The sequence below is a fragment of the Electrona antarctica genome, assembly GCF_951216825.1.
Source record: "Electrona antarctica genome assembly, chromosome: 21".
Taxonomy (NCBI): domain Eukaryota; kingdom Metazoa; phylum Chordata; class Actinopteri; order Myctophiformes; family Myctophidae; genus Electrona; species Electrona antarctica.
Window position 1 is genome coordinate 25,769,573 of NC_136802.1, and position 118,297 is coordinate 25,887,869.

The 118,297-nt window shown below is 43.4% G+C and overlaps 6 protein-coding genes and 1 long non-coding RNA gene across 11 annotated transcripts; 3 read left to right on the top strand and 4 right to left on the bottom strand.

The window, feature by feature from the left end:
* Nucleotides 1–2,880: 2,880 nt before the first annotated feature.
* LOC306914664 (mannose-P-dolichol utilization defect 1 protein-like) lies at nt 2,881–16,017 on the bottom strand. The gene is made up of 7 exons (XM_079491811.1): nt 15,815–16,017; nt 14,927–14,992; nt 13,771–13,903; nt 12,815–12,900; nt 9,893–10,011; nt 4,513–4,623; nt 2,881–3,709 (listed from the first exon to the last, which is right to left on the bottom strand). Exons 1-7 carry the CDS (start codon nt 15,942–15,944, stop codon nt 3,584–3,586), a joined length of 771 nt encoding a protein of 256 aa, XP_079347937.1. The 5' UTR covers nt 15,945–16,017; the 3' UTR covers nt 2,881–3,583.
* LOC306914665 lies at nt 15,661–37,118 on the top strand. 3 transcript variants are annotated; one of them, XR_013788728.1, is made up of 7 exons: nt 15,661–15,869; nt 21,368–21,425; nt 23,522–23,751; nt 34,335–34,464; nt 35,433–35,587; nt 36,155–36,256; nt 36,679–37,118. It is a non-coding gene; the product is annotated as an uncharacterized lncRNA (long non-coding RNA). The 3 variants fall into 3 exon arrangements; XR_013788729.1 differs by having other exon boundaries at nt 35,454–35,587; XR_013788730.1 differs by lacking the exon at nt 34,335–34,464.
* On the bottom strand, nt 18,010–26,719 carry LOC306914661 (uncharacterized protein). Of its 3 annotated transcripts, none has more exons than XM_079491806.1 (12): nt 26,386–26,719; nt 25,426–25,731; nt 23,564–23,714; nt 23,183–23,242; nt 22,853–22,912; nt 22,286–22,369; nt 21,667–21,783; nt 21,285–21,419; nt 20,570–20,698; nt 20,099–20,183; nt 19,523–19,549; nt 18,010–19,175 (listed from the first exon to the last, which is right to left on the bottom strand). In XM_079491806.1, exons 3-12 carry the CDS (start codon nt 23,708–23,710, stop codon nt 18,577–18,579), a joined length of 1,443 nt encoding a protein of 480 aa, XP_079347932.1. In that variant the 5' UTR covers nt 23,711–23,714; nt 25,426–25,731; nt 26,386–26,719; the 3' UTR covers nt 18,010–18,576. The 3 variants fall into 3 exon arrangements, with proteins under 3 accessions (XP_079347932.1, XP_079347931.1, XP_079347933.1); XM_079491805.1 differs by having other exon boundaries at nt 23,564–23,727; XM_079491807.1 differs by lacking the exon at nt 25,426–25,731 and having other exon boundaries at nt 23,564–23,727.
* A 5,437-nt stretch (nt 37,119–42,555) lies between the features above and the next one.
* LOC306913699 (uncharacterized protein) lies at nt 42,556–50,691 on the top strand. The gene is made up of 7 exons (XM_079490516.1): nt 42,556–42,689; nt 44,467–44,587; nt 45,827–45,973; nt 46,994–47,134; nt 47,299–47,412; nt 47,599–47,676; nt 48,228–50,691. Exons 2-7 carry the CDS (start codon nt 44,551–44,553, stop codon nt 49,694–49,696), a joined length of 1,986 nt encoding a protein of 661 aa, XP_079346642.1. The 5' UTR covers nt 42,556–42,689; nt 44,467–44,550; the 3' UTR covers nt 49,697–50,691.
* A 3,831-nt stretch (nt 50,692–54,522) lies between these two features.
* LOC306914298 (retinal guanylyl cyclase 2-like) lies at nt 54,523–111,967 on the bottom strand (the record flags this gene model as incomplete). Its single annotated transcript, XM_079491295.1, has 26 exons — nt 54,523–55,079; nt 55,784–55,869; nt 56,622–56,698; nt 57,570–57,664; nt 58,366–58,464; nt 59,367–59,541; nt 60,023–60,215; nt 61,220–61,383; nt 62,226–62,377; nt 78,812–78,958; nt 79,853–80,009; nt 81,317–81,493; nt 82,193–82,273; nt 83,626–83,742; nt 84,463–84,576; nt 85,451–85,535; nt 86,224–86,308; nt 87,687–87,805; nt 88,343–88,446; nt 89,185–89,316; nt 91,124–91,428; nt 91,831–91,948; nt 92,158–92,337; nt 92,745–92,873; nt 93,655–93,894; nt 111,779–111,967. The coding sequence occupies 25 exons, from the start codon at nt 111,965–111,967 to the stop codon at nt 55,785–55,787; spliced, it is 3,519 nt and encodes a 1,172-aa protein (XP_079347421.1). The 3' UTR covers nt 54,523–55,079; nt 55,784.
* Nucleotides 75,211–75,966, bottom strand: LOC306913753 (large ribosomal subunit protein uL16m-like; the record flags this gene model as incomplete). The annotated part of the gene is made up of 1 exon (XM_079490566.1): nt 75,211–75,966. One exon carries the CDS (start codon nt 75,964–75,966, stop codon nt 75,211–75,213), a length of 756 nt encoding a protein of 251 aa, XP_079346692.1.
* LOC306914653 (diphthine methyl ester synthase-like) lies at nt 76,779–77,696 on the top strand (the record flags this gene model as incomplete). The annotated part of the gene is made up of 1 exon (XM_079491800.1): nt 76,779–77,696. The coding sequence occupies one exon, from the start codon at nt 76,779–76,781 to the stop codon at nt 77,694–77,696; it is 918 nt and encodes a 305-aa protein (XP_079347926.1).
* Nucleotides 111,968–118,297: the final 6,330 nt, after the last annotated feature.

The window sequence follows — 118,297 nt, forward strand, 5'->3', positions numbered from 1 at the left end:
AAAACAACGACAATGTCACTGGTGGACGGGTTTCTGAACTGCCCACAACCCTCCTATGAGACACAGACCGAGTAGGGAAGAAATGGTGCCATTTTATCATGAACATTAGTGAAGACCAATTATATGAAGACAAGTTGAAAAGTGGGGAAGTGGTCCTATAACGTGCATCAGATAAAACATTTTCTCCTCTCACTCCTCGAGACTGCTGAATAATTTGGGGTTCACTATTATTGTATTCACTTCATCACGTGTGATTTCATTTCATGTTTTTGAGGGGTGCTAGCCCCTCCTATATTCAGTGTAGTTAGTGTAGATTTTAAATCGACTTGTAAATTGACAATGAATGGAGAATTGACGTCATATGAAGATGAGCAAATCGGCTATTTTTGTCCTTCAAAGATTCAATTCCCATTGACAATGAATGGATGATGTACGATGATAAGAGCGCCCCTCACTTCACACGTGTGTGATTTGGTTTTTTTTTGTCCAGCTTCTGAGGATTAAATGTAAAAAGGTGCAACAGACTACATATTGTAAAATAACATTTGTTTCCCTCTAGATTTCATCACAACCAAAAGCTACAAAGCTCGACATTCCTAAAAGTCATACATTTATTTGTTTGGGCTTGTAGATCTGGTATTTTGGTACGTGACGCTGTAGTATGATCGAGTAGGGCATTCATTTACGAACACCCGAAACAAAAACGCCCGACAGAAACGATATACTTTCGCACGGTTAAACGTAGTGACAAAAGGCGTTCACACAGTACAATTCTCCCAGATGCAAATGTGCTTACTGGTCAAATGTTTTAGAATGAGTTGTCCTCCTAGCTATAAGAACAGTGATTCTCAACCAGTGGTTAGGAGCTCAAAAAAAGTTTTGTGAGATATTTAGACATGGCTTTCCAGATAAGAATGACTCCAATAAGAGTCATATTGTTTTAATGAACCTATTAATTCCTGACAATAATGCAAAAATCCAATCCAGGTCCTATTAAGAGTCCAACCAGTTGAGAATCACTGTTTCTGATCAAATATTTTGTTCCATGGTCCAAATCAACAACAATGTCCAAACATCAGTGATAAGTTAATGACGGAACACACACAGGTTAACTTGAAATAAACATCAAAGGTGCTTTGCTACAAGAAGAATCTGCACGATTCAGATGAACTGAATCATGATAGCTGAATTGCACTAGTATTTGCAGACTATGTATGAAGTCTTATTTATTCTATTTGCCTTTTAAAGAGTATTGTAGAATATAAGATTGTAGGATATATTTTTTCTTGTCTGTATTTTCTGTCTTTTTAATGCTGACCCCGGAACTAAGCTCCAAGATGTCCAATGAAATGAAATGAAATGATTACTATATTTACCCAGGGTATCTGGGCTAAGCTCAAGAACTTGTTTCCAGCCAGGCCCTGCTCATAGAACACATTTCATCGTAGTGGTTCAATGCCTTGTTCAAGGGCACTTCAGCGGTGGTAATTTTAACGTGTCGGACAGCTGATTCGAACTGGCGACCTTCCGGTATCAAGACCGATCCGCTATCCGTTCGGCCACCGCTGCCAATGCATTCGTGCACATGGCAAAACGTCTATTCCATTGTATTCTATAGTAGCAAAGCACCATTGATGGTTCATTTCAACTTCTGTGCATTTAGCCATCAACGTATCTTAACATGTTGACAGTTTATGAGCGTCATAATGTATGGCCGTCGTCCAGACGGCAGTAAGTCGGCACACACAGGCAGGTTTTTCCATGGATTATCGAACATGGCAGTGAGCCAGTGACTGAAACCTGTACACACACTGGGCTGAGAACTATGCAAAGTGTGCAGGAGTCTCTAAAACCACTTCTCTTTTCTCCCAACCTGGGGGTCCTAACAATTCACGGTGAGGCCTTTTGAGGTAATCAAAGGTGTTAAACATGTTGCACAATTTTATTTTACCATTTCTAAATAGGTCCTTGCTTTTTTTCCAACTCCTCATATACAGTATCTTATACTGTAGATTTAACATGGCTAGTAAGTACAGTAATAGCATCGTTAAATATAAACATGTCTGAGGAACACACGTGTGCTCAGCTTTTGTCGACTTAAAGGACCACTTCACCACTTTTCAACCTATCTTCATATAATAGGTCCTCACTAATAATCTTGAACAAATGGCGCAATTGTTTTTCCACTCGGTCTGTGTCTCATAGGAGGGCTGTGGGCAGTTCAGAAACCGTCTTCCAGTGACATCATCGATGGGGAATACAAGCTAATACAAACTGCAGGCTTTCTAGTTCTGAAAAGTTGCAATGCAAAAATGGAAGCCATCGTTCTCACGATAATAAAAAATAGTTTAAAAAATAATCTGCCTAATGATGATGTCACTGGAAGACAGTTTCTAAACTGCACACAGCCCTCCTATGAGACACAGACTGAGTAGGAAAAAAATCGTGCCATTTTATCATGATTATTAGTGAGGACCTATTATATGAAGATAGGTTGAAAAGTGGTGAAGTGGTCCTTTAAGGAGGGAGCTCCAAGAACGTAAGGAACCCAAAAAAAGAAGAAAAAAAAGAAAAGAAAACTATTCTATCAATTTTCAAGTCACTTGTAAGACCATCTCCTAGGGGTGATTATATCAAACAACATCGCTGCATTTGAGATGAAATCATTTTCTCAACCCACGTAAACCTGCCGTTGTGTACCAAGCTTTGCTGCACTGGACGAAATCTCCAATCAGAAGGAATGATAAAAGAGCACAATGCGGCGTAGTAGAGACAGACGTTCAGAGATCTCTGCCCATACCGACACATCTGTGAAAATCTCAATGCAAATGCCAGAACAGCGGCAAAAACGGCTGTGAAAATCAATCCCGATACTGTCCCTATAATGACAACAAGAATCTTTATTTCAGACCCACATGGGCCCATCCATATAAAAGAAAGCAGCATAGAATATGGACCCTACTGAAAATATTTGCATTGGTTCTGCAATTCAGCATTTCCTTTACATTTCTGAATGGTCCCACCCTGTTCTAGCCCCTATATTGAATTTAGACGATCTCCAGATCTCTGTGATCGCCTGGCTACGCAGGACTACATCTCCCTTGTATATTCCCTCACCTGGGACTAAACACTGCTGAAGTATGGTTGAAACTACAAGAACACTGGGGCCTCAAGTATGAGTATGTCTGCACTGAACTAGGTTGGGATGCGACGCATCATCTATATTATAATATAATATAGTTCATCGTCTGCACTTGAATCAATGGAGTGTTTGCACTGCGGTTGTTTTTATGTGCATTATATTTAGATATATTTGAGGGGACCCCCCAAAATCATGTGCAGACCCTCCCTGGGGGTAACGACCCACAGGTGGAGAACTGCTGCTCTTAACAACATTTTGCCCAAGGGAGAAGGGTCACGGTTTGGTTCGGTTTGCAAACGGGCGCAGCTCCGAAGCGGCTGCGACCGTTGCTGTGTATACTGGCCGACACGAAAACTGGAAATGGAAAAGTATTTGCCCGACAGACAGTTAATTGTTTCAACTGGACTTCCTGTCTATTGTCATACATGTGTTTACTACTGACTACTCCAGCTTCTTCTTCTGTTGGTCTGGGGAGCTGTTCCAGTAGTACGCCACCTGGAGGGCGATGATGCCGTTGCAGGCGGAGGAGATGACGTAGGTTAGGGCCATCAGTGAGTCTCCCGTTTCCTGTGGAGGAAATTAATTAATTAATGAATTAAAAAAATATTAATTTAAAAACTGCCGTTTGGAAAGGACTAACATGAGTCAATGGAATCATTAGTTCTTACTTAGTCACCCATGCCTGCATTTGAGTAAAATATGCAGACCCAGTCGAATGCTCTGGTATTTTATTTGGGGTATTCTATTTTGAAGTGTCCAAGTATTTTTCTCTTTTTAGGCGTTATGGTTTGCATGCATGCCTTCTTGGCCGACGGCTGACAGAAGACCCTGAATTAAATTTGATTTAGTTTACAATTTAGCAGATGCTTTTAATCCAGAGTGATTTACAGTAAGCAAGAACAACATATGGTAATAAATCAAATACATAAAAAGATAGTCATCAAGAATCATAAGTAAGCTAAGAATCTAGCATCCGTCTAACAGTAGAATATCTGTACAATGAAACTATTGAGTACCGGTATACACTGTAGAATGCTGTCTACACTCCTCAGAAACAAATAACGTAGAAACTTAGGGCAGTATTATGCGTGTCTTAAGTACCAGGCCTTATGACTTAACTTAAGACCTGGAGGCGTGGTCAATGCTGTTTGGCCACTCAGAATAGCCAAATGGCATTGATCACGCCTCCAGGTCTTAAGTTAAGTAATAAGACCTGGTACTTAAGACACGCCTAATACTGCCCTTAGTTGCATGTCTCTCCGTCTTTGTGGGAACTGGTTGAGCAGCCAATTAGGACTTAAGTGGTTGAAGAGAGCATGCAAATGTGTGTGTGTGACTACGCATGCAAATAGTATGCAGTGCTTTCATACCTGCAGTGTGGTGAAGATGCGAGCGAGAGATCCGGCAAACAGCAGGAAGACAGAGATGGCCGACAGCTGGCCTGTGTGTCCGTTTCTGAAGTTAGCGGCCACCTGGATCAGCTGAGACAAAAACATACATGATTCGTCACAACGGGGGTCTGTGTCCGAGAGAAACGCTCTCATTCCATCCTGAGGTTTCACATGCAGCTCGATAATGGCTGGATGGTGATTCAATTTACAATTTAGTCATTTAGCAGACGCTTTCTTAATCCAGAGCAATTTACAGTAAGCAAGAACATGGTAGTGTTTCCTGCAGGAAAAAGCTTTGGCATGGAGCTGGGCACAGGGGGACCGATAATTTGGATTAATTAATTAATTTGATTAATTAATTAATTAGATTAATAAATGAAGATTCAATTGTATTATTGCTCTTGTATTGCTATTGGAGACACTGGGGAGGCACTGGGGGACACTGGGGAGACACTGGGGGACACTGGGGAGGCACTGGGCAGGCACTGGGAAGACACTGGGGAGGAACTGGAAAGACACTGGGGAGGCACTGGGGGGACCTGGGGACTTCAGTGCAATGTACTTACATATGTTGCGACCGAAGGTCGCAACATATGTAAGTGTATGTAAGTACATTGCAAGGAATGAGTGCATTCGCCATGTACCTGAAGGAAGCCTAATCCAATCACTCTTAGATTTTATCCAGTTTATCCCTGAGTTTAAGTTTACCCTATTGTTGTAGGATTTTTGGTTTATTTAGCCTTATTGGGGTTAATTCACCCCATGGCTCCATTTCAAAAAAGAAACATTTACATGTGTTTCTCTTTTGTTCCCTGGGTCCGGTGTCTAATGGCCCATTTGGTGTCAGTGACACCTCTTTGTTTCTTGTCCCAGGTTGATTTGGAATGTGCTAATGTGTCCCCTATTCAAAGTCTGATTTCCATTGAGTGTTGGCTTTGTCTATGTGTCTGTGGAGTTTTGGTACAAAATCAAAACAACTTGTCTAATTTTTTGGCATGTTTAAACCTCCAGGAAAATCCGTGTTGAGGTTCTTGATCCACTGTCTTTCATTAAAACGTCTTTGTCCTACTGTCCAGTTGGGATTGTGTTGGAGTCCAGACACTTTTAGATCTGCAATGCCATGTGCCATGAAATGTTGGACAATCCTTGTAGTTGTCTTTTTTGCATTGTTAATATTGTACCTGTGTTGTCTCAGCCTTGCAGCTATTGTTTTACTCGTTTCTCCGACATATTGTAAGCCACATTTTTCACATGTGATTAAATAAATACAGTTGCTGGTGCTGGCTGTTATCTGTTGTTTAATCTCCAGCACACGTTTTGTAGTTCTATTTTTAACTATTTGTTTGGGTTTGAAGTATTCTGGTCTCTGGCGTGCTGGTGTGTTGATTCCTTTTAGCTTGCTCTGTACCAGATAGTCTTTAAGATTTTTGTTTTTTCTGTAGGCTGATATAATTTTATATTCCTTTAGAAGATCATCTGTTCGGTTCTCAAAATTCCTTTTTAATCTGTTGTTGGCTAGTCTGCTCTGTGTTGAATAACTGGTTACTAGGGCTATTTTTGGGCCTTGATCCCGTACTCTTACCTCTAAGAAGGTATTGTGAGCTTTCCGTAGGAATGTCCTGGTGTAACCTCGTAGTCTGAGAGCATTAAATAGCGTTTTACAGGCTATTTTGAAATCACTTCCTTGCGTGCAAATCCTATGGAATCGCAGCAGTTGTGATTTGACTATACCTGTGTACGAGTGTGGTGGGTGGAATGACGTTTTGTGTAGTAAGGCGTGAGTGTCTGTTTCCTTAAAGAATACTTTTAAGTCTAATTTCCCGTTTGTGTTGAAGTTTGGGCCCTTGAAGATTGTGACATCAAGAAAGTCAATACTTTCCGTGTGTGTCACATATTTTATCGTTATGGATCTATGATGGCTATTTAACACATCAATAAATGCCTGGAATTCTTCTTTGCTATGTTCCCATATTCCAAAGATATCATCCAGAAATCTATAGTAATGTGTTGGTTTTAGTCTGCATTTTTCTAGGGCTGTCTGTTCCCATATGCTCATGTAAATGTTTGCATAAGATGGTGCAAACCTCTTTCCCATGGCCGTCCCTTTGGTTTGTAGATATAACTTGTTATTGAAGGAAAAATCATTCCTGGTTAGATTTAAGTCTAACAATTGGAGTAATTCCTCCTCTGGTCGATTTGTGTCTGGGTATTTACTGAAAACTTCCTTGACTGCTTGTAGCCCTGCTGTCGTCTCAATGTTTGTGTAGAGGCTGTCTATATCTATCGAAAACAGAAAGGCTTCTTTTGGTACTACTATTGCTTTGATTTTGTCTACAAAATCGTAAGTGTCTTTTATAAAACTGGGGTGTCTTATTGACAGTGGGTTCAGGAAGTGTTCAATATACTCTGCTGTCTGATAGGTCTCACTGCCACAGTCAGACACAATTGGTCTCCCCGGCGGTATTTCGTATGGTATTGTCCATGAATCCGGGCTCTTGTGGATTTTTGGCAAAAGATAAAATATCCTCGCTCGTGGAGTGTCCTGTCCGAGCAAATATTGTTGTTGTTTGGCGTTTATGTGCTTCTTTTCCCTCAGTCTTTTTATGATGGCTTTGGCCTTTACAGCAGTTTGTTTGTAAATTGGTCTGTCTAATTGCCTATAATGATCCTGATTGCTGAGCTGTCTCTCCCCTTCAAACAGGTATTGGTGTCTGTCCATTATTACTATACAGGAGCCTTTATCTGCTGGCTTGATTACAATCTGTTGGTTGTTGGCTAGTTCCCTCAGTGCTTTAGCTTGTTCTGTTGTGAGGTTATCTTTCTCCTTAAGGTGTCCTGGTATGTGTTTTACCGTGTTTGTGTCGTCCTGGATCAGTTGTTTCAGGCTCTGTGGGAGCACAGCGTCTGCAGGTTCCCAGTTTGATCCTGGCTGGAAGGGTGGTATTTCCCTCCCCTGGTCCATTCTAAAGTGTGTAGCTAGTTTCAGTCTGCGGTGATACTGGGAGAGGTCCTTCTTTAATCTGTTGGTTTGTTGTTTGTAGATGTCTAGGGTCGGGACAAATGAAAGTCCCTTTTCCAGCAGTTCGGTCTGATGTTGATCCGGCTGGAAGTAATGGGACAGATTAATTATGTTTGACTTCCCTCCCCTCCTTTCTTGGTTTATGGGGTCAATTAGTTTAAACTAAGGAGCCAATTTTCAAGCATTGCTTTGCCTGTCTCTGTTTTCCAATGTATGTTATCATGAACCACTTTAAAATCCCGTTCATCCAATTTCGGGAGGAAATTTTGTTTTGCAATAACGCGATTTAAATCTCTTAAGTTATGCCTATCCTTTGCTGGGAGGTCATTTGAGAAATTGATTAAAGGGACATGGATACTTGCGGCTGGAAAGGCGTTCTGTGCTGCTACGATGCTCGATCTCATCGACTTCTGTGCTGAAGCGGTAGCGTGGCCCTTGTTGTTTATCCCAACCGACAGGATGCAATGTGCTACCGTGGTGTTCTTTGGTGTTTTCTCTAGTAGGGTCTTTGCATGTTGGAATGTCATTCCTGGGTAGCAATCCACTTGTAGATCCGTTCGTCCGAAGGGTGGGATGTTGTCCAGGTTCGAATCCCCTACGATGAGGAGGCTTTTCTTTGGGTATAGTCTCCAAAGTGTGTTCTTTTCCTTCGTGTTGATGTGTCTGTATACTTTCCCTGGGATCCTTGGTTCATCTTTCTCCGGTTCATCTATTCCCTGTTCCAGGTTCTCTCCTGGGTCTGTAGTGGTCCTACTTGGGTCTATTCTATCTCCTTCTGTGCCCTGGGTCTGGTTCTGTGTGGTGTTCTCCTGTGTTGTTGGTTCCGTCCGGCTGCGGTCAGCCCTCTGGGGTTGTGGTGTGCCATTTGGATTGGCCCCCTGGGGTGGGTCTTGTTTACTTCGTGTTTGCCTCTGTGGTGGGCTCTTTTGTATTGGTGCGGCCAGGTGGGGAAAGTCTTCTTGTGATAGGTCCCTTCTTGGGAGGACCTGTACTACTGTTGTTTGTACCTTTGGTCTTGCTCCCGGTGTTGTTGTCCCTGTACGGGGTTGGGAGGTAGGGGGGGTAGGTAGAAGGGCTGGGCGGAGAAAGGGGATACATACAACTGGGGTAGAGAGGGTGGAGGACAGTGAAGGAGGAGAGGGAGGGACAGTGGATACACAAGGGGAGGGTACGGGTGGAGGACAATGGGGGATCGTCCATACAGATGGGGCAGGAGGAGGGGGAGTGGAAACATGCATAACAGGAATAGTGGGAGGAGAGATGGAATTGGGGGCATGCAGAGAAACAACAGCAGGAGGGGGAGGGGCAGCTATTGCAGTTCTATTTGTTCTTAGCTGTGTGATTATCTGTTGAGCTTTGTTTAACTGAGAAACTGCAGCCACTGGGGAGACATTGGGGAGGCACTGGGGAGAAACTGCGGCCACTGGGGAGACATTGGGGAGGCACTCAGGGGGACACTGGGGAGGCACTCAGGGGACACTGGGGAGGTACTGGGAAGCCACTGGGGTGGCACTGGGGAGGCACTGGGGAGGCACTGGGGAGGCACTAGGCAGGCACTGGGGAGGCACTGGGGAGACACTGGGGAGGCACTGGGGAGACACTGGGGAGGCACTGGGGAGACACTGGGGAGGCACTAGGCAGGCACTGGGAAGACACTGGGGAGGCACTGGGGAGACACTGGGGGGACACTGGGGGGACACTGGGGAGAAACTGCAGCCACTGGGGAGACATTGGGGAGGCACTCAGGGGGACACTGGGGAGGTACTGGGGAGGTACTGGGGAGCCACTGGGCAGACACTGGGGAGGCACTTGGCGGACACTGGGGAGGCACTGGGCAGACACTGGACAGACACTGGGGTGGCACTGGGGAGGTACTGGACATTTCATATCACACAGCAGCTTAGCATGACACGATTTATTTCAAGCATGGCACATCGCCATGCCAATAACATTGTGCAGGAAACCCTGCATGGTAACCCTAAACCCCAACATAAACCTTTTTCTAACCGCATGGAATTTTTTTTGCATGACCAAGTCCTAAATGTGCGATTTGTGAGACATCATGAAAGGAGACGAACCACACACTAGCGCTGATTCCTAAACAATCAATGCAATATGTAAAATGACAATGTTTTAGTAATATTGTCCCTGCTGTCAACAAGGTTAAAGAAATCAGATTGAGACTATTACAGATTTTATGGAAGATGCTAAAATCGGTCATGGCGACATTTTTCCCACTCAATTCATAATTAACGTTCCAATTTTGGGGCTCTGGCTCATGGACTAAGAACCGGGTCGTTTCAGCCCTGGTGGAAAAGGGGCCAGGGACAGCAAACCCACCCTGCCGATGATGATGGCCGGCATGTTGGAGGCCTGCATGCTGGTGACCACTGACGGAGGCGTGACTGGGGACAGGACCAGGGCAACCAGGCCGAAATACACCACCAGGAACACTAGACCTGCATGGGACAGAACACACACACACACACGTTAGCTAGAGTTGTTCCGATACCGATATATATATCATCGGAAAGGCTGCAGATACTGCCTAAAATGCTGGTTATCGGTATGTATGTCAGTCTATGCCATTCCCATACAACACATCATTTATCACATGAGGATTTGTCATTTCCAGTAATCAACCCAAGGAACCCTCCTGTCCTTCATGGGTTGAAACAAAACGCCAGACACGAGAGCAGGGTTAACCTTTGCTTTTATGACATAAGCTTTGTAGATAAGTCTATTGTCGGTGCACAACGTGCTTCCATAGAAAACATGCTGACTTCTATGGAATCCAAATGACTGGAATCAGTCAGTGGTTGAGTGAGAACTTTAATCCATGGAAACGCAGGTTGGACCAGTCCGACTGCCTACCATGAGGATGTCTGTGCACTGCAGTGCACACGTGCATTTTATTTATCGTCAGGACTTTTCCACACACTGAACATTGAATCTTCTGCTACATGCGGAACCAAAGCAGGTCAATCAGGCCAAACGCAATTTACTGGTACATTGTTTTCCAAAAAACGTCCACAGTATACTTATATAATCATCCTCATCGTATGACACAAGTATTATTGTTGCTGTCCGGCAGAAACCTCTTATCTCCATATTCTAATATTTTGTGTTTTATTTTTGTAAATTAACACTACTTGATCACACTACAGCGTCACACAAAAGCATCAAAAGTTGCAGATCCACAAGCTTTTTGAAATGTAATCCTGAAAAGTAACAGTTTGACTGCGGGATTAAATAATCGTGAGCTCCACCTCCCTGCCTAGTTTATCACTAACCTTTGAAGCACCACCGCACCGACATCATCGTTAAAATGGTGTAACAGCTTGTCGTAGTGTTGAAAAATAATCCAAAGTGGCCATCAACAACACAGAGTGGCCCGCTGCGCGCCACCGCCGCCATTGGAAAGCATTGGGCATTTGGGCCTCAATTTCCGAGAACCCATTGCATGCCAGTGCGACGGATGTTTTTCCGAACGCGTCACCTATCACACTCCGATGGAAATCCCGTAAGTCTTAAAACGTATTAAAAACGCAAATTAAACAATGAAAACGTAACTTGTTATTGCGAGGGAAACTGGGAGGGAAAGTGGTAACTGTTTTGAACATACAAGGTTTCCACCCGACAGAGACGATATAATAGGACTTAAGTGGTTACGTCCTATTATAAGTTACTATTATATAAGTTACTAAACAGCTTAGCGGCTACAAGTAGATCAATGGTATAAATACTTTTGTGTCCACGGTACAAACCAAAAGGTCAAATTCTCAAGGCACTCCTGTATTCACACATCCGTGCTAAAATAACCTCTATAACACTCTTATAACTTTGTAAATGTTTATTTATTTTCCAAACAAAACGTTTAACCACTTATATAAATTTCCCATTTTCACAAATTTTTAAGAAATAGCCAATTTACAAGCACACAATGTGAGGCATTGTGATTGTGAGCTTGCCAATTGGCTATTTTCTTCTACTATTTTAGAACATTTGTGACAAAACAAAAAACGAAGGGCTTGCCAAACATAGGGATGCCAGATTGGAAGTTCTTAAAATACCATTTTTTGGGAGTATAGAATGTATTAAATAAATTTGTAACACTTTTTGTATAGTTATATATTATATTGTAATAATAATAATGTGTGGTTGTCACAAATTCCCAACACACACATGGACTTGTCTCACCACGACATGCCATTTGGAAACCACTACAGAGTAGATGGTAAAACATAACACTTATCACATGGACTGTGGTGTAATAGCAATGATTACAAAACAACGGTCAACTGAGTAGAGCAAACCCAGCCCAAAGCAGCTTTCTTGTGACATGTGATTGTGTGTTGCGTGGTGTGCAGTGTTGGGCAATATTACTCAAGAGAGTAATATGTCACTTATTGCATATTACTCCTTAAAAAAGTACTTACTTGGAATCAAGACTGAAATTTACTGGGTAAAGTAATAATATTAGAGTAATATATTACTAGCTACTAACTTAACTTGTTACTGCCCAACACAGTACTGGTGGTGTGATGACGGTGTTTACCTCAGTGACATGTGATTGTGTGTTGCGTGGTGTTTACCTCAGTGACATGTGATTGTGTGTTGCGTGGTGTGATGATGGCGTTTACCTCAGTGACATGTGATTGTGTGTTGCGTGGTGTTTACCTCAGTGACATGTGATTGTGTGTTGCGTGGTGTTTACCTCAGTGACATGTGAGTGTGTGTTGCGTGGTGTTTACCTCAGTGACATGTGATTGTGTGTTGCGTGGTGTGATGATGGTGTTTACCTCAGTGACATGTGATTGTGTGTTGCGTGGTGTGATGATGGTGTCTACCTCAGTGACATGTGATTGTGTGTTGCGTGGTGTGATGATGGTGTTTACCTCAGTGACATGTGATTGTGTGTTGCGTGGTGTTTACCTCGGTGACATGTGATTGTGTGTTGCGATGATGGTGTTTACCTCAGTGACATGTGATTGTGTGTTGCGTGGTGTGATGATGGTGTTTACCTCGGTGACATGTGATTGTGTGTTGCGTGGTGTGATGATGGGGTTTACCTCAGTGACATGTGATTGTGTGTTGCGTGGTGTGATGATGGTGTTTACCTCAGTGACATGTGATTGTGTGTTGCGTGGTGTGATGATGGTGTTTACCTCTGTGACATGTGATTGTGTGTTGCGTGGTGTGATGATGGGGTTTACCTCAGTGACATGTGATTGTGTGTTGCGTGGTGTGATGCTGTTTTACCTCGGGCGGTTTTCCCTGCATAGTGCTGGATGAGGAACCCGATGGCCACCGTCTGTAGCATGAGGAAGAGGGCCTCGCCCCACGAACTGTGAGGAAGATCAAACACATCATAGTTCATAAATATCAACACTGTGTTAACATATTAGGTATTCATGGATTAAAGTTAAATAACATCTCAAGACAAAATGTTGTCTTGTAGAAAAAATGTTGTATGGTCAAGTCCTAATGTGTGATTTGTGAAACAGTGTGAAAGGAGTCCATCGCACCCATGAGTCCATCATTGTTTCCTAAACAATTAATACAATATGTAAAATTATGATGCGTTTGTGGCGACTGAGAACTTTAATCCATGGGTATTGTGACAGGAGATTTTCACAGACAGCAGAGTCCAATTGTCTTTCAATTGTGTCTTTCATATATCATGTGTGCCGGCCGGGTGATTGTTTTCTTCATGGATCTATAGAAATGTCATGTCAGCGAGACTCAGCATGCATGCTCTGTGTGCGTGTCCCAAATGACCTCCCTGGCGCCCCCTGGGGGCCACACAGTCCCCACTTTGAAAACCTGTGGTCAAAGATCATTGTTTCCCCGAACAATGATTCAGGACCCATTTTTATGGGGCACGACTCGCGAGTCGACCAATTATAATTTTTGTTCCGTTTGTCTGGGAGTTTGGGAATCTCTGACTGTTCTAGATCTCTGGATGATTAGCCGATGTCGGGCAGAAACCTCTTATGTCAATATTTTAACTTTTCGTGTTTTAACAAGCCCTACTTGATCGTACTACGGCGTCACACGAAAGCATCAAAAGTAGCAGATCCACAAGCTCGAAGCGACGTGTTTCCAGCTTGTAGATCTGCCCCTTTTCAATTTGAATCCTGAGAAGTAACAGCTTTGGACATACTGTTTGAGGTTTCCACCCGACAGACAATTTTGCTTTTGTGTGTGTGTGTTACCTGAAGGGGAAGTTGTTGGCTATGCTGTAGGCCATGGTTCCTGTGATGGCCAGCAGCTCCAGCAGAACAGCGTTGAAGCTCAGACCCTCCGCGCTTTTGGCACCCATCAGCTTCAAGATCTGAGGTAGCTTCACTGTCAGGGCGAAGAAGACAGGATTGGAGATAGAGAGGGGGGGGGGGGGGGGGGGGGGTGGTAAGGGGTGAAAACAAAAACAAAAACAAACGATTTATTTGAGGCAGTGCAGAGAAATAGTGGTCTTCGCAAGCCAGAACGTTGCCTCCCAAAACTTCAAGGTCTGGAGCAACGGAAGCTCTGAAAATGATCAAGCTATAAAGCAGACGTGAAGCCTCCTCCTCACTTCCGTTTCATCTTCACGGTCACGCACATTTGTCCTAATAATATGAATCAAAATACTTGAAGAATATTTAGCTTGCTGCTTATCAGAAATGGAAATTCAGAACAGAAATTATGTAAAAAATAATATATATATATATATATATATCGGGAGGTGTAGTTCCAGACTTTATATAGCATTCTGAGATTGTGCAATAGTTGTCTGGCTACATGAGACTAGAGACCATCAATTATCTACAGCTGAAATGGTCAATGAAAGCAAGTTCTGTGTGTGTACAAAGTGGTACAGGGAGAAAGCAGAACCCATTAAGGAGATCAGGCGTTGAGCCGTTGACACTAAGGTTTGCCCACCTGCCCCTGGCAGGTAAATAAAACTTTGGAGCAGGTGGAGTCTGGTTTCAGGTTGCACAACCGAGCAAGTGCTCGTTTGAGAGCGGACGCAACCGTCTATAAACACAACACCAGATATCTGTCTAAACACTTGAACGTGGCCAGAGCGCTCTGTCTTCTGGTCTGTGGAATGTAAAATGAAAGCACTGTTTACCTATAAACTGCTGTTCACTGTTGCTACACTTAAAAATAATTCTTCATATTTGTCATAAAAATGTGGGTATTTTTTATCGCACATCCAGAAAGTGTTAAATGTAACGGTAATTAAAATGTTACATATAATTTTATAATGGCCGCTTAATTTTTCGGGCAAGTGGGCATGACCTTTTGCCCGATAGGCAAGTGCCTCCGAGACCTTAGTGTCAACCCATGGAGATGGTGTAAAGTGGTACAGATAGAGGGGGATCTTACCCAATACAGAGCCCAGGATGATGCCAATCCCCAGGCCTTTGCTCAACACGATCTTCAGACATGGTACTGTGGTGGACAAACACGTAATTATCACACATTATTACACTGCACATATAATAACTGCTGCATGAACCCTTTTCACTGCACGTAATTATAATTATGCTAATTGTGTTTCATTTAGGTTAGCACTAGAATGGCTGATATTTCCGCACAGAGAGAGAGAGAGAGAGAGAGAGAGAGAGAGAGAGAGAGAGAGAGAGAGAGAGAGAGAGAGAGAGAGAGAGAGCTATAGTATTAATATCTGTATTAATATCTGATGATAGGATTATCCAGACAAATTACCCAATAAATCACGCGACGTGATGTGTCTGAAGCCTTCAACATCCAATCAAATAGTGCCCTGTGTATAGTTAGTCCCGCCCCAGCGAGCTGTCACAACAAATAACCTTCAGTCCAGTCCTGCAAGTCTGTGACTTATTCTGAAGACCTTCCCATTTGATTGTATGATAACAATGTATGCTCACAAAGATGCAGATGCATTCTTAACAGTTGCAAAATAGCTTCCCTGGGCCACGGTTGTCCAAATAAACAGCGGAAGTCAACACTACATAACTAAAAGTAGCATTTTTCTAGACCCGTCCTGAATTTAAGGTCCTGAATGAACATCGCATCACCACTATTTGCTGTTCAGTGCTCACATCCGGTCTAGAGCCCGCCTACTGTATCCGGTAATTTTCACGCACACATGCATGCTAGGACCGTTTTTGTTCTACACCTGATCTGCAAACTGCAAAGTGAATTGATCCCAGTCGAGGCTGACTTGAGTTGCTTCTTCTCTCTAACGTTTCATTTGATTTAAATCGTACAACAACGTCGACTCTCTCTCACCGTCGAGGAAGTTGAAGTCGAGGAAGAACTCGTCGTAGCAGGACTCCGGCATGAAGTAAGTGACCAGGGTATCTTTGAAAGGCTCCATGAAAGAGGAGCTCCGCTCCATCACTACCGTTTCAGCCGCCATTGTTGTGGAATGTGGATGTGGAGCGGCGAATCGAGCGATGAGGTGACGTAGCGCTCTGTCTGTGCTGATGACGTAGCACTCTGTCTGTGTAGCACACAAAACTGTCCCCACCCAGAGTAGCCCTGAAACTTGACTGTCAGTCATGACGCAACTGAAGCCAGTTTTACGCGATCGCTACATTTACACTGAAAACGTGTACATAAACATTCAGATTTAAAATATAAAGTACTCATCACGTGTTCCACGGGTGTTAGAAATGTGCTGGGACAGCGATTAGCATTGCTGCATTTCGCGTTGTTTAATAAAAGGCATTTTTATCCGAGCGCCGCGGCTACTTTTCTCAAACGGGGTGCGTTCGGAAAATCACAGTTGCACACCGGGAGCGCACTCGCCTATTAGTCTGTATTGGCAGTGCGGTCAGCGTGCTTATATCGAACACACCCAGTGTTTCAGAGTGCCACACTCCTCCCGACCGACAGGGGCGCGTAGTTGAAAGCCAATGGCAAAAAACAGCTTGGATAAAAATGCCTTTTATTAAACAATACGGAATGCAGCAATGCTAATCGCTGTCCCAACAAATTTCTAACACCCGTGGCCCACGTGGTGAGTACTTTATATTTGAAATCTGACACATCTGTACACGTTTACAATGTAAATGTAGCGAAGTACGAGTGTCATGTGAACCATGGCTAACCCAGAGCAGAGTTGATTGAAGTATTTATTAACAGTTTGCAGAATGGGTAGGCCTACATTTCACATGAAAAGCTCGAGCGCTGTTCATGCAGCCTGGAGAGTGACAAGCTGGAGTTTGAAATACATTGTTTTCAACTGTTTTAATGTATTGTACAGTGACTGACAACTACAGTCCCTGTATGTGACAGAGGATTTGATTTGATGAACGAGATCAAAAAGCATCCGGACCATTTGAAGTGGAATATTTGGAGCAGTTCATACGAATCAAGTCGAGGCAATTAAGAAGCACACGGGACCATCAACCTGGACACAGGACAAGGTGTAGCCTACAACTCGCGGAAGCATTATGAGTGGTCAAACTAGGGGTTTTTCATGATTCTGAATCCATTGCAAGCATTTGTTTTGCATGAAAAACACTCCTTGGGCTATAAACGTCCGTATCCACTTTTTTCAGATCATCATTTGTGATAACAAAGTGTGTGTGTGTGTGTGTGTGTGTGTGTGTGTGTGTGTGTGTGTGAAAATGTGTTCTTCTTTAATACCAATAAATGTCATGGGCATCCAAAAACAATTTGTTTATTTTTTATTGTAACTGACTGAAATGTAATCGTAGCTGCAATTACTTCTATAAATACTGAAGATTCACTACAGACCACTGCAGAGCAACATGTCATCAGTGTTGGAAAAAAAGTACTCACATTTTTTACTTAAAAAATCTCTGTACTTTGTTAACCTGGCCGGGCCCCTTGGGCCAGTTGCCAGAGGTCTGTGCTTTGGCACTCTTCTTTCTACACAAAATGGGCCTATCTTGGGTGCGCCTTACCCTTTATTCCTAAACTTCTTTGCCATGTTTTTACTATCTTGAAAAAACATTTTAAAATCTACATCGACACTTTGTGAGCTTGTAGATCGGATATTTTAACTATTTTAAAATGTTTTTCAAAATAGTGAAAAATTGCAAATAAGGGATAATATAATTATAATATATATAGGGTAATACCGTATAAGGCAAGCTATAACACAACATCTCTTTGCCAAAAATAGGTGAATCAACAAGCTCACTACGCGTGACGCGTCAGTGCAAAATGTTGCAAGCTTGTAGCGCTGCAATTTTTGCAGAATGTTCACCTATAAGTATTTAAATATTATGCAGAATAGTGCTGATTATAGTGATTCACGTGATAACATGAACTAATTTGTATATGGTTAAGATCCAATACCTTGTAGACAAACTCTTTAAGGTAAACGGTGTGAAACACACCGTTCACAAAAAGTGATTTAGAACAATCGTGTAAATGATGACAAGAAAGAATATTCATTTTTATTTCATGTGAAAAAAGTGGCAAGTGCGCACTGCGCAGTGGGCTACAGGGATAAAAAGAGCAATTAAAAAAATTCAAAATGCGTTTAACAGTAGCCTACTGTATATGTGAAGAAGGAGGTGTGATACTGTTGATCTATTTTTATGTCAGGTTCTGACATATATCCATGTACTAATATTGATGACATCAGGGATCTCCATATATGGGCTTAATTGCAAAAACCATTGATGTGACAATGAGGCTGATTCCGAGTGGAGCACATGGTCAATCCATTGCATTTCATGATCAGTTTGACGAAGGTATACTTCAATTGCCATCATATCCCACGTCTTAAATAATATTCACACATTTGAAATCTGGCGTTATAACCACAACTAACCCATTAAAACACATAGGCCTACATCAATTTGTGGGTCTCCTCGGCACGCAAAAGTTTGAGAACTATTGATTTAGAAGGCATTCATAGAATCGGCCTAGGGTCTTAATGGGTTAAACCCCAGCATCCATGTTGTGGGGAAAGCTTCCACAAAAAATAGCAAATTGACAAGCCTGTTGATTGGCTATAAAACGGAAATGCCACCTGTATAGAGCCCTGAGGGACTCCGGGGTTTAAGTGGCTAAGTGTCTGCGTTTGCCGGAACGACCGTGAGCACGGTGTCTCCGTCCATGCAGGCCAACACAGGCACCAGACTCGCTCTGAGCGCGCGGCCGTCGGAGAGGGAGAACGTGTAGACGTGACGCCGGTTCGCCACGTCGTAAAACGACACCTGGCCCTCGTCGATGTCCACGTACACGCCCACCAGACTAGGAGGGTCCCCCCCCTGGGCCGCCCCCCCTGAGGGCAGTTTGGCCGGGGCGTCGTCGGTGCAGGCCCACAGCTGCTGATCCGTCATCCACAGGGTCCAGAAGCCCGTTTTGGGGCTCATGGGGAACCTTTTTGTCCTGGGAGCCGACACCGCCGCGACTCCTATCCTCCAGGTGCCCGTGGGAGGGGAGACCCGGACCTGCCAGTAGTGCCTGCCCGCCGTGATGATTGGGGCGTCACCCAGAACGCAGGGCCAGCCGTCGAAGTGGCGGGACGGACCGGCGATGGAGGAGGAGGAGAGGAGGTGGTGGTCGGGGGTCGACTGGAGCTGCGCAGCTTCCTGGACCTGCATGCGGTCGGCGGAGACGAGCAGCCAGGGGTGACTGGTGCTGGGGTCCAGACGCACACGCACTGTTGGTGGTGGTGGAGGAGGAGATAGTGAGGGGGAGAAAGAATAGTGAATCCAAAATGAAAGGAGAAAAAAAAAATACTCTGCCACCAAAATGTGGAATGCCCTGACACCATCCATTAAACTAAAGGATGTATATACTTGGTCTCAGACAGGGATATAATTGTGTAAATCTTTCATGCAATTGAATAAATAACATGGGACCACAATGGAAACAAGTCCCCAGGACATTTTTTTGCATTATTCTTTTAGCCTTAATGTGCTGTTTCCATTTCTGACTAATAAAGTATTCAATCAATCAACCAAAAATAAATCATCATCGAATTGAAATGATTCAAATATAGTTTACCTGACGCACTGAGAATCCACTGCCACACTGAAAGACAATAAACATCATATGAGTATAAAGGCATGGGTTTTCAACCAGTGGTCCTTGAGGAGGTTCCAGGTGGTCCCCAGCTAAATGATGGAGAGTTACCAAATGGAGCTGTATACTGTACATCTTTAACCAAATGGAACCTTATGGGTCCATAAGGAAACGGAAATGCCACCTGTATAGAGCCCTGAGGGACTCCGGGGTTTAAGTGTCCGTTTGCCGGAACGACCGTGAGCACGGTGTCTCCGTCCATGCAGGCCAACACAGGCACCAGACTCGCTCTGAGCGCTGTGAGCTCTGAGCGATTTTTCACTTGGGTCTGAGAGGCTAAATCTCATCAAATGGTGGTCTGTGGCTCTAATGCCAAATAAATAATGGACCTAGATATGAAAAAGGTTGAAAACCACTGCACTAAGGCAATGAGAGACAGCAAAAGTGTCCTAAGTGTTCATTTTACAAATGGAGAATATTGAGTCGACTCTAATCTCTGAGCATTTCCAAAGGCTTCATGTATGGAAGGCTAATAAAGAATGACCCAGTTCGCAGCACCTGAATTAGGGATGTATTTGGGACTTCCTTTTCCAGTCCTCCAGGCCTTCTGTTTGGTTGGCAGCCACATCTTTGATATCGACTCCTGTCGTGCACAAGTTCACAACGTTTTGGTTTCCACCATGGAACAATGTTTTTCATTAGCCATATCTATCCTTACCCCTTTATCCCTAAACCAATTCCCCCATATTTTACTATTTTGAAAAGCATTTTTAAATAGTTCAAATAGCCGATCTACAAGCTCACAATGTGTTTTTGTTGATCGGCTAGTTGAACTATTTTAAAATGTTTTTTTCCCCAAAATAGTAAAATATTGCTAATAGGTTTAGGGTTAAGGTCAAGAGTAAGCTGGCAAGATGGGGCCCTTACACTGTAGTGGTTCTCACAATTTTTGAGCACACACACACACACACACACACACACACACACACACACACACACACACACACACACACACACACACACACACACCTCAGTGTTGTGTGACAGCAGTGACCACGCCACAAACTCCAACAGAGGCAGAATGGAGGACAGTCTGGACTCCTTCTGTCCTCTGGGACACAGCAGTCTCTTCAGGTCCTCGTCAGACAAACCATTAGCCTGCTCACACACACACACACGACAACACAAAGCATGTACAGCCAAATACAGAGTGGTCATTCCAAACTGCAATCCAGAATTTATACAAATGAATAAAACTTTATTTTAAAGCAGCACTATGTCACTTTTTTTAACCAATAAAATATAATGTCCAATCTATGGTAGAGTATGTTTAAATACAATATTGTAACTGATACAATCTGTATGGTAGAGTATGTTAATACAGTATTATAACTTATATAATCTGTATGGTAGAGTAGTAGAGCATGTTAATATGCAATATAACTTATACAATTGGGGTTTGGTTGTATTTAGTCTCCCTTCTCTTCTATTGAGACATTTATATCAAATGTCATGTCTCAACTAGACACAGCTGACACAAATATTGACATGATGGTCAAGATTCAATTTATCCCCTGAGCAAGCAGGAAGGCTCTATTACCTCATTGATAAAACATTTCAGCACTTGCACAGGTAACCAGGGTCAAATCCGGGATAGAAGAGGAAAGTTACATAGTGCAGCTTTAACCAATGTGTAAAGGTAAAATATGTTAATATATTGATTGCAGAGCCCTCAAACACACACCTCTTTGACGTTCCTCAGTTCTATGGCCCACTGTTGAAGCCTTTCGTTGTCTTTATCCACACTTCTCTCTCTCCTTCCTCCAGGGTCTATGGTTCCCATCATCCTGTCATCTGAGGTCTTGGGCGTGTTTTTCAACTGCAGGTAAAAAACAAAAACAAAAATCAAACAAACATAGAATATTAGCTGTGGTGTCATTACATTTTAAAATCGTCATCCTGTGATTTGAAATCATAAATCATTTCATTTCTGAAAGAATGTATTGTGATCTGCTATTTTCAAATGGCCGAAATGTATAGCGTGTATAGCGTTAATGTATATGTTTTCTAATCCAAATTAAAATCTCCAAAGTAACTAGTCAAATAATTGTAGTGGAGTATGTTACCATGGTGATACTGTCCAGCTCCTCAGCCCATCCCAGGATGACCGTTCTGCTGCTCTCCATGCTGTCTGGCTCACTGACACCCTCTGCTGGCAGTCTCCTCTTCCTGCCACGCTCAAGCTGGATTCAGTTCATAAAAGAAGATAACAACTTCAGAAACTATATATATTATATGCCACTTTCCTCTTCTACCCCGGATTTGAACCCGGTTTCCTGCGCAAGTGCAGACATGTTTTACCATGGAGGTCATAGAGCCATGCCTGCTTGCTCAGGGGATAAATCGAATCTTGACCATCAGGTAATCTAAATGTTTCAGTAGAACAGTAGGGGGACAAAGGACAACCACCTCCAATTGTGTACAAAATATATATTGTATTAACATACTCTACCATACAGATTGGACAAAAATGAAATGTATTCATTCAAAAAAAAGTTACATACATACTACTTTCCAGTCATGTACTAATTCAGCCTTGATTACAATTTAAGCATTTATCAGAAACTCTTAATCCAGAGCGATTTACAGTAAGCAAGAACAACACATGGAAATACGTACATCAAATACATACAAATGGTCATCAAGGAATTAAGCTAAGAACCTAGCATAGTGACATGGCTGTACCTCGCTGATGTCATTCACCTCCTCTGCTAGCTCACTGATGAGCTGTAGACACTCTGTCAACGTCTGTAACCCTTTCAGGTCAGGCTAGAGAGAGAGAGAGAGAGATACTTAGTCAATTATTTATTAACTTGTGTCTACATTACGGCATATATTTCCTGTATATAATTTCCGTCAGTTCGTACCTTGTTAACTTCCTCCTTCCTTGTCATGTTTTTATACTCTTCCTTAACACTCCCATGGATCCCTCCCTTATTGTCTTCCTTCCTTCTTACCATAATCCATCAGTTGATCATAAATCCTCGTCTCTTCACCTTGAAAAACAAGCCGTTTTCCTTGTTCCTTTGTCCATTGTTACATTATGAACAATGGACAAAGCCTACTTTTCATTGTTACATTATAACTGGTTAACCCTTTAAACCCCATATACTTCCATTGTTACGACATTATAACTGGTTACACATTTAAATGCTCTGTTTGCCGGTATCCCCAGGGCTCTAGCCCTGGTTTATGAGTGTGGTTGCCTATCTCTATACAGTAGGTAACCTGTTTTTTCCCCCTTTTTTTTACCTTGCTGAGGGAGGGTTTGTTCCAGGGTGCGGAGTTGTAGGCACGTGCCAAGTCTCTCATCTGAGACAGACAGACCGACAGACAGACAGACAGACAGACAGACAGACAGACAGACAGACAGCATCTCAATGAAAGGTGACCCCAGATGTGCAGTATTCCTGACCTTAAATATAAACATACATTTAAATGAACAGCCTTGTGTTTGTGTTGTGTTAATTGACTCATGCCACTGTGTGTGTGTGTGTGTGTGTGTGTGTGTGTGTGTGTGTGTGTGTGTGTGTGTGTGTGTGGTGTGTGTGGTGTGTGTGTGTGTGTGTGTTCTAATTTCACCTGCATGTCATTCAGAGACGGTGCAGAGTAACATGGTCTGGTCGTCTCCAATACTTTCTCCTGCACAGGGGCACAAAATACCACACGTTTAATAGATAGAATAATAATTCTTATTCACATGTGTGTTTTTCCTTTGCAGATCTGTGCTACTGTTGATGCTTTCGTGTGATGCTGTAGTGTGATCAAGTACAGTAGAACGTTAATTTACGAAAAAGTTAGTGAAAAGTTAGTGAAAAAGTTAGAATATTGAGGTTTCTGGATCCAAAAAGCTAGCATTTATTATCACAACTTTTCAAAATGTCACCTTTCTCTTTTTTTATTTTGGCTTACTTAAAGCAGACACAACAGAGAGAGAGAGAGAGAGAGAGAGACAGACTGCACCTGCTTCTTTGTGAGGCTGACTCTCCCAGGGGGCCTGGTCGATGTGCTCGTGTCATCGGGCCCTCTGTGCCGTAGGGGCTGAGCGGGGGTCCTCGTCCTCACACGCTGGCCCCTGCTTCCTGCTGCGGTCCGAGTGGGAGTGGGCATTTTCCTGGATGGATGACCTGCAGACCAGCAGCAGACTATGAGTGAGTGAGTGTCTCTCGGAGGTCTATTCTCCTTTTCCCACCTCTACACACCACATGTCGTCCTATATTAAAGTGTGGGCAGGCAGACAGACGGTGGACGTCACAAGCGTAACATGCAGACTTAAGGACACAGGCGCGCCGTTGCTCCACTTGGCACAAAAAGCTGTTCAGGGGTCTGCCATGACAATATAGCCACGTCAGGGGCCCCCCGAGAAGCCCAGGCACACAGTTATTCCAATACTCACCAAACATGGCACACATGTTGTTCAGGGATCCTCCATGACAATGTACAGTATCTATATGGGGACCTATAGAAGCTCACAATGTGTCGCTTAACGTCGCATTGTGAGCTTGTTGTAGGTCAGCTATTTTCACTATACTTAAAAATGTGTTCTCTGATTTATGGAATTTATTCAACATTTCTTTATATCTTCATGAAACAAGTTTTTAATTCATGAAAATCTTTTCTTTTTTTTTCTTTTTATGTTTTTAAATAATATTTATTTAAAAATAAAATGTAGGAAACAAAACAAATAAAGGGGCCTATTAAAATGGGTGGGTAGGTGATGGTTTAAACTTAGTTAGAACCATTTAAGAAGCAGTATATTCTGTGTGCAGGGAATCTGCACAGCAGTAGTATTTAAACAATACAAAGTCAGAACAAAGTCCACTTTATTTTACTGTTACGATTGCTCAGCTGTTGCTAAATGCTCTTGCACCTTTACACTGCCACTTGCCCTCTTTATGTTATCAGAGAAATGGCCTGAAACAACATGGCCCAGACCTTTACACGTCTAATGTCTAATTTAACATATGCTCTGTCACACCATGTTGTCACACGCTGAACATAGTCGATCTACAAGTTGTGAGTTTGACTACGGCAAAAGAAAAATCAACATTGAATTATCTGTAAGGTGACAATGAAGCTGTCATTTTTCTGAATACATATTTGTATCTCAAAATAAGTCACGCATTTGTCTTTCTTCACTTATCGTTCTCTAAATAGTCAATTAATGCAAATGCCTTATGTTCAAAGAGCCATAGCAATTAACTACATCAAATCTGAGTTTTGATTCCTGTTAAATACTTTTAAATGCAAATCAGGAAAATAAACATTTGTTTTATACAATATGTCATCAGAGCATATTTTCTGACGCAGATTTATGCCCCAATTCTCACACAAGCATATACTGTATCTGCTATCTATCTCACTTGCCCACACAACCTTTACAGTTAACTGTCCAATCAAATATACACTGTGAGACAGACTAATACAGTGGGTCAGGAGACTCGGGACCCATTTGCGGGTCACAGACCAATTTTTATGGGTCACAACTCGAGTAAAAATCCCATTTCCTTTTCCTACATTTAAAAAATATATATTTCAAAAAATATATTTGTTTTACCTACAACATTTTAAAATAATTGTATAAATAAAATAAAAACATCTATGAAATTCCACAAATAAAAAATAATAAGAAGACGTAGTGACAATTGCCGATCTACAAGTGCATTTGTATCTGCTATTTTCACTAGTTTGGGCCCCCAAGCCAAATGTCTCTTTTGGGGCACAGGCTAAAACGTTTGGGAACCACTGGACTAATAGATTGAAAGCCTGATAAGTGGCAATTGACAGTTATTCAGGCAAAAAGAGAATGAAAAGACTTTACTTACAGTGCTGCCTCAAATGCCCCTTTGTTGTTGTAATGTCTGCTCTCCTTGAAGTGAGTTTATGACTTGTTTTGGACTTCGATCACCAGTTACTGGAGATGAGGTTTTATGGTTCCCGTTCAGGTCAAAGATTCAAGCGCTATCTTGGCTTGCGTTGTCTGTGGCTATGAGCCGGTGACTTTATGGGTCAATAGCGTGTATAGGCTAAGGCTTCTATTATGCCAAGTGCCAACTCAGTGGTTCTCAATGATGTGGGGGGGAGATCACAGAGAAGTGACGATTGAAGGACTTTTGAGACATTTTTAATACCTATAAAAATGAAAGAAAGAAAAGAGAGAAAAAACATTACTGCATCAAAAGAAATCATGAGGATTTGCTTTCCTTTTTTTCATAGAATTGTATATTTGTATGTCTCGAAATGTTCTGATGAATTGAAAATGGAGGACCATAGCTGAGTCTTAGTGCTTTTTATGGTTTTATCCTCGTAGCAGTTCTTATATTGACTTTCGTTTGAAATGTACACATTCTACAACTGCGAATACAATTTTCAGTCAGTCAGTCAGTCAATAAACTATGCTATACGAACTAGTCATACATTGGCCAAATTGTCAAATAATATAAGAAAAGAGGAAAATATATGAAAATATCAGATAGATCTGCTCTTCTCACAGTATATACCTGTGGAACTGAGTCAAAACTAAATGTAATGCCTCTGTGTGTGTGTGTGTGTGGGGGGGGGGGGGGGGGGGTGTAGTCTTATGTCCGCAAGAGGTTCCTCATGTAGGGACTGTTGAAATCATGCAAATTAGGTCCGTTTTGACATTACTTGCAGTCTTTGGGAGGAATGGGAGGAAACTGATGACGGCAAGAGAAGAAAAAACAAACATAGAAAAAGAGAGAAGTATGACTTAAGTTATAAAAGCTGTCAATGTTATTACATTAAGTTGATGGGTGTATACATACTGCGCTCTCTCTAGGTTGTCCGACCTCAGACGAGCCCTCCATCTGGAGAACCGGGTGCTTTGCGCTCTTGCCTCTTGACACATTTGGTACATCAGCCTCTGGTTTTGTTCATTCTGAACACCTACCTATACTTGTTCAGTTTCATTGTCAGTATATGATTAATGTGTTTATAGGGTGCCTCGCTCCTATGTGACTGAGGGTGGCTTGGTCATCTCCTTATATAGTCCTGCTACATTGGTAAAGCAACAACTAGTCAAGATGTATAAAGCATTGTTGTGTGGAGTGGTGTGACTGTAACTTGTACCTTTACTCAAGTACAGTATGTCACGGGGCACTGGGCAGCCCATGCCCTATACTGAGGAACTATGCATGCACACACTACACTGCTGCTTCCAATAGCAATCACCATCAAGCCGGCTGGGAAGTGTGTGTTTAATAGTGTCGGGTTGCATGTTTTCTTTACAGTGGACATCTGACATTTCACTCAAGGACTGAAAGGGTTTTTTGAGCGGTGCAGCCCAATTCACAGCTTTGCGTGTGTGTCCGTTTGAGCACGGAATGTGTGTATGTCCTGAGCACGGCATCGATGACTTTGATTGGCTGATGTATGATGACGTTCTCATCATCATACATCATCATCATCATGATAAAAGGCACTGCTATCACTTCACACAAGTTTATATGTTTGTTTATTGTCACTGTGAAGTAATTTAATCATTTATTGATCACTTCACCTGTCTCTCCTCTGCAGTGCTGGCATTCCTGTTGATTGGAAGGTGCCAAGCACTGTAGAGGAGGAGGGGTGTGCTTGTTCATATGGTTGTATCATGCTTTTGTTTTTGTGCTTTTGTACTGTGTATATGAATTGGTGCCGGGGAAACAGTTGACTTTGTAAAGTACTTTATGATTTATAATGTGTGTACGATAACTCATCAGCCTGGAAATGCATTGGAGCGGCTATTAAACACGGACAAGACACGGACAAGACAGGTGTCTTTTAGGTGTGAATGAGGCCTGAGGAGTGTTCAGTTTGACTATAGGTGTGGATGGTGCAGTGGTGCTGGAGGGTGTCTGGTGTCATGTGGCAGCCCCAAGTCAGCTTTATGAAAAATAGCAGTCTGCACAGTGTAATTTTGTAAAGCTCATAGTCAAGGTCTTGTTAATGTTTCAACACAGACTCTGTGTCGAAACGTTAATCTATAACAAAGCCTTGATCAGGATCCTTTACAAATTAAGTTCTATTTTTTTATATTGCCTTATCCACTGGTGGTCCTGACCCGCTATGCACCTGCTACCATCCAGTTAGTATTAATTCAGAAAAACCTACTTTAGCCTTGCAGTGAACATGGGAATACACCAGAGGGTGCTACAGATCATTGTAAGTTACCAATGTCTTCACAGGGCGAAGAAGAGGTACTGGCATCAAAATATATTAGAAGTATATGATTAGAAGTACCGGTATTCATTATGCAGAAATCCCCATTTACTGTAACAAGTTATCCCGCCCCCCCATCCCTATTATATTGTATTATTATACCAGTAAGACACCCTGAGGGCGAGAAGTGCTGAAACAACCAAGCTTATAATACGGCACAGTTGAGAAGCAGGAGTTAAACTATTAATCTGGTGTCAGGTCAGCTGTAGAGTTGCTGGCCGGCTCCATATATGCAGATATAGTACTATCCAGGGTTTTATGAGGTCAGTGTTGTGATCTTCATATATGGAGATCCAAGTGATGATAGATAGTCAGCTCCACATATGGAGGTCCATGTGTTGTACCAACAATGTTGGTTCATTTGCAAGTGTGACTTGTGTCGCGGCAACCACACTGGTTATCAAGAGACTGTCACAATATGGCCATATATTGACATTCCCATATGTGTGCTTAATATTGATGACATCAGGGATCTCCATATATGGACATACCAGGGGTTGTATAGGGTATGTCTGTCTGTCTGTCTGTATGTCTCTCTCTCTCTCTCTCTCCGTGTGTGTGCGTGCGTGCTTGCGTGTGTGCGGAGCTACAGTGTTTAACATTCTGTACACAGGTCAGGCCAGGGTAGCAGAGCATTCATTCATTCATTCATTCATTCAGTGCCAGGGGCATCGCATTCACAGAAACCTATTGCCGATGCCCTGTACACACTGTATAGGCTGTCTGAGTCTGACACATGGACCGGTTCTCAAAACTTTTTGTGTCAAGGACCCCCCACATTGATGTGTATTTGGCCGTGGACCCCTTCTGAAAATGGTTTTGTGCCATGGGGTACCCCCAGAATAGATTTGCTTTCCAAACATTTGAGATTTCTTTCAATTTATTCAAACAATAGCAGACATACAAGCTCTCAAAATGTGACACACTGTGAGCTTGCAGATCTGCCTTTTTTGAATAGCCACCATAATAAATGGACAAAGTGGTTTAAATGATTGTGATCGACTGATTGATTGAATGAATACTTAATCAAAAGTTAGAAAAATAGTGCAATGGCTTGTTTCCATTGTGAAGTTATATTAAATACCCCCACTTAAAGACCCCACTTAAAGAACCACTGTTCTAACAGCCTAAAACTAGAAATGCACTCTGTCGAGGTGCCAACTTGTGCCTTGCACATGGCCTACTTGTGCGCAAGCAGAGCGCGCAAGTACTGCTACTATAATGTCTATTACAACTGTTGTTCTAAATCCTTTAGACCCAACCTTGAAACACCAATAAGGGACCACAATTCTTACCCCGACATACATAAATACATACATACATACCCACCCATCCGATCACCAAACGTACCTTAGTTAGTTACGTGATCAGCCAATCCGATCGGCCGAGCGACGCCACCGACATACGCAGCCGATTTCAGTACTTGTGCGCTCTGCTCGCGGCGCAAGTAATAACTCTGGTTTGTTTTGCACATGAAAATGGCCGCCAAAACATGCTGATTATATGGTTGAATCCTGCTCCTCTTTTAGAAGCCAATCTGAACCAAGTCATATTTGTATTAGCCTTGTATATGTCAACAATCACCTGTAAAAGGAAAATAAATATATCTATATTGCACTTTTTTGAGGGGCGCTAGCCCCTATGTCCAGCTTTGAGGGTTTGTGTAAACACAAACATTGAAGACAAAAGTGTGTAAACACAAACATTGAAGTCAAAAGTGAGGACGCAAATTGTGATTGGCCAGAATGAGATCGATGTATGATGAGATCGGGTGTGATTCTTTTTACAAGCTGTATACAAATAGATTTAACTTGTTTCAATCTCGTTGTAAAAGTCCCCAGTGTCAGGTCCAATATGGATCTTTCAAGGCCGATATGATTCTGATATGTTGGAGAATAGGCCGATGATATCAAGCGACCCCTGCCCTCAGATTCCGATTTTCCTTCCATAATTAATGTAGCAAACCCATCGTTTACCCTTTCAAACAATCTTATGCATTCATGTGAAAAAAAATGTGAATCACAGTCAGATAATTAACTTTTTTTAATCAACATTCTACGCGATTGTACTATTAGCCCTAAACCTATAAAAAAAAGTTGCAATTTGAAAATAATTTGTGAAGTTAAAAAAAAGTCTGCCATAAAGGCTTCCATTACTAGGGGCCCATATTTATATTCTGAATCGTGAGCTTTGTTAGAAAGAGCTGCTGGAGAACCTCGCCCTGCTTGACCACCATCTCGGCCCTGGACCGTTGGTTCATGGACTCTATGGTGTGGAACTTTCTCTCCAGCTCTCCGAGGTTTATGAGGAGGGCGTCGCGCCGTTCGTGGAGCCTGTGCTCCGCCGTGTGCATCTGTTGCTCCATGTCCTTGACCGCCTGCTCTGCGAAGCGGACCTTCCTCGTGAAATCTCGCTTTTCCTTGAACAAAGCCTGATTCTCGCACATTATGTCCTTTCGCTCCCTTTCCCAGCTCGCTTCCAACGCCAGCATCTCCTTCCTGAAGTGCTCCTCCAAGGCACTTTGCTCGTTTCCCCAGTTGATCTGCTTGCTCCTCAGCGTGTTCCTGGCGCAGCTCAGCTGGGAGTACAGCACCTTGTTAGACATGTCATCCACCTCGGCCATCTCTTTCTTGGCCTCGACTCCGGACATCTTCAGCTTCCCCTCCAGGAATTTAATCCTCTGCTGGGCAGAGAACAGCCGCTTAGCCATCACCTGATGTTGTCCAACCAGACCCTCTCTCTCCGTCTGCCACATGTTGCTTCCCTTCACAGCGGTCGCCTTCCTGAAGTCTCCCATTGCGACTGGCGCGTTCCTGAAGTTCGTCGCGTCGGGTTCTCTCTGTCTTCGGTGCACCAACTCGTCCTCGTGCCACGGCTCGCTGAGCGGATCTTGGATGTCGTCCCTGCCGTGGTCGTCTTGCAGCGCCTTTGCGTGATCCGGGGTTTTGTCGAAACCCGCCGCACTCGGTGGCAGGGTGTTGCGACGGGACTTATCTCGGTGCGTAGGGATGTGTCTCGGTGCGTAGGCGGAAAAGCGGAGATCTTTGCTTCTCTGCTTGTCGACCGGGTGGGGGACGGGGGTTCTCTCCTCCTTGCCCCTGACATAGAGCTCGTTGGCCGCCGATCGCATCTGTTTCTCCAGGTACTCGGTCCTGTCCATGACCTCGGCCTTCTCCTTTGTGAAGAGGAGCTCGTTCGCCGCAGCCTTCATCTGCTTCTCCAGATACTGAATCCTCTGCGATGCGGAGTTCAGCTTTCCGGCCAGCTGCAGCTTCTGTTCGATCAGGCTCGCTCTCTCTTTGAGCCATTTGGTTTCGAACGGAACGCTCTTGTTGTATCGGAAGTTAGTCGATAGTGGCCTGGTCTCGCGAGGTGGCTTCTGAACGTCATCCCAGTCGTCTTTTAGCACACTGGCATATTCCGAGGTCTTCGTGTTCCATTTCGGTGCAGCGGCGTCACTCCTCAGATAATGTTTGCGGGCAGATGGTGGTTGCAACTTCTGTTGCCCCCTTCTTTTTTGCTTTTTGTTCTTTTTCTGTATCTCCTCATCCCTGTCCAAGACCTCTGTTTTAACAGAGGACGTGCGGCCCACATCGTTTTCAATGGCTTGCTTTGCTTTCTGTATACCGAGTTCAAACTCCTGCAGATTGGGACGCAGTTTCTTTCCCCTAGTGTAACACACCAGTGCGGACTCAAAATCACCGATGACGTACAGCGCCTCTCCCTTGCAGTGCAGCCCCCGGTAAAAGTCCTTGTCATCCTTGAGAGAGGCCTCTGCGTCTCTCAGCGCGTTTTCAGTATCCCCTACCTTCAGATAGCATGCCGATCGGGAAGCGAGGCAGTTCTTGTCATCTGGCTGAAGTAGCAGTGCCTTGGTATATCGTTCAATTGCCTTGACATCCTCCGACATGTCGGCCGATTGCCCCTTTGTGGTCGTTGGTAGTGTTCAACTTGTTCTATCAGAGATCTCCACCTGCCATTCATTGACTTGGGCTCCCTCCGCCGACAGCTTTTTTATACCGCCAGCACTAACGATGTCACACGTCATGCTGACGTCACTCACTCTAATAGTCTCTATGCACACACGCCATTCTGGAAAGATCCTGGACCCCTTCCCTACTTCCTTCACAGGTGTTACTACTGATACTAATGGGGACTGCCCTTAAGTCTGACCTTTAGTCCGACCTGTGCTGCAGGTTACAAATCACCTGTGGAGCGGGTTACAAATCACCTGTGCTGCGGGTTACAAATCACCTGTGCTGCGGGTTACAAATCACCCATGGCTTCCTGTGAGGTTAGGGTTAGGTTATGGTTTGGGATAGCGTTAGTAATGGTCGGGAGGTCGAACCAATGCCATGCTACCGATACTAACCAAGGCTCTGTTCCATTCTGCATGGTCAAACATAATAGTCCAGGCTGCTGCTATTGTGCATATTGGCTCACTGGAAACACTCTGCTACACCAGAGGGTCTCAAAGTGTCCTCGAGTGAGTTCCAAATGGCCCTGTACAGGTGTGTAACTCTGAGAGTGTACACTCTCAAAGTGGGTGCAGTGGAGCCTTATGGTGCTGTGACGCAAGGCCGAGGGTGCCGCACTTTGATAATATTTGGAATTCATCACTTCGGTTTGGTACCTGGACCCCTTTTTACTTAGTAAAAAGGACCTGCGGGTATTATTGTTTGATCTAAATCAAATCTATTCACCAAAAATAGCCGATCTCCAAGCTCACAACGCGTCCCAATGGTAATAAGCTTGTAGATCGGCTATTTTGGTGAATGTTCCACCCAGAATCGGGATGCTGGGGTTCAAATGGTTAAACAAAGTTAAATAAAGTTATTTACAACCTGTCCTAATCTCTCAAGTTCACCTGGTGACATACTGTATCTTAAGGGGTTAAGATTTACATATTTGTGTAGCGCAATATGACAAATGTAAGGTGCTATAATGTATAAATAACAATATAATTCCCCTGTAAAATCCTGTGTTATTTTAACACCAGAGAGAGTCCCTAGATTACAAACTGGTAGATGTCAAGGACCCCCCTGGGGGTCCCCGGACTCTGCGTTGAGAACCAGTGATCGACATGGAAGCCATGTAGTGGCACGTAGAGCCAGTCGCTCTGGATTGAGAGCATCTGCTAAATAAAATGCCTCAACTGTAAATTGATGGAGATCACTGACTTCATGATGTGGCACAGCAATCAAATTGCAGCCAATGTTCCCTGCACAAGGCACTGTACTAGACTGTAGTATCAATGTCCAGACAGCAGGAGGCAGCATACTGCTGTAACATCACATTGAGGCTGGCTGGCTGGCTGGCTGGCTGGCTGGCTGGCTGGCTCAAATATAAAAAGAGAAAATGCCCGGCCCCGGAGACACTTCCTTAGCCTACAGGTGGCACGCGCATTACATGTGTTAGGCTGCACAACAGTGACACTTGGTGATGAAAACCAACCAAACGCTATTTTCGTGCTCGGACAAAGCCAGCCAGGGACCCAGGACACAGCCAGAGACACACAAAGCTCCAGATAGGAGTGGTTGCACCACTCAAAAATCACACTTTGTGTGAAGTGAGGGGCTCTTATAATTATTATCATCACATTCCGGCCAATCACTTTTGGTGTCCTCACTTTTCTGTCCTCACTTTTTATCTTCTCCTCCTCTACTCCTCCTCTACTCCTCTACCCCTAACAGTGATCGTTCATGAATCGAAGCACGTCCGGGTGCTTCAGACACAACTGAACAACTTCCATTTAAATGAATAGCTGGGGGCAGGGCTGTCTGCTCTCTAGTTTATATATAACTCTATGGTTTTGTGATGTTCTATTTTGTTCTACTTTGTTTGCATTAGTTTATGGGTAAATAGAGAGCCTCTGGTGCCTCTTTTTTGAGGGGCGCTAGCCCCTCCTATATTCAGCTATAGTGTAGATTTTTGTCCTAACACAAACATTAATTAATTAAGACAATGATTGGGGAATTTACGTCATGTGTCTGAGCAAATCGGCTATTTTCGTCCTACACATTAAATTCCCATTGACAATGAACGGAGAATTTACATCATGTTAAATACGATGATAAGAGCGCCCCTCACTTCACACAAGTGTGATTTTTACTATACAATTTATGTCAAATGTATCAATGTAATGGAGTTGCATCATGGCAAGGTAACCACCACATAACACAAACCTCTTCCAAAGTGCCTTTATACAGGGCATGTGTTGGGCCCTCATCGTTTCCACTAGCTTGCTGTGCTTTCTGGAGTTCAAACTGCTGCAAAGTTGGACACAGTTTCTTCCCCCCTATGGTGTAACACACCAGTGCAGATTCTAAATCGATGTCCTCTCCCTTATTACAGTACAACCCCTGGGTAGCAGTGCTTGTCCTCTTTAGGCTGCTCTGCATCTCTCAAAGCGTTTTTTTGTATGTGTAAGTTTTAATACTTGAGTATATACTTTATCCACCACAGCCTGGAAAAATAAAATGATTTATTTATTTTCCCCCTAACACTGCTCCAGCTGCCAAGATAGTAGAGTGTAGGCCTCCAGAGAAGCCAGTCAATGGGGATGTCCTGCCTGTATTCCAGACCCACAGGAACGCACCCAGGGTGCCGGCCCGGTTCCGGCGAGCCGCCCCGCATCCGAAACGGTAGAGAAATGAGAGTCACCATGTGCCGGTCCCTCTACTGTACCCTCTATTGTACTGTACTGTACTGTACTGGCACACCCGAAATCATCATATATACAGTTAATATGTGCGTGTGTGTTTGTGTGTGTGTTTTAGGTTGCGCACATGTGGTGAAAAACAACCATGCTGTTTTCGTGCTCATACCCAGCCAGGCAGGCACCCACCCAGCCAGCCAGCCACCCACCCACATATCTCCGTAAGGGAGTGGTTGCAGTGGTTTTTCCCATAGACATTTCAAAATGTATTTATTTAAAGACCTTATAAGCGTCGTACAAAGCCAACTCTTGTCGTGACAAATCATGACAACAAACACAATACTTTGGACCAAACAAATAACTACAAAAAAGAAAAACTTCTTTCTAATTATTTGTTCAGCCTGAAAAATTGTGTTTGTTGTCATGATTTGTCACGACAAGAGTTGGCTTTGTCCGTGGCGTAAACGTCTTTAAATAAATACTTTCTGAAAAGTCTATGAGGAAAATGAACGGGGATTTATTTTCCGGGGCGGGACTGCGACGCTCTATGGGGGTTGGGTTGTTGTGCTAATTCGCTAATTTCAATCGAAATAAGTATTAAAGTGTGCCGCTTGGGATACTATTTACATTATGAAGAGAGGATATTAAAAAAAAAAAATGTTTAGCTTTGGAAATAAGCGATTTAGCACAACACCCCAGTGCCCCATTCAATTCAATTCAATTCATTGAGGGCTTATATTAGGGAAAATAGCCAATAATGCGCTTTTGCACAAAATTGGTGGGGACGTACTGTAAAAACTACAAAGAAAGCCTTCTAGTGTGGAATTCTCCTTTAAACTAGTTAATGATGATGATGGAATTATTATAAAATTGGCATTAGAAAACATCAGGACACAATTGAAATAAAGTGACATGAAAATATTGGTATGTTTTTATCTTTCCTCAACATGACAGGTGTATTTTCTGGCCATGTAGGCGATGGTGAAGATGATGACGATGGAGAGCACAAATCCAGTTCTGCTGATGGAGAGAAACACCAGGATCTCCATCTGGTGACAACAGTCACCTTCGTCATCGTCCAACCTGTTATTTGAGGCCACACTACAGTGGTAAGCACCAGCAGTGTGGACTGTACAGTTCAGATTAACAGAGTCTCCTGGTTTCTTCTCTGGAGGCTGCTGGATGATCACTTGGATGCTGGACGATGACCCTTTGACATGGAGCATGATTCCTTCTTGGAAATGAATGTCACTATCGTGTATTTTCAATCCACAGTAATACACTGCAGAGTCTGATATTTGCACATCTGATATATTGAGATGATTTATTCCTTCTCCTGAGACGGTGGCGAAACGGGGACAGTTCTTACATTTCTCAGACATAACATTCTTTGTATTGTACCTGCCCCGGGACAATATCGCCTCAGGTTTATCTCCAAAGCGTTGCTTGTACCAGTAGTAGGTCGTAGTGTCACTGCTGTGATCAAAGCAGGGCAAAGTCACGTTGTCCCCAGCATCAGCCATTATAAACTGCTGTTCTAGCACTGATAGCTGAGAAAAATTAACTGCAAAAAGAAATGCATAAATATTATATATAATGAAATCATTTTTTGGTCTGTAAACCCCCCCCCCACACACATTAAAATGAATGTGTTTTTCTTTACCTTCGCTCCATAGAAGTAGACAGATTAGATGCAAGGCGGTCTTTGATGCTGCAATCATCTTCAAGTTTGTCTCTTGAGTGGAAAGAGTTTACAAAGTTTGACCACATCTTAAGAGGTTTGTGTGGCTGTGAGGATGACACGGGTGGGGGTGGTAGTTTTGGGCATAGACATATAAACGTAGACGCCTCTTCCAGCTCTGGGGCACGTGTCAGAATTTAATTTGCTTTCTTTTAAATATCTTTAAAATTTTAGAATTATTTTACTAGTACTTTGCTAGGTGTTTTATTGTATTGTCTTGAATGTATGCATTGACATTGTGTGTGTGTGTGTGTGTGTGTGTGTGTGTGTGTGTGTGTGTGTGTGTGTGTGTGTGTGTGCGTGTGTGCGTGTGTGTGTGTGTGTGTGTGTGTGTGTGTGTGCGTGTGTGCGTGTGTGTGTGTGTGTGTGCGTGTGCGCACCCAAACAATTGTAATTATGAGATTTTCATAATGTTGCTTATTCTTATAATTCTCCTTTTTTGTTCTTCACTATTTTTAGCTCTTTGCTTTGTTCTTGTTGCAATGTTGAAGAAGTGAAACCAACATCTCCACCACATTGTCAACGTTCTGGCTGCAGGCCAAGCAAGAAGAGGTTTATTATTACGCAGGAAATGTGGTCTGCTGGTACAACACATCTCACATTGTGCACACAGTGAACCTTGTTTTAAAATGACACCTATACGCAAAGTAAAGTAAATGAACATTTGAAAGACAATATTGAACAACGTGAATAGAAGAAATGCAAAACGATTATCATGTAATTGCAACTTTTTATATAATATAAGAAAATTCGTTATATAATAAAGATGGAAAAAATCACACCCGTGTGAAGTGAGTGGTGCAACTCTGTGCGGGGGTTCCCCGGGGGGGGGGGGGCCTTCCTCAACGTTTGTGCAAATGCTGAGGAAGGCCATACAGGCCGAAACGCGTACGTTTTCATTCTCAGAGGTAAATAAAATCATGTAAAAGGACATACAATGATTGCTGGCATTTTCTTCACCTCAACTTATATCTTCGAGCCTTGCACCTAGAAGGATTTTGTTTGAACCTGGAGTGCTGCGGGTTGTCTGCTACGGCAGTACTTTTCTCTCTACTCTAAACAATGCCTAAGTAAAAAATAAAAATAAAAAAAACTCAGTTTGAGATACAATTCTGAAGCTTTATTTAGCTAAAATAGATGTTTTGCGGATGTTTACAGTTATGTTTACTTTAGTGTCAAACATTTTGATTTGATTGACCTCCATTTGTCTTTATAAATGCTGCCAATTTCATCCCAATTGTTCTGGCACACCTCTGTCTTGTGTGCAGTAGCAATGTGACAATGCAACATCAGAACCAGCTGTGATAAATGTAGTGTCGTATTAATAGGCAAGATGTAGAGGCTTACAGAGTTGCGAGCCCCCGCTTTGTTCTTACATCTTTAGCCATAGAGTAAAATGTTATTACAGTAGCCTATATGGGTATTTTAATATTTGTGCACACTAATAATATTTTACTATAAAAACAATAATTCCAGACTCCAGTAGTCATTAATAGTGTGAGTAACTATATGAAGTAACTGTGAAGAAGCATATTGCAGTTTGGCATGGTGTGCAGAATGTGCACAGGGGCAGGGGCACATCATCCACCAACACTAATGCATTCACAGCAACAACATGCAGGAAGCACAGCTAAGAGAGTACAACTATGGCTCTTTTTAAACCACAACAACCACTGATCATAGGTGACAGGAGCCTCCAGCCCTCCACAATATGCACGTCAGCACTCTGTTTTAGCCTACTGAAAGCATGAACACAATAGAAAAGTATCAGATCGGCCCTTATTTGTCATATCGGGTCATATCGGTATTGGTGAATATGCCAGTCTAACCACCGATCCGACACGGGTAAGGGGTTGACACGTATGGCAGGTAAATAAAATGTTGTTGTTGGGACATGTGGAGTTTGCTTTGGAGTTGCCCAAACTGCAAGTGCACATTTGAGATATATAGCTAGATAGCTATAAACACAACATGAGATCACGACACTGGTATCGATATTCAGTATTGGTATCGGCTAACAGAAATTGAGGTATCTGGATTGGATCGGAAGCGAAAAAAGTGTATCGGGACATCCCTAATAGAAACCAATGATAAGTAAGCATTATTTTGTGATAGATTTTTTATTTTTTTAATGAAACAACTCAAGGGGGTATAGGCTAATCTGGACTAGAGGTGTATATTCCGGACTAGCTTGTTGCGACACCATTGTCCTATAAACCAGGTTTATAATTAAATCACTCTGGATTAGAGCGTGCGTGTGATAAATGCTATTGAACTTGTAATCATTCTACTCCCAGCCACGGTACTACTATAGGCTGGTCAGTACGAGAGCAACATTACACCTTGTGGTTTGCTGAGAATTACAAAATAGTAGTGTTGCACTTTTGATATGTTTCCATGCCCATGGTATAGCCACAATCAATCTCTCATGACCTCATCACAATTCACAAGGCAGGGCAAACGGTTTGCCCAATCACACACAGCTGCACACCTCTTAAGATGTGGTCTATGTCCTTAAACTCTTTCCACTCAAGAGACAAACTTGAAGATGGCGGCAGCAACAAAGATCATCCTGCATCTCATGTTGCTTCTATGGGGAGAAGGTAAAATACCACTTTTTTTTCTTCTTTTTCTTTTTTTACCTACAATTAAAATAAAAATCCATTTATTTGATGTTTATACTGTATATTTCTGTTGCAGTTCATGTTGTTCAGTCATCGGTGCTAGAACAGCAGCAGAATGGTTTCATCATGGCCGATGTCGGAGACACTGTGACTTTCAACTGCTCCGTTCCAGATGACTTCAGGAGCTACTACTGGTACAAGCAAAGTTTTAGAGATAAACCTGAGCCATTAGCCGTCCGGAACAAGTACGGAAGTAAGGAAGCTACTATGTTCGAGAAATTTAACAATTCCCGTTTCTCTGTGGTCATAGGGGAAAAAGAAGATCATCTCAAGATCTCAGATGTGCAAATGTCAGACTCTGCAGTGTATTACTGTCTGATGCTGTCTGATTCGTTGGACATTGAGTTCAAAGAAAGGATAATGCTCCATGTCAAAGGTTCATCGTCCGGCATCCAAGCGATTGTCCAGCAGCCTCCAGAACAGTCAGTCCAGCCTGGAGACTCTGTGACTCTGAATTGTACCGTCCACACTGCTAGGACTGACTATGCTGTGGCCTTGTGTGGGGAGATAGTGGATGGGGAAGGTGAGGAAGGTGACTGTCGTCACCAGTTGGAGATGCTGGTGATTCTGTCCATCAGCAGAACTGGAGTTGTGCTCTGCATCATCTTCGTGTTCACCATCATCTACATGGCCAGAAAATACACCTGCCAATGCAATGTTGAGGAAAGATAAACAAAACATACCAATATTTTCATTTCAATTGTGCCATGATGTTTTCTAATGCCAATATTTTAATAATACCATTTGCATTCAAAATAGCTTCTGTACTATTCAATAGTCTTGTTTATTTTTCCATATTTATTATATAACGTGTTTTTTTTAATATTATTGTCAAAAAGTTGCAATTACATGACAATTCTTTTCATTTCTTCTATTCACGTTGTTCAATTATTGTCTTTCAAATGTTCATTGACTTTACTTTGCGTATACGTATAGGTGTCATTTTAAAACCAGGTTCACTCTGTGCACAATGTGAGATGTGTTGTACCAGCAGACCACATATCCTGCGTAATAAACCTCTTCTTGCTATGACAGAGTGGAAAGTTCCTAGTTGTCTCTACATCTCTGAGCTGAGAGGGCCTCATCACTACACGCCTGCAACCAGCACTTTGACAATGTGGTGGAGATGTTGGTTTCGGTCAACAGTGCAACAAGAAAATAATTAAGAATGACATGCAGTAGTAAGGCAAGGTTTTAAAGCTACATCTCAGTAGATGATGTGTGCATGTGTAGTGCCCCCAAACAAGACCTGGCCATGACAGCTCTGCCAATCCTGCTCAGTAGGTTGTGTGTTGGTTTGCTGAGTGGGAGGCTGGGGTTCGATCACTAGTACTACGGATGGGTTTATGTTTATGTTTATTTATTTGATATGGACATAACAATTACATTCATTGCTCATTGCACAGTTGTACAAATTGTAGATGCATCATTTTACGTGTTAGCACATGTGCTAGTTTTCACCACTCCACAGAAGACTTCTAAAAAACAGTCTGACACAAAACAGTGACACTATAGTTTAAAAAACACCCAATCAAATACAAAAACTATACATTCTAATAATATTTACAGCAAAATTACAATACCCATTACATAATCTCCAATACAAAAGTAAAGTAAAAAATAATCACTCTAGTAACCCAGTCAGAAGCTATACATGTGAACACAGTTGATTTGATTTCTCAACCATAGTTTGACTTTGAGTCCTCTAGAACACGTTACCATTCGTCTCTAGTTTTAGAACCGTAGGTTTGCTCCCTTTACTGAGAAGGCAGACTGTCCGAATGAGTTGTTACACCTGGGAACAATACAGTTACCACTTGTTGAGGCTCGTGTGGTTGCTCTACCAGAGCTCGGAAGTCTATCAACCAGTCCAGAGAACAAAGGTGAAACATGACCATGTAAACATTTTAAAAACAATTTGACAGTAGAAAAAAACACAACATTTTCAAACGTGTTTTTTTAAGATACCACAAAGGTGCCATCTCATCGGGTTTTAATCCATGATTTTTATAGCCTGTTTGTATATTGATGTTATTGGTGTTAAGACAGTTTGAGAGGATTGTGACCATTGTGACCATGTCGTACTGCTGAATATTTCATTGTTTATACATGCAACATGCACTATGCTTATTTATAATCACAAGTAAAAGGTGAACATATAGCAACTAATATTAGGATGATATGTGGTCCCGGGAGAAGCGTCAAATCATCTCACGATCTTGGAAGTTCAAATGTTAGACTGCCGTGTATTACTGCGGGATGGGTCACTATTATGACATTCGGTTCAAAGAAGAGATCACGCTCTTCGTCAAAGGGTCATCGTCCAGCATCCAAGCGATCGTCCAGCAGCCTCCAGAGAAGAAACCAGGAGATTCTGTGACTCTGAACTGTACCGTCCACACTGCTGGTGCTTACCACTGTACTGTGGCCTCAAATAACAGGTCGGACGATGAGGAGGCTTGGTGACTGTTGTCGTCTACATGGTCTGAAAATACACCTGTCATGTTGAGGAAAGACACCAAATATTTTCATGTCACTTTATTTCAATTGTTTGATTGAATACACCTCCTCATCCTAACTATCCAGCCAATATGGCATACAGTAAACGTACATAGCTACATTGTGCCAGCTTGTGGACAGATACAAACAAACGTGCAATTTGTCTCTCACTCGTTTAGCTTGCTGAACTTTATCGTCTGATGTCATTTAATGCTGCTATTAATGGTTAATGTGGTTAAACGCTAACGTGACATGGATGCGTTCCAGGTCTCAATGGATTAATAATAATTGCATTTGCCTCCAAAACAGCTTTATTTGAAACTTGAGGAACAACAAATATCATTATATGATTATATTCTATAGGCTACTATAGTCTATTGTTTATTTTACTATTTATTTTATCATACAATGATACATCAAAAGAAGTTGCAATTACATTTTGTTACAATCATGTTTTTCAAAGGTGAATTTACTTGCATATATCATGTCATTTAAAAAAAGGTACACTGTGTGCATTCATTGACACGTGTGAGAACAATGTGCTCAGTGTGATGTACAAATAAACCACATGCTCCTGACCTAAACCTCTTCTTGGTGTCGAGACAGAGTGAGAAGTTTATAGTGGCTAGTGGTCTCTCTCTACAGGGGGGCCCGGGCGCCTGGCTCATCACGCTCTTCAGCCTGTAGCCAGCAGCTTACTATTGTGGTGGATATTAGTTTCTGTTCCTCAACATTAGAGAGAAAACAAAACCAGGTGTAATAATAAGGCAAGGCTCGAACTCTCGAAGGCTGTGAAGGTGCTGTGTGCCGTGTACGTGGGTTATACTACTAAATATTATATGTTTGCATTGACTGAAAAAATTAAGGAAAAAAAAGTTTGAGATACAATTTTGAAACTTTATTTAGCAAGATAGTTTCTGTGGCTTTGATGCCATATACATTTTTGTTCAATCAAAACATGTCTGTATTATTTGTGGAAGAAAGTCTGAGCAACGAATGTGGAAGGAAAGTATTTACTATTATTTACTATTAATAGTATTGTACAGTTCACGAGGAAAAGGAGAGTGATGGACTTTATATACGGGCCCGGGTGCTATTCATGATTCACGATTGCCCTCTAGTGACGGGCTTTGGTACTGCATTAGACCAGTTAGTAAAAGCTTCACTTCCTGAATCCTGAGCTAGCCACTGTGTGTGACAACTCTAGTCAGTTATAGGGTCACGGGAATCTGTGTCAAATCCAGTAGTTTAGTCTTCGTCCAAACCTTGGAGCAGTGAGATTTATCCGTGAGTATCAGATGGTTAACAGTGCCATATGTGTATTGTTAGAGTGGGGGATCTTGACATTTGAGGTTGACTTGAGAGAATTCTTGTTGTTTTCCATGTTGCTACATATGCTTCTAGACAAGTCCATGTTACGTGCTGTCTATTTCCTGGAATGATAATTGATGGGTTTATTTTCCTGTTTCTGGATAAATGTAAAAACATGATGTTTGTCCCGTCGTTGTAGAACAGACTAACAGTATAGGCCTACTATTGGACTTTGTCTTTACAAGTAGCTACTATATACTGACCTGTAAGAAAGATATTTCATAATACCTGTCAAGTGTCTTACTGTAAAGCAGCCCTGGGTCTTCAACAGGGGGTCCGGGACCCCTAGGGGGCCCTCAGAGGCCTCCAAGGCAAAAAAATAAAACAAATAACAAAAAACATTTATAAATTTACACAACACTAATGACAGTGCTGTGACTGTCAAACGGGTATATGAAGTAATGCATGGAATCTAAAAACAAATTTAATCTGCAACACAATTTATTACAAGGGCTAATGGTAATTCAGGATTCCAATTGAAAAGAGCAAATTTCTGCTACTTTTGTGTGATATAGAATAACGAAGTAGGGCATTAAAATAAGGAGATTGCTGCCTGACAGTATATGCAATGTGGCCTTCTGGAGTGAGTGTGGAAATGTACTGGCCCTCTGGAGTGAGTGTGGAAATGTAGTGGCCCTCTAGTGAGTGTGGAAATATAGTGGCCCTCTGGAGTTGGTGTTGAAATATAGTGGCCCTCTGGAGTGAGTGTGGAAATGTACTGGCCCTCTGGAGTGAGTGTGGAAATGTAGTGGCCCTCTAGTGAGTGTGGAAATATAGTGGCCCCCTGGAGTTAGTGTTGAAATATAGTGGCCCTCTGGAGTTAGTGTTGAAATATAGTGGCCCTCTGGAGTGACTGTGGAAATATAGTGGCTCTCTGGAGTTAGTGTTGAAATATAGTGGCCCGCTGGAGTGAGTGTGGAAATATAGTGGCCCTCTGGAGTGAGTGAGTTATGTTCACTGTTCAGAAAACCAGGAAATAGCTTGAAGCGGACGCTGGGCGGCGGTGGTATCTGTCTGCTATAAAGCGTAGCCTGTCTCTCTTCAACAATGAAAGAACAGGGAAGCAAACCACGCCCGCATGGCCACAAACCATGTAGCCGTGTTTCAGGTCAATAGTGACATTGCATTGTTGCAACATTGTCAGAAACAATCAGATTATGACACTGCATTTTTTTAACCTTTTCTGTATGGTTTCAAAATGTTACACTACAGCAACTGAGCTGTGTAAGAGTTTACAGAACAGATGCACTGTAGTGTGTGGATGTTGAGAACCATGTGGAAAAGATAGTTACTTTACTTTACAAATACTTACTTAGGTCTTTTAGTCCTTTGGATGATTGACAAGATGACAAGATTGGAGAGATACTGTAGTGCCAGACGTTAAAATCATGCCAGATGTGTTTTAAAGTGACACACACACACACACACACGTCACACACACGTCACACACACACACACACACACACACACACACACACACACACACACACACACACCTCATTCATTCTTGGCTTAGCGCCCGCACAACTCTCTCTCTCTCTCTCTCTCTCTCTCTCTCTCTCTGTCAGGGGGAGGAGGACCCAAAAGGCACTGTGATTTTGGTCAACAACATTCGAGGGCTTTAAAGCATGATTTTAAAATGACCGATTAATCGATCCGGCGTTGGTTTTTAATTCTTCTGTTTTTGTTTTAGATCCGGAGCTGTTCATTAAACGTTTGACACGACGACGCCCGTCCGTTTTCCATCTGTGTGTGTGAAGAGTTGCAGGAAACCACCATGGTTAAAACAGCTGAGATCAAGTTATACACAATAGGTATGTACTGTTTTACTATGTTCATTGTAAACATTTAAGGCCTATTTATACTCCAGTTTTAGGTGATAAGGTAAAAATCCGAGAGGTGTGTTTGGGTGAGCAGTGAGTCGATTCCCACCGTGGCGTCGACGTCATGTTGTAGTTCACCTTATCACCTAAAAGTGTATTGAATAGTATGAATAGGCCTGGGTATATGGGGCCAGATTCACAAATCCAATTTACGATCAGGTGTAAATGAACTGCGTAAATGAGTGTGTATAATCCGTACGATCATTCACAAATGGCTGTAGCTCATTTTTGCCTCACAGTTACAGGACTCGCTATATTCCAAGCGTTTCGCACCGTTTCACCGCCCATTCTACCTCCATAAAGGGTAACTGGAAACTAATGTGTTTCTGGTTGCTCCGAAATGGGCAGATATTCAAGCTAACAGCGCATCGGTACCATAGAGTTATATATAAACGAAATGGGCAGATATTCAAGCTAACAGCGCATCGGTACCATAGAGTTATATATAAACGAAATGGGCAGATATTCAAGCTAACAGCGCATCGGTACCATAGAGTTATATATAAACGAAATGGGCAGATATTCAAGCTAACAGCGCATCGGTACCATAGAGTTATATATAAACGAAATGGGCAGATATTCAAGCTAACAGCGCATCGGTACCATAGAGTTATATATAAACGAAATGGGCAGATATTCAAGCTAACAGCGCATCGGTACCATAGAGTTATATATAAACGAAATGGTCGGAAACCGGGTCGGGAAGCACGGTGCTCCGCATAGGAACTTGTCAACTTGCCAACTTATTTTGGCACGCGATTCCTTCACTCCTTGCTGAACGTTAATAACTGATAAAGTTACATTCACATATAATGAGAAAGAAGTTCATTTGTACAGTTCAACCTCACGACCAAATGCTATTAAAAGTTGTCAAGGATATTATAAAAGCCCTTCCTACTGAAGAATTGTGCACTGCACCTTTGCAGAGGTAAAAATAAAATCCGATAATTTTCATCAGAGCTTTATTGATTACTGGGGTGATTGATTCCCTGCCCTCCGCTGTCCCACTACATCGGATTTGGAAATCAAATGGAATAATGGACATGGGCACAGATTTCATGGGACCAGATTTTTTCTGAAGATTTTTTTACTGAAGGTTAATCAGTTTTTGGATTAATCATTGTTCTATACGTTTTTTAATTGTTTCTTTCTTTCTTTTCCCCCCTTTAGATCCAGATCATCTCAAAAAACATTTGACACCCAGGCCTGAGTCTGACGACATCCATCCTAAAGTCTTCCATCAGAAAAGGAAGAACAGAGTTGTAGCAGTGATGCAGACCACCATGTTGAAACCAGTGATCAAGTTACACAGACTTGGTATGTGTTGTTTTATTATAACTTTAATGAATATGATCTGAATGTCTAAGGCCTGACTCACACCTTTCGATCTAGCATACAACATTGATGCATGCTAGATGTAAAGAAAGGGTTTGTTTACATCTTGCCCCAATGCATTTCCAATGGAAGTCACATGGTTTGAAACAACATTTGTGTTGTACGGCTTTCGGCTGTGTTTCGACTGCCCCCCACCCCCTCATACAACACAAATGTTGTGTCAAACCATGTGACTCCCATTGGAAATGCATTGTGAGCTTGCATCAGTCAATAAGTCTCATGCATCAGCTATACATCAATCTGTTGTGAAGGTGTGAGTCAGGCCTTAGTACTGATGTTATACACTGTCCTATGTAAATAAGTACTGTGATAATGGGTACGGCACTGACTCTGACAACGAGCATAATAACTAAAGGGCATAATTCCCAACTGGCGTTGGCCTAGTTCTGTAAAGTTCAATTTGCCTGTCTTGTCTGTCTGTCTGTCTGTCTGTTAACTCATTGACCGTCTACATTACCATCTGGTGTCGAAAAGTGTACTCCAGGACCGCTGCCTAGTCATTTAATACGGCGAGACTAATCATTTGTGTTTTCTCACCATCAGTTGATTCTTCATATCCATATGAGTCAAACCACCGGGATCATTTGTTTATTTTTGGAACACAGTTCTTATTTGACGCGATATAAAGGAAAAGTGTTTGGGAATTCAGAAAGGGTGGGGGGGGCTACCGATCGGTAGGGCTACAGACAGCCCTACCGATTGGTAGGGCTGTTGTCTCTTATATGAGACGACAGCCCTAACAATCGGGCTCAGCCCTATTGGCGCGATTGGTTGAGGCCAGTGGGAGAGTGGGGTTCAATCCTCGCTAGCTGCATATCACTGCAATACACATACTTATGTTTTTGATCAACATTATTGAGGGCTTTAATGCAAGATTAGAATGATCTGGGGCTGTTTATGTTGTTATTATTATTAATATTTTCTATTGTATTTCTTTTTTAGACCCGGGGCTGTTAAAACAACATTTGACATCCAGCTCTAACGACATCCATCCTAAAGTCTTCCATCAGAGTGTGAAGAACAGAGTTGTAGCAGTGATGCAGACCACCATGTTGAAACCAGTGATCAAGTTACACAGGATACGTATGTGAATTTCTGTCAATAAGAACATCATAAAAGCCTCAATCAATCAATCAATGACTTTACTGCCTGATTGGACTAAACTTTCGGCCAACTTGCGGCCAATTCTTTATTATTATTGTAATTTCTTTCTTTCTTTCTTTCTTTCTTTCTTTCTTTCGATCCAGAGCATTTAAAAAGACAACTGACACCCAGGCCTAACAACAGGGTGAAGAACAGAGTTGTAGCAGTGAAGCAGACCACCATGTTGAAACAACCGGTGATAAAGCTACACAGAACAGGTGTGTAGTGTTTTACTCAGGCTTTGCTTAATGCACAGGTCTGTGGGGACTAATTCCTGTGAGCCGCGCCCCCCCAACCCCCCAGCCCCCCCGACCTTCTTGCCTTGAGGCAAGAAGGTCCCAGACCTTCTTACCGACTGCGCCACCGTGGCCCCAGTGTCTGATATTGTTATCATATCATTCCAGGTCCGTCTACGGAGTCCAGACTGCACCTGGCACCTGACTCTATTAAACAGAAGGAACAGGGAGACCACCAGGACCTTGGTAAGTTGCATGCTCTCTGTTTCTTTATAAAGAAACGGAGAATAACAGAATAAAACTCTATGAAAACATATTTCAGAATTGCAGTTGACTAAACCAATGACAACATTTTTTTCGTTAACCACCTTTTTTCACTGACGAAAACTAAATAAAAACTAAGCTGCGATGGCTAAAACAAGACTAAATATATTCATAATTTCATCAACAAATAAAAGCTAGACTAAAATGTTAGGGGCGATTAGTGGAGAAGAGATCCAGTAGAACTAAAAGACAGTTTAGTCATAACAGTCATTTTATGTTCGGTTGCACTTGAAAATAACAGATCTGCAAGCTCACAATGTGTCGCAACTCGACAACATGCATACATTTTAGTCTGTAGACTTAGTCGACTAAAATCTATTTAGTCTACAACAAACTAAAACATTTCAGATGAATAAAATATTCAATCGTATTCAAAAGACTAAAACGAAATCAAAATTGACTGTCAAAATCAACACCGTTGTTTTGTAATGAAATGAACCTAACTCTTATCAGCTCTGTGTTTTCTACCTCAGGTACCCGTCCAGTCCTGTCCTCGGTTAACACAGAACGGCGCCACGGCTGTGACCAATGTGGGCAAAGATTCACTAGAAAAGCTAGCCTCGTGGACCACCTGACGATTCACACCGGAGAGAGGCCATTCGGCTGTGATATATGTGGGAGGCGTTTCGCTCGGCGTGAGCTCTTGAAAAGACACAAGCGCGACATCCACAGTACCACAGAAAGACCTTATGGCTGTGACGAGTGTGGGCAAAGGTTCACTCAGATCGCGAAACTGCGGTTTCACCAGAAAAGACACACTAAGCCCTGCTGTGAACAATGTGGGAAAACATTCTCACACAGATCTAACCTCAGACACCACAAGAGGATTCACACCGGAGTGAGGCCGTACCGCTGCGAAACATGCGGGAAGAGTTTTGCTCAGGGCGCAAGCCTTAAATTACATCGTCGTGTCCACACCGGAGAGAAGCCCCACCAATGTGCCGAATGTGGGAAAAGGTTCGCTCAACTGGGTAGCTTAAAATTACACCGGGGAATTCACACTGGAGAGAAGCCCCACCAATGTGCAGACTGTGGGAAAAGGTTCAATAATAAGTCTTACCTCAAAGCACACCGGCTGATTCACACCGGAGAGAGACCGTACAGCTGTGACCAGTGTGGGGAAACGTTTAAATTCACCAGTTATCTCAAAACGCACAAGAGGATTCACACCGGAGAGAAACCGTACCACTGTGACCAATGCGGGGCAAGCTTCAGACAAAGGCAACACCTCGTGGCTCACATCAGAGTGCACACCGGAGAGAAACGTTTCACGTGTGACGAGTGCGGGAAAACGTTCAACGAAACATCTCTGTTCGACGAACACAGGAGGATTCACGCTGGACAGGAGCCCTACCACTGTGACCAGTGTGGGAAGGAGTTCGCTGCGTTGACCAATTTCAAAAAACACCTGAAAACTCACAATTTAGAGAAGCCTTACTGCTGTGACCAATGTGGGAAGAAGTTCAAGGCTTTAGCTCATCTCAAAGTACACCACAGAATTCACACGGGAGAGAAGCCTTATGGCTGTGACCAGTGTGAGAAAAGGTTCAGCACAAATGCAAGTCTCAAACTACACAAGACGGTACACAGTGCAGAGAAGTTTTACGGCTGTGACCAGTGTGAGAAAAGGTTCAACTTCAGGACAAATCTCAGAAGACACTTGGTTTCTCATACCGGAGAGAAGCCTCACGGCTGCGACCAGTGTGGGAGAAAGTTCGCTCAGATGACTTATCTAAAAGCACATCAACGAAGTCACACTGGAGAGAAGCCCTTTTGCTGCGTCCAGTGCGGGAAGTGGTTTGCTACAATGGGCAATCTCAAGTCACACCATGTAACTCATACTAGACCTAAAAAAGAGAGGCCTACTACTGTTGTGTTCACAATGGCAGCCGCAAAGACACAGGCCACCATTCATTTTCAGCGGAAGCCAGCAGCGACATGAAGATGCAAAGATGCATCCGACGTTTGTAGCTACTGGCTCACACTAAAGGTCCCCAAAGTAGGGGTGTAATGGTACATTTTAACAGCGATACGATACGTATCACAATACATGGTTGACGATATGATACTGTACATGGACGATATTTGTTCATTCATGGCGATACGATACAATTCAATTATTTAAAATCGGTAGAGTTAACTATTTAGCAAAGAAATGTACATTTTTAAGGAAATATTTTTATTAATATGGATATAAATAAGTAAACAGTGATTCTCTGGCAAATACATGGACATTTACATATTTGTACAAACCCATACCTTGACATGAACACAGAGAATACACACATTTATCAATAGACCAAAGTGTAGCGATATTGAATGGAATAGTAATTAAACCCCTCTTTCTTCTTAATATTGCTAAATACAAGGCACAAGTAAGACATCAAGCCATGGGCTAATTTTAGTATCATAGTAGCCGTTTGTCGGCTCTCAGGTGCATTCAGCACCTGAGAGTGGAGAGTGACCTTTACAGTCTGTAGTATTCTTTAGCGGTTTGTTTGGTGGAGAGCTACCTGAAAACGCCAGGCATGTGAAAAAGACATCAAGCCATAGGCTATTTTAGCCGTCTGTCGGTGCCGGCTCTCAGGTGCATTCAGTTAATTTTTTTTCCACACCTTCCAATCGAATGATGCCTTGAATAAGAGCTCAATCCTGCATGCTTCACCCAATCATTTTAAGGGGTTTAAATTAAATGCAAACATATCCATCAATGCATCACATATCAAATGAGATTAATTATTGTTTTGTTAAAAAGTGCCAGCTAACTCCAATAAGATTCAGATCTTATGTCCTTTAAAAAAAAAGAAAATATAAGCTATGGTGTGTCCGTGTGTGTCTGAGACATGAGTTGCACCAAAACAAATTGAAAATATTTTATTTGCATTTATTAATGATTAAATATTTTGCATTTATCCATTAAAGCATTATTTATTTGTATTTATTTGTTGTTTTTCAAATAGATTTTTTCTGACAATTTTCTGACAATATATTGGTCAAAAAACAACGGCCATCGGTGGTCTAGGACTCTGCAAAAGTAAATTTAGTAGGACATGGTCATTATTCAAAATAAACGTATCAATACAATAATTGTATCGCGGCCTCTGTATCCTAATACGTATTTATCGTGAGGCTGTGTGCAATACCCAGCCTATGCTAAATCCGGTGTACCGGTATTTACATTCATTAATATACGGTGTCCAGTCTGAACAAACAAATTAAAGTATAAAGATAACTCTCTTTTACCAATGTAGTGGCTTGAGCTTGGCAGGTTGCCCCTAGCAACGCAATGCCCTCCTCATCACCAGGCTAATTAATAGGAGCCGTGTGTGGCTGCCAGTCAGCTGGCATTGTTTGCCTGGTTGGGGTTGCGTGCGGGAGCGTCTCGTTAAAGGAGAGCTCCAGACCAACACGCATGCCCCCCTTAAATAGGACCACTTTGAAAACAAGTCCCCCCCAGGGGACACAGTGGCACAGTTGGTAGTGCTGTAGCCTCCCAGCTAGAAGGTCCTGGGTTCGATTCCCGCTCGGGACGCTGTAGGTGCTGGCGGCGTGTTTCCTCCTCCGCGTCATCAGTGCCCATACCCGAGGCGGGGTTGGCGAAAGGGCCTTTCTGTGTGGAGTTTGCATTTTCTCCCCGTGTCCCCTAGGGTAGGTAGTAGGGTACCTACTAGGTACCCTCACAAAAAACATGCAGTAATCCTGGTCTCTAAACTGCCTCCCCCTAGCCAGCCGGGGCGCCTGATAGAGGGGAAAGGAACTGGTTGGAATAACGTGTTCCTTCCACGCGCTACGTCCAACCATGGAAACTCCCCCCTGTTAGGTGTAAAGGAGCAACTTGGACACTCGGGCATGAAGGAAGCTTGAGTTCAAGTCCGTTGCTCTCCCCATGTCCCCCATATATGGGGACTAGGTTGGCGGAGGGTGTGTAGAGCCCAGGATATGAAGTAATGTTTTTTGTTGTGTCATATAGTGCATCTCTCTTTACTCACTCCATTTTGAACAAAGTGTTGATAGGAAACAGTCGAGTCATGATTCTCTCTTGTTGACACCACTCTGTGGTGTTAAACACCGTGTTCACCTCCAGGCGGGTCACATTGCCACAGTCTCTAGCAAAACAGTGGCTGAATCTGTGGCTTCTGTGCATGACGTGAAGGCTGTCTTATAGCGTAGAACCATCTGGAATTATAAGAATATGACATAATAAAAGTCATACACTGCATGACTTTGATCCTGTCTCTGTTAAGGTGGATACGGACACAGACGTTTGTAAATTAATTTAAAATTAACATTTTGTGCCATTTGTGAAATGATCACATCTACAATCACCATGCATCTCGATGTGATGTGAGATCGTAGATCGGTTATTTTCACTATTAGTGAAGCTTTGAGGCACAGGGCTTTAACAGGGCTTGAAACTGGCACAGCCAAATTATACTTGAGTCTAAAACAAAGGACATGTTTTGTGATTTTAGTTTTAGTTTAGTTTGTCTCACTTGAAGAGCAGTGAGACAAGTTATATTGTATTGGCATACCTTACCATACAGATTGGTCAAAATTACATTTATTTCATTAAACGAAATTATTTCCGTCACCTAAAAGTGTTTTATTTTTTTATTCTAGTTTTCATTTTCACGTTGATTTAATTAACGATAGCTCATGCTCCCTTCCATGCATGAGGAAGTCCAAGCTGCTTCTTTTAACCTGACAGGGCGTTTCCCCGGTTGGACGTAGCGTGTGGAAGGAACACGTTATTCCAACCAGTTCCTTTCCCCTCCATCAAGCTTTCTAACCGGTCCGTCCATCCTTCCGTGTCATGGCATTTACTGTTCTACAGAAGACTGATCCCATGACCTTTCCTCTAGTGCAGTGGTTCTCACCCTAGGGTGCCATGACGCAGGTCCAGGGGTGCTGCAGAATGCTTTGATAATATTTGGAATTTATCAATGTCACTTCAGTTTAAACTATAATGTGATAGTTCACTTTTAAAAAAAGGAAGAAAAAAAAACCTTTTATCATTTTATTGTCTACTCAGGCTTTTGTGAACACCCCAGACAGTTTTTAAGTTGCTTGATTCAGTATTTAGATATTTAATATTCATTTTCACTGCCCCCCCCCCCACCCCCTTCCTATAGAAACCCATTGTAACTTCAAACATTACCCATTGTAACTTCTTTTCTTTTCAAAATCTTTTTATTTCCGTTTTATAACAGTCACAGGTTCATAGAAAAAATAAAAATAAAATATCAGATTTAGTATCAGTGACTGAGGTAAATAAACGTAGCCTACTGTATGAATCAAAGAGATCGTGGGCAGACATAATGAAAAGACTTATTGTGCAAAACATGCCCCTTCAAGAAAAAAAGAAAAACATTTTCTCCCCTTCAAGTCCCAATTTAGTATAGCCAATTCCCAATTCCCCAGCCTCTCTACAAGTACTCCATCTCTGCTAACCCCCACAATCAGTCATTGGGAGGGTGAAGAAAGCCTCGGGTCTCCTCCGATACCCGGGCCATCAAGCCAACATCTTTTTTACACCCGACAGTGAAAGGTCTCACTAGGGGGGCGTAACGCAACCCATTGTAACTTCTAATCGAAAACACCTATTCTTGGTTGATGACTGATATTGTCCTTCTAATACGTGAGGTGCCACAAGGAGGAACAGTGCACCAAAGCATTATGGGAATTGTAGTCCTGCAGGAAGGAAGTGAGCCCAGTGTCCATGACATCAGAGACACTGGACTCACTGCTAGAATCTAAAAATCTAAACCACATATTACACACACAAAGACCCCCATGAAAGTGTTCTAAATCTTCTAAACGTCATTAACATATTCTTTTTATTTTTGCAAAAAGGGTGAAGTGTCCCTTTAAGGATCTCACATAGCCTATTTCTAATTTCTCTTCCCCCCCCCCCACAGCAATGGAAACACAATGACATGAAAAACACAATATACTGTAAAATATGTTAACTTTAATATTATTATAGGACATAGCATAGATAGAGATTTCCAAAAATATTTATATCAATTATTTTAAGTTTAGAATCACAACAGAGAATCAAGCCATTCACAATCCTGTTTAGAAATACTACTTGAGCAAATGTAGCACCAAAATATACTTCTTCAATCAATCAAGTACTTAATCAGTTTAATCTCCCATGAGTAGTTTGACAACACCGTCAGTCAGAATCTGATTGGAGTTTTAAGCCCAAACCACACCAAAGGGTTGGGTTTGGACAAAACTTTTTTTACGGTAAACCACACCAATGCAACTCAATGAGTTGCATTGGTGTGGTGACTGTGGTCTACCTTAAAAAACGTTTTGTTACCTGTTTGTTACATGAGTGCAAATGTAACCAATTGGACCCTTTATCAGTCGATTTAGTACATGCAGTACAAACGAGCTTGACCTTTCTTGTAATGAACCGTCCAACCAGGTCCGTGTACATTCTGGCAATTGAATTATGTTAGTTGTTATACTGACCAGTCTTTACAAAGCCTAGGCTTTCCTTTGCGTTAACGTCTTATATATTTCACTTTTGTTTTATGTGATGAAGCCACATCATCGTCATGGCCATTTTAGTTTGTAAAACCTTAAACTATTGTTTGACAAGTGGCTATGTTTGGCTAGTTTTAAAACTCAACACACACTCCCTGGATATACTTTTACTTCTCAGAGACATATTATGTCTCTGAGTAGAAGTAAAAGTAAATTGGAAATACTTGTACTTTCCAGTTAGTTATAGTTTCCACCACTGGACATTATGGATGCATGGATTAAAGTTCTCAGTCGCCACGACTGATTTCAGTCTTTTTGATTCCATAGAAGCCATCATCATGTCTTCTTTGGAGGCATGTTGCACAGCGAAAACATGCTCTCAATGCAACGGCAACAACTCGCAAAGAGGGCTTGAGAGCTTGCAGATCGTATTTTCGGTTATTATTTGAGAGCATTTGATTTGGTCAAACTAGCAATATGTTCTGATTTCTGAAGCATCTTCCATAAAATCTGTAATAGTCTCGGTCGGATATTTCATATGAAAGCAAAGGTTAAAGCCTCAATCTGCGATTTCTTCCAGCTGGTTGACAGCGGGGACAATACTAACGCATCATTTTACATATTGTATTGATTGTTTAGGAATCAGTGCTAGTGTGTGGGGCGGCTCCTTTCATGACGTCTAACAAATCACATATTTAAGGACTTGGTCATGCAAACATTTTCAGTTGTGAGATTTTATTTTGCTTAATCCATGTGGATGGATCCTCCTCACAGCCTCTCCAACACGTGCTTTAGGGTCCTTTTAATTAAGTCCTTTTGACTGGGGACTGAAAAACAAAACATAAATCCCATTATTTGTAGTTGGTACATCATTGCTATGGATGAATAGCGTTGTCATGGAGGTAATTTTAAAGGACAATAATGTCATCTTTATAGAGCACCGAAGTCTGACGTCAATATCGGTAGAGGGCGCAAATCGACCGTTTCATGTACTTTTTATTTGCATTGTAATCCTCATAGGGGGATTTTAGATTGCCTCATATAAGAACTGTGTTTGAAAAATAAACGGTTGTTACTGCTACTGAATTAGTTACATTTTTGCTAGAAACAGACTGCATCATATATGAGTGACTGACTCTCGCAAACGATACAGTGACACCTGACAATAACGCAGAGACAGCTTGTTTATTTTTGGACCACAATGCTTACAGTATATGAAACGATTTTAAGATGACCCCATGTTAATCTCCATAGAGAAATGACTTCCGTGAACCAGGGAATCGAGGGGATGAGCGAGTGATGTCAGGACTTCGGTGCTCTATTGCTCATAGATAAGCACCATGGCATCCAGGGAGTGTGTGTGCAAAGTTTGGCATCGACCGGGTTAGCATGCGTGCCGGAGATTAGCTGTTAACAGACGGACGGACAGAGTGCAAAACATATACTCTCCCCATGCCTTCGTCTGGTGGAGACAAGAAGTAGAAGAAGTGAGTTTTGTTATTGACTAACAATGCAAAATGTTATACATTACCTCATTTATTCTTCTTCGCAAGTTGTTGAAGTCTCTTTTTCTTGGAGCTTGCTATCTCAGCCATCTGCTGCTTTTGGGCCGCTTGCCTGTGGGGACAGATTGAAAGACATCAACAAATCTCACGCACGCACGGTTGTAGGGAATTACAGTAGGTTAGGGGTTGAGAGATTCATAGCAGCAGTTGCAATTAGAAGGTGCCAAATGTGATTCTGGTGTGTTTGAAAAACAGTGACAATAGAAGATCTACAAGCTCACAGCACATCATGTTGATGCGATGCATTTGTGAACTTGGAAGATAGATAAGACAGTCTACTCTATTTTCCCTATTCATCCTACAGCAAAGTACATAGGGCTTGAGTGGTTAATCACAGCAACAGTCTCTTTGAAAACGAGTCATTTTAAGTTTTGCTCATCATTTTGTATGGATGCAATGCAAGTCTTGGGCCAGCAGTGACCCCCAGTTTGATATGCATTCTTCCACTATGTACACTATTTAAATAGTTTTGAGAAAAGAATATTTGTCCCATGGTGACTGCAAAAGATTGGTGCTACTGTTTACACAATGCTGTACCCCCTCCAAACTGTATATACTTTCCCCCAGTTTGAGCACTTTTTATTTAGTTTGTTTTACATAAATCTTCTCTTCTGGTGGTCCCTGGCACATAACCTTTTCAGGTGGGTGTCCGTGGTCAAATAAAATACATATCCATTTTGGGGGTCCTTGACCTGAAAAGGTTTGAGAGCCACGGGTCGATGTGATCACACGGAGGGGTGAAGTCAGGGAAAGGGGACAATACATTGTTGTATAAATGTGAGATGAAGAAAGAGCCAGTCGTACTTGTTCTTGAAATTTGGAGGAACAGGGAGAGGTTTGTTGAATCCGTCTCTTCCGGTGAGCCAGTAGGTCAGTGCTCCCTGAAGACACCACACACACACACACACACACACACACACACACACACACACACACACACACACAATCTCACTCCACAAGCCACAGCATATCTAGCACAAACGGTATACGATGGACTCAAACTTTGACTCATTTGCGTGGCAGTTACGTTTGAATATAATGTAATTTAAATGTATTACAATAGACCATAACCGTTTGGGCATAATGTATGACGATATTATTTTTGAGGGGCGCTAGCCCCTCCTATATAGAGGGTATGCGCATGCATAAAGTGAATGGGAAATCGAGTGGCAAAGTGAATTTAATGTCGTTTAACATCATTTAATGCAATCAGATTGACTTTTCTGTTTGGATGTAAGGGCTATCAAGGCCAGAAAAGTAGTTTTTTTTGCCACTCAGGCGTTCCCGCATAACTTCCGGGTATGATGATGATGTCACGCGCATACCCACTATATACAGCTTTAATGTCTGTGTTGTCTGAACAAACAAATTAAAAATGCCATTGACAATGAATGGAGAACTAATTAAAGGGCTTAAAGGGACACTTCACCCTTTTTGCAAAAAAAATATATGTTAATGATGTTTAGAAGATTTAGAACACTTTCCTGGGGACAACATGTAGTCCAGGAAGTAAGTGAGCCCAGTTTCCATGACATCAGAGACACTGGGCTCACTGCTAAAATCTAAAATATCTAAAACCACATATTACACACATAAAGGCCCCCAGGAAAGTGTTCTAAATCTTCTAAACATCAACATAATATTGTTTTGCAAAAAGGGTGAAGTTTCCCTTTAAGTGGTGAAGGGAATGTCCCCCCTCTGTTTCTTTTTACAAAATGGAACCCGGGTTGAAACCCACACGAGCTCCAGTACCTTGTCTTCGGACTTCCCTCTCAGCTGGACCTTGTATCCCATCTTCAGCTCCATCAGGATTTTGACCATGCTCTCATGGACTTGGATCCTCTGGGCTGCAATGGCATGACGACACACAACGCTGAAGGGAAATTCATTCACCCATGTGGAAAGTAGGCTAACTATAAGTGCATTTACTAAAGTACTGTACTTACTGTAAGTACAATTTTTAGGTATATTTTTGAGTGGTGCAAACCACTCCAACAACTGGCTTTGTACCCGTGTACCTGTGTTCGTACCAAAAAAACGAGCATGGTTGCTATGGTTAGTGTGTGACGTCACTGACATAGCTGATCAGACTATATAAGACCTTGCACCACTCGGTTCACACAGGTGGGCAGTAATACGCGAAAGTGTCTACACTGCCGGAAATCCCAACAGAAGAAGAAGAAGGTTCACACAGGTGTGATTTTTACTTTACTGCAGCATTTGCAATTATTATCTGTACTTACTTCTACTACAGCTCAGAGGCAAATTAGCCTACTATAGTTACTTTTTTTAGGAATATTTTTAATATATACTCACATTTGCACAGATTTTGCCAAACATGATAGTTTTTTGGCTGAATGTTGTGAATATATTACATTGGTTCGGGTTTAGTGATGACAAACGCTGTGTTTTAGTGTTAAAGAGTTAAGTAAAACATGCAGTCCTTTCCCCACCACTGCCTATAAGGTGGTAGCCAGATGGACACATGATGAGAGCGCACAGTAAACAGATGGTGCAGGCTGCATGCTGTCATGGCTTATATACGTACGCATTCCACTGGACTCCATAAATGAGGCAGTGGTCACTGTTTCTCCAAACAGACAGTAGCGAGGCATCGTCAGACCTACCACCCCTGATACACATGGCCCTGCAGGACGAACATACGCACACACACACACACACACACACACACTGCAAGTCAGGGCAAGGCAAATTTATTTGTGAAGCACATTTCAACAAGCCAGTTCAATGTGCTTTAAAAGAAACACATTGAACCCAGTAAGACCCATGAGGCCGATTCTAAATCATAAGTTCTCAAACATTTTCATGCCAAGGACCCCCCCCCCAAATTATATGTTATTGGCCCATCTGGAAAAGTTTGGTGCTAGGGAACCCCACAGAAGAGGATATTTGTGTTATAACAATCTAAATCATTCAAATATGTTTCCTTTCAAGATCTTTCAGTTATTTTCTGAAATAGCGGAAAAGCTTGCAGTGCAGCACAATTAGAGTGACACCCTGTGAGCTTGTACATCCACCATTTTTGAGAACCGCACTGTTCTAAACCACTGTTTTAAATCCTAATGCTGCGTTCGCACGGGCAGACGTGAAGATACAGTCTACCATTCATTGTCAATGTTAGCCAGCAACGTGAAGATACGAAGATTATAGATATATCTGACGTTTGTAGCAGCTGCTACAAAAGCTACAACAGCTACAAAGCTACCAAAAAAAGTTGAGCTGCATGGTTCCAACTTCAGCTACAAAGATACAAAGCTATACAAAAACGCTGTGTACTGTAGCTTAACATCTTTGTATATCTTTTGCATCTGCCCGTGTGAATGCAGCATATAAGAGCTTTCTGAAAAACCTATAGGCCTACCGTATGTTGCTAATTGCTATTATAGCTAAAATCTAAAATGACGCAGATGAGATGCTTTCCTTGTTTTAATGGGTTAAATGACATTTTAATTCAGAGTGTGTGTGTGTGTGCGCACGTGTGCGTGCGCATGTGTGCGTGCGTGCGTGTGCGTGCATGCACCCGCTCACCGGAGTGCAGTCCGATGCGTATCCTGATAGGGACGTCGGGCATGTGCCTCATCTTGAAGACACCCACCGCGCTCAGGACGTCCAGCGACATGTTGGCGATCTCGCCGGCGTGGCGGTTCCCGTTGCGCACGGGTATGCCCGACGCCACCATGTACGCGTCGCCTATGGTCTCCACCTGCGGAATGCAACAAGGGGGAATCGCCATTGATTTTAATTTTTTTTTTTACATTTTTATACATCCGACTATAACCGCCTCAAGGATCACTGGTGGTCCCCGGATCACTGGTTGAAAACCACTGTTGTAACCCATTTTTTCACCCAGTGTCAATTATCTAGTGTAATCCTGGGCGCTATATACTCCCTCTGCCAACCCGGGGAGAGCAACGGACTGACCTCATACTTCAATGCATGAAGAGTCACGTGGCAGGGGGGAGTTTCCCCGGCCGGACGTAGCGTGTGGAAGGAACACGTTATTTCAACCAGTTCCTTTCCCCTCTAGACACCCTGGCTGGCCAGGGGGAGGCAGTATAGAGACCAGGATTACTGCATGCTTTTTTTGTGAGGGTAACTACCCTGGCCCTCACAAGTATTTTCATGCAAGTAGAAACACACACACACACACACACACGCTGCAAGCAGACAAACACAGCACACACCTTGTAGACGTCGTGTTCGCCGATGATGGCGTCGAACACGGTGTAGAGGTCGTTGAGTAGGTTGACCACGTCGATGGGCTCGCTGTTGGCCGAGATGGTGGTGAAGCCCACAATGTCGCTGAAGTACAGCGACACGTTGTCAAAGTCCTCCGGCTCCACCTTAACGCCCGCCTTCAGCGCCGCCGCGACGGACCTGGAACCATGAAACACACACGCGCTAATGCTGCTGCGGTCACACGGACAGACGCAAAGATACAGTCTACCATGCATTGTCAATGGAAGCCAGCGACATGAAGATAGAAAGATACATCCGATGTAGCTACAAAGCAATTGAAGCTTAGCTGGGTTCAACTTCCATCCACGTGCACTATACGGACGAACACTTGATGACGATTGTACCTGCCTGTGTGAACGCACCATAATGCTGCATGTGAACATGGGCAGTGTCATGAACTGTTTACCTTTATTGTGTAGTTATGTTCCTAGTGTTTCCTTTCTGCTCTATTTGTTGTTGCCTGCCTTGTCTCACCAGTTTGTAACTGCAATTGTATTTCACCTGTGTCCTGTTTAGTGTCAGCCAATCGTGTGTTGATTGTAGTTATGTTTCACCTGTGTCTAGTCTATTTAAACCTCCCTGTGTTCAGTCTTCCCTTGCCAGTTTATAGTTGTTGTCACAGTGTCACACTGCCCATGTAAGTCCGATCCAGTTTGTGAATAAATCATCATTGAACTTTATCTGCCTGCCTGCCTGCCTGCCTGTGTGCGGTTCTGCATTTGGTCCAACACATGTCTCACAGTGACAGACAGACGCGAAGATACAGTCTACAATGCATTGTCAATGGAAGCCAGCGCCGTGAAGATACAAAGGTACATACATCTGAGGTTTGTAGCTGCTGCAAAAGCTACAACAGCTAACACTACAAACAAGTTGAGCTGCATGGTTCCAACTTCAGCTACAAAGATGCAAAGCTATACAAATACGCGGTGCATCTGTGTCATTTTAGATTTATAGTCGAAAACCATTAATTGACTGTACAAAAACAGCAGAATATACAAGCTGTACGAGCTTGTAAATCTGCTATTTTTGATGTCCAGCCTTTGAGGGTTTGTGTGAACACAAACATTGTCCTATAACACAAACATTGAATGCCATGCGGGTCAGCATGTGTCGTGTAGGAGTGTGCATGTTGAACTCACGGAGGAAGCATCTGCGAGAGCAGCCTCTCCGTCTTACGTTTCTCGATCTCCAGCTCCTCCGTCCTCTCCTTGATGAGCTCGGCCAGGTTGGACGAGTACTGCTCCAGCATGCGCAGCATGGAGTCAATGATGTTGTACTTCATGCCTCTGTTGATTTCCTTGAACTGCCAGAGAGGGGAGAGGAGAATGAGCTTGTCTTGAGCAAAAAGCCAGCTGTCTACAAGCTTAAAAGAGATTTTGGTGTAGTGTGAAAAAGTGGTTGCGTCCAAATACAGACCCCTGGGGGACTGGGGTCCAGTGTTGATTTTGACGACTAATAGTATGATGAGAAATGTTCGGCGACTACCTTTTTTCACTCGCAAAAACTAAATGGAAACTAAATGAAACTAAGCTATGATGACTAAGCTCAGTGGCCTTGTGGTTAGAGTGTCCGCCCTGAGACTGGGAGGTTGGGGTTCAATCCCTGGCCGGGTCATACCAAAGACTCTAAAAATGGGACCCAGTGCCTCCCTGCTTGACACTCAGCATCAAGGGTTGGATTGGGGGTAAGTCCCTGCGACATACTAGCGTCATGTCCAGGGGGTGTACTTGTACATCACGCTGCCTCACGCTACAGAAACAGGAGATAGGCTCCTGCCCTATGGGCCTCATGGCTCGGCAAGGCTACTTTATGATGACTAATATATGACAGGGACTAGTGGACAAGAGATCCAGTATTATGTAAAAGACACAAGTCATTTTACACTTGGCTGCATGCTGAAAATAGCCGATCTACAAGCTCACAACGCGTCGCAGCGCTATTTTCAGCAAGTGTAAAATCAGCCATTATACGACGGCATCAAGGCCCTCCAAAACACATTTTAGTCGACTAAATCAACTGTCTATTTAGTCGACTAAAAACGTATGACATTAAGTCGACTAAAACTAGACTAACACTAAAACATTCCAGGTGACTAAAATGTGACTAAAACTAAAATCTAAATTTGCTGTCAAAATCAACACTGACCAGGTCAAAGATCTCATCAAAGTTGGGTCTTCTCTCGGGGTGCTCGTGCCAGCAGACGTGCGCGAGCTCGATGCAGCCCAGCGGGGCGTAGTCCGGACTCAACACGGGACGGCACAGCGGAGGACAGTGCTTACGCAGCCTCTCCAGCACCTCTGGAAGGACATGAAGGATTTTTGGATTGAATATAAAGAAGAAGCTCTGCCGTGGTCCTTGTGCTTGATTGTTTGTTGTTGAACTCCCTCTGGTGTTGTGGGTGTGGACTTCTTTATTGACATTGGGGAAGTATTTAGACAGGTACATGGGTATCTTGGTGGTGTAGCGAATCTTGTAGACCAGACCCATTGCAAGATGCTGTACTCTGTTGTCAACCCTAAGTCATTACTGGTACCACTGGTACCAGTGGGCAGTGGTGTACAGCGGTGGTTCTCAAACGTTTTGATGTCAAGGACCCCCAAATTGACACCCCATTATAAATTATATGCCAGGGACCCCCATAAGAGAAGATTTTTACGGCTCTAGCAGTGATTCTCAACCATTTTCATTTCAAGGACCCCAGGTTTTACCGGCTATACGGTCCCCCATTTAATGGCATTTCTATCTCTGAGATCCCAATGTACGGTATATTGCAAAATCAATTTACCTCGGAGAGTGTACAAATGGAACCAAATGCATTTGTACACTCTCCGAGTTTTAGACCCGTAAGGGTCCATTTGGTTCCTAATCATCATTTAGCTGGGGACCCCCTGGAACTCCCTTAAGGGGGTCCTCGGACCCCACTTTCGGAACCACTGGTAACTTAAGTACACGTACTAAAGTGCTGTACTTCAGTACAATTTTGAGACATTCCCTTTTTTTTTTTTACTTCAGTATTGTACTTCTACCCCACTATATCTCAGAGGAAAATGTTGTACTTTTACTCCACTGCAATTATATGAAAACTTTAGTTACTACTAATTACTTTGTAGATTATTATTATTATTAAAACAAACTAACCACTTCAGCGCTATATAAAGTTTGTAGAATGTCTATTTTTATAAATGTTGTGAAATTGGACATTCTGCACAAGACCTTTGGTACTTAGTATATTTTGATGCAGATGCCAGATACTTTTGTACTTTTACTTGTGTATACATTTTGTACTAGTATTGATACTTTTACTTAAGTAAAAAGTCTATAGTATAGTATAGTCTACTAATTCCATCACTGACTGTGTACCACGATGAAGAGTCCTCGTTATGTGTATACCAGTGGTGGTAAAAGTAAGTTTTACTTAAGTAAAAGTATCAATACTGTAATGTAGATGTACTCTGTATACAAGTAGAAGTCCCGTATTCAAAATTCACTCAAGTAAAAGTACAAAAGTATCGGCTTCAAAATGTACTTGAGTACTAAAAGAAAAAGTACTCTTATTGCAGAATGTCCCATTTCACAAGTTTTAAAACGTGTACAAAATCTTTTGAAAATAGCCGAAATGTATAGGGTTAAAGTGGTTTGTGACAGAGCAGCCTCTGTCAGAGTAATGTTGTTCAACAATACACATTCATTGTATTGTTTCTGTATTGTATTTGTAACAAGTTGATTCTCAGTCCCACAGAAGGTGCACACTCTGCTGTGACATGTGAATCTAATATACTTGTGTTTATCTATGCAGATGCTGTAATTGGGACGCTGCCTTGATTGCCTGAAGAGCTGTGATTGATTGCTTTAGGGGGAGCGTCTTGTGTGTTACTAAATGCGTTGTGATTTGCTGACTGCTTAGCCAGGGGTGGAGTCAGGAGTCTATATAAAGGGGAAATGGCTCAGTAGAGAGTGGGCTGCCATGGGGAGAGGTTGACTCCACTACCTCTCTGCTAAATTATGTTGACTTATGTTATTTGAGTTCTTTTTTTTCACTTATTTCATTTATGTTGTCCAGGCCTGGAATTAATTAAACTCATCTTTCACCTGCAAGTCTGCCTCATGTCCATTATGTCATTTTTATGGTTTTATTACTGACAAACAGCCGATCTACGATCCCACTTGGTAACAATTGGTGGCAGTGGTGGGATTGTAAAGCCTCCCAGGAGGAATTGTCAGTAGAAAACCTAAAATGGCTGGACGAGGGCGCGGTAGCAAACAATTAAGACCTACCCGGAAAAACCCAGGGCTGATGGCAGAAGAGCCTGAGGAGGAGCTTGAGGAGCTAGAGGAGGAGCTGGTGGTTGAGGCGAGTGGGGGAGGGGCCACGGCATCAGATGGATCCCAATTAGCGGCGGACCAGCAGCTGGTGCTACACCCAGATCCTTCAGTAAAGCCAAAGGGGCCACCTGAGAAAAACCTTCCAACTAAGTTAAGTACTCCTACTTCACAAGAGGGCCTTCCTTTTGGGCAACAATTTATGAATGAAATGAGAGAATTCATGTATAGGCAACAAAGAAATGAGAAAAAGTTGTTTGATGGGCTTGAAGATCTGAAATTTGTTGTTTATCACAAACCCAAACAGGAACGGGGGACTGATGACCCAGCTGGTCACCAGAGTCCCTATGATCTGCCCACTGCAGCTCAACAACACCAGCAGCCCAGCCGATGGACAACGCCGACACATGCTCAACCGGAGCAGCAGCCCATCCGCCGGTACGACGGGGCCCGGATTCCAGAATTCAGTGAAGGAGAAGACGTGGAAAGCTTCTTCATCCGCTTCGAGCGCATCGCCCGGACATGGGGGTGGAATCATGACGAGTGGGCTGCTCGTGTCGTCACCCTTCTCACCGGTAAAGCGTTGGAGGCCTATGCCAGCATGGACGAGCAGCGTTCTCACCTCTATTCCGACATCAAAGCTGCTGTCCTTGCCAAGTACAATGTGACCGAAGAGACCTACCGCCAACGTTTCAGATCTACTAGTACACCAGCAGGAGAGTCGACCAGGGAGACCTACAGGTTGAAGGGACTCTATAGGAGGTGGATGCGACCAGAGATCAAGACGAAGGAGCAGATGGCCGAGGCATTGATCCTAGAACAGTACCTGCGTGTTCTCCGCCAAGATGTCCGAACATGGGTAAAAGAGCATCAACCACAGACGGGAGAGGAGGCGGCAAAGCTGGCCGAGCGGTATATGGCTGTACATCCGGAGCCACCTCGTGAGCCACATCGTGAGCCTTCCCGGCCCTACAAGGTGACTGTGGGTCAAGTTAAATCAGAGGGTGTTAAAGGTGATGCGGTTCTACCCAAGCATGATACAGGGGGCGGGGCAAGGTCTAAAAATGGGGCATGTCATGTTCTATTTCAGAACATACTGAACTTTTCTGTGTTTTTGCGCCCTCTGGTGGACACTATTTAACTTTGGGGTTCCTTGCATTTACCTTCATTCACAAGCAAGACGCTAGTCGATGCGGTCACACAGTTCAACTGCTTATACAGTATTCTTATACATTTTCTGTTCATGTCCTGGAAAGAATCGTCTGTGAGTACTATGACTGCAATCAGTTCTGAGGGGTATTGTACATTCTGTAGCCTTGTGCTTTGTTTGGATTTCCCCATTGTATTTGTGTTTGGTGCTGAGCATAGATTGCCTGCTCATGCTAAGCTAGCGCTAGCTTCCATTCATTCCTGTACATTGACATGTGGTGCTAGTTTCACAGTTTGGCTAACACTAGCTTTATGCAAACTAGAAGCATTCCAGCATTGTTTCATTCTGACATTGTGTCAATTCATGTACATGTGGTACAGCAATTCATATATGTTTTATGATACAGTTCATGGTTCAATTCATTCCAATTCACATTTCAGTAATGTGCAGTGTTATAAAAATGGGTTAAACTATTTACATATATCTACAAGCCATTTACATTATATATGCAGTCATTTCATTTAAAAGTGATATATTGTAGCCTACTCTGTAATGTATGTTTGCAGACATTGTAGCTGTATGTTTTATGCTGTTTATTATTTCATTAGATGTTTGTACAATTAGGCATTATTTAATTGGTGCTTCTTTTGTGTCATATTTTTCAGTTTTACAAATTTGCCTTGATCACTGGTTTGGAGAAGAAGTAAAAACATCTTCAAACTTTACTCTGCCTCTGACCGTCCCTTCAAGACAAGTGTTAGCTGTCTGTTTATTTGTGTACCCTCCACACACACATTGAGAACAGAGCAGTAAAAAGACGTCTTCACGGCGGGCACGGCTGGAAAGGGAAACAGGATACTACAGCATCACTCTGACCTGCATCTTGTCTCAACCACCCCCGAGAGACATTCATCATGTCGACTGCAGGAGACGCAGTCAAGACCACACCTTCCCAGGCTAGTGAGCGCGCCTCTTCCAAAGGAAGCAAATCTTCCACTCCCAGTGCAGCAGCCGCCAAAGCACGAGCTAAGGCTGAGGCTGCCAAAGTACGTGCTGCCTTCTCTAAGAGAGAAACGGAATGAATGGTTCAAGGAGCTGAAATGGCACTCAGAGAGGCTCGTATAGCTGCTGAGTTATCTTCATTACAGTATCAACGAGATGCTGCAGCAGCTGAAGCAGAGGCTGAGGTTCTAGAGGCGGCAGTGGATTCTGGAAGTGGAGAAGGCAGCAAGAGAGACATGGAGGACACAACGCAAACTGCCATAGAACGCACACAAGCTTATGTCCAACGTCACTCTCAGCTGCCTCATAGTCACACAGAACGTCCACAGCAGTCTCCTGCTGAGGAGGAACCACCCGCAGATCACCAACAGGCCACCGTGAGCAACGTCCTCCCAGATGTGGGGCGGCATGCAGGCCGTCCCTCGTTTGCAAAGCCAACCTTCCCTGGTCCTCGCGCCTCACATCACACATATCACACACCCAAGGATGTACAGCACTCTAGAGGCTTCATATACACTCATCATTCTTCTGCTGCTCGGACCCCATCCCCTAATTCACATGCTTCCCAACACAGACCTATGGATGACAGGTCTGGTCTGAGTGACATTGCAAGGTACTTGGTGCGCCGGGAGCTTGTGAACACAGGGCTCATCAAGTTCAACGATCACCCAGAATACTACTTGGCGTGGAAGTCCTCATTCATGAACGCCACAGGAGGACTGGACTTAACTGCAAGTGAAGAGCTCGATCTCTTGTCTAAATGGTTGGGGAGCGAGTCTTCTGAACACATCATGAGAATCCGTTCTGTGAATGTAAACGACCCTGCCGCAGGGCTAGAAATGGCCTGGGATCGCCTTGAAGAATGTTACGGCGCCTCTGAGGTGATTGAAAGGGCTCTCTTTGAGAGGTTGGATAGGATGCCTAAAATCAATCAAAAGGATCCACAAAAGCTCAGGGAACTGGGAGACCTACTGAGAGAGCTGAATGCTGCAAAAAAGGATGGCTACCTGACAGGGCTTGCATGTCTGGACAGCGCTAGGGGCATCCAGCCTATCGTTGAAAAATTACCTTTCAACATACAGGAGAGGTGGATGGCTCAAGGCTCACAGTACAAGGAAATGCACCACGTACAGTTTCCCCCTTTTTCATATTTCACTACCTTTGTCTGCAGTGAGGCACGCAGAAGGAATGATCCAAGTTTCACCCTCTCAGCAGCCTCTACGGGTCCAAGCTGTTCCTACAGGCCCATCACAGGCTCATCAAAGCCAGAAGCAGTAAATAGACCAGGGAATGTCAAAACCCACATCTCCACTTACAAGGCAGAGCTTGCAACCAACCACTCTGCTCCTGAGTCAGATGAAATAGGGGACATAAACCATCACTGCCCCATTCACAGGAAGCCACATGCGCTTAAAAAGTGTAGAGGTTTCCGGATCATGTCACACAACGAGCGCATCACCTTCCTTAGAGAAAATGGAATCTGCTTCAGGTGTTGCGCCTCTAACACTCACCTGGCGAAGGAGTGCAAAGCGGAGGTGAAATGCAGGGAATGCAACAGCGACAGACACGTTGCAGCTCTGCATCCTGGACCACCACCTTGGAACGCAGAAGGCCCAGAAGGCCCTACAGAGAATGGCGGGGAGAGTGATGGAGAGACGGATCCGCCAACAGTCACCTCAGCATGCACCAAAGTCGGAGACCAGAGCTCCAGGTCCTGTTCCAAAGTTTGCCTGGTGAAGGTCTATCCCAAAGCTCACCCAGACAAAGCAGCAAAGGTCTACGCTATTCTGGATGACCAGAGCAATAGGTCAATGGCCAGGTCAGAATTCTTCGACCTTTTCAAACTCACCGGATCGGACTCTCCATACACCCTCCGCACATGTTCTGGGGTTACGGAGACATCTGGGAGAAGAGCTACAGGGTTCACAGCGGAGTCCTTGGACGGAGCAGTAAGTGTGATGCTCCCCACACTCATCGAGTGCAATCACATGCCAGATGACCGGTCTGACATTCCAACCCCAGAGGCCGCACAGCATCACACTCATCTAAAACCCATCGCTCACAAAATACCACGCCTGGACCCAGAGGCCCAAATACTCCTCCTTCTGGGACGTGACATCCTCCAAGTACATAAAGTACGAGAGCAACGCAACGGCCCACACAGCGACCCCTACGCCCAAAGACTGGACCTGGGCTGGGTCGTTATAGGCAACGGTCACACGGGTTCAGACCACAGCCCAGCAGTTGTTACCTCTTATCACACTAATGTGCAAGAAAACGGATGTCCATCCTTCTTAACTCCATGCTCAACCCAGCTTCAGGTCAAGGAGACATTCAGTGCCATGGCACATGTCAAGGTCCAGACGGCCGCAACCTTCAGCTCCACAGTGGACAGACAACAAGCGGACGCCGCGTCGACCATCACAACTTCCAGCCAAGCAAGCTACACTTCAGGCCTACTTGTCAACCCGGTCAGCAGCCACATGGAACCAACGGTCACAGCAGTCTGCAGCACATCTAGATCACCATCCACAACATCAGTCACCCCTCCAAATGTGACAGCCCATGTTCAGCCTCTCTGTAGCCCCTTGTCACACTCTGCGTCTACCCTTCGAAACGACACAGAGTCATTCCTGGAGCTACCACCTCAGGCTCCCACACTACTTCACAAAAGGTCAGCATCAGTCCGTATCAACCCTTTCTCAAAGACAAGCTCTCACTATGATGCCTCGACACAGAGAAGTATTGCCACACAGCCTTCTGATCATCTCTTCCACCCTACAGTCCCACCACCTGCAGACAGGAATCTCCTGCAGCTCTCTGGGAAGGTTGCCAACCAAGAGTATCTGTCTGCCATTAGGGCAGCATCCCCTACTCCCCACTCAATACACAGTCCCTCACACCTCACTGATGAGACCCAGGACACCTCCTTTCTCATGTCACTTGTCACCATACTGGCACGGCAGTTGTATGCCCCCCTGCCCCCTCCAGAGACATTCGACGGCGGAGGTTTCCACCGCCAGCGGTGGAGACAGGTACATTGTTTCGCTAACGTCTATTAGAATGGACTGTCGCAAGAGTACCTTCCAAAGCCCTACTGCCCTGGTCAGACAGTCCTCCTTATGTCAGTTATGGTTCTGGACTCACTTTAGTTACCTCTATCTTTGGACAGTACTGCAATGATTCATTTGTTTTATTGTTTGTTTAGTGGCATTTGATAACAAATACCAGACGAGGAGTGTCATGTTCTATTTCAGAACATACTGAACTTTTCTGTGTTTTTGCGCCCTCTGGTGGACACTATTTAACTTTGGGGTTCCTTGCATTTACCTTCATTCACAAGCAAGACGCTAGTCGATGCGGTCACACAGTTCAACTGCTTATACAGTATTCTTATACATTTTCTGTTCATGTCCTGGAAAGAATCGTCTGTGAGTACTATGACTGCAATCAGTTCTGAGGGGTATTGTACATTCTGTAGCCTTGTGCTTTGTTTGGATTTCCCCATTGTATTTGTGTTTGGTGCTGAGCATAGATTGCCTGCTCATGCTAAGCTAGCGCTAGCTTCCATTCATTCCTGTACATTGACATGTGGTGCTAGTTTCACAGTTTGGCTAACACTAGCTTTATGCAAACTAGAAGCATTCCAGCATTGTTTCATTCTGACATTGTGTCAATTCATGTACATGTGGTACAGCAATTCATATATGTTTTATGATACAGTTCATGGTTCAATTCATTCCAATTCACATTTCAGTAATGTGCAGTGTTATAAAAATGGGTTAAACTATTTACATATATCTACAAGCCATTTACATTATATATGCAGTCATTTCATTTAAAAGTGATATACTGTAGCCTACTCTGTAATGTATGTTTGCAGACATTGTAGCTGTATGTTTTATGCTGTTTATTATTTCATTAGATGTTTGTACAATTAGGCATTATTTAATTGGTGCTTCTTTTGTGTCATATTTTTCAGTTTTACAAATTTGCCTTGATCACTGGTTTGGAGAAGAAGTAAAAACATCTTCAAACTTTACTCTGCCTCTGACCGTCCCTTCAAGACAAGTGTTAGCTGTCTGTTTATTTGTGTACCCTCCACACACACATTGAGAACAGAACAGGGCATTTGTCTGTTTCTATTGTCATCAACCAGGGCACAAAGCAGCTTTGTGTCCGCTGAAGAAACCTAAAGAGGTAAATTTGTGCTATGTTCCTAGACCAGAAATTCAACCCACTATGCAAATTGCTAGGCCCAAATCTATATATGCAACCTCAGTTCTTGTTAATGGGCAGGTTGCTAATGCACTGTTGGATACCGGTAGCTCCCAGACACTGGTGAAGGCAAAGTTTGTAAATAATGAGTCTTTAAACTTTGATAACCTAGTAGGTTTGGGGTGTGTTCATGGGGAAGAACAAATGTATCCTACTGCTGTTGTGAATATTGGGGTGGAGGGCCAAGCATACATGATGATGGTGGGGGTGGTTGATCATCTGGCTTATGATGTCATTTTGGGGGAGGATCTACCAATTCTAACTAACCTTGTTCAGGCTGTGTCAAAGTCATGTGCTGTGGTTACTAGGTCTCAGGCCAAAGGTTTGCAACCCCTTCCTGATATACATCAAAGTATGTTTGAAGGTGGTACAAAGGTTAGGAAGGATAAAAAGCAGCGCCGCCAAGCCAAGCATGTGGGGAAGGCCAGGGTGCAGGATCCAGTCCCGGTTGCTCCAGATCCTGACGCCACTCTGCTGGACCCACAGTGGCAAGTCCCTGACAACTTTAAAGAGCTACAGAGAGCAGATCCTTTGCTTCAACCTTTGTTTGGTAAGGTATGTGAAGTAAATGGTGAACCTGTTAAAGCAGCTAATCTCATTGGTGATAAATACATTCTCAAAAATGACCTGTTGTACAATGCAAACAGTGAGGTACCTAGGTTGGTTGTTCCTAAATTGTTCCATCAGTTAATTCTAAATTTGGGACACCACGTTCCATGGGCGGGACATCTAGGCCAACAGAAAAGCTATGACAGAATCAGTCGCAGGTTCTATTGGCCTAGACTTTACCAGGATGTTCAGGAGTACTGTAGGACATGTGCAGAGTGTCAAAAAGTAGCTCCAATCCGGAAATCAGATCGAGGACCGTTGCAGCCTTTACCAATAATTGGCACACCATTTGAGCGTATTGGTATGGACATAATTGGTCCACTGGTGAAAAGCAGTTCTGGGCATCGATTCGCTCTCGTAATCTGTGATTATGCAACAAGATACCCAGAAGTTTATCCATTACGCTCTATCCAAGTCAAACACATAGTCCGGTGTCTAATTGATCTGATTTCCAGAGTGGGTGTTCCGGTGGAAATTTTAAGTGATCAGGGTGCCAACTTCATGTCAAAGCTGATGAAAACATTGTACAAGCAGCTTGGCATCAAGGGCATTAGAACTACACCTTATCATCCTGAAACTGATGGGTTGGTTGAGCGCTTTAATGGTACACTCAAAAGCATGCTGAAAAAGTTTGTGGATGATACGGGTAGGGATTGGGATAAATGGATTCCATTCCTGCTTTTTGCATACAGAGAGGTTCCTCAAGCCTCAACTGGTTTTTCACCTTTTGAGTTGGTTTATGGCAGGCAGGTTAGGGGGCCCCTGGACGTACTCAAGGACGGTTGGGTGGCTGGAGAGCCAGCCCAGTGCAGCGTTGCCTCTTACATCCTCCAGATGCGAGACAAGCTGGACAAGATGAGAGACATGGCCCAAGAACACCTGAGAGAGGCCCAAACCAAGCAAAAGGTGTGGTATGACAAACATGCCAGAGAGAGAGAACTGAAACCTGGGCAGAAGGTATTGTTATTGCTCCCATCCGGTACATCTAAGTTACTTGCTAAATGGCAGGGCCCTTATGTTGTGTCTAGAAAAGTTGGACCAGTAACTTATGAAATCCTGTGCCCTGAAAGGAGACGCCAGAAGCAGATTCTGCATGTTAACCTGCTGAGAGAATTCAAGGAGAGGGCTGTGGCCCCAGCTGCAAAACCAGTGATGATGGTGCAGGTAGCAGAGGATGGAGATGATGAGAGTGACATGGAACCAGTTCGACCACAAGGGGGTGCCATCGAGCCTCCTGAACATCTGAGTGAGGAGCAAAAACAACAACTGGCCCAGGTACAGAAGTCATTCATTCCCCTCTTCCAGGAGACACCAGGTCTCACAGACGTTATCAGCCACGACATCATTCTGAAGGTCCCTACACCAATCCGGCAGAGGCCCTACCGGGTTCCTGAGAGAATGGTGGAGTCATTGAGGAATGAAGTAGCGACCATGTTGAAGATGGGTGTAATAGAGCCTTCAAAAAGCGAGTGGTCAAGTCCTGTTCTTTTGGTGCCTAAGAAAGATGGAAGTGTTCGATTCTGCACAGATTTTCGTAAGTTGAACAGTGTTAGCTGTTTTGACTCTTATCCGATGCCTAGAATCGATGAACTGCTCGAACGGTTAGGCAAAGCCAAATACATGACCACATTAGACCTTTGTAAGGGTTACTGGCAAATTCCACTCACTACTGCTTGTAGACCTTATACCGCCTTTCGTGCACCTACTGGTTTGTATCAGTACACAGTGATGCCGTTTGGTCTTCACGGGGCACCTGCTACATTTCAGAGGCTCATGGACAATGTTCTAGCTGATTGTGGACAATATTCAGCATCATATCTTGACGATTGTGTCATTTTCAGTGAGTCATGGCAGGAGCATCTCCAGCACCTTGAGCAGGTCCTCCAGAGGCTTCAGAAGGCGGGGTTAACCCTCAACCAAAATAAATGCTCATGGGCACAGGAGGAGGTAACATACCTGGGGTACCGCATTGGGCATGGCCAGATCAAGCCGCTGGTGGAGAAGTTGGAGACCATTCGAGGGATACCCAGACCGCAAACCAAGAGGCAAGTACGGTCATTCCTTGGTCTAATTGGCTGGTACAGAAGATTTGTGCCTCATTTTGCCACAATAGCTACGCCGATAACTAATCTCACTAAGAAGACTGTTTCGTCCCACCTTCCGTGGACTGACGAATGTGAAGAGGCCTTTAGAAAGTTAAAGGAACTATTATGTCAAGATCCTGTTCTGAAGAGTCCTGATTTCAATGACACGTTTCTTGTACAAGTGGATGCCTCTGATGTTGGCTTAGGTGCGGTTCTAGCCCAAGGAGAGCCTGGAGAAGAGAGGCCCATTCTGTTCCTGAGCAGAAAGCTGTTTGACAGAGAAAGGAAGTACTCTACTATTGAGAAGGAGGGACTCGCCATAAAGTGGGCAGTGGATTCTCTTAGGTATTATCTGCTCGGACGGGAGTTCACTCTTCAAACAGACCATCGAGCCCTGAAGTGGATGCACTCAATGCAGAGTCAAAACTCCAGAATATTGCGCTGGTGTCTGGCTCTTCAGCCATACCGCTTTACAATTGAGTACTGTCCAGGGGGTCGGAACATCATAGCTGACTATCTGTCACATTTACCAGGTATGCACAACCCAGAAGGAGAGGGGGTAAGAAATGTGACAGAGCAGCCACTGTCAGAGTAATGTTGTTCAACAATACACATTCATTGTATTGTTTCTGTATTGTATTTGTAACAAGTTGATTCTCAGTCCCACAGAAGGTGCACACTCTGCTGTGACATGTGAATCTAATATACTTGTGTTTATCTATGCAGATGCTGTAATTGGGACGCTGCCTTGATTGCCTGAAGAGCTGTGATTGATTGCTTTAGGGGGAGCGTCTTGTGTGTTACTAAATGCGTTGTGATTTGCTGACTGCTTAGCCAGGGGTGGAGTCAGGAGTCTATATAAAGGGGAAATGGCTCAGTAGAGAGTGGGCTGCCATGGGGAGAGGTTGACTCCACTACCTCTCTGCTAAATTATGTTGACTTATGTTATTTGAGTTCTTTTTTTTCACTTATTTCATTTATGTTGTCCAGGCCTGGAATTAATTAAACTCATCTTTCACCTGCAAGTCTGCCTCATGTCCATTATGTCATTTTTATGGTTTTATTACTGACAAACAGCCGATCTACGATCCCACTTGGTAACATGGTTAATGTATGTTTTCTAATCAAAATTAAAATCTCCAGTGTAACTAGCTCTGAAATAGTAGGAAGTAAGTAAAACTACAGAAAATTAGAAATACTCTACTACTAAAAATACCTACAAAATTGACTTAAGTACAGTACTTAGTAAATGTACTTAGTTACTTTACGGTGTGTACTACATATATGTACTATTATCTTAAAGACGTAGTGAAATGAAAAATAGGTTTTTCACACTCTTAGACCATATCCGTGGTCATCATAATGGTCATACCTAAAATAATGGGATACATTTTGGGTATTTTTATATCAAGTCCATAAAAAGCCAATTTGAATGACTTCCTTTGAACAAAAACTGCTGCGTGATGACATTACGAGGCCCGCATTTTATAAAAATGTAATCTTGATTTCATTCACCTGTTTGATTCACATTTCTGTAAGTTCCTCCAAGCATTGATTACAGAACTACTCCTTAGTTCATCTTATTCAAGATGACATCCAGACAGTGTCTGTCTGTCAACCTAATAAGATATTGTGCAGATGGCGCACACTCTGCCACTGTATCAACTTTCACCACATTCCTAATATGTCACACCCGCCAAGGGAGGTGGAATTTCCCCGTGAAGCGTCCATCGTTGTTGATCTCACAGGGGCTGAGCACCTTCCTGATGCCCAGCATGTTGCCCCGAACAATCCGCTTGAAGGTCCAAGGGTTCTGGTTGTCCAGTTCCCTCTCGGCCTGCTCCCTGTGCATGGCTGCCAAGCTCTCCCTGCTCACCACCTTGGCGGGGAAGGGCAGCTTCTTCGCCACCTTCGTCAGGGTCAGCTCCACCTCTCCGAACTCCACGCTCCCCCCCACCTCCACGATGAAACGGCCGTAGCGGACGGGCGTCACGTAGTGGTCGATGGCGCCCTTTCCGCCGCCCATGCGCTGACCCAGGCCCTTGCGGGTGATGGGCTTGTACGGGGTGTTGATGCGCCAGCGGGCGAACGTGGTGCGCGGGTCCATGCTGCGGTTGATGGTCAGACGTATCATCTCCGTGTGGCCATGGTGTATGAAGCCCCCTCCCATGGCCACGATGGCGTACTGTCCCGTGGTGAAGGCGTTCGCCGCCTTGGCGGGACCCTGGATGTCGCGCAGTCTCTTTCCCTCCTTTTTGGGCGTCTTCAACTTGGGCACCTTGTCCAGGAACTTGAGTTTGGGGCGTTCGGGGAGAACCACGTCGCTGTAGTCCGGAGGTATTTCGAATGACTTCAGGCCGGCGGACAAAACCTTCAGGTGACGCCCGCCGGCTCTGCAGATGCCGGCAAAACCACCGGCCGTGTACCTGATTAACGAAATCATGGCTGTGTCTTTAAAGGACAAAAGTGTGGACATCAATCCGTAACCGCGAAAACATTATGTGTGACCGGTTGACAACATATTAGGAGATTAGAGATTAGGAGGTAACAAAATCACACGCTAGAAAGGGCCACCGCCATTTAGCTTATGAACAATCATCATCTCTCTTTATGCCCACATACGGAGATCATCATCATCATCATCAGTATGACGTCATTGCCCTGTATGACAAGCATTGCACATGAAAATAATTATTACACGTGGCTCCGTGTTATGGCTCTCTTTGTATCTTGTGTGTCTGTGTCCCTTCCTTTATGTCCATATATGGAGATCCCCGATGTCATCAATATGACATCATAGACTGACTGACCATCATGTCTAGACGCTAGATGTCGGTCTTTCCGTCTGTCTCTCCGTCTGTATACACAGAAAACTAATGTACACTGTGCAGTATTTGTGTCTCCGTTTTTGCCCAAATATGGATATAATTTATAGTACTGATGTCATAGATGACTGACTATGATCATAGACTTCATAGAGATCAGATAGACTTCTGATAACTGACATCTTATATCAGAGAAAAGATGCATGTTGTTTAATATAATCAGGGTTTGTTTCTGTTTGCTCGTTACTGTATTTGTTGTACAGCGTTAGCCTTCGTGAGGGGCATACGTTAGTCCGACGTACCAAAAATCTGACATACGTGGCCGGTTAAGACTCACCCGTTGCCCCGACATACGTGGCCCGTTTGTCCGTTACCGCATTCGTTGTGCAGTGTCGTCAGCCGTGTTAGCGCCCGTCGTCGCGCAACGATCATGCTGTACCTGATCGGCCTGGGCCTGGGGGACGTCAAGGACATCACGGTCAAGGGCGTGGAGGTGATCCGGAGGTGCTCCCGCGTCTACCTGGAGTCCTACACGTCGGTGCTGCCCGGAGGCCTGGAGGCCCTGGAGCGCTTCCACGGCCGCCCGCTCATCCCGGCCGACCGGGAGACGGTGGAGCAGCATGCCGACGAGATCCTGCGCGGCGCCGACACCGCAGACGTGGCCCTGCTGGTGGCCGGGGACCCGCTGGGCGCCACCACACATGGCGACCTGGTGCTGAGGGCGGCGCGCGCCGGCGTCCCACACCGCGTGCTCCACAACGCGTCCATCCTGACGGCCGTGGGCTGCTGCGGCCTGCAGCTGTACGCCTTCGGCGAGACGGCGTCCGTGCCGTTCTGGACCGACGGCTGGCGGCCCGAGAGCTTCTACGGGCGGATTGCGAGGAACCGCGCGGCGGGCCTGCACACGCTCTGCCTGCTGGACATCCAGGTCAAGGAGCAGTCCGCAGAGGACATGATGGCGGCGAGGAAGGTGTTCCAGCCGCCCAGGTTCATGAGCGTCGCCCAGGCCGCTCAGCAGCTGCTGGAGATCGTTGCGAGCAGGAGGGTTGGGAAGAAGGGGAAAGAGCCCATGAGGGGGAAGGGAGAGGAGCCTGGAGGAGAGGGGGAGGAGCCGGCTCTGACCGAGGACACAGTGTGCGTGGGCCTGGCCCGGGTAGGCGCCGATGACCAGCGCGTCGTCACGGCGACGCTCAAGCAGCTGGCGTCGTGCGACCTGGGCGCGCCGCTCCACTCGCTGATCGTCACCGGCAGGCTCCACCCCCTGGAGGTGGACATGCTCCGCCTCTCAGCCGTGCCCGACGCCCTGATTGGCCTGAGGATGGCGGACAGCTCAACGTACACGTCCTAACCATTGGGTTATTTATATATAATAATGGAGGTTGCTCATTTGAAGGACCCAGAAGAACGCTCTACTTCCGCATTTTTGAGTGGTGTAAACCACTCCTACGACTGGCTTTGTTAGTTTACGTGTCTTTCTGTCTGTCTGTGCCAAAAAAATGAGCATGGTTGCTACGGTCACCCAGTTCACACGGGTGTGATTTCATTACGTCAGACATTACGTCAGACCACAGCTGATCAGTCTATATAAGACCTTACACCACTCAGTTCACACGGGTGTGATTTTTTTCTGTTTGGACACCAACATTTGGTGCCCGCCTGCAGTTCCAGCTTTGACCAGTAGGCTCGGCGGCTTCAACATCCGCTCTGGGGGCTTGGTCCTAATGCACAAAGACTGTCTACACCTGTGATTGTTGGCTGGCTGTATTTGGTCGACCTCCCAACTCAAAATATTTTGTTCCGTAGACCCCCTCCCCGGAGGCAAAGTCACACTGTCACAAAATCACACTCTGCCACATGATGTAATCTTCAACAGGCATGCATTGGAGGCTCTAGCGCCCCTCAAAAATTATCGCTTTAAAAAAAAATATATATCCTATTGGCCTGAAAATAAGCTTTGTCATTGGTCGAACAAAACCCGGTCGAAATGACTAACCAATCAGGAAGTATCGGCAAATCGACCAATGACAAAGCTTCTAGGAAAATCTTTGAATGCAGATTGTGGCCTCTAGATGTGTCACAGAGACTAACTTTGTTTGGCTGTCTGAATACCAAAAAAATAAAAAGGTCATTCAAATGTGTACATATTATTGCTCATAGCAGCTTTAAGTATAGTAGGCTTGTATGTGGGGAGGGGAGAGGGTTGTGGGAGGTTGTATGTATTTCTGTGAGAGACGAAGAAAAAAGAAAAGCACAGTACTTAACCCATTTTGGGCGGGAACCCCTTTTGGTGTTTTAAACATTATGTTGTAATCTAGCTATTGAAAAATAGCAGATCTACAAGCTCATAGCGCGCCACCGAGTGGCGCGCCATGAACTTGTAGGTCTGCTATTTTTGAAAAAACGTTAAAATGTGCCTCAAATCTTTTATGCACTCAGTTCCTTTCTACCACTGGTACTACCTGCCTGGAACAGACAGCTTCAGCATGACGTAGGGCCGTCCTCGGCTCACCAGCTCCTGCATGATGATGGAGAAGCTGTACACGTCCCCGGCGGGGGTCACGTGCATGGGGTGACCCATCCTCAGGATCTCTGGAGCCGTCCATAGCAATTCTGGACCACACACACAACACAGACATACGTATTATTATATTCAGAATCTGATTTATTTCATCAGTGCGGCAGTGCCCATACACTAGGTGCGGGGTTGGAAAAAGGGCCTTTCTTTGTGGAGTATCGTGGCAGCGGTGGCCGAACGGATTGCGGAGCGGTCTTGATACCGGAAGGTCGCCAGTTCGAATCAGCGGTCCGACACGTTAAAATTACCACCGCTGAAGTGCCCTTGAACAAGGCATTGAACCACTACGATGAAATGTTCTATGAGCAGGGCCTGGCTGGAAACAAGTTCTTGAGCTTAGCCCAGATACCCTGGGTAAATATAGTAATCATTTCATTTCATTTCATTTCATTTCATTTCATTTCATATACACCTATAGGGTGCAGGTAAAGGAAAGGAACTGGTTGGAATAACGTGTTCCTTCCACGCGTTACGTCCAACTGGGGATAATCCCCCCTGTCAGGTGAATAGAAGCGGCTTGGACTCCTCATGCATTGAGGGAAGGAAGCATGAGGTCAGTCCGTTGCTCTCCCCAGGTTGGTAGAGGGAGTGTAGCGCTCGGATTACATTAGACAATAATTGACACCGGGTGAAAAAAACGGCTTACATAAAAATCGCAGGATAAAAACTTCCCCAGGTTTTCCCAAGGTCCTTTTTACTGCATAGCCTTGCTAATTCCTCTCGTTTGCAACTTAAAACAAGTGTCACTTTGACACTTCTTGTCCTTGTATAAAATAATCTGAATAGCATTTACACAACACCACCTCTGCAAATGCCCTCCTTTCTCATTGACAATGTTCTGACAATTTACTGAAAATCCACTGTCTTGCCAATTACATGACATGTGAACTTCTCCTCCGTTGCGTTCTGTTGGACTACTAGACCCTCACCTTCAGGCTCCGGCTCTGGGCAGGGGAAGCCAAGGGCGTCCAGAATGGCGTGGTGTCCATAGTCTGTGACCTTCAGGACGAAGCGTCCGTCCACCACGCAGTTCCGAGACTTCAGGCGGCCGTGAAACAGGCCCTCCTTGTGGAGGTACTTCATGCCCTGGTGTGGGAAATACACTTTTAAACATCTTAGTCACTCTGGTGGCGCGCGCACACACACACACACACACACACACACACACACACACACACACACACACACACACACACACACACACACACACACACACACACACATACACACACACACATACACACACACACACACACACACATACACACACACATAAAGGTTGGAAGAAGTACATTTGTTACTTAAAGTCGGGGTGCAATGGCTGAAGCCTTCCGCTTCAGCCATTGAAGGCTGTATGCTTCTGATTGATTGATTGATTGAATACTTTATTAACAGTTTGAAGAATTACAGTACATTTCAAGCACAACTCAATACAAAGACTGTTAACTGTGGACGACACCATAAAGCGTTACACTTGTTTACCCTAGGGTCCACCATGTTCAATTCATCATAACATTTAGAGACGTACAAATATACAATTTTATATAATAAAAATCACACCCGTGTGAACTGAGTGGTGTAAGGTATTATATAGCCTGATCAGCTCTGATCTGACGTAATGAAATCACACCCGGATGTGATTTCACAACTGGCTTTTTTTGTGCAGCAACCATGCTCATTTTTTTCTGCACACAAAAGCCAGTTGTAGGAGTGGTTTACACCACTCAAAAACAGGAAAATCAACACAAAAGGAGGTAAACTGGGAAGAAACATAAACAGTGAGGGGAAAAGAGCGTCGCATCCCTTCAGGTTATGGGACGTAACTCCGCTACATCCGACCCGTGGAGTCTGTCTGTTTACAAGGAAGAGACAGTCGACCTGCGAAGCATGTTTGCTACTACGTGGCTTATTTCGCTCTAAGGTCTTCAGGATACATATTTTAGGGTGCTGATTAAGTTTAAAATGAGTAATACACTGTCTGGATGTCATCTTGAATGAGATTAAAAACGGAGTAGTTCTGTAATAAAAATCAGCGGTGTTTGGAGGACCGCGCCGCAATGGGAATCAAACAGGTGAATGAAATCAAGATTCTTCAGGCCGCATTACGTCATCACGCAGGCGCAGCACGTTTTTGAGTGGTGTAAACCACTCCTACAACTGGCTTTGTTAGTTTACGTGTCTGTCCGTACCAAAACATTTAGCATGGTTGCTATGGTCACCCAGTTCACACGGGTGTGATTTCATTACGTCAGACATTACGTCAGACCACAGCTGATCAGTCTATATAAGACCTTACACCACTCAGTTCACACGGGTGTGATTTTTTATGGACTGTTGATATAAAAACACAAACGTGGACGTCCATCCACATACTATACAAAGCATCCACACACCTTGATGAGGTCCATGAGCAGTGAGTACTTGAACATCCAGTCCAGCTTGATGTCCTGGTTCAGGGCCATGTCTTGCAGGCTGCCCCTGGAGCCAAACTCTGTCACTGTTGCGAACACGCCGGATTCGTAGTAGAAGGCGAAGAAGGGGGTCACGTTCTCATGGTGCAGGTCTGTCAGCTGCATGGAGGAAGAGGAAGAGAGTTCTATGACAGTGCTTCTCCAAAACATTTTCAAAGAGACCCCCAACATTTAAATTAACCCGAGACCACATTTTACAAATGTCTTCTTACAGTTTTCTGAAAAACGTATGTTTGTTTTTATGTCAGTGGTTATCAAACCTTTTCATGTCAAGGAACCCCAGAATTGTATGTATTTGGCCGCATACCCCATCTAAAAATATTTTGTTCCAGGCGCCCTCCAGAAGCAAAAATTGGAGTTTAAAATGTTCACTGTGAAAGAATATTCAAAGATTTGCACACTATTTTTCAATAGCTAAAGTTTAAAATAATGGTAAAAGTGGTTAAAAACTATAAGCTGACACAAATATTTTTACTGATGGGTTGCCATGCAGATCGGGGACCCCCATACAAGATTGGTTTCTACACGCTCACAATGCGTTGCATGTTAGCTTGTAGATCGGCCAATTAGCCATTATAGGGATAAAGGTGGTTGTGATTCTGGCACTGCATCCTTTTCCTTTTGTTTTCTTATTTTTTTTGCTGATAGATTCCCAGATTGGACTTATACTGTAGTAGACTTGCGTTGCCAGACTGTTGCCTCTCGCAATTTTCAAATGCTTCCATCATACGGTTATAGTAGCGAGGCAAAATGCAGACAGACATGACAGAAAGTAGGTTGAAGAGGACAGTAACTGACCAGTTGAAATACGTCCCTGGTCTTATGGTTGATGCCACCGAAGGATCCAGGTGGAAATTTCTTCAGCCATGCCCAGTCTCCCTATACAGGAGGGAAAAGAAACATTTAACAATTTAATTTACAATTTAGCAGATGCTCTTAATCCAGAGCGATTTACAATAAGCAACAAAATCACACCCGTGTGAGGTGAGGGGCGCTATTATCTATTGCTTCATTGTTAGTGGGAATTTAAGTAGTGTAGGACCGAAATAGTTCAATTTGCTCGTCTACATATGACGTAAATTCTCCATTCATTGTCAATGGGAATTTAATCTTTGTGTAGGACAAAAATAGCCGATTGGCTCAAACACATAATGACGTAAATTCTCCATGCATTGTCAATGGCATTTAATGTTTGTGTTAGGACAAAAATCTACACTATAGCTGAATATCGAGGGGCCCTCAAAAAACCAACAACACAAGGTAATACATCAAATGCATAGAAATAGTCATCTAGGATCAAGTAAACTAAGAACTTATCATCCGTCTAACAGTATAATATCTGTAAATTGAAACTATGAACACTATAGAATGCCAGATCAACAATGACCTGGCATCTGTACACTTAACATGCTATCTAAATTACATATTTAGCCATTGCATTATACCGGCAAGGTCGTCGAGACTAGGGCGAGTGCTACGGCCAGTGCTATTTGCGTATTATACGCGTATTTGCGCATTATTCGTGTATTATACGCGTATTACTGTAAGTCCCCTAACCTCATATCAGTCTTAACCAGCCACGTAAGTCATCTAACCTCATATCAGGCTTAACCGGCCACGTAAGTCCCCTAACCTCATATCAGGCTTAACCGGCCACGTAAGTCCCCTAACCTCATATCAGTCTTAACCAGCCATGTAAGTCCCCTAACCTCATATCGGTCTTAACCAGCCACATAAGTCCCCTAACCTCATATCAGTCTTAACCAGCCACGTAAGTCCCCTAACCTCATATCAGGCTTAACCGGCCACGTAAGTCCCCTAACCTCATATCAGTCTTAACCAGCCACGTAAGTCCCCTAACCTCATATCAGGCTTAACCGGCCATGTAAGTCCCCTAACCTCATATCAGTCTTAACCAGACACATAAGTCCCCTAACCTCATATCAGTCTTAACCAGCCACGTAAGTCCCCTAACCTCATATCAGTCTTAACCAGCCACGTAAGTCCCCTAACCTCATATCAGGCTTAACCGGCCATGTAAGTCCCCTAACCTCATATCAGTCTTAACTTGCCACGCAAGTCAGTTTCACTTCCGTGTTTCCTAATGGCAGCCATCATAGGCTCCCAGTATACATGCAGGTCGGTTGCATCGTCTTGATAGGTCACTGGTGATGATTGGTTGATAACATTCGAAGCGGGTGACCCTGGAGGCCGTGTGCCGTCACTCTCACCTCGAAGAGGACCACATTGGAGTTCTCGTGCGTGGGGGGCGTCTCGATGGAGAGGGAAGACAGGCTGTGCTCGAGCTCTGACACGCCGCTGATGGCCCGGCTATCGTCTCCTTTCACCTTTCGCAGACAGGTAGAGGAGGAAAAGTAACTATGAGTACATTTGCTTAAGTACTGTACTGCACTTCAGTACAATTTTGAGGTATTTCTGCTTTCCACGTTCCAATACTTTTACTTCTACTCCACTACATCTCGGATCCAAATGTTGTATACTTTTGCTCTACTTAGTAGAGCAAAAGTATACAAAAAATGTAGTAGAGTCTACTACATTTATTTGAAAACGTTAGTTACGTACGTAGATTTATTTTAGATTATTATTACAAAACATATACATTAGCCACTTCAGCCCTATATAAAGTACATTTCACCCATTTGAAATTACGCAGAATGTCCCATTTCACAAGTTTTCAAATGTGTAAAATGTACAAAAATCCTGTACAGCCATTTTCAAATAGCTTAAGTATAATATACTTACATACATTAGCCATTTCAGCCCTGTACATTACAGTGGCTATTAATGTATGTTTTGAAATTATACTTATAAATACATTCGGGTTAAATCCACGCACTGTCAGGCACGCAAACTTCTAGTAATCTACAAAGTAACAAGTAACTAAAGTTTTTTGAATTATTGCATTGTAGTAAAAAGTACTATATTTGCCTCTGCGATGTAGTGGAGTAGAAGTAAAAGTATTGCAAATCTGAAATAGTTCAGTAAAGTGAAAACAAAGACCTCAGAATTGCAATTAAGTGCAGTACTTGAGTACACGTACTGCGTACACGCTTCAGCAGGAGCGAGGTGAATTTAGCTTTCCACCACTGGCTAGTAATGCGACCGTCGTACAGTGACTGTACAAACGGCAAGACGGTCAGTTGGTGCACTGTGCACTGACCCTGGTGTAAAGCATTGAGAACAGAACACAGTGCACTGACCCTGTAAAGCATTGGGAGTAGAACACAGTGCACTGACCCTGGTGTAAAGCATTGAGAACAGAACACAGTGCACTGACCCTGGTGTAAAGCACTGGGAACAGAACACAGTGCACTGACCCTGGTGTAAAGCATTGGGAACAGAACACAGTGCACTGACCCTGGTGTAAAGCATTGAGAACAGAACACAGTGCACTGACCCTGGTGTAAAGCATTGAGAACAGAACACAGTGCACTGACCCTGGTGTAAAGTATTGGGAACAGAACACAGTGCACTGACCCTGGTGTAAAGCATTGGGAACAGAACACAGTGCACTGACCCTGGTGTAAAGCACTGGGAGCAGAACACAGTGCACTGACCCTGGTGTAAAGCATTGAGAACAGAACACAGTGCACTGACCCTGGTGTAAAGCATTGAGAACAGAACACAGTGCACTGACCCTGGTGTAAAGCGTTGGGAACAGAACACAGTGCACTGACCCTGGTGTAAAGCGTTGGGAACAGAACACAGTGCACTGACCCTGGTGTAAAGCATTGGGAACAGAAACAGTGCACTGACCCTGGTGTAAAGCATTGGGAACAGAACACAGTGCACTGACCCTGGTGTAAAGCACTGGGAGCAGAACACAGTGCACTGACCCTGGTGTAAAGCATTGAGAACAGAACACAGTGCACTGACCCTGGTGTAAAGCATTGGGAACAGAACACAGTGCACTGACCCTGGTGTAAAGCACTGGGAGCAGAACACAGTGCACTGACCCTGGTGTAAAGCGTTGGGAACAGAAACAGTGCACTGACCCTGGTGTAAAGCACTGGGAGCAGAACACAGTGCACTGACCCTGTAAAGTGCTGGGTGGATGAAGGTGACGTCGGCCAGCCTCAGCATCATCTTGCTGCGATGCCTCATCTTCCTCAAAGTTCTCCTGCACACAACACCAAAGCAAATTTAGATTTTAGTTAATTTTAGTCAAGAGTCTCTTGAGTAGTTTTCATTTCGTTTCAGTCACATTTCTGTCACCCGGCCGGAATGTTTTAGTGTTCGTCTAGTTCGTCGACTAAATGTCATAAGATTTTAGTCGACTAAGTCTACAGTTGATTTTGTCGGCTAAATTGTATTTTGGCGGGCCTTGATGCCGTCGTAATGGCTGATTTTACACTTGCTGAAAATAGCCGATCTACAAGCTCACAACACATCGCAGTTGTGAGCTTGTAGATCTGCTCTTTTCAGCATGCAACAGCAAGTGTAAAATGACGTATACTGTATCTCTTGTCCACTAGTCCCTTCCTAACACTTTAGTCTAGTTTTTATTTGTTGCCATTTAGTTTTCGTCTGTGAAAAAAGGTAGTCGATGAAATGTTTTTGTCATAGTTATAGTCTTAGTGGTTCTCAAACTTTATCATTTATCAAGGATCGTACCATAACTCCGAGAGTGTACAAATGGAACCAGTTTGCTTCCATGTATACATTCTCAGAGTTACAGACCTGTAGGGTCCATTTGGGAAACCCTCATAGGGATGGTTAAAATCCCTAAAGGATCCCAACCATAATGGTTGTCAAAGTGCAGGGTCCAGGGACAGTGGGTGTATGGATACTGGGAGTGGACTGTATACCTGATGCCGTAGATCAGAGTTACAGTTAACACAGCAAACAGCAGCGGCCCAAATATCATCCCAGCGGCCGAGTACATGTCTACACCTGCAGGGGACAACACCGTGGACACGTTTGATGTAGAGGAAAGGTTCAGTTACTGTATAATGTTTTGAGAGACTCATACACTGTGTGTGTGTGTGTGTGTGTGTGTGTGTGTGTGTGTGTGTGTGTGTGTGTGTGTGTGTGTGTGTGTGTGTGTGTGTGTGTGTGTGTGTGTGTGTGTGTGTGTGTGTGTGTGTGTGTGTGTGTGTGTGTGCGCGCGCACACTGTATGTGAGTGTCATACAGGTAGAGAGATTTCAGGTCTCTGTGTCTGTCACAACACACGAATCATCAAATATATACAGACCTGTAAGTGTTTTAATAAGAACCATCGGAACAACTTCAGGACGGGAACCCCTTTTGGTGTTTTAAGCATTATGTTGTACTTAATAAATAACAGATCTACAAGCTCATAGCGTGGCAGCCGGTGCCAAAAATACAATTTGAGCACCATTAATATCAACATAAGTATACAAAAAGTACAAAACTATTTTAGAAGACACATTTTGTAGAATCGGCCTCATGGGTCATTCTAATGGGTTAATATTGAAAAACATCTCCACTGTAGTTAAATGTCACGTATAGCTGTACAGTGGATCGAGTCGAGCGTCGCTATTTAGAATCCAGTGAAAACATTTTGGTTCAGATATATAACGTGTTAAAGATGTGTAATGTGTATGTGTTGGCACGAGCGATCATGTCCAAACAGTGCGGGTGGGCCCTCTGCAGACTAGTGTGTGTGTGTGTGTGTGTGTGTGTGTGTGTGTGTGTGTGTGTGTGTGTGTGTGTGCTGAACTGTTTATGTGTGTAGACTAGAGTACAGTATATCGTCCCCGTAGGCCAGGGCTACTCAACTTAAAGGACAACTTCGGGGTTTTTTTCAACCAAGGTTCATGTTTTAGGTGAGCATTCGAACAATTTTATGGCGATTTCTTTATTATTTTCAAACAATCAATGAAGTCCATTTGTTCAGTACAGTATGTGCTGTGTGCTAGTGTGTGAGTACATTCTTTTTTTCTCTTACATTTTTATCCCACGATTTTGCAACCCATTTATTTTTCACCCAGTGTCAATTATCTAATGTAATCCTGGGCGCAACACTTCCTCTGCCAACCTGGGGAGGGCAGCGGACGGACCTCATGCTTCCTTCAATGCATGAGGAGTCCAAGCTGCTTCTTTTCACCTGACAGGGGGGAGTTTCCCGGGCCAGACGTAGCGCGTGGAAGGAACACGTTATTCAAACCAGTTCCTTTCCCCTCCATCAGGTGCCCCGGCTGTGTGAGAGTACATTTGTACAGTACAGAATGTGCTGAGTGCTATAGTGTGAGAGTGCATACAGTACAGTATGTGCTGTTGTGTATACTATAGTATGAGAGCCTCACCCCCAGTGCAGATGACTCCCTTAGTGAACCAACAGGAGTGGTCCTCGCTGGGTCCGTAGCCACTGGGGAAGTTGATGTGTCTGCCCAGGAACCGCAACTGGTTGAATTCCATATCGATCCTGTTATCAATCAATTCAGTGATGCATTCAATACCAGTTCACAGTAAAGAGTGGTTGGACACTGGTGCGTTTTTCTCCGCTGCGTTTTGCGGATCCGAAAGTAGCAGGCTATAGGCGACTAGCTGTCACCCCACTAGACAGCTGCGGATAACGGATTCAATTGACGCCGCGGTCCGAATAAACTTCAGAGGAAATATTCGGTGGCAGTGTGCAAACATGATTGACAAAGTGAGGTTTTCTTTTTACGTGCTCCGAAATTCGCTCCAATATTCGGCCGAAAAAAACGCACCAGTGTGCAAACACCTTTACTGATATCATTTATGACAAGTAGCTTCTGTTGTTGGCACAGAAGTCTCTTAGGAGCTTCTGAGCATATACTGTATGACACATTCTTCTGTAGTATTTTATAAAGTTACACAACTCTGCAGAAAATGTGGATGGATATGGAAAATATTTAGATTGTTATTGCCACTGTAAGTACAGTTAAGTACAATCAATCGTCATTGCAGTATTGATACTTTTACTTCAGAGACGTACATGTACGTGGGCTTGAGTTCCCAGGACAGTCCATCTGTGTCCAACACCAGGTAGTTGATCATAGCAGCTCCAGATACGCTGGTTCTGACGGGGTGACTGAAACCCTGCAACATGGAAAGTGTACTGTAGACCTATACTTAAGTACAATTTTGAGGTATTTGTATACTTTACTTGACTAAATCAACTGTAGATTTAGTCGACTAAAATCGTATGATATTTTCTAGTCGACTAAAACTAGACTAAAACATTCCAGGTGACTAAAATGTGACTATGAAAACTATGACTAAAACTAAAATAAAAAATTGCTTTCAAAATCAACACTGCTTGGTGTGCCCTCTTGTCGTTTGTTTATTCAGTGCCCTCGGTGCGTTGTCCATAGTTTTAGTCCAAACAAATGACCCTAACGGCTCCATTTGGTTCCATCTCAGAGTTAAATTAACATTGATTTTACAATATAAATTGGTTGGCTCAGAGATAGAAATGCCATTAAATGGGCGTGTGTAGCCTATTGCATCTCAAACTGAGAATCACTGCTAGAGCCGTACAAATGTTCTCTTATGGGGGACCGCGGGCTAATTAGTGTCAATTTGGGGGTCCTTGACGTGAAAAAGTTTGGGAACCACTCTCCGGTGGCGAAATTGGTCCTTTGAGCTATATTATTTCACACGCATCAACGTGTGTAGACCAACGGCAGGTATAGGCTAATGCTATGAACTACCTTTCAATTTGACAGGAAGTTGTGTTGTTTTAACTGGTCGTTCGTAAATAAGCAACTGCGCACACACAAACACACACACACACACACACACACACACACTATATCTCATAATAAATGTGTATACCTGGAATGTGAGGTTGCGTGCGTGTCTGGCCAAGGTCACTCCAGTCAGTCGGTCACCCGACGTCCTCAAGCCCTGCAAGGCGTGTGCCATCAACATGATGGAGTTGTAGATGGTGCCGAACAGAGGAGACACCTGGATGGAACACATATGCCACGGTTAGAATAGTTTGGGATTTTCTGTTTTTTGTTTAGTTTTGTCTTTTTGGGTCTCGAGCTAAAAAGTTTCACTTTAGCTATTGAAAAATAGCAGATCTGCAAGCTCATAGCGTTGCACAGAGTTCCGCGCTTGTAGAGCTGCTGTTTTTGAAAAATCGTGAAAAATGTTGTGTAAATCTTTGTGAACGTGAACTCAAATCTTTGCTTCTGGGGAGGTCCCTGGAACAAAAACATTTCAGATGGGGGTCGGTGGCCAATTACATAAAATAAATTGGGTCCTTGACATGAAAATGTTTGAGAACGACTTACATAGAAACATGGGTTTTTCAGAAAACTGTCAAGATTTAGAAGACATTTGTAGAATCGTCCTCGGGTCTAAAAGGTTTTTTCCGCCAGATGGAAGAGATGCTTGCTGCACAATCACATTTGTTTCACAACGTACGCTGTAGCCCAATAGCTGAAAAAAGAACTTTCCTTTTTTCAAGCTACTTGGCAGGCGATTGGATGGGAGTCATGGGACCGTCTGTCAATCATATTGATGCATCTACATGACGTATAGCAGCTGCGCCAGCAGGAAATTAAACACTAACCCCGCGAACGACAAAAGTGTTAACGAGCACCTGATAGCATTAGGTTCAACACTTTTTTAGAAACACCTTACTATCGTCTTTTATTCTCGAAACCAAGCGAAGGCTTGCTTTCCAGAATAGACAATTTTCAAATTTTCAAGGCGATAGGAAATGTGATTGCAACAGGTGCTTCTCGATGGCGTCACACCCGGTCTTGCCAAGATCCCGCCCCCGTAGCTGCCGATGATTGGACAGTCCCGGTTCAATGGGAATCCCTGAGCGATCCCAGATGGAGGCTGTATTATGAACATGCTAGCCTGGCCTAGCCAGCGTGCTTTCTGGTCTAGAGGGGCGGGTCGCGGCTGAGACTTGCGCTGGAGAATATTGCTTCACCGATCTGAGCCGGGGGCCAAATGCGGCCCCCACCTTCACTTAATGCAACCCGCAGGTTAATATCCGAATACTGATTATTGGTTTCAGCTGTTACAATTCCAAACATGCAAACATGACCTGCTTTAGTAGCTTAATGACTAGTATTAACATTTTATTCTCTTTTTTTATGTCCAATGTATTTGTATTTAAGTCCAAGTATAACTAAATCTAATGCATTTGGGGAAAAAAAATTAAAAAGGCCAAAAAAAGAATTCAGGATTCCAATTCAAAAGTAGCAAAAATTGCCAATCTACAAGCTCAAAACGCTTCGCACCACAAGCTATTTTTGCTACTTTTGTGTGACATAGAATGATGACGTAAAAAAGTTCAATAATTTTTCCCCTCACTGTATATGTTTCTTTTCCCTTTTTACCTCCTTTATGATGAATTCCTGTTCTGTTCTTTGACTATATAGTAGTGTCTATCTGTACGTCTCTAAATGTTTTGATGAATTGAACATGGTGGACCCTCTTGTAAACAAGTGTAATGCTTAATTGGGTCGTCCACTCACAGTTAACAGTCTTTGTATTGAGTTTGTGCTTGAAATGTACTGTAATTCTGCAAACTGTTAATAAATATTTCAATCAATCAATCAATCAATCAATCAATCAAGGTAAGAGTGACCGTAGGCTACATATGCAATGTGGCCCCTTGGAGTGAGTGTGGAAATATAGTGGCCCTCTCCATCATCAAAGTTACCCACTCCTGAGCTATAAACTATACTATACGGCAGCAAATGCCGAATAAAATAATTGAAGACTACAGAATGAATGATCATGATACCTGCTGCGGCCGCAGGTTCTTGGCCACCTCGCCCCGCCGCACGGCGCCCGCGAACGCCTCGTAGAAGGACGTCTCAGGCGAGTCCACGGTCACGGTGAGCACGGCGTCGTAGGCCCTGCGCAGTCGGGCGCTGTCCCTCGGGACGACGTGCGTCACATTGCGGTACGGAAGGCTGTAGAGCAGCGTGTCGTACGGCACGAACGCCAGTGAGCCGTCCTCCGTCATGCCCATGTCGTAGGCCGTCTCCAACAGCTGCCCCTGGAGGGCGCCGCCCAGCAGCACCGAGTGCATGCACAGGATGACCACTAGGGTGGGGCGAGGGGGGGAGAGAGAGAGGGGGGGGGGGGGGGGGTCAGGGGTCATCGACATGTTGGCTTGTGGTGGACATTTTTGTCAAAAGTATTTTTTGGTCACGGACATACAGAAATGATGGACAATATGTTACCGGAAACTAATAGCCTACATTTTGTACACTCAGAGTTAATTGATTTTACAATATAAATTGGGTCCCAGAGATAGAAATCCCATTCAATTTAGGTCTGTCCCGCAAAAATACATTTTAGTCGACTAAAATCTTATATTTAGTCGACTAAAACTAGACTAAGACTAAAACATTCCAGGTGACTAAAATGTGACTAAATGAAAACTATTCAAGAGACTAAATGAATAAAACCAAAATCAACACATAAAACATTCAGGACACTCACAGCGCATGTCTCCCGTCGTGCGGATCTTGTCCAGGGCTGTTTTGACGCCGTGGGGTGTGTTCTCTATGAAAGCCACTGTTCTGACCGGCATGCCGCGACTTCTCAGAGAGTTAGCCAGCTGGATGGGAGACAGCATTGTCATGATCTGTCTGTTGTATGCTAAAGCAATAAGCCACAAGAAGTGTGAGGTTACCTTGTATTTTAGAATGGTGTCTCCAACCCAAGTTTCAGCTCCAACGAGGCAGCTGAGCTGCAGTGTATACTTGATCAAATAAGCATGCATATACCTTTTGTATAATAATTATATGTAAAACATTTTTTTCAAACCTTGGTGGCTGTTTCCACCCAGTGGTCCTCGAAGGAGGAGATGATGCCCACGTGGGCCCACCTGAAGTAGCGCATGAGGTTGACCAGCACCTGGGCCGGCCGGGGCATGGAGTGGGCGAAGGTCGGGTGACTGTGGGTGTCATCCAACTCATCGCCTACACAGCTCCAGGAAAACACAGGCTGGGGAGAGGAGAGGAGAGGAGAGGGGAGGGGAGAGGAGGAGATTAGAGGTAGGGCAGCAGAACAGGGGGAGGAGATGAGAGGAGATGAGAGGAGAGGAGAGGAGAGGAGAGCAAAGGAGTGGAAAGCAGAGAAGAGGAGAGAAGAGGAGAGGAGATCAGAGGAGAGGTAGGACAGCAGAACAGGGGAAGTAGAAAATAGTTTCTTGTTGTCGTTTGCTTTTTACAGTTTATCTATTGACAATGGATGTGACAAATATACAGTTACGCATCACGTTGACTATAGCTCTGCTCCATCCACAGTGGTGCTACTATAACACCACGTGTTGTGCATGCACACACACACACACACACACACACACACACACACACACACACACACACACACACACACACCGCTTACAGTACCTTGTTCCAGTCTTTGCCCACTAGTGATGCAGCATCACAGTATCCAGGGTTGATTGGTCCTATGAAGCCTGATGCCTTGGCATTGAAGCCCAGGTATGCTTCCAGGGCCTTGGACGTCTCACATGGCTCCTGCAGCGCAACAACGGTGACAGTTTACATTGAGCCGAGCGACACAAATAACTGCCGATGTGCCATTCCAACTCTTCACGCTTTCCTGATCTTTGCCTGAAAGTTTTCTGAAAATGCGTGTTTTCCCTGCAAGTTATATTCACTGATGATTAGCCTAATGCTAATTCTACTGCTTTGCAACCGAAGATAAGTGTCCAGCAGAGGCTATTCAGATTCCCTAGATATAACACCTTGGCAAATGCCTCCCTTTGTCACTGACAAAGTTCTGTTTCTGACAATGCACTGACATGTCAAACTAGGGTGTTTTCATTATTCTGAATCCATTCCAAGCATTAGTTTTGCATGAAAAACACTCATTGGGTTAAAAGTGGCCATATAGTTGTCATCACAAATGTGATGGTCGGCACATTGGCATGTGGCTATGGCCGTTTTTAGCTTAATGAGTGTTTTTCGTGCAAAACTAGCGCTTGGAATGGATTAAGAATCATGAAAACTCCCTCGATTGACACGTCACATGCTAATTAATGTAAAATCATAATGAAATTTAGAAAATGTTGCCTTATACAGTAGGTTGTTAATGGTGGCCACATGGATTTGGCCACTGCAGCCCTAGCTAAATCATTAGAGCATGCCCTGGGCTACATCTGTGCAAAATTTGACACGCGAAATATCCCTATGATGGAGAGGGCCACTATATTTCCACACTCATTCAACGTGGGTGTGTGTGTGTGTGTGTGTGTGTGTGTGTGTGTGCGAGTGTGCGTGTGTGTTTCCACACAACCTGCAGTATGGTGTAGTCAAAGGTCTCGGCGTGGGAGAGCGAGGGTTCCCCGTTGATGTGGCTGACAGCCAGCTGGGCCGCCACTCCGGGCAGGGCCTTGGCGAAGAACGGGTCACACTGCCAGGGTCCCACCAGGCCCACCCTGAAGGTGAAGTCCCCCGCACTGACCACGGCGGGGCACGGCAGCACCAGGACCACCAGAGGTAGGGCGATGACCCACAGCACGTCACCCAGGTAGGGCTGCAGTCAACAGTAGTGGAAAAAAAGTACTTGGATGTTTTTTTTTTAAAGATTCGTTTTTGGCTTTTCTGCCTTTTATTGATTGTTTCAACTAAGAATATAGAAAGAGGGGGAGAGAGACGGGGAGAGACATTCAGCGAAGGTTGACATGAACACGACTCGAACACACGACACGCTGTCAGGCCAGAGCCTATATGTGGCATGCACCTGGACCACTAGGCCAGTGGGCGCCCCAAGTACTTGCATGTTGTTGTTTTTGAGCAGTTTTTGAACATTCCAGGTGACTAAAATATGACAAACTAAATGAAGTTTCATTCTAAAGACTATAAAATAAAATTGTGTGTGTGTGTGTGTGTGTGTGTGTGTGTGTGTGTGTGTGTGTGTGTGTGTGTGTGTGTGTGTGTGTGTGTGTGTGTGTGTGTGTGTGTGTGTGTGTGTGTGTGTGTGTGTGTGTGTGTGTGTGTGTGTGTGTGTGTGTGTGTGTGTGTGTGTGTGTGCCCCATAGACTGTGCGTGCGTGCGTGCGCCCCATAGACTGTGCGTGCGTGCGTGCGCATTTCAGCACGGACAGCTGCAGTAGCGCTCTGTGACCCACTGTTGGCTGGCTAGTGCTGTGTGATCTGGGGTCTTAGTCCTATTTAGTCTTCTGAAAAACCTTAGTCTTAGTCACCAAAATGAACACTGCCATATAAGGCCAATGGCCCACTCCAGCCCTGTTTAACACAGTTCAGCGGTGTTGAGAAGACGTACAGTGTATGGCGGCTCAGTCAGCTACAGCAGGATAATCTGCTATGAACCCATAGCCTATATAACTGACTGGATTATAATCCTCTGGTCTTATTCAAGCTGTTGGTTGTAACAGTGACACTACATTATGCAGTATATATGACTTACGCAGTGTCAAGTTCAATGTAAACCACTCGCACACAATCAGCAAAATACCCCAAGTGCTCAGCGGTACTTAATTATGCAATTGTTAAATAATTACCATGCTAATTAACCACGAACATGTAACATAGGTCTGAAAGTCTAGACATACATGATTTGATTCAATTAAGCATGCATGAACAGCCTCGGCTCAGGACGCCCTCTGACAACAAGACATGTTGAAAATGCATGATCATCACTGAAAGTTTAATTTTATTTGAGCCATCGACAGCCTTCCGCAGCTATATGCAATATGGCTATACATTATAGCATATGATTTACTGTAGAACTGAGTGGGCTTAATATGCACTCATCAGCGGTGGAAAGTAACATTAGTTATGTACTGTACTTAAAGGGGCATTCCACTCATTTTCAATATTACTTTCATTAATATGATGTACTTCACCATGTTAATGATTTTTTCAAACCTCCAGTTCTAGGAAACACAGAATGGGGGGACTTTTTTATTATTTCCACAGAACAGCTCTAAGGTATATTAATGACATAGTAAAATGTTGAAAATGAGTGGTATTCCCCTTAAGTACAATTTTGAGGTATTTGTGGTTTACTTGAGTATTTACAATTTACAATATTTACAATATTTACGAGTAGTTCTATATTGCAGTATTGATACTTTTAGTTAAGTAGAACAAGTGAGTAATCTTTCCACCACTGCCACTCGTATATCAAACATTTAAAAACAGTAGGCCTAAGTTAATTTAGGACTATAGTGCCTACCATGCATTGATGAGATGGACACATCGTGTTGAACCCACAGCACAGGAATGATGGGGTCATTTAATGAATCTCATCTCTTCGTTTTTAGTTTTCATCCAAAAAGAGAGTCACGTTCATTCCAGGAGATTGTATATGGAGGAACGGCTTCATTGTAAAAGTAGTCCCTGCAAACTTTGTGACTCGCAGGCGAGGAACTCTCATCATGTGTGCGTTGTAATCCTGTGTGTGTGTGTGTGTGTGTGTGTGTGTGTGTGTGTGTGTGTGTGTGTGTGTGTGTGTGTGTGTGTGTGTGTGTGTGTGTGTGTGTGTGTGTGTGTGTGTGTGTGTGTGTGTGTGTGTGTGTGGGTGTGGGGCACGACCTAGCATACAGTAGGCCTACATGACACCCTATCGGATTATATCTAATCCAATCAATCATGGTTGGTTGGAGAAAGTGTGAGCAGTTTGAATAGACCACGGAACACAACTTGGGAGGAATCCCCATAGACCTTATGCAGACCGTGGCCATCTTGCCATTAAGGTAATGGCAGGGCATGTCTGCAACTATAGCCGCAATTTGCCATTGACATCTGATACATCCAAACAGGAAAGTCCTATCTGATTGTATTAAACGACGTCAAATCTATTCTATCTGCAAAATGTTTAAAAATCCACTGTAGAAATGTTATGAGCTGCTTTTTGTCAAGAAATTCCTTGCAGGTGATTCTTTTTCTAAGTGCCAAAGTTTGGAAGTGCAAAGCAACATCCTGCTGCCTCCTGCATTATGTGCAAATTCAAAACAGGTGGTACGCAGGGCCGTTGAGTGATATCCAACGAGCAGCAAACTCCAACACCTGCAACTGCAAGGAATTTCTTGACAGAAAGTAGCTCATAACAGTGACGAAGCGTTGTAGCAGCGGGCCCTGATGTATTTGGGACAGGCCACGTCCCGATCTTGCAATGCACGCGACTGTGGCTCAGGAGGTAGAGCAGGTCGTCCAATGATCCGTGGGTCAGCGGTTCGAATCCCGGCTCCTCCTGTCTACATGTCGAAGTGTCCTTGGGCAAGACACTGAACCCCAAATTGCTCCCGATGTGCTGGTTGGTACCTTGCATGGCTTCCGCCGCCATCGGTGTATGAATGTGTGTGTGAATGGGTGAATGTAATGCACAATCTATGTAAAGCGCCTTCGATAAAGGCGCTATATAAATGCACCATTTACCATTTACCATTACGCTTCCACCGCCCAATGTTATTTTTTATTTTTACAATTAATCATTCTCTCTTTTCGGAGCAGGCCTGTTTTGCTGTAATTCCCCAAGTGCATGAGTCCGTGACTAATACACTTGATATGTGAAAACAACTGAATTCACTGGCATCTCCTGTTAAAGCTCCACGTAGTAATAGTATACCCATGGTGGAAAGTAATGTTAAGTACATTTTTCTTCAGTACTACTGTACTTAGTACTACATCTCAGAGGCAAATATTGCACTTTTACTCCACAACTAGTTTGTAGATTTATTATTATTACAAAACATATAATTAACCACTTCAGCTCTATATACATTTCAACCACTTGAACATAGCCGATCTACAAGCTCGCAATTGAAATGGGACATTATGCACAACAAAGTACTTTTACTTTTGGTAGCCTACTTTAAGTGCATTTTGATGCCAATACTTTTGTACTACTCAAGTAAATATTGAATTCCAGACTTTTACTTGTAACAGAGTATTTCTATATTGCAGTATTGATACTATTACTTACGCAAATCATGCTTTTTCCACCACTGCACTAGACTGCAAAGTCACAGTATTCACTATTGGAGCCCAATGCAGTTGTTCTATTCTGGTTATGAATCTTCATTCTCCCATCTTGTACTTGTACTCTTGTACAGTACAGTTGTTCTGTTTTGCTTCTGAATCTTTGTACTTGCCACATAGTTGGCAGCCATTCATGTTTTTGCAGTGACTCAAAGTTTCGACAGAAAGTAGTCGGATAGACCAATCAACACAGGAAAAAGAAAATGCATGAAGTGATGTAGTTTTGCCTTCCAACGAACCAGCATTCCATCAAAGTATGTACTGTGTCGTCTGTGGAAGCAGGTTTGATTTACTGATCGTTCCATAACTCTGTCTGCATGGACCAGCTGGGTATAAGGAATGCATGCAGTAGAGTAGATTATATCTGTCTGCAAGAAACCACCTAACTCCAAAATGTTCATTTTTCAGGAAATTAAAACAAAAAGTGGAGTTAGGAGGTTTTTGTCGAAGTGCTTTCTAATACTTTTCTCATATATTTTCTTTTTTTGGATGGAATTTCATTACAGATATCTGGAATTTATCCAGCTATTTTGTTAAACGTACAGCACCGCTCTGACAGCTAGAGGGCAGCAAAGTATGCACAAGCATTCATTTCAGAGTTAATTTCCAACGTTAATCAAGGCACTGACTGACTGAAATTACCCATAGGGAATTTGACATCAATAAGCGAACAAAATAAAAACAGCAGTCAGAAAACAATGAAACAAGCATCATGACAGGGAGAAAAGCATAAACGCAAATAGAAAGCAGCGGTGGTGGGAAAAGTACTCAAATACTATACTTAAGTAAAAGTATCAATACTGCAATATAGAAATACTCTGTTACAAGTACAAGTCCAGAATTCTAAATCTACTTGAGTAAAAGTACAAAAGTATTGGCATCACGTACTTAAAGTACCAAAAGTAAAGTTAGGCCTACTAAACAAAAGGTCCCATTTCAAGTTTTCAAATGTATTAAAAAATCATTTGAAAATAGCCGATCGCGACACATTATGAGCTTGTAGATCGGCTATTTTCAAATTGCCGAAATGTATATGGGGCTGAAGTGGTTAATGTACAGTATATGTTTTGTAATAATCAAAATCTACAAAGTAACTATAAGTAACTACATTTTCCAAATAAATGTAGTGGAGCAAAAGTATAATATTTGGATTCGAGATGTAGTGGAGTAGAAGTAAAAGTATTGTATTGGTGATTGGAAATTCCCAAGTACAAATATCTCGAAATTGCACTTAAGTAAATGTACTTATAGTTACTTTCCACCACTGGAAAGCAGATTGAAGGAGAGTCCAGATGCTTATCATCACCACCATCATCACGTCAGTCTCTTGAGAGGCCATGCATTCACATTCACAACAACTGCACACAGAAGAGAGTGAAGGGATTGCACAACCACGTGTTGTGTGAGTTGTTGCAGATCGAGGGAAACAACACATCACTGTTTGTTTAACAATGTTATTGTCCTTCCTTCGTGGGTCGTTCTCATTGTCCAGCAGTGGTGGAAAGTTTACTTAAAAGTTCTGTACAATTTTGAGGTATTTGTTCTTAATTACTTCCAATTTTCAATACTTTTACTTCTACTCCACCACATCTCAGATCCAAATGTTGTATACTTTTACTCCACTACAGTTATTTAAAAACTTAGTTACTTTGTAGATTATGATTATTACAAAACATACATCACCCACTTTGGACCATTTGAAAATAACCGATCTACAAGCTCACAATGCATCACATTGTGAGCTTGTATAATAATATCTGCTGTTTTCAAAATTGTAAAAGTAGTCCCTGCAAACTTTGTGACTCGCAGGCGAGGGACTCTCATCATGTGTGCGTTGTAATCCTGTGTGTGTGTGGGGCATGACCTACCATACAGTAGGCGTACATGACACCCTATCAATTTGAAAACTTGAAATGAGACTCATTCTGTGTATTTCTATATTGCAGCATTGATACTTTTACTTAAGTAAAAACTACTTTTTAACACATAAAAGAAAGGGTGTGTGTGTGTGTGTGTGTGTGTGGGGGGGGGGGTGTCATGTGTGTCTACTCCTCTATGATGTCATGGAGTTTCAGTTTGGGAGTTTTTTGGGGTGGGGAGCAGTTGAATATAAACTGATGTTCTGCTTGAGGAATGTTCTGTCTGAGGAAGAGCATTGATTTGAAATGGGAACAAGCATTGCGTTCGAAAGGAAGAGCATTGCGCTCGAAACGTCACAGTCAATTTTTTGTGCAAATAAAGGCACTTCACGAGCATCTGAGCCCACAGTGTGCGAGTACCTTCTTTTCTTTATCTGTGCATACTACTACTCACCGCTCAGCACCTGCCCAAGTTGGGATTGGATGTGCATGTCTTTGTACTTTTTTCATGTCATTTCTCAACTTTCTTACTTTGAGTCATCGATCTCTTGAGGTTCATACAACATCACTCTTGTTCCCTTTTCATTCAAGGTCCATTGTTTATTCATTCAGCATTATTTTCTCAGACCCTGCAAGACTTAGACTATGTTGTTGTATTTGAATAAGATTTTGTCCACAATACCATGCTGCATTGATGTTTGTACCATATAGGAGAGATAACAGGCAAACGTTGATCAAAATAACAATTCTTCTACATTCTCTAATTGTGTAGACTTCTTGTAAGTTAAGTGTGAAGATGTTTACGAAAAATGTACCTCATTGAGAGCGTAAGATGAACGGCTCCATTTGGTTTCATTTTACGCTCTCAAGAGTTAAAGGGTCCATTTGGTCCGCCCCGACCACTGGTTGAAAACCACTGCTTTTAACATAGTGTTGAATTATGAAATTTACATGCCGGCTACTTTGTTTCTGCAAAAATAAGTTCAATAATTATCTTCCACCTCTCTTTTTATGATATTCATAAAATATTCATATTCAGGGTTTGAATGATAAAAAAAAAAAAAAAAACATTTTTCTTAACCATCAAGGCCTACTTTCAGTGAAAATAACCGATCTACAAGCTGACGACACGCAACAACACACCACTTTGCGATGTGTTGTGAGCTTGTAGGTCTGCAATTATCAACCACAACTTATGGATATAATCATTATCTTCCACCCCTCTATTTGTCATGTGTATGTTGAGTGAGTCATTTTATGTGTGAGGCCAAAAAACACTTGTTTTATATGATTATTATTATAAGATGACAGTTGTTGCATTCCACGTTTTACAACATTGCCTCATTCAACCAGAGTTTTGTTATAATACTCTCTTTCTGTGTTCTCTCTCCACTATTTCTTCTCTCTCCCATTTCTCCCTCCTCTAGCTGTCTCTCTCTCTCTCTCCCCCCCCCCCCCCCCCCCCTCTCAGTGGTGTAATAAAGTAACTAAGTAGGCCTTATACACGTACTTAAGTACACTTTTGAGTGTCCAAACATTTACTTCCACTCCACTACATCTCAGAGGTAAATATTGTACTTTTACTCCACTACAATTACTAGATAACTGTAGTTACCAGTTAATTTGTAGATTTTGATATTATTCTCTCTAGGACGGTCGTATTCAGATCGTCGCTTCCAGTTCTCCATACAGTACATCTGACCAGCTCGTTGGTGCGTAATGTGGGACGTCCTCGTGATCGAGGATGTCCATGCTGGCTGGCAGTTCTTGATGTCTTTGGCAGTGTCCTGCTAGTCTCATTCTCCTGGCTGCTATTTTCTGGTTCACATTTGGTATTCCTCCATACAGAATCTTGTTGAATTATTATCTCTGTCTCTGTCTCTGTCTCTGTCTCTGTCTCTCTCTCTCGCTGTCTCTGTCTCTGTCTCTGTCTCTGTCTCTGTCTCTGTCTCTGTCTCTGTCTCTGTCTCTGTCTCTGTCTCTGTCTCTGTCTCTGTCTCTGTCTCTGTCTCTCTCTCTCTCTCTCTCGCTCTCTCTCTCGCTCTCTCTTTGTCTCTCTCTCTGGTTCTTGTTCTCTAGTGGTCAGTCAGAGGCAGAGCCAAGACAAACAGGTCCAGATGTGTGCTGGTTCCAGCTAGACCTGCTGTCTCCAATACAGCGTAACACTATATTCCTAGTCTGATCCCTGCCCTTTCCCTGTTTGAGAATAACGGAAACAAATTAAGCTCCCTGTTTGGCCACTAGGCTCTGCATGCTGCCCTTGCTGAGTCCTTGATTGACAGCCCAGGTTCAGTGTGCTGCGAGCTGTTGGCCTAATGACTTATTGGACTATTTAAGAATGTCAGTGTTTGCTCTCTGTGCTGGATCATTGTATTGTCACGTTGTGTGTTTTCATATAAAAGCATATAAGTATGCGGACGTCTCTGACGTTTATAACAAACCAAACTGTTTGAAAATCGGTTGAAAATTGAGCAAGTTATGGTTATAGTACATCGCTCTCCATTGGCCAGCAGCGCGGGTGAGCCATCTAGCCTTTCTTATATATCTATGGTTTCCAGGTCCTGTTTATGTGAGGTCACGGTGTAGTGTACATTATTTTGTGTTTTAAGTTAAGTAAACTGTTAAGTAAACTGTTATTTTGTTCTCCCGAGTTCTGCATTTGGGTCCAAAACACATTCCGGCGTCCTAACAGCCTCACACCCTTCAATACACTTTGACTAACCTTCATACATCATCTCGCTGCACCCTGGAAAATGCACTCGCTTTCTCTCCATTCTCTTTACTAACTCAGATTAATCTAATCTGTCCCCCTTATCATTGCTCTATTCCAACACTAGTTGTAATCGGTGGTGGACAGTCAGTAACAAAGTACATTTGCTTGAGTAGTATTAGTACAATGTGTGTACTTTTGACTCCACTACCTTTCTATGAAGGGGAAACGTTTAGCCTTCATTATGAATTAAGACCTATTTCAAATGAAGTTGGGAAATATATAGCAGATCTGCAAACTCACGTCTCATGATGATGGCATACGTCTTGAGTGTGCATATCTGTTAGTTAAGTGTCAGGAGTAAAAATGTCTAAATTTCCGTACCTTCATGATGCCCAGTGACACAGAAGTTGCTGGGCAAAACAGGATAGAGTCTGCAACACTGGTAAGGATACTCGGCTCCACTGGTTTCATTCATGATTCAATAATGAATGAATTAAGGGATGACTGGAATAGTGATTCCCTCTGCGTAAGCCAAGAAAGGGTCCCTACCGCTGCAAATTATTACAAATATCCATCCATTGTGTATGGGAGGGCGATTTCTATCTAAGTATTAGAATAGTGTTACAAAGCCTATACGGTTTGCTTGAGATCTAGACAGGGGCAGTTGAGAAATGCCAAACAGAGCGGTAATGGCGTTGGGCTCAATAAGTGTCCCAGTTAATACTGTGAGAGTCTCAAAGATTTCAGTCCAAAATGAACATGACCAGAACATATGTGCGTGCGTGAGGAAACGCATGGTTTTCCATTAGTGGGGCCAAGGTGGAGAAGGTCTGTAAGGTCAAAGTGTCTTTAAACGGATTCCAAATTTGTAGAGAGGACTTAACTATTAGGCCTATAATAGGGAAGAGGAGCAGTTGAGAGGGCAATACCAAAGCGGTCAGAGATACGGATCTTGAGGAAAAAGCCAGGAAGGGTTCCATTTGTAAGAAAAAACTATAATTAAATATGAGAGATCACATCTACAAGCTCACAATGCGTGAGGTGAGCCTTTGGGAGCTTGTGAGCTGTATCTGCTATTTTCACTGTTTCGGAAGTTTTTTATTTCTTTCCACAGTTGCTGACAAAATGTTGACAAATTTGGAACAAACACATTCTTTCTCCATTACAACTAAGCAATATAGGAATACTTTTTCCACTGATCGGAATCATGGTCCAATGTTTCCCCGGTACTTTCTTTCTGTACCATATGAGTTCATTATGTGCCTGGTGAAGTTAGTAGGGTTCAGCTGCAGGTTATTGTCCCCATCATGTCTAAATGCTCTGCTTATATGCGGGTGATGACAGCCCCTAACATAAAGGAGACTTTGAATGGTCAGCGAACCAGCGTCCAGTTCCGTGAATGGCAGTTATCTTTATGAAATGGGCACTTAAACAGGCTCATTCTCAAGACAGGCTGGCACCACCACTGTGTGCCTGTAGAACTAGAACCGATAGAAGGGAGGGAGTCAACCTGGGGGGACGAGATTTAGGCTTCCGCTTCAACGATCGCTATAGGAGTCAAGTCAATTTGACTGATTATTATTATTTATTTGTTCTGGTGTGTGTGTGTGTGTGTGTGTGTGTGTGTGTGTGTGTGTGTGTGTGTGTGTGTGTGTGTGTGTGTGTGTGTGTGTGTGTGTGTGTGTGTGTGTGTGTGTGTGTGTGTGTGTGTGTGTGTGTGTGTGTGTGTGTGTGTGTGTGTGTGTGTGTGTGTGTGTGTGTGTGTGTGTGTCACATGTAAATCATAATATATATGGAAACATGAGAGCTAGAAGATGGAAGGAGAGATAGACAGCAATAATTGAAAGTGAGAAAGAGAGAGTTGGCAAAAGCCCAGGCTCATTCTGCATAAAATAAAAGATATATACTAAGTAAAACTATCAATACCGTCATGTAGAAATTCTAGACTTAAAGTAGGCTACTAAAAGAGAATGTACGTATTATGCAGAAGGAGAAAGACCACCATCCATTACATCTGAATAATACATTATGTTCTCAAGGATGGAGAAAAGCGAAGGTCTTCCCCCAAAACATTTAATAGTAAGATTTTTCCTATTTTTATGAATGGTAAGTTTAGCTTGTCTTGGCTTTTTTTTTAGCATGACCCCTCATTTCACTATTAAACTGAAGTTGAGAAATCTTTCCTGATTGGATGAAATTGGAAACCCACATGAAAATATACAGTATTCTCTAAACGCTAATCTCCGGCACCGTTAACCCGGTCGATGCCAAATTTTGCACACACACTCCCTGGATGCCAACAATGAACCTCTGCCCCACATTTTCCAGAACGGCCTGTTATAGCGCCACCAGGAGGCCGACCTTTGAAAAACACATTTTTTGATATTACTCCTCCAGATTCTGTCCAAACATCCCGCAAATCGCTACATATCTCTATAGTCATGTGTTCAAGACGGATCTGTCCGATATTTCAGATTGGCTTTCAAAGTTGGCAGGATTGGCCCCGTTTTGAACAAAAAGCCTCAAATCATGAACGCAGCGTGCAATTTACGTGAAATCTTTCACGGGCTGTCCATGCTGAGGAATATATCCCACCCTTTTCACATTGGCCAACAGGTGGATTTTTGCTAAACACATTTTTGGAACAAAATGCCTCAAATCATCCTTTTGCCATCCAAGGCGTAAGAAGAAATGGCACCCTTTTCACATTGGCCTATTATAGCGCCACCAGGAGGCCACAACCTGACCTGCCCTGGTGGAGACCTGTGCCCAGAGGGGCACTTTATCTAGTTTACACACTGGTTTGCAGTACATCAACATCAACTGTGCACTGCCTGCCCTGCAGCAATACAATTGTAACTGGTCATGCTAGTTGCTAGGCTGTTATGTAGCTTTTGTCGCAGCTTTTCCCCTATATTTAATTGAAGGGCTGATGAACAACGGAGTAAGAGAATCCATGGTGGAATAAAGTTTGGTAGACTTGGAAAGAGACAGAGAGAGAGAGAGAGGAAGCTGGAGGATAAATGAGGTGCCCGTGGGAACATTTAGGGCCCAAAATAGTAACACTTGACCTCAGGTTATCGCCCGTTGCTTTTACTGTGGGCTTGTGGCACTGTAGTAGCAGAAACAACAGGAGGAGGGGGAAGGATTAAGCCAGATGTATACATGGTCATTCGCTGGTGTAACGGTCCAGAAACAGTCGATCTATAAGCTCACAACGTGTCACATTCTCGACGCATTGCTGTGAGCTTGTCGTTTAGCCATGTCTGGTCCGTATTATGACGGAGCATAAATTGAGGAATTCCTCAGAGTAGCCTATACTGTAGTCGATCTGTTCCAACTGTAACACAATGTCAGAATGCTAGAGTCTGTGCGTGCGCCTCCCAAAGGTCCTACACCGCCAGGGAGCTGCCGTTTCGGTTCACAAAAATATTTCACGATCAAGGACCACACCACCAAATAAAGACATTTATTAACTAAAAGAAGAATGCATGAAACGATGAAGGAAACTGATAATGAACAGAACGAAGATAGTCTGGCCATCCAGCTGGTCATCGGGTAATTTAAGCCGAGGTGGGGAGACATCAGGGATCCGCCGTAGCTCCCGGGCACGACGAACCCGAACCTCCCTTAGGGACCTGTAAAAAGGAGAGGTTGGAGAGTAGGATGAGACTTAGGGTGGGGGGAAGGGATGACGAAAGTTAAAACAGAGGGAGAACCGTGGGTTGGATGGGCTTTTATATACGGGTGGATGTGACCCGATTGGAGGTGGCTTGATAGGAGGTGGAGGTAGCTGGATTAGAGGTGTGGTCCTGCTCCTGAACTTCAGCTATGAAAATGTTCCTGAAAGTATACTCATCAAATTATGTCCGTACACGGACAAACATGTCCGTGGCAAAGAGGTGTCAAATTTTAGACCACACCATCATAATGTTCTTATTTTGAACATAAGACCCGTATTACTGAATGTCAAGTCTCCAGGTTTTCTACGACACTGGTTTTCTTCGATATTATGAGTCCAACTAGTACTAGTGGTTCTCAAATGTTTTATTTACAAGGACCACCTTTGCTCTGAGAGTGTTGAACCCGCAAGGGTCCATTTGGTTCCATTTGAACACTCAGAGTTACAGACTTGTTATGGTCATTCGGGGTCATTCTCTTTATGCTTTTCTGGTAATATTACTGTCCGCTCATTTTTCATGTACGTGGCAAACATGGAATTTTGACAAAAATGTCCGCCACAAGCCAACATGGAGTCGACCTCATTTTCAACAAACACTATCAAATATTATTTTACCCTTCCCCCACCAACACAAACAGTGTTTTCAGCCCAGTGTTGTGCCACCTTCAAATAAGGCATTACCATGGCGCTTATCCAAATAAATGTTTGAACAGAACCAACATGTACGTACTGTATGTAAATGCCAGTGGTGGAAAGTATACTGTGCTTTATAATATTGTAGTACACTATGAGGTATTTATTACTTTACTTTGTTTCTATTTTTCAATGCTTTGTACTTCTACTCCTCCACTACGTCTCAAAGGCAAATACTACGCTCGAGTACAAAACAATTTTTTGTGTACTTATGGTGAATTAAGTAATGCAGATGTTTAACAATAATGTAACTCTTGAGAGCGTAAAATGAAACCAAATGGACTTGTGAGGGTCCATTTGGTTTCATTTCACACTCTCAAGAGTTAAAGATTTATATAAGGGTCCATTTGGTTACCAACTCTCCATCTAGCTGGGGAACACCTGGAACCCCCTCAAGGGCCACTGGTGGTCCCCGGACCACTGGTTGAAAACCACTGCGGTACATGCGGTATAGTAGTACTCAGTGAAGAGCAAGAGTTATGGCGTTGGGAGTTGGACCCCAGACGAAGTGATCGGCCATCTGTGTGAGTTACGCAACTCACATCTGGAATATCCTCTCTCTCTCTCTCCCTATATCTCTCTCTCTCTCTCGCTCTCTCTCTCTCTCTCTCTCTCTCTTGAAGATGCTGTATTGATGTTGGTACCATTAGCAGAGATAACAGGCAAACATTGATCAAAATAACAATTCTTTTACATTCTCTAATTGTGTAGACTTCTTATTTAAGTGAAACAGATGTTTAACAATAATTAAACCAATAGACCCTTATGGGTCCATTTGGTTTCATTTTACACTCTCAAGAGTTAAAGATATATAAGGGTCCATTTGGTTACCAACCCTCCATCATTAAGCTGTGGACCACTGGTTGAGAACAAATACTATGTCAAGTAAAAGTCCGGAATTCAAAATGTACTTGTGTAAAAGTACAACATTTACTTAAAGTACCAAAAGTAGAAAGTACTCATTATGCAGAATGTCCTATTTCACAAGATTTCCAATGTATGACATCTTTTGAAAATAGCAGGTCTGCTATTTTCGGCTATTTTCAAATGCACCCCCCCCCCCCCCCCCCTCTCTCTCTCTGTCTCTCATTAGCAGGCAACAGTGCAGCACTATCTCTCTCTCTCTGTTTCTGGCACAACAGCGCCACTTTTGCCCCTACTGCTACTCATAGTCACATAGTCACATAGTCACATGGTTAGGTGAACACATAGTTAGGTTAACACAGACATTGCTGTTCCAAGGATTTTTTTTCCTGTAATGTCCAGTAAAAGTACAATATTCGTCTTTGAGATGTAGTGGAGTAGTCGTATAAAGTATATGCTCCACTAAAGTAAAATTATTCTGTACTTTAGTACAGTACTTGAGTATATGTACTTACCGGTAGTTACTTTACACATGCATTGTATGTATGAGATTATTTACCACGCTTATTGTGAGTTGCTCTGGTTAGCGTTGTCTGCTAAATATCCAAATTATGAATTGTAAAAAGGTTATGGTGATTAAGTTACATTTTTGGGCAAACTTGGACCTTTTATAGAGTAATTTTAAGCTCCCTGCTTTAAACTAAGTGGGGTTATTTATCTGCTGCGGTGAAAGGTTTGTTGAAAGTGGAGATTTGTTTGATGAATGGGGTCGATAATATCTCTCTGCCTTAACTGTTTTCTTTTGTTTTACGTGCTTGGCTCACTTTCTCTGTACTGTTTCAAATCGTACCACCTATTCTCATACTCTACAAAAGCATAATTCAACCCATCCTTGTGCAGCTGTGTTAATTTAGTCGATTAAAACTATGATGAAAGATGTTTGACGGCTACCTTTTTACACTGACAAAAACTAAACTAAAACTATGACTGAATAATATACAATTTTGTCAACAAATATAAGCTAGACTAAAATGTTATAGAGGGGCACTAGTGCAGAAGAGTTCCAGTAGAACTAATCTACCATTTCATGTTTTCAAGTGTATAAAAATCTTTTGAAAATAGCAGATGTACACAAGGTCACGACGCGGCTTGATTGTGATCCTTGATCCTCTGAGACGTATTCGAGTAGAAGTATAATAGTATCGGAAAGTGAAAATACTCAAGTAAAGTAATGACCTCAAAATTGTACAGTACTTGAGTAAATGTACTAAACTCATTGGTCTTTAACCCATTCAGGACGGGAACCCCTTTTGGTGTTTTAAGCATTATGTTATACTTTAGCTATTGAAAAATAGCAGATCTACAAGCTCGTAGCGCGGCACTCGCTATTGTTTTAAAAATCGTGAAAATGTGGCGCAAATCTTTGAATATAATTATATTCTTTCATTCTTTTTTAATTCAAATCTTTGCTTCTGGGGGAGGGTCCTTGGAACAACACATACAGATACTTCTGGGGCTACTTGACATGAAAAATGTTGAGCACCACTGACATAGAAACATAGGTTTTTCAGAAAACTGTTAGGATTTAGAAGCCATTTTTTGGAAACGGCCTCGGGTCTAAATTGGTCATACCCTCCCAAACGCTCAGACATGACGGAAAGAGAGACCCCCAGAGCTCACTTCCTCGGGAGGTTTTTGTCAACTCTGCCATCGGAGCGTTGAATAAACAAACTGCCTCGCTCACAGTGTTGTGTGTGCTGCAGTGTTAATGTATATATTTACTGTATGGAGACTGCACTGTATGTTTTGTCTGTATCTGTTTATACGGACGTATTTATTTTACTGTATGTGTTACTCTGTGTTGTGTTGTGCAGCCTGACTGAAATGTGAAATCACATCTCGCTCTGGGACAATAAACTGTGTGTGTGTGTGTGTGTGTGTGTGTGTGTGTGTGTGTGTGTGTGTGTGTGTGTGTGTGTGTGTGTGTGTGTGTGTGTGTGTGTGTGTGTGTGTGTGTGTGTGTGTGTGTGTGTGTGTGTGTGTGTGTGTGTGTGTGTGTGTGTGTGTGTGTGTGTGTGTGTGTGTGTGTGTTTTTGATTGATTGATTGAAATATTTATTAACATTTTGCAGAATTACAGTACATTTCAAGAGGGTCCACTATGTTCAATTCATCAAAACATTTAGAGTACAAATAGACACTTCTATATAGACAAAGAACAGAACAGGAATTCATCATAATGGAGGTAAAAAGGGAAAAGAAACATATACAGTGAGGAAAAAGGGTGTGTGTGTGTGTGTGTGTGTGTGTGTGTGTGTGTGTGTGTGTGTGTGTGTGTGTGTGTGTGTGTGTGTGTGTGTGTGTGTGTGTGTGTGTGTGTGTGTGTGTGTGTGTGTGTGTGTGTGTGTGTGTGTGTGTGTGTGTGTGTGTGTGTGTGTGTGTGTGTGTGTGTGTGTGTGTGTGTGTGTGTGTGTCTCTCTCTCTCTCTCTCTCTCTCTCTCTCTCTCTCTCTCTCTCTCTCTCTCTCTCTCTCTCTCTCTCTCTCTCTCTCTCTCTCTCTCTCTCTCTTGGGGGCCGCAGTGGCTCAGGGGTAGAGTGACCGGATGAGAACCGCAAAGGTTCCCAGTTCGATACCAGGCTCCTCCAGAGTTAGTGTCGAAGTGTCCTTGATCAAGACTCTCTGAACCCCTAATTGCTCCCGATGTGCATGTTGGTGACTTGCATGGTTCCCCCTGGCATCGGTGTATGAATGTGTGTGTGAATGGGTGTATGAATGTGTGTGTGAATGGGTGAATGTAATGCACAATCTATGTAAAGCGCCTTGGATAAAGGCGCTATATAAATGCACCATTTACCATTTATCTTCTTTTAGGCCCAAACCGCAACTCCTTGCAACAAACCACACCAATGTAGTAGTTGCAAGATGTTGCAGGTTGCAAGGAGTTGCATGGCAACCCTCTGGTGTGGTTAGGGCTCTACTTCTTTATGCTTTCATTCAGTCTTCAGCTCCCTCCCTAGCATAGGCCTATATCTATTGCCCTATTACTATCTTCCCCCTCTCTCTTATCTCGATCCTCTCTCTCTATCTCTCTCTCTCTCTTCTCATGGCGTTTAGGGAGAAAACATTCTCCCAGTGAGTGACACAGACACTTCCTGCCACCTTATCACGGTGATTAGCAGGACAGGACGCATGTGCGCGCACACACACACATGCGCGCGCACGCACGCATACAGGCTGCGTGGCATTGGTACGAGCTCCCGTTAGTTCGACCATTACTAACCTTACTAACCCTATCTCTAACCCTAACCTAAACATAACCGCAAGCGCATGTTCGCCAACCTTAATCCGGTCGCCAACCTTAACGCACGGTCGCCAACCTTGCCTGCCACCATACATACGTCCACTGGCCTTGTGATTTGTGGCCACCACAAGTTCTGAGATAGTTAACTCTCTGCCGTTGTTCTGGTACAGTGAGGGTTATAAAAAGTGGAACAGTCAAAAAGAACTTGAATGCATATAATAACGAAAGTAATAGATTTTCAAAAGTAATAATATATATGTATATATATATATATAATTAATGCGGTTATATACTAAAAGTAAACAAAACAAGCAAACAAAACGAGCCTTTTTACTAGTATATGCAGATTTATCTTCTAACTGACCTTTTGGGTCAGGCCTACTACTTAATGTCCCATCAAGATACTTTAATGGGCCCTTATTCATCATCTGACAAGGAATACTTGTCGGCACTCTTTCCTCTTTTTATTTTGTTTCATGTTTTTTTAAAGCATTCTTTTTGTTCCCTTGTGCAAGCAAAGGCTGTTGACACGGCCTGAAAATATACGATCAGCATTTCCTCCTTCTGATAAACTAACTTTACCACTACACCAGGAAGAGCTTCAAACTCCAGGACACCCTCCCCGAAGACGTATATACTGTAATTCATTGTGTTTGTCTAGCAGGAAACAACTTTACCACTTTCCAAACCCAAAAAGTCTGGTCTCTCCCTCCTGGTTGCTATTTCCCTTTCGCTAGTCTGGGGTTGCTATATCTTAACATGCATCATGATGTCGGCCACGTTAGTATAACAATTACACTGTGGTATGAACAATAATTTGTACACACTCCAGCATAATAATATATTGATATTAGATAATAATATTTTGATATGAAATTGTCTCATTCAATGTCACCATAGTCAACACCCGAGATAGGATCCGACAGGAAGCACGCACATCTCCAGAAATTCTACAGGTGCTGGTCAAAAATATACGTACAATGAAAAAGGAAGGGATGTTTTGTAACAAATAAAGAATTTTCCTGGGAACCATAGTCAACACCCTCATGGCAATTGTATATGCTAATACCATGTCTTTCAGAAGAAAATACATTCCCCCCCAACCAATAAAGGCTGGCTGTCTCAGGAAATACTCCCTCATCCTTTAAAACGGCACAGTCTCATTCGAATGCAGTGGAGTCTGTCTTCCAGCGCCTGCTCCTGGCCAAGAGACCAGGGGCAATGCGACGCCCGCGATAGGCCAGGCGTCTTTGGCCCTAACCGTCCAAAGGCTATATGCCCCGCCAGGCCACCACACACGCACTCCATAGTTCATCTGCAGGTTGCTGTCGTATAATTCCAAATAGTCCCCCCACTCCACGTTAGCATAAGGGGCCCCAGAGAAATCCCCGGGTATCTTGTCCGCCAGCGGTACCTGAACAACTTGACACATTCTGAGCAGGCCGTGTGCGCGGAGTCGCTCCCATCTCGTTCCCCTCTGGAAGCACGTCATTGCTCATATAGTCCATAACGCCGTCGGTGTCCGCTGATGATCGAGACCCGTCTAAACGTGGACGCTTGGGTCGGGGTTCATCAATGTCTGTATCCATAGTCCAGACCGTCTGTTCGGCAGGCAGATCCAGGGGTTGTCCAGACGGAAATTCTAGGGGTAGAGATCTGTTCTGACTCCCCTATAGAGCAGGAGAAGTGCTTGTACCCTGCTGAGAATCAGTTTGGGTCAGGCTTATAAGGGAAGTCTCTTGAAACGCATCACCTGCGCCCCCGCCTCAGGATCGAAATGACTATGCCGTTGACATCTGACATTCCATCAATTTGTCAAATTAAAAAAGGAAAGCACACTGTGTACCCTTTCTAAAAAAGGAAACCCTTACTTTTGTTATGTTAAAGCCTATAAAATTATTAACAATTCAAACCCCCATTTTGTTCCCACCCGACGGTTCAAAGTTCTATGTTTTTTCTCTATCCGTTCTAAAGAATTGTCTATGTCCAGCGCTCGACTCCTTGACCAAAAATCCAAAAAAGAAGACCGTTATTTTGTCTGTATGCCCTTTAAATACTCTAAATGACGCATCTTTCAGCGTAACCTCTGAGTTGACCTCTCCCCTAACATGTTAACCAACCAAAACACACAGAAGTGCATCGTCACACCTTTCACTCAGAAGATTCAAGAAGACAAAAAACATTTTGAGAACTGTCACAATGTTTGGGTCCCTCACCCAGAGATTTACTACCTATTTGTGCTATTCTGCTATGTGAGCAACACCTTGCCTGCCACCATCCATACGTCCACTGGCCACCACAACTTAACTCTCTGCCGTTGTTCTGGTACAGTGAGGGCTATAAAATACTTCCCACAGATTATAATCACCCATGGAGATTTTGAACACATGACTAATAAAGAAGAAAAAACATTTCTACTGCGCCAAGTACAACAATGTGTAAACACAGCAGCAAGATTCGTGAGCTGTGATAATAGGAGAAGGATATCAAATGGAACACAACCACCCTAAAGACTAATCATTGTGTGTATTCCTGCATCGAGTGCATCGGCATTGAGTGATCACTGATCTCGGTACATAGAAATGAATTTATTGGAGATTCTGACTTTCAATTGTAGGCCTACATGCATTTTGTTTTGATTGTTTTGTCCCACATTTTGTGCTGGTAATGTAAACGTATGTTTTCTCACGCCAATAAAGTACTTTCTTTGAATTGAGTTGAACAGCACACAGGAAGAGGCTCTTTAGAAGGGACGTTAAGTGTGAGTGCCCACTCGTGTGTGCGTGCATGCATGTGTGTGTGTGTGCGCGTGTGTGCATGTGCATGTGTGCTCGTGTGTGGGAAACAGTTCCCGGAGTAATTTGGAGACAGGAAGAGGAGGAAATTTAACTACAGCCAGTCTGAAAAAGAAAATGTGAGTGAAAGTGTCATTTTTGGTCTAGCTCCCTCTCGTTGAAATAGTTTTAATTTAGTTTTAGTCACATTTTAGTCACCTGGAATCTTAGTCTAGTTTTAGTTGACTACATATCATAAGATTTTAGTCGACTAAATCTACAGTTGATTCAGTTGATTCAAATTATTTTGGCGTGCCTTGATGCTGTCGTAATAACTTCACTTCACGCTGCGACGCGTTGTGAGCTTGTAGATCGGCTATTTTCAGCATGCAACCAAACTTAATAAAATTACTTGTGTCTTTTACTTATACTGGATCTCTTGTCCACTAGTCACTTGACTCACTTCCTAACATTTTAGTCTAGTTTTTATTTGTTGACGAAATTGTCAATATATTTAGTCTTAGTTTTAGTCATAACTTTTTTTTCATTTAGTTTCCATTTAGTTTTCGTCAGTGAAAAAAGGTAGTCGACGAACATTTTTCGTCATAGTTTTAGTCGGCGAAATCAACACTGCTGCACAACCTAGTTCATCAGTCCACGTATTTATTATCAGTGGTGTACAAAGTACTCAAATGTTTTACTTAAAGGACAACCAAAGTTCATGTTTTATTCATGTTCACTTGCCCATGACGGCTATGGCCGTTTTTTTGTGCAAAACTAATGCTTGGAATGGATTCCAAGCATTCACATGCTACTTAAAGCAGAATTAATTGTAGGTAATTTTGCCTTATTGTGCCTTAACAGGTTGTTGATGGTGGCCATATGGATTTGGGGATTTCTGCAGGGGAACAGATGGCCTTAGTGCCACAAATGCAGATCTACTCTACGAGTCCTTGGTTTGACATGACCACCCCATTCGACCGGTATCTCTGTATTGAATAGGCGAAATCATCCGTTATCAGCACCTTCGAATAGGGCCAATATGGCCATACTGGCATACTCACTGTTTCAGTATGTCATTATCACCTATTGTGACGGGTGATAATGTCACTGATGTCCTGACGGAGGCGCGCCGTGTCTGGTGGCTTTGGGCCGAGCGTTGCGACGGCCACCAGACCCGACTCAGCGCCGTCCGAGTTACGTCCCGATAGGCAGAGAATAGTATAAGTAGTCCCTAGTTTCCATGCCCCGACAATAGAGTTGGAAATGACACGTGAGCCAAGGGTGAGTATGCCAGTATGGCCATATTGGCCCTATTCGAAGGTGCTGATAACGGATGATTTCGCCTATTCAATACAGAGGTAACGGTCGAATCCACTGACATGACCCTAGTCATCCTTGTTCTGTATGCGGTGGGTGTGTCACTCTAATTATCTTCATTGCAAAATGGCTTGTTCACTGTCAACTCGCCCTATAACACACCTATACTTTTGTTTTGTAGACGTCAACATTGTTCAGATGTTCCATCCACAAGGTGGCCCGGGGCATTTTATTTAAATTGTGCAGACCCCTATTTTGAAAGGTTCTTTTGCTCGGGTGACGTGCAGTGGTAAATGGTAAATGGTGCATTTATATAGCGCCTTTATCCAAGGCACTTTACAGAGATTGTGCATTACATTCACCCATTCACAGTCACACACACCGATGCCGGAGGAAACCATGCACATCGGGAGCAATTGGGGGTTCAGAGTCTTGCTCTGTTCCAGACCCACGGGAACGTACCCAGGGTGATTCCGGCGAGCCGCCCCGCGTCCGAAACGGTCCAACACACATAGCCCACCCAGTCACCCACCCACACAGCTCCGTAAGGGACTGGTTGCACCACTCAAAAACTTTTAAGGAGAAATGGCGAAGATAGCAGATCTACAAGCTAACGCGTCGTCGTGTATGTGTGCACGTGCCTGTGCTACAACAGCGAACAGTATGTGATCCTGTATCATGGTTACTAGAAAATAAAGTGAATTTATAATCTGTCCTATAGTTGTTTACTTTGCAACACTGTTGCATGTCCATTTACCCTGTCGTTATTTTGGTGACCAGGTTTCATGTAATTTACTCTGATCTCGCACTTTGTAACTTTTGCTTTTGAAAAGAACATCTGCTATGTGCCTGAATTGTAAACTAGAAAATACACATTCCTCAACCTCTACCACCTACCTGGCGCACGCACGCACGCACGCATGCACACTATTCTTCAGATCTCCTTTGAGGAGGATCTGACCATCACTAATCTGCTAATTTGGGCGTAAATTGGAATAGACAAATTCCTCAACCTCTGACTACCACCTACCTGACTCACGCACGCACACACACACATGCATGTACGCACGCACGCACCACGCACGCAAACACACACACGCACGCACACATGCATGAACACACATTTTATTGTTATCTAAGCATTCTTCAGATGTCCTTTGAGGATGTTGAGTTAATTGATATTCAGTCAGACGGTGGAATTAAGCTTTAAGACAGATTTTGGCAAAGTCCCAACTGGTGCTTTTACAGGCCAGAGGGCAAAGGTCATGGGCTGGGGTCATTGGACAATGTTTCAGCGGCCCATGCATGGGCAGTGTTGCCATGTCCTCCCCTTATTATAAGTGACTTTGAGCTTCTTTTTCCGTAAAGTTGCTTGTAAATATCAATTGGTAGTTGCGGGTTGCGTGTTTTGGGGGTGGCTTAATTGTTTCTAAGTGCATGTTGTTGCAAACCAGTGGTTCTCACACCTTTCCATGTCAAGGACAGATTAATGTATTTGTCCAAGGACCCTAGGCCTACATCTAAAATTATTTTGTGCCAGGGACGCCCCCATACCAAATTTGTGTTAAAATGTTTAAAAAATATTCCATATTTGTATAATAGTAATAGCAGATAGCTTGTACATTGTCATGATTGTAGACCTGCTGTCTGCTTATTTCTCCCACCCATTCTGGCAACACTGCCCATTGGTGCATGTGGGGGGGAAAGAAATTCCACATGCTTAGGAATGTGTCTTGAATCACACCAGCACGCTTGGTCTTCAACCAGCCAAAATTTCTTGAATAGTTTTCATTTAGTTTTAATCACATTTTAGTCACCCATGGAATGTTTTAGTGTTAGTCTAGTTTTAGTCGACTAAATATCATAAGATTTTAGTCTGCTAAATCTACAGTTGATTTAGGTCGACTAAAGCGTATTTTGGCGGGCCTTGATGCCGTACGTTGTAATGGCTGATTTTACACTTGGTTGCATGCTGATAATATAGACAATTTTTACAAGCTTACAACACATCGCAAGCTTGCAGATCTGCTATTTCCGGCACTCAGCTGAGTATAGATCAGCCATCACAGCCCAATTCACTGTAGATTTAGTCTAACTAAAAAAAGTCTAACCATTACATGTTTAAGGAAGTGGTGCTGAATTCTGTTAAGTCACCCGGACAATTATATTTGAGTAATTTTCATAATGTTGCTGATGTCTGAGGTGGGTGGGTCTTTCAGTACCTTCATGATGCTCATAGAAAGTAGGTTTGTTTCCCTGCCCACATGCATCCCTGGTTTTTCTACGGTATATTTCACCCGTGTTTATTTAGAAAAATCCCATACACCCACAATGGGCTTGTTTTTGTATTATTTTTTACCGGACCATTCTCACATGTCCCAGGGATGGGTGGAACAGAATATTCTTTTAAATAATACCCATGTTTTTCACCGATTTTGGCCACCTATGATAGGGACCCCCTCATGATATCTATATATTTCTTTCGTACCTCAAGTTGCCATGTATTGCTGTACTTCAATATATTTTGATTTTTATGGAATATTTTTTATTGGGTAAAATATACCCGGGTTTAATGATGTTCTAGGGCTAGTAACTCTGAGAGTGTGCAAATACAAAATGATCAAATTGTCTTTATAATTCTGACAGTGTACAGATGGAACCAAATGTTCCCGGGTCCATTTGGTTTCCATCTGTACACTGTCAGAGTTCTGGGCGTGTCAGAGTTCCGGTCCGTGGGATATAAGGCGTATCAAACGGGGTGCCCTTGAAATGAACAAGTCTGAGAACCAGTGGGCTACAGTAGGGTGTGCGTGCGTGCGTGTGTGTGCGAGACCATCTGGGAGAACGGTTCACTTCCTAACCTCTGGTGTGTGCGTGCGTGAGAGCGCTCTGGTGTGTGCGTGCGTGTGTGAGAGCGCTCTGGTGTGTGCGTGCGTGAGAGCACTCTGGTGTGTGTTAAACAGAAGACGTAGCACTAAACGAGGTGAAAGGTCATGAGAACAGCGTCAGTGTATTTAAAACACGCATGCATGCATGCGCACGCACATGCACGCATGCATGTACATATGCATGCACACACATACACACACATGTGCGTGCGTGCGTGCGTGAAATGAAGATTTCAACTGTCCGGTGTTGGAAAAAGTACTCTCATGTCTTACTTAAGTAAAAGGGGTCTGGACCTGGAGGTCTGGAGGTCCTTGACATGAAAAAGGTTGAGCACCACTGACATAGAAACATAGGTTTTTCAGAAAACTGTCGTGATTTAGAAGACATTTGTAGAATACATACACAAACTAGCGTGGATATTTAAAATTGTAACGGAGTATACACTAAACAGCGCCTGCGTGTGAAGCTGTTTAAATGTCAGTCAGTCTGTCACTTTGTTTATTTGGTTTTTTTACAACTTGCAGTTTATTATGTTTTGCCGCTGATGGCCTCCTGTACCCTTATCATGTCATCTTGACTGTGTGGTTAATCCTGAAATGTAACGGTTTTGGATTTATGAGGTTTTTACGACCAACAGGACTATTATTATTACTACTATTCTTTTACTTGTTTATAAAGCTCTCAATGGTCTCGCACCTTCCTACCTACATGACTGCCTGCCTAAATATGTCCCAAACCGCCCCCTAAGGTCTTCCACTGCGGGCCTGCTCGCTTTGCCTAAAAAAATGGCAACAAAAAAATACAGGGAAGCAGCGTTTTGTTTCTACGGGCCGACGACG

Coding starts and splice junctions, on each gene's coding strand:
- LOC306913699 (XM_079490516.1), top strand. CDS start 44,551: ATGGTTAAAACAGCTGAGATCAAGTTATACACAATAG. Junction 47,135..47,298: donor GATCAAGTTACACAGGATAC/GTATGTGAATTT, acceptor CTTTCGATCCAG/AGCATTTAAAAAGACAACTG. Junction 47,413..47,598: donor GATAAAGCTACACAGAACAG/GTGTGTAGTGTT, acceptor ATATCATTCCAG/GTCCGTCTACGGAGTCCAGA.
- LOC306914661 (XM_079491807.1), bottom strand. CDS start 23,710: ATGCCCACTCCCACTCGGACCGCAGCAGGAAGCAGGGGCCAGCGTGTG. Junction 20,184..20,569: donor TGCTGTCACACAACACTGAG/GTGTGTGTGTGT, acceptor TGTGCACGACAG/GAGTCGATATCAAAGATGTG. Junction 19,176..19,522: donor GTGGATTCTCAGTGCGTCAG/GTAAACTATATT, acceptor CACCACCAACAG/TGCGTGTGCGTCTGGACCCC.
- LOC306914664 (XM_079491811.1), bottom strand. CDS start 15,944: ATGGCGGCTGAAACGGTAGTGATGGAGCGGAGCTCCTCTTTCATGGAG. Junction 10,012..12,814: donor TGCAGGGAAAACCGCCCGAG/GTAAAACAGCAT, acceptor TGTCCCATGCAG/GTCTAGTGTTCCTGGTGGTG. Junction 3,710..4,512: donor GCATCTTCACCACACTGCAG/GTATGAAAGCAC, acceptor TTTCCTCCACAG/GAAACGGGAGACTCACTGAT.